At 41.7% G+C, this 144,179-nt stretch overlaps 2 protein-coding genes across 2 annotated transcripts; one reads left to right on the plus strand and one right to left on the minus strand.

The window, feature by feature from the left end:
* Positions 1-11,614: 11,614 nt before the first annotated feature.
* On the minus strand, positions 11,615-97,145 carry LOC140200526 (septin-8-B-like). Its single transcript, XM_072263992.1, has 10 exons — positions 97,027-97,145; positions 36,198-36,312; positions 33,849-34,044; positions 32,461-32,647; positions 28,025-28,186; positions 27,200-27,296; positions 26,667-26,835; positions 22,956-23,088; positions 21,845-22,035; positions 11,615-18,206 (listed from the first exon to the last, which is right to left on the minus strand). Exons 1-10 carry the CDS (start codon positions 97,054-97,056, stop codon positions 18,203-18,205), a joined length of 1,284 nt encoding a protein of 427 aa, XP_072120093.1. The 5' UTR covers positions 97,057-97,145; the 3' UTR covers positions 11,615-18,202.
* A 29,699-nt stretch (positions 97,146-126,844) lies between these two features.
* LOC140200868 (ankyrin repeat domain-containing protein SOWAHA-like) lies at positions 126,845-130,297 on the plus strand. Its single transcript, XM_072264504.1, has one exon. It carries the CDS (start codon positions 127,007-127,009, stop codon positions 128,813-128,815), a length of 1,809 nt encoding a protein of 602 aa, XP_072120605.1. The 5' UTR covers positions 126,845-127,006; the 3' UTR covers positions 128,816-130,297.
* The last annotated feature ends 13,882 nt before the right edge of the window (positions 130,298-144,179 follow it).

Consider the following 144,179-nt stretch of genomic DNA (forward strand, 5'->3'; position numbering starts at 1 on the left):
CTGCAGTTTTTCCATCAAGAAGTCCAAGATCCAGTTACAGAGAGAAGTGTTGAGTCCCATCAAGGATAGTTTATCTACCAGCCTCTGAAGGATGATGGGTGTTAAACGCCAAGCTGAAGTCGATGAACGTATCCTTGCATGTGAGGTATTGTTTTCTAGGTGATACAGGCCAGAGTGGAGGACCAAAGGGGATACGAATTGACAATAAACTGGACTGGTCAAAGAACACTGAGGCTGTCTACAAAAAGGGTCAGAGCCGTCTCTATTTCCTGAGGAGACTGAGGTCCTTTAACATTTGCCAGACGATGCTGAGGATGTTCTACGAGTCTGTGGTGGCCAGTGCTATCATGTTTGCTGTTGTGTGCTGGGGCAGCAGGCTGAGGGTGGCAGACACCAACAGAATCAACAAACTCATTCGTAAGGCCAGTGATTTTGTGGGGATGGAACTGGACTCTCTGACGGTGGTGTCTGAAAAGAGGATGCTGTCTAAGTTGCATGCCATCTTGGACAATGTCTCCCATCCACTACATAATGTACTGGGTGGGCACAGGAGTACATTCAGCCAGAGACTCATTCCACCGAGATGCAGCACAGAGCATCATAGGAAGTCATTCCTGCCTGTGGCCATCAAACTTTACAACTCCTCCCTTGGAGGGTCAGACATCCTGAGCCAATAAGCTGGTCCTGGACTTATTTCATAATTTACTGGCATAATTTACATATTACTATTTAACTATTTATGGTTCTATTACTACTTATTATTTATGGAGCAACTGTAACGAAAACCAATTTCCCCCGGGATTAGTAAAGTATGACTATGACTATGACTATGACAAAGCTATGGCATATCTAGTGGACCATTATGAGGAGTAGGCAAACTGGGAAGGGTCCAGAGAGGCTGGAAGGTGGGATTTTATATGATCGATTACCAGCCACTCAAAGCACTTCATGATTGTTGAAGTCAGTGACACTGACTGGTAATTGTTCAGGCCAGTTGCCATTGTTCCCGTCTACTGGAATGATGGTGGCTGCCTTGAAGCCTGCAGGGATAGTGAACTGTTTCAGAGAGATAGTCAAGATGTCCGTTAAGACCTCTGTTAGCTGGGCTGCACAATCCCCGAGCATCTGACCAGGAACGCTGTCCGGCCCTGCAGTTTTGCGTGGGTTTACCCTGGCCAGGATCCTCCTTACAGGGTGCCTGTTCCTCAAGGGAGGGGTGGGGGGCTTTCCTCAATATCGCAATGTGTCAAATAGTGCATAAAAAGGCATTCAGCCTGTCAGGAAGGTGTCGCCGTTGTTGATGCGTAAGGTGGACTTGTAATCAGTTATGGTTTGTATACCTTGTCACATGAACCTCGTGTCCCTGGTGTCACATAGGTGTCTGTGCATTTTCTGTGTACTCACGCTTTGCATTCCTGATGGCATGGGGGAGCACGGCTCTTGCTGACCTGAGAATTATCCTGTCCCCGATCTGAAGGCAGCAACCAGATTCCTAAGCAGTGCACAAGTCTCTGCAGTCAGCCATGGTTTCTGGTTTGCCCTGGCAATGTAGTATTGAATCACTGTAATGTCCTCAATGTGCATTCCTATGCAGCCAGTCAGCGATCCCGCATATCCATCAATGTTAATGTGAGGCTCCCTGAATATGCTGCAGCCAATGCTTTGGAAACAGTCCTGTAGCACTGAGATGGCACTTCCTGGCTGGGTCCTGCTCTCCCTGTAAACTAGATTTAACCAGTGGCCTGTATTGAGGGATTAGCAAAATGGATATGGGGTCTGAATATTCTAGGTGAAGTCAGGGAGTGGGGGTGGGTGGGGGGACAACTTCGTAGCCTCCACGAATGTTGGCATAAACCAGGTCTAATATATTCTCTCCTCTGGTTATGACTTTGACAAGTTGGTAGAACTTTGGCAGAACCGTTTTTTAAGTTGGCATGATTTAAGTCAACAACAGCGATGAACATGCCGTCGGGGTGACTAGCTTCGAGGTTGCAGATGGTCCCATAGAGGTCTTGCAGCGTTTCCCCAGCACTAGCACAGGGAGGGTTGGAAACAGCCATGATCAGAATGGCAGGGAACTCCCTCAGTAAGTAGAAAGGCCTGCACTTCACCATTAAAAGTTCTACTCTGTGGTGAGCAGTGGGCCTTTGCTACCAAGGCACCCACACACCAGTTTTTACTGATGGACACAGACCTCTTCCGCTGGTCTTGCCGGAAGTCACAGCATTTCTGTCCGCCTGAAAGGCGCTTAGGCCTAGCTGGATGGCCAACTCTGAAATGGTGCCCTGCAGACATGGTTCTGTCAGGACCAGTGTGCAGCAGTCCCTCATCTCCTGCTGGCTCAGACGCAAATGCAGATAATCTAGTTGACTGTCGAGCGATGGAACCTTAGCAAGCAGAATCATCAGGAGTGCTGGCCTGCAGGGATCTGCTTTAATTCTTGCTTGAATACCTGCACGCTTACCGTGCTTCTGCATTTGAGTGCACTACGTCTGACTGCTTTAGTAGAGCGCAGCATTGAACAAAATCCTGCTCCCTGCATTAATCAACAACTACACGGTGCCTTCGATATTCCACTACTAGCAAGGTAGGCTTTGCAGACTTTACTGTTCTTTTTGATCAGCAGTGTTTTCTGGTCAGACGAGGAACAGGACAAGAAATTTCACCGTTAATTGGAGTGGCTGCTGTAACTGTGCACACCGCCATATTGTCTGCCATCTAAGGAATCTTTATTCGGCAAATATTACACTAAATATAAATATCAATAATACATTTATTGCCTAGAAGATCATAGTGTCATGTTAATTTAATCTGTGGTTAATCTAATTGGTCATATTGTAAATGGGCTTCAGAAAAAGGATCAAAAATTCATAAATGGAATAGTCACTGTGCCCAATATCCTAATACTGCTCCTATGGCTTTTAGATAGATTCATATAAATGCTATTTTCTACCTTCTGAAGATGGAAACAGTCATTAATTTTGAATAAGTCTGTGGATTTGGCCATTGTTGAAGGAAAGAGTACAATTTTCAGCTGATTTGAAATTTTTGTATTCAGATTCAGAATGGTTGGCAAAAATGGCAATGGGCTAATAATGGGTCTGTATTTTATTTCTAAAGTATTGCCCCCAACTTCTCCGTGGATTGTCACCTTGTCGTGGTGGAGAAGCTTGTGTGGTCCTGAGACCCCAAGAGCGATGCCGTATGGAGCTATGCTCCTGGTAGGGTCACCCATGGCAGTAAGGTCGAGGGTGAGGTCCCTGACAAAGAACAATCCAACCAAGACCTCAACGGTGGAACAGGCGGACGAAGTTACTTCGAACTCAACGGCTGTGAAGGCGGATGAAGGCTGCAACAAATCCATCAGCTCCAATTGTCGTGGTTTTCATGCCATTGGAATCAGTTGGTTGATTTGTGAAGTATTGTGTGCTTCTTGGAGTGCAACATCAAGTACACGTTAAACAAATACACGCAGAGGCGTCTTCGCTCTATGGGCCACTTCTTCAAGTCTTTCAGCGATCGGGGGAGGGTGACGGGATCAGGCAATGTGATAGCTGGAAGCTCCTAGTCAAGAACCAGCACGAAAGCTGTGAGTACTTGATTCAGTCGCTCAACTTTTGGACAGAAGCAGGAAAGTTGTTCGGCAGCAGTATTCACGTTTGAGCAGCCCTATTTAGGATCCACTCTGTTCACCCTGAACTGGGAAGGGGCTAGAAAAAGTGCCCTAAAAATAGTCTGCTTTACCCCATCCCGTCTGGAAAGCCGCGTCCAGAGGGATCACCATCATGCGGTCGAAAAACATCAAGAAGTGAAACTATGAAATTTGGATCCTGGAATATACGAACTCTGATGGATAACCCAAACACAGGCCGACCAGAGAGGAGAACTGCCTTTGTTGCCTGGGAACTCCAAAAATTCAACTTTGACATTGTTACTCTGAGTGAGGCCTGCAGAGCTGGAACAGGGCAACTAAAGGAAGAGCAAGGTCAATACACCTTTTTCTGGAAAGGACTTGATCCTGAATAACCGAGGATCCATGGAGTAGGTTTTGCCATCCGAAACAGCCTACTTCAGAAGCTGACAGAGCAACCACTGGGAAACAATGAACGTCTCATGACTCTGTGAATTCAACTTGTCAAGAACCAACACACTACCTTCATCAGTGCCTATGCTCCAACTCTGGACGCTGAAGATGAAGTAAAGATGAACTTCTAGGCCCAACTTGACCACGTCCTTTCCTCTGTTCCCAACAACGACAAGATCATTCTCTTGGGAGACTTCAATGCCAGAGTCAGGAAAGATCATCGGCTCTCGACTGGAATAATAAGCAAGCAAGGAGTTGGCAAGGTCAATGCCAATGTAACACTCCTCCTCACCAAATGTGCTGAACACAACCTGGTGATTACAAACACCCTATTTTGCCAGAAAAACAGGCACAGAGTCTCCTGGCAGCAGCCACGCTCCAAACAGTGGCACCTCATCGACTACATCATCGTACGACCTCGGGACCAACAAGACGTACTGATAACAAGAGCTGTTACTGGTGCTGACGAGTGCTGGACAGACCATCAACTCATCTCATCCACCATGAGAATGAAGATTTGGCCCAAAAGGAAACACCAAAATCAGAACACTTAAGAAATTTAATGTTAACATCCTTCAAGACATCAGCCATATACAGAAGTTCCAACAAAATCTTCAAGAACAACTGCCTCAACAAATTCCACCGTCTGTAGAAGAACATTGGAATCAATTGAAGAACGCTATCATCACATCCTGCAAAGAAACAATTGGGTTCAAGACGATAAGACATCAGGATTGGTTCGATGATAACCACAAACTACTCCAACAACTCAACGACGAAAAGAGAAAAGCTTTCACTACCTTACAAAATGACCAACAATTGGCTACCAAAAGGAAACGCTATCAGGAATGCAAGGCTGAAGTCCAGAAGAGCACCCGAAACCTGAAAAACCAATGGTGGAGGAAGGAAGCTCAGGAAATCCAACAACTAGCAGACGCAGACGACACACGAGGCTTTTTCAACGCAACTAAAGCTATTTTTGGCCCATCCACGCACAGTCAAGCCCCTCTCAAAAGCAAAGACGGTTTAACTATCCTGAAGAGCAATGCTGTCATCAATTCTAGATGGAGGGAGAACTTTGAAGATCTTCTAAATTAACAACATTCCAAAACAGCCCGTTGACGACTCCCTAAGTAAAATACCAATACTTGAAGTCAAGGAAGCCATCAAAACCTTGAATAACAACAAGGCTGCTGGACTCAATGGAATACCAGCCGAGGTCTACAAAATTGGAGTTAACCCGCTTCATTATCAACTGCGTCAACTTCTCATCACGATCTGGAAGACATACCAGCAGACTTTAGAGACCTAGCAATCGCTACCATCTACAAAAGGAAAGGCGATCGATCCGAATGCGGAAACTATCGTGGAATTTCCCTGTTAGCAACAGCAGGAAAGATCCTCACCCGCATCATGAACAACCAGCTCAAGCTTTTAGCTAAGATCCTTCCAGCGACACAAGCTGGTTTTAGACCATCACGTGGAGCAACCGACATGATCTTCACAATGCGACAACTACAAGAAAAATGTCGTGAACAACTTCAACCTTTGTACGTGGCATTCATCGACCTCACCAAAGCCTTTGACTCAGTATCAAGGGAACTCCTATGGGATGTCCTATCCACCTATGGATGCCCTGAAAAGTACATTCGATTCCTGAGACTCCTCCACAATGGCATGCTTGCCACAGTCATGGTCAGAAACAGTAACTGTGAGTCTTTTCAAGTTAGATCAGGAGTAAAACAGGGATGCGTGACTGCCCCAACTTTGTTCACCATCTTCATTGTGACAATCATCCACATTATCAAGGACGATCTACCCCCAGGAATCGAAATTGTCTACAGAACAGATGGCAGACTTTTCAATCTTGCCTGTCTCAAATCCAAAACGAAGACATCCACAAGTTCCCTCATCGAGGTCCAATACGCAGATGACAACAGTGTTGCAGCTCTTTCAGAAAACCACCTACAACAGATTCTGACTGCCTTCAACCGTGCATACACGAAACTTGGACTTGCCGTCAATTCCAAGAAGACTCAGATCATCTATCAACATCATCTACCAATTGAGACAAATTGGATAGAACCATCAATTCAACTTGGCGAAACAACCCTGGAAAACGTGGACCACTTTCCGTATCTTGGAAGTCACCTCTCCTCCAATGTCAACCTTCATGATGAGATCCAACATTGTTTTAAATGCGCTGGAACAGCTTTTGGACGTCTCCAAACAAGAGTCTTTCATGATTGTGACATCTGAACAGACACCAAAATGTTAGTGTACAAAGCAGTGGTAATCCCAACACTCCTGTATGCATCAGAAACCTGGACAACATACCGACGACGCCTGAAGGCACTTGAAAAGTTCCATCAACGCTGTCTTCGAAACATCTTACATATCAGCTGGGAAGATAGAAGAACCAACGTCAGTGTGCTAAATGAAGCAAAAACAACAAGCATTGAAGCCTACGTCATCAAGAACCAACTAAGATAGAGTGGTCATGTTGTTCGGATGAAAGACAAATGTTTATTGAAACAAATCTTCTACTCCCAGCTTAAAGAAGGCAAACCTAAAAGAGGCGGACAACAGAAGAGATTCAAAGCCAATATGAAGAAATGTAACATCAACATCAATAATTGGGAAACCAATGCCAAGGTCAGAAAACTCTGGCAAACTATCATTCGAGAAGGAACAGCAACTTTCGAAGCCAACAGATGTGCAGAATTAGAAGAAAAGACAAGAAAACGGAAAGAGAGGCAGCAACAACCAAAGCCCGATCTGCCATCTGGAACTACCTATCCTGAATGCGGAAGAACTTTCAAAGCCAAGATTGGACTCATAAGCCACTTGAGAGCCCATAAATAGATCAACAGAATGAAGACCATCATCCTCGACCTCAAGGGATAGCCACAACGACGATTGCCCCTAACTATTCTAATACGGAGTGTCCTCAGTTTGCTGAGGAATGTGGGAATATCATCTGAAGATCTAATAAGATAAATACTAGTCATTAAGACTGAATATAGCCTAGACTGAACTGCAATATCTGAAGAGTCTTCCACCCCACTCCTACTCTAGCCTAGTTTGCGTTTCTTGTACCATTATAACATGGCCTAACGTAAGCTTGAGGACAGCATCTTTGATTCTGTTTGGGCATGTTTGACTCAGTATCAAATTCCCACAATTGCAGGTAAGCCTCACTGCTGCACGTCATCCATGACAGTAAATCAGCTTCTCTCTCTCCATCAACCTGCTCTTTTGAACACTTCTTGCATGGAACGCTGTCGCAATAAAGCAGCAATTATCTTCAAGGATACCCCCCCCCCCCGCACATTCCAGGGCATACTCTTTTCTCACTGGTGCCATCAGGAAGAAGGTACAGCAGCCTCAGTACTCACACCACCAGGTTCAGGAACAGTTATTACCCCTCAACCATCAGACTCTGGAACCAAAGGGGATAACTTCACTCACCCCATTACTGAACTGTTCCCATAACCTATGGGAACTTTCAAGGACTTTTCATCTCATATTCTTGGTATTTATTGCTTATTTATTAATTTATTCTCTTTTTGTCTTTTGCACATTGGGTGCCGTCTTTCATTGATTCTAATGTGTTTCTTTGTATTCACTGTGAATGCCCACGACAAAATGAATCTCAGGGTACTATGTGGAGACATATGCACTTTGATAAATTTAATTTGACTTCTCCTCTTGCCCTGTATTTCTTAACTTTTACATTCCTTTGTGTTCTCACTCCATTGTCATTAGCAACCCATCTGTGTTCGTTCCATGACAACCGCAGTAGTGGCTCTCCACCCTGTTAATGATATTCCCCTTATCCTATCCAGCTCTCCCACCTGATGCCAACCTGAGTTTTCTCTCTCAGTTCTGACAAAGGGTTTTCCACCCAAAAATATTATCTGCATTTTTGTTTTTAACAACTGCTTCTTGATTGGTTGAGTGCTTTGAGCATTTTGTTTTCATTTCATATTTCTAGTATCCATGTATTTTTGATTTTCACAAGGTAGAAATGTTGTTCCAAGATCAATAAAGGTTTGTTTCACTCATTTCTCCCTTATACTTCCAACACACATTATTAAAAATGACTACTTATAAGTTGGTCTTGCTATTCAAATTTTTATTGTTATTGTTTTGGTGATGTTTTCTCTGTAACACAACAGAATGCTGGAGGAACTCAGCAGGCCAGGCAGAATCTATGGAAAAAGTACAGTTGCTCAAAACCTCCTCTTCCTCCAGCATCTGCAGATTTTCTCTGATTTATGATGTTTTTCCCTCATGAATTGCATAACTAGATTAAAACATTTATAACGTTTTGAACATGCATCGTATACTTACTTTCCCACATCATTCGAAAAGCCCAAGGATTGGGTTCCTCCTATTTTTCCCTCATGTCAGAATTTCATCCAGTTAGCATCAGAAATATTTTATTAAAACTTCACTCATTGTTCAGTTAGAGATCTGCCTGTGATTCTTTGGTCCCAGTGGTACCCTGGATAAATCCCATTGAATTAAACCCTCTTCTGACTTGGAAGTGCTACTTTGGAGTGTTCCTTACTCTTAAAGATAAAAGTGACCATCTATTTGCTTTTGGCTTAAGTATCAAATTGACCCCTATGACTCCCAGAATTGGATTCAGTAATACTTCCTTCCTTATTGAATTGAGAACACACAGAACAGGGGAACATGGTCCTGAAATCCCTCCTCTATCCTTCCCTTTACCCTCACGTTGTCCCCATTGTGTGGCTTGTAATTCCCAGGCTATTTCCCATTCTGTCATTCACACTCCCTTGTTCAGAGAAGAGTGCCCATCAGTTTTCTGTATCATTCCGCTAGTCTGCCCAGGTTGCTTCAGTCTGAGGCAATAGTAAAGGAATGTTGCTTCATTGTGATTCAAAAGGAAATTATGAATCAACTAATACTTAGAATGGAAATTGAGAATTAAATCTAGTGTAGTACTCAAACAAAAAATGTTAAAAGTCATGTTGGAATGGTAAGGTGCTCTGTTTCATGAATGTGTATGTCATAAACGGGATCTTCTGTGTCTCTTCAGCCTGTTTGGTTAGAAGCTGTAAGAGCTTTGGTTCGAGCCTTTAAGGGAACCCCACCAGCTTGACAAACAGGCTGGTACAGCTTCACCAGCTCTTCAAAAATACAATCAGAGCTGGAAGTATTCTTTTTCTCCCTCTGTCCCTCTGACTCATAGGTGAAGTGTCGCCTCACCTGGAAGGACTGTCTGGGGCCCTGAATGGTAGTGAGGGAGGAAGTGTAAGGGCATGTGTAGCACTTGTTCCGCTTACAAGGATAAGTGCCGGGAGGGAGATTGGTGGGGAGGGATGGGGGGGCGGGGGAATGAATGGACAAGGGAGGCACGTAGTGAGCGATCCCTGCGTAAAGCAGAGGGGGGTGGAGGGAAAGATGTGCTTAGTGGTGGGATCCCATTGGAGATGGCAGAAGTTACGGAGAATTATATGTTGGACCCGGAGGCTGGTGGGGTGGTAGGTGAGGACAAGGGGAACCCTATTCCTAGTGAGGTGAGAGCAGATGTGCATGAAATGGGAGAGATGCGTTTAAGAGCAGAGTTGATGGTGAAGGAAGGGAAGCCCCTTTCTTTAAAAAAGGAGGACATCTCCTTCGTCCTGGAATGAAAAGCCTCATCCTGAGAGCAGATGCGGTGGAGACGGAGGAATTGCAAGAAGGGAATGGCATTTTTGCAAGAGACAGGGTGAGAAGGGGTATAGTCCAGGTAGCTGTGAGAGTCTGTAGGCTTATAGTATATATATATATATATATTTTCTCTCTCCTTTTTCTCCCTCTGTCCCTCTCACTGTTCTCCTTGCCCATCCAGCACATATCAAAGTTGCTGGTGAATGCAGCAGGCCAGGCAGCATCTCTAGACGCTTCATCAGGACTAGGGGGTCTTGGCCTGAAACGTCGACTGTACCTCTTCCTAGAGATGCTGCCTGCCCTGCTGCGTTCACCAGCAACATTGATGTGTGCTGCCTGTGCTGATTTTGTTTTGGTGATGTATGCATTTGAAAGGGGTAGAGAGGATGACAGTGGAAGGTTACTTGAGTAACTGGAAGCCTGTGATCAGTTGTCACTGCTGTTTACCAAACTGGATGTGAACATAGGAGGTATGATTTGCAAGTTTGTAGCCCACAAGAAAATTGGAGATAGTAATCACTTGGTAAAATGAGCAGGGGTTTGACAGCTGGGAATTTAATGTTGACAAGTGAGAGCTGTTGTACTTTCAGAGAATAAATAAAGCAGTACATATTGTACATAATAAATAGTGAGTTCTCGGGAGCATTGAGGTACGGAGGGACAAATGCACAAGAATGTTACTGGGATTTGACGACCAGAGTTATAGGGAAGAGTTGAATAGGTTAGAACAAAATTATGAGGGGTATATATAGGCTTAATGCAAATGGTTTTTTACCCCACTGTGTGGAAACTAGAACTATAGGTCATAAGTGAAGGTGAAAGGGTGTAATTTAAAGGGAACCCGACAGAGAATTTCTTCACTCAGAGCGTTATGCAAGAGTATTATGAAGAAGTGGTGGATGGAGGTTTGATTTCAACATTTAAAATAAATTTGGGAAGCGAGGGGTATGGAGGGCTTTGGTCCAAGTGCAGGCCAATGGGACTAGACATAACAGCAGTTTAGCATGGACTAAATGGGCCAAAGGGCCTGTTTCTGTGCTGTAGTTCTCTATAAATCTATTACTAAAGGTACACAAATGCAGAATCTCTGAAGATGATCCATTTGCACTTCTCCAATGACTCCTTATGTCAGCACAACACAAATTCATTCCCTCCAATCTGAAAAGTGGGAAATAATACTCATACGATGAGTCCGATGTTTGAAAATTATTAGGAGATAGAGAGAGGGTGCGTGAGAGCGAGTGGGAGAGATAGAGATACAGAAACAGAGACTACAACTAAGAAAATGAAAATATACCCTTTACTACTATAAAAATGGATCATCCACGTACAACAGCAAACACTTGGCAAGAATATATACGAACACACACACCAGTATCCATAGTGTTATCCCATGGTCAGTCAATGCTTATAACTAAAGTGGAGATTTTGGCACCATTGAAGCCAATAGTAAACATATGGAAGTACACTGTGCTATTTGACTTGAACAGAGCTTGATGGAAAATGTTAACACAGCACTTTGCAGGTAAACTGTGTATCCAAAATTGTAGAAACAGGAAACTTATGTACCACACCATTGTTATTACTCTGGGAAAAAGGGAATAAGAGACAGGCATACAATTTGGCCAATGCCATAAAGGTGTTTGGGATTGTACTAATGATTCCCTCTTTGCCAGTTTCCAATGTAACTACTGAATAAGACAGGTACTTGATTCAAACCTTAACGTAGTTCTCCTCTTCTTCATTTTACTCTTTCCAGGGTGGGCGTCAAACATGTTATGGAGACAAGTAAACTAAATCTCAAAAATCAAATGGTTTATTAACATTTAATGATAAAAGTCATATGAAACAAATAATGAAAATTAAAAAGCACATTTAAAAACAATATATATCGGCATAGGAATAACCATTTTGATTTTGCACATCAGTTTTGAACTATCATAAAATTAAAGATGGACACAATGCTTAGCGTAACTAACCAAAATGCTAAAATACAATTGAAAGCAACAAATCGATGATAGGTGTCAGTGCAGTACTGACACAAAATGCTTGAACAATAAAAAGGATTGTTCAAGTATACAAATATTCCACAAAGCACAAGATCTAAGCAAACTGACAAGTTCACAGAATTACAGAGGCAGAAATAATAAAAAAGTACAAAATGCACAGAAGGTAAAAAGGATGGAAAAAGTACAATGAACTGGCATGACATGGAGCGATACAGTTTCAGGTAACAATATCAGCATTTGTATTATATGCAAAGTGTTTAGAACAATTCAATGCATGACTATAGTCTACATAAATATATTTTATAAATATTTATGATTTTAAGCAAGCACTAAAAAAAATTGTTGTTCTACAACTTTACTACAAGTTTGGCCCAATAAGGAGAAATTCCATCTTAAAATAAAACTGATTTTTTCTAAAAAGAAATATTTTTGCCTCCAGATATAATACATAATGTGCACTTCTATAACTAATGACAAAGCTACAATGCCCTTTTTCTCAAAGTATTATATTGTTTACAGATCATTCAGACTCCAATACTCTATAAACTGAGAAGGTATATGGGAAAGTTATTTCCCACGTCAAAGCTAAGAACAAAAAGGTATAAAATATTTGGTTTAGCTTGAAAGTTAAAAAGCCATAACAGCACTGTAAATCACTGACAAATTTAAGGTATTACAAGCTAAATAACTATCAATTATTTTCCTCTCACCCAACCCCCAGTCTCCCTTTGAATCTGCTGATATTTTTCTCTCTCTCTCTATTCCACCTGCTCTACCAAAAGCACTAAATGCAAACTAAACCCTTTATGTTGTATATTTTAAAAAAAACAAGTGATATTCCTTACATACAAGGCAGGACATCTTGTTGATTATTAGGAAAATAACATCAAATGTGCAAATAAAGGCTAGCATGCCTTCCTGTGAAGAAGTACCCAATGCTACATCTGCAATACCACTGCATGGGTGAGAAATTTAAGTTATTTTTGCCCCTGAGGCCAGCCCCATTGACAGCAATTCTACTGTTACCTTGTGGAAGGAGGGTCTAATAAAAATTGAAGTATTAAGCAAAAGTGCCCAAATGGATGACTGAAAGGAGCAAGGGGAGTATATATTTACAGCAGCAAGATGTCATAACTTGCGCATTCCTGAGTTTATAAAGTCAAGTAAATGAGCTACACCCATATCCCCATCAGTACCATTCTACAATTAACCGTGAGGAGGTACAGGAGCTACCATGGGTAACTCAGTGACTTTCTCTTCAGAACCTGCAGGTGTAACTGACCTTCAGCCTCCTTACAGCTTTGTAAGGGATCAGTATGAGGAGAACTTAAAATGGGGCTTCTTCCTCCCACCACAGGATGAAGGATCAGCTTAATCTACTTCCGTGTGTTTATTTTAAATCAGAAAATCTTAGCGAATTTAAAAATCTAGCGATCTATAAATTCAATCATGTTCAGTAATTCACCATGGCACATCAGAAAAATATTACCCCCCCCACCCGAATTGGAACTTTGCAACTTTTTAATTGAACTATTCGCTTCCAGTTGGGATTCAATCTAGAACATTATTTTGGTACCATCATGAGGATCATCATAACATCATTCAATTATCCCAGGAGCACCTGAGGATAAGAACGTCCAAGCCAAACACACTTTTGCATTGTTACTCTGGGCTGGGAGTCCCGTGAAAATTCCAACAATCATCTCCTCTCCATCAAATCAAACCTGGTCCATAATTTCCCTATTATGGGTTTGGTTCTCCAGGATTGACAATCTATTCGTTCCCTGCATCTCTTTCTCTCAAGGTGCCAATCACAACCATTGAATCACCACCACCCTACGGCTCTGCTTTCTTGTCCAGTCAGGGCATTGTCCACCTGAACCTCAGCTCACGCACTTGCCTGAATGCTGGCATACACCCTGTGTGTTTTCCACATGAGGAAAACCATGCAACAAATGTCCCATTGCACAGCATCCCTGATAAATGCACTTGTTAAGAGTACCATGAACTGGTCCTATGTCCCATCTGTCAGGATACACAATGAGTTATTGGCTAAAACGTTTAGGTAGGGAAGAGAAAACAATAGATTACAACCAACAAATAACCGTAGAGCTTTTTTGCCTCACCAGTGAGAAAATAACACTGGTGATTTGTTGAGGAAAATACCACTGTAACTCAAGTACTGGAAGGGATTTTGTTTTCTGTAAAAGTCCTTCTAATAAAAAACACCTAAAGGGACGATTTTCAAGAAATGTGCAAAGACTTTATAAAATGAACTAGAAATTCCACAAAATCTTAGGATGGTATGAAGATAGGTGCAAGACAGGTAGTGCTGAGGAAGCAAGGAGGCTGTAGAAGAACTTAGGCAGATTAGGAGAATGGGCAAAGGAGTGGCAGATGGAATACAGTGCTGGGAAATACATGATCATGCATTTTCATAGAAGGAACAAATGTGACTATTCTATAAATGGGGAAAATATTCACAAATCCAAGATGCACAGGTTCTTGTGCAAGATTCCCTAAGGGTTAACTTGTAGGTTAATTCAGTGGTGTGGAAGGCAAATGCAATGTTATCATTCATTTGAGAGGACTAGAATATACAAGGATGTAATGCTGAGGCTTTATAAGGCACTGGTGAGGCCTCACTTGGAGTTATGTGAGAAGTTCTGTTCTCCTTATTTAAGAAAGGGTGTGCTGGACAGGGTTCAAAGGAGGTTCACAAAAATGTTTTCAGGATTGAAAGGGTTATCATATGAAGAACGTTTGATGGCTCTGAGCCTGTACTTGCTGGAAGTCAGAAGAATGGGGGTGGGGGGGATCTCATTAAAACCTATCGAATATTGAAAGGTGTAGATAAAGTGGGCGTGGAGAGGTTTAAGACCAGAGGGCATAACCTCAGAACAGAGGGATGTCATTTAGAACAGAGATGAGGAGGTATTTCTTTAGCCACGGGCAGTGAACCTGTGGAATTCGTTGACACAGTTGGCCATGGAGGCCAAGTCACTGGGTGGACTTAAGGCGGAAGTTGATAGATTCTTGATGTTAGGGTGTGAAAACAGGAGAATGTAGTTCAGACGGAAAGGGATCAGCCATGATCAAATGGCAGAGCAGACTCAATGGGCTGAATGGCTCAATCCTGTTCCTATAACTCATGGTCAACAATACTGGTCTGCACAAATCGACTCATTTCCACACAGTCCCTGGAAGTATCAGGAAATTCTGGGCACTCACATAGGCACCTATGTCCTGAACTTCCCAACAGACACACGGTGAAGTTTACTGTGTCGACTCTACTGGGAAATATGTTTGATGAATCTTCACCAGGGCTAGATCTGGTACAGGAAAAGTAACTCCATTAACTACAACTGGAACAGCTATAAGAGAATGAAGTATAAAGACAATTTGGATTATATTTAATTGAGTATAATTATATTTATTGTTTTAAATTGTCAAGACACAGAAGATTATGGCAAGTGGAACCATCTTGGATGGGCATGTTGTTTGGCATGGTCCAGTTGAGCTGGAGGGCCTACTTCCATATTGTATGATTCATTGGATGCTCCTACCATGGGCAAATGGGATTAACATAGACGGGCAAAAAGGTTGGCATAGATGTTCTGTGCTGCTGAGTCCTTCTTTGTTGTAAAACTCCAGATTCAAACTGAAATAGTATCATAATTAATACTTGCAAAAATATGCCTCTCCATTTTAAGGAAATTCAAAAAGATTCAGTGATCTTAGGCTTTGCAACAGCTTGATACAAATGCCAAACAAGTAGGCTATCAACATTTGTCAGCACATCTAACACTACCACATGAAGGGAGGATTAGGGAGGTTTCAAGGAAGTCTTCTACAGAGGGATATCTACAAGCTAAGATGTGAATGGCAATCAGCCAAAAATCCTAGGTCATTATTTGAAAGATGCTCATGGAAATTTGTGTGATAATTTCAAATGAATCTTTCCAATCCTGATATGTTTGCAGCACAAGGAAATATTATTACTAGTTACATAAGTGCCCTCTATTCATTAATACAAACAAGTTCTACAAATTTCACTCTTCAGAGGAAAAATACTCTGTGAACCAAACATATAAAACTGTAAGTCCTTCATACAAATATGTAGCTAACCTGTTAAAGTTGAAAAAGCTATGTTGAATAAAGCTGAATATTTCTTAAAGAGAATATTCATTTTTGTTTACTAAATTATTCCATTCCTTTTTATCTAATGCTGTTTATAAACAATTCTTTTTATTCTTTTTCTTAATAAACAGGAGGAAACAATAGTTTGCTATGAGCTAGGAAAATATACCAGTTCAATTTGCTAAAATAATGTAATGGAGATAAATAAACTCACTGGCCATTTTATTAGGTATACCTGTTTATTAATGCAAATATTTAATCAGCCAATCACGTGGAAGTAACTCAATGCATAAAAGCATGCAGACATGGTTCGATTGTTGTTCAAACAAAACATCAGAATGGGAAAGAAATGTGATCTAAGTGACTTTGACCGTGGTACAATTGTTGGTGCCAAACGGGGAGGTTTGAGTAACTCAGAAACTGCTGATCTCCTGGGATTTTCACGCACAACAGCCTCTAGAGTTTACAAAGAATAGCCAAACTGGTTCAAGCCAACAGTAACTCAAATAAACATGCATTACAACTGTGGTGTGCAGAAGGTCATCTCTGAACGCACAACACATCAAATCCTGAAGTGGAAGGGCTACAGCAGAACAAGACCACACCGGGTTCCACTCCTTTACCTAATAAAGTGGCCACTGAGTGTACGTTCTCTTGCATAGTACCGTTCTTGGCTCTGGATATCTCAAAACAGGCAAAGGTACCTGAAATTTAATTCTTTACCGCAATGCAGTAAACACAGTAGAAAACTTGGACACAGAGGTTCTCATGGAAAAAATATGATGCTGCAAGAACCAGAGAATCTGCTTTTCAGAATTTTTATTGAGGGATAAATTTTGGCCTGGAGATGAGAAGTCTAACACAAATTTGAAGAACACGGTAACTTCCTTGTTCTTCTTCAAAATTGTGTCACCTAGTTAACAAATTTCACATCACATGCCAATGATAATAAACCTGATTCTGATTCTGACTTCTCATCCAAATGACAGCAATTCAGTGAAGCACTTTCAGTGCAAAACGTCAGCTAAGAATTTTGGGTACATTTCTCAGGAATATGATCTGAAACTTAAAATCTTCTGAATTAGGCAACAGTGTTACTAAAAACCATCAATCACAAAGAGATTGAATGACAATGGTATAAGAATTATGTTCAACAACTCCATCACCCAGTGAGCTAATCTACCGTTAAACTGAAATACATGATGCATCCAACACAAAGCCTTTAACCAAACTACTTAGCAGCAAATTTCTTTCAATTTTTGTTTCCCAGATTTCAAATGCACAACTATTCTTCACTACACTGATCTGACCACTTAATCCTTCTGCAAAGCAGGTGCAAAACACAAGGACTTGCTCAAGGGAATGTTATGTCAAAATGATGAGGCCAGCACCTCTTCCATAGGTTGATGCATAAAAAGCACTAAACATTAAAAAATGCATCTATGACATCTCAACTTGACACTTCCTGTGGAATCAACAAACATATTGCTTTTGATTTGCTTCACCCAAATATGGGCAAACCTCAGCATCATAACAGATCAGCTCAGCTGATGGTCCTTTTATATTTCAACTTGAATTATACCCAACAATGCCTGCTTAGTCTTTTGCAAAAGAGATAAAAGTTAACTGTTCTACCTCAATACCCCACCTCAGAAGGCAAAGCCATGATGTTATTGCTCAACACAGAATTTAGGTAACATTGGCACAGAATTGCACATTTCAGCATTCCCCAAGCGCCAACTTTAAGATTTTAAAACATCCTTCATTTATAAAATAAAAATTTATAAATAGATTAAGAATAAAGTTTAACTTGATTTCCATCTTGTGTATATTCTTCAATGTAGCATTAACACCATAAGCTGTTAAAAAAAATCATGGTTCTTGCATATATATATTTCATAAATTGTTAAGTATCATTTTGTATAATTATTTTTAAACTATTGTAGAAATGTTTACAAAAATAGTATAAATATATATAAAGTCCATTTTAAAAGGGCCATTTGAAGAAAAATGAGAAATTCAGTGAAGTTCTCAACATAAAGATAATGTCAAACTAAATGATACGGGCAAGCATAATTCACGTGATGGCCTTCCAAATGGAGCATTTCATAGGTCCTGATGATGACTTCGTCTGTCCAGGTTTTGACTTGAAACATTTGTGGTCCATGTTGCAGCAAAGTAGAGGCAGGAAGGTGAGGAGGCAAGAGACTCTTTATGTGATAATTATGTTATTAACATCACAAGAAATAATCCCATATGAATAGGTTTAAATGTGCATGAGGCTTTAACTGAAAGAGAAAAAAAAACACAAATGAGAACTGAAAGAATGAAGCAAATCATAAATGGTCATGTTGTGTGACATAAAAAATAACATTCCTAAAACCAGATAGTGATGTGAAAGGAAGTGGTGAGAACAATTGAGGAAGTGGAGAACAGGAGGACCAATAGAAAGCAAAAGGGGAAAGGTGGTGGAAAGAAGTAGTGAGCGTGTTGGGGTTGAGGGTGGTGATGGGGAGGTGGGGGTGAAGAGAGAGGGGAGGGGGAGGGGGGAGGAGGGGAGAGGGGGAGGGGGGAGGAGGGGAGAGGGGGAGGGGGGAGGAGGGGAGAGGGGGAGGGGGGAGGAGGGGAGAGGGGGAGGGGGGAGGAGGGGAGAGGGGGAGGGGGGAGGAGGGGAGAGGGGGAGGGGGGAGGAGGGGAGAGGGGGAGGGGGGAGGAGGGGAGAGGGGGAGGGGGGAGGAGGGGAGAGGGGGAGGGGGGAGGGGAGATGAGAGGGAGGGAGGGGAGGGGGAGATGAGAGGGAGGGAGGGGAGGGGGAGATGAGAGGGAGGGAGGGGAGGGGGAGAAGGGAGGGAGGGGAGGGGAGATGGGAGGGAGGGAGGGGAGATGGGAGGGAGGGGAATTGCGGGGAGTGCGAGAATTGAGAAGGTAAAAGTAATGAATTCAAGATATGCAACATGTTCAAATAAATGTTTCCCTTAACAAAATAAAAGCAACCCAAGCACTTGAGTCATCTAGAGAGAGAGAGAGAGAGAGAGAGAGAGAGAGAGAGAGAGAGAGAGAGAGAGAGAGAGAGAGAGAGAGAGAGAGAGAGAGAGAGAAAGAAAGAAAGAAAGAAAGAAAGAAAGAAAGAAAGAAAGAGAGAGAGAGAGAGAGAGAGAGAGAGAGAGAGAAAGAGAAAGAAAAAAAGAATGAATGAGAATTTAATAGTAGAGGAGTGATCTCTCTAACTTTCTGTAGCACCTTGGTTACAGCAGCAACCTTGCATTACTTTGGATTGAATACCTTGAGCACTGCAAACAATTCTTGTCAGATTAAAGACTGCTGAGGCACTGAACTGAATACAACAGAAATTTACAAGTACCAAAAATGGCAAGTTACCAGAAGGTGAGATTCTATTTTGACAGCTGCAGTATGTCCCAAAGAACTTTTCAGCTGATCAAGCAACTTCTTGAAGGTGACATTAAGCCACTTTCTAGTAGTAAGTAATCACACAGTCTCACTAGACAAGATGTCCCGGGATGCATTCTCACCAACTATGAAGGAACAATCATATACTTCCATATCAAAACCTGCACAAGAGGTGTTGCTTAATATCTGCGGTCCTGGTACCTTCTGATGCAGACCAGAGAAGCAGGAGGTGCTCACAATGGAAAATGGGTGAATAACTACGGTGCATATTGTAGATGATACTCAGTGCACTGGAGAAACAAGGGAATGTTTAGGATAGTAGATGTGATGCTTTGGGGTGCATAGTATTAAGCTCCTTATTATCACAAAGCATTCCATCAGCAAAATGGAGAATCTTCCATCACACTCCTGATCTGCAAGAGAGTGGAAAGCACTGGGCAAGTCCAAGTATACATGCCGTCTAGCCTTGAATTAACAGGAACAGTTGAAATTGGCTCTGTTTCCTTTCTCTCAAGGAGAGAAAGTGGGGGGGGGGGTGACTTAACAGATGTCTTTAGAAATTATGGGAGGTTTGATAAAATAGATGCATTTTTTTCTGTTTACGGAGAGGGCAAAACTAACTGCCACTGACATGATCGATACTAAGAGAATTCAGAAGTTAAAAAACGTAAGACAACGGAAACCTGAAATGAAGTGAAAAATGCTAGAAATGGAACATTATTTTTTGTAAATATAGTCATTTGAAAACCTTTTTACTTAAAATACATGAAAAGCCCAGGGCATTTAAAGCATTTAGAACATAGGACATCACAGCGCAGAACCCATGAACACCACCTCACTACTTTTCTATTTTTTTTTAAAATTTTTGTACAACTTATTTAACTTTAATATATACATACTTACTGTAATTCACATTTTTTCTCTATTTTTCACTTTTTTATGTATTGCTGCTGCAAAGGCAAATTTCACAACGTATGCTGGTGATTTAAATTTGATTCTGATTCTAACTCAGTACCAGCCTTTTGGCCCACGATGCTGTGCCGGCTTTTAACCAACTCTAAGATCAATCTAACCCTTCCCTTCTTTATCATCCATGTGCCTATCTACGAGTTACTTAAACGCCTCTAATGTATCTGTTTCTAGCACCACCCCTGGCAGGGCTTTCCACACATGCAGCACTGTGCAAAGAATTTACCTCTGACATCCCCCTGTACTTTCCTTCAATCACCTTCAAATTACACCCCCTTGTATTATGCCCTGGGAAAAAGTCTGGGTATCTGTGCTATACTGTTCTATGTTCTGTAAACCCTGCTTTGGAAATCTACTTTAAAAGGTCATGCAGGACAAAGCTATCAGCTACATAGCATGACTCTGAGCCATATTAGTGTAAAAGGATTTAGGTCACTTGAAATTCAAAGCAATGGTTGTTTAAATTTAACATTGCATCAACTCAGAGACCATGGGGCAAAGTCACGCAATTGAAATATCCCATTATGCAGGCTCTGCTTGAATAAATAACCTCATGCAGCACTTCTGCCACTATTCATCAGCAAAATAAAGCCTGGATATTTTGAGACGTTAAAAATACACACATAAAGGGGAAGAGTAGATGGTGCCAGCTACGAAAGAAAGGCAGCATTTTATGACAACTGCCATTAACTTTGTGCCCATTAATAAACCTTGAACTTCTCTTCCTTTATTATACCTAAGGCATACTATAGCTGCATGTTGAGGCTGACTTGAACTAATCTCGCAATCAAAAGAATGTTCTGAATGTTCTGTCTCCCCTCTGCTTCATTTGTGCAATAATTACACAAACACACTTAGGGCTACATAGAAGATTGCAAGGTAACTTGAGTGTGCTGCAAATTCAGGGAAAAATCTGTAAATTGTAAATAAACAATCCTGTGGGAATTTCACACCATGAAGTTACAGTTTATACCAAACACTTTTCTAACCTTTACAATTTATGAACGTGGCAAGTCTGCAACTGTCCTCACTTCATTTTCGGCAAAGCAGCAAGTTGGATTAATTCATATGAGCAGCATGCCTCAAAAGCAACTTTTATCTGCAAGCTGCCTATTAATGTGGTTCATTACTGTATCTATAATTATTGTATAATTACTCCAGGACTGTGGTTCATTTTTCTACACTCCAGCACTCTCAGATTCCATGACCAACTTCATGTACCTCAATGGAGTAATGATTATACACCACCAGCTGATCTCCAGATTTCGAACTGACATTGCCCTGGAAAGTGGTCTGATAGCAAAACAGCAAGTAGTTCAGGGGAAGAATGAGTGTGCCTGTTAGTTCAGTTACATTTGGAAAAGAGATGTCTGACAGAGAAGAGCTTGCTGTTAGCATAATAATTGATATACATGCCACAGAAGAGGATTAATTATCAGTATAGGACAGCCAGGCTTAAGATTTAGTAATCAATATCCACAGCAGCAACAAGTAGATACTCTAAAGGTAATTTACAATTAGCCAGCAAGAGCTAGTTAATCCAGCTTACTTTTTTCTATCTTTGTCTTTCTTTACTGGTTGTTGTCCTGTGGCCTGGAAACCTTGCCCCTGCAGCGCCTGGGCTGCCATTCTCCGCCGGTTAAATGCGTTCATCTCTTCTTCCAATTCTCGCCGCTTCTCCTCCAGTTTTCTCTTCTCTTCCTGGTGTGTTTTCTTCAATTGATCAAACTGATCGTGAAGCTGTAACACAAAGCCAAGTGGACTGATGCAAACAAAAACCTGATCTCCAATTTATTCCTCAGAGGAAATACGAGACTATACTTATAACAACATTTGTCCATCCAGTATCAAAGATGCTGTCTGATCCTTCATAACATCAGAATGCAAAATTCTAAATCAATTATCTTCAGTTTACACATGGGTACTCCGAGATTTCAGTTCAAATGTTTTGATGCTCTTGTCAAGACATCGATTCCCTGATACATTAAGTATTTTTATAAAACAGGTAGGTAATTCACACAGAATGTTGAATGCTTATTTTTAGATATATATGTTTGCTTTGTTAAATAGTAGAAGAGTGTTGGGGATCCAAAATTCTCATTCCAGAATGTTCTGTACTTAGCAAATTCAGATCAGAAATCCCTTTACTTGCAGAAGTATTAAAGCAAAGACGACCATTTTCTTTTTGACAGAAGAAAATTGTGCTTTAAAAAAACAAAATATTCCACAAATACTCAGCAGGCTGAGCAGCACCTTGTGCGTAGAGAAAGTTACTTTCTCAGGTCAATGGCCTTTCATTAGAACTGATGCAGGAGCATCGACCTGAAATATTAACTCCACTTTTCTGTTTCTCCCACACAAGTGCTGCCTGACCTACATATTTGGTTTAATTCCAGCATCTACAGCTACTTTTTTTTTGATTTTCAGTAGTAATGGAAAAAGTCTGGTGAACATCAGTTAATAATTGTAACCACTGTTCAGAGAAACTAAATGAGTGTAGTATTGAAAAATGAACTCAAAGCACTTTCGGTGACCGATACACACAAGCACCAATTTAGCTCTTGTCACCAATGAGCAGTTTCTATCCCATAGAATTTATGGCTTCTGCAAGACTGTTGATAAAATATGACTAATTTTCACTGCTTTGGAAAATGGCTCACCTCCTTTTCTTTCTCTTTCAGATCTGTCTCAGTTTCTTTAACTCTCATGACAAACATTTGCCTCATTTCCTCTTCCTTTTTCTGCAGTTCACTCATAAATTCATTCCTTTTGGCTTCATACGTTTCCTGTAGGCTAAACGAGATAGTTCAAGTTACAGATAACTTCTCAAATCAGTCTTCAGCAAATTATACAGATCAATTAAAAAATAAACTTAATTGAGAACTAGCTTATGACAGATGCATAATTAAGTAGTCATTATCATACCCCATCAGTGCATCTCAAAAATCACCACTAATCTCACAAATAAAGATAAACATTTCTCTTAATCATTTTAGCTGTTTGCATGATATGCATGAAAACCTCCAGCCAAACAAACTTGCACAGAATGGCAACAGTTACCCCATACAGGAACTGAATTTGGAAGCTGACCCCAGAGAAGAAATGACTACAGATTATGTTCTTCACAACTCTAATTTTCAAAAATCATCAGCCATGATAAAATTTCTAAACACCAGCTTTTCAATATACAGTGGATTCCAGTTAATTGGGCCATCAGTTAATCACGGCTGCCACTTATTTGGGACAACTCTTAAAGAACAAAAACTGAATCAAGAAAATAGCTGGGATTCCCTTTGTTTACTTGGGACACTACGCCATTTAACCGGGACAGGACATTGTTGCCGAACAGTTTCTAACTACTGTAGTTGTGTGCTCGTGTGGCCGATACACCATACCGTGCTTGGAGAAAATAGTTTTTAAACAGCATTCGTTGCTTGTGCTTGTGTTATGTTATCCATTTTGCCAATTCAAAAAGTGGTGATTTTTGATCATTTTGAGTTTTTTTTTTACCCTTGTCAAGATGCCATGAAAAGATTTGACACTAGCTGAAAAAAAATTACGCAGTGTGTCTGCCCTGATTTTGTTCATTTAAAATCAATCAAGAAGTCACAGCAGGGTACACTGGATGAATCCTTCCATCAATAATTATAATGAACTAATATACTGTTTTATAGGACTGTAGTAGCATTGGTAATTCATTTAAATATATAATTTAGTCATAGTCATACTTCATTGATCCCAGGGGAAATTGGTTTTCGTTACAGTTGCACCATAAATAATTAAGCAGTAATAAAACCATAAATAATTAAATAGTAATATGTAAATTATGCCAGGAAATAAGTCCAGGACCAACCTATTGGCTCAGGGTGTCTGACCCTCCAAGGGAGGAGTTGTAAAGTTTGATGGCCACAGGCAGGAATGACTTCCTATGACGCTCTGTGTTGCATCTCGGTGGAATGAGTCTCTGGCTGGATGTCCTCCTGTGCCCAACCAGTACATTATGGGAGACATTGTCCAAGATGGCATGCAACTTGGACAACAGTCTCTTTTCAGACACCACCGTCAGAGAGTCCAGTTCCATCCCCACAACATCACTGGCCTTACAAATGAGTTTGTTGATTCTGTTGGTGTCTGCTACCCTCAGCCTGCTGACCCAGCACCCAACAGCAAACACGCTAGCACTGGCCACCACAGACTTGTAGAACAATTTGATACTCAGTTAAATGGTAATTTGACTTTTTTAAACCTTTTTAACTATTTTCATGAAACTCTAGCTAATTGGGGCAGCCACTTAATTGGGCCAAAATGGATTGGCCCCGAAGTGTCCCAATTAAGTGAAATCCACTGAACTAGAAAATAAATAGTGATAAAAGAATGAGATAATACCCCAGCTTTGTTCAATCTGCTATGCCTCGCATAATTGAACAAAGATATTACTGTTTTTTTCCAACCAACTAATTTTTTCAAATTTCCATACCTTTGCAGTATTAAAAGCCAGACAACCAGTTCACCTAAACAGCAGTTCAATGGTTAGCTGCTGAGTTATTTTTACACCTTTGGCAACACTGCTACTGAAAAGTACACCAAGCAGTCCTGGGCAGCTGCCCTGTATTTCTCAAGGGAAACACCCTGCATCCCATCAGATGGCATTAACAAGATCACATCCAGAAATATGAACACTGCTACCCCTCAGGCTGAGTTGACGATCAAAGAAGATGATAATGAGAATCGTAAACAGATATAAAAACCAGTAGAGCCCATAAATTTCATATCAGATTTGATTTTCTTAATGAATTCCAAAGCTTAGTCCACAGTGTTCAATATTCCAATTTAATATTTCTCTGGAACATGGCATCTTCAGTCATTGTGTGAAACACTTCGTAACTCTGCTTTATTAAATTCTTGAACCCAGTCTTACTATAGTGCAGTGCCAATGGATGTATTGGGGGCTGCTGCAATAACTGAAGACCTGAAATCCTTCACGATAATAATAATGAACTTCCAAATCTGAACAGATCCATTATCTTTGCCTTGCTAAAGGAAAAGAAAATCCCGTGCAGGAAGCCAAGTAAAGACAACTTCAAGGATCACTAACCACAACCAGTTGACAATTGGTACCCAGATTTAGGTTTGAGGAACATACACCTTCAAAGTGCCAAATCTGGGATCTCTGCTGTCCTCCGACTCTTTAGGTTTGAGTAGTTTCTTTGTACATTTAAAACCCCTTGCTACTGTTGCCTTTGTATTTAAAAAAACACACTAGGAAAAGCACAAATATGTGATTGGAAAATACTGTTTTACCATTTTCAGTGTTTTTTGATGCAGTAGTGAAGTTGAAGAAGGCAGTGCAGTCAGTGTACATGAGTTTCAAGTATAGCCTTTTGATAAGATGCTACATAACAGGATATCAGTCAAGTTAAAAGGTACTGTGAGATGGATAGGAAGTTGGCTATGTAACAGGCCATAGGGGGACACAGTGAATGGTTGTTTATTCGAATTGAAGAGCAAATTGTGGCACTTTTTATGGACTACTACTTGGGCCACTGATACAGATTTTAAAATGAAGCAATGAATTAGGGGTGTCAGCTACAATTTTAAAGTTTGGTTCTGTTGTAAACTGTGAAGCGGATAGAGATACATTGGAGCAGGATAAAACAAGATGATACGGGCAGGCACGTGGCAGACAAAGTTCCGCATTGAGATACATGAAGTGATGTATTTTTAAGTGAAGAATGTGGAGAAGTAATATAGAATTATGGGTTGTGTGTGTGTTTTTTTAAAGTGTGGAGCAGCAAAGGGACCTTGGGGGTATTGGAGCACTAGTTATGTAAAATGGCAGGGCAGTAGTGAAAGTGTTCAAAGGCACTCACAATTCTTGGTTTTATCAATAAAGAACAGATGATAAAAGTAGGGAATTCATGGTGGATGTTTTTAAAACACAAGTTGTGCCTCAGCAATACTATGTTCAATGTTGGTTTAATGCGAGTAAGTAGGATCCAATAATTGTCATAATTCAAAATCAAGCAGTCTCAGAAAGTGGAAGAGGTTATCAGCTGCTTTTGACTCCACAGATGCTGCTCAACCTGTCAAGTTCTTCCAGCAGCTTATTTTTTCCCTCAGCCTCTGGTATCTCTAAACAGAAAGATGCCGGTCAGAAATCCACTCAAATTCAACAAATGAAAATCAACTACAGTTGTATCATCAGCAAGGATTCAACATTTGGAGTTCAAATGTCATGGTCATTTTTACTGGGAAGGTTTACTTCTGTGCCTTTTGGTGACCTCCAAGCCTGTTCAGTAAATATACATCATACAGTATACATCTACATGATTTTATAATATTTCTTCAAACATTGATGGAGACCTTCTGACCTGAATGGTTTGCTGTCAGGATCTGTGTCTTTGAATCCCATCTCCTCCAGTTTGCAACGCCGATATAACTCGTAGTGCCTTGTATGTGTCTGCTCCCTCAGGTCCTCCATATTAACACGAATCAGCATTTCACGCAGCTTCACAAAGTCACAATGATTTTCATTTTCAACTGTTAAAGTAACAAAAGTACTTAAATCACAGATGTTTAATTATTTTTGCTTTTATTTGCTAAGGAAAGAAATGTGACGAAAAAATTTTTGCATACCATGCGGTAGACAGAACCACATAATATATGTAACATCCCATTCGATGAAGACCCTCGGAATTAGCAATCATTTGCACTTAATCATATTCATTACAAAATTGAACAAAGTGGAAAGAATATTTGATGCCAAACATTTATGACAGATTTCCACAACAGGAATGCAAACAGCTGATATGTCCTTTAAGTATTGAACCCAAAGTTTGATTTTCTAAAAATATAAAGAGCCTAACACATAACTTTGCGTCTACTGTATGAAACTTCTACCTACCCTGAACAACACCCCATGGGTACTGCCGAGCTTTCACCATTTTATTTCCCACTTTCACCTCTTCCATACTGCCAACAACTGCAAAAGGGAGGTGAGCCTGAAGGAAGAAAATGCAGAACTATATATAACAAAACATCTCACCATCCCCTCCCCAATGCTACAGTACGTATCTCAGAAATATTATCAACTTGTGAATCAATTTCCTTAAGGAATCGTAGGTGCAAATGACAGGAAAGCATTCTAACATGATCAATGGTGTGCAAAGTTTTAATTGCAATTGAAAATTTATTTTTATGTTGCTGGGATATAAAGGAAATAGTTCTGTAACTTTGCAGTTTTACTTATAGAAACTTAAATTCCGATTTTATACTTGTTTGCAATTGCAACCCTTCTTAATGAATGGGTGGCATTTCTACTTTTGCAATCTTTCTTGGCAACAATACAAGTATAACAGCTTCAAACTTTTTGTTGCGAGCTTAAATAAAACTAGTACAGAATGATTTTATTCACAACTCCTGCAGGATCATTACAGAGGCAACCTGAGAGCAAAAAAATTTGAAAATTATACTTCGCTCATGCAATACATGCTTCTGCATGTCTTAAGTTTCAATGATCAACACACACAAAATACCAGAGGAACTCAGCAGGCCAGACAACATCGACAGAAATGAATAAACAGTCGAGGTTTCAGGCTGAGACCCAAAGTTCCTCCAAGGTTTTGTGTGTGTTACTCTGGATTTCCAGCATCTGCAGAATTTCTTGTGTTTAGAAAACAGAGAGAGCAGCCAAAGACAATGCATTCTTGAAGGAAGTGCCAGTACTTACGTTCATTGTTGAGTTGATCTCTGCTACTGCATCATCATCTGTTGGGAACTGGTAGATTTGCACACCATTGCTGACCAGTTCACTCATTATTTTTATCTTAAATTTATGTAACTCACTTTTTGAAATTGTATCTGCCTTGGCTACAATAGGAATAATGTTCACCTAAAATTGTAAAAGAGAAGTCTTGATGAGATAGTTGGAGAATTATACTCAGGGGCAATCAAACAGTAAGTGAATGAACGCTGAGTACATCACGCTTATTGACTTCTGATAAAATTCCCCTAACATATGCATTTTAAACAACTAAATACCATTACGGGAGAAGGCTCAGGAGCTTGAAGACTCGTACGGCCAGATTTGGGAACAGCTTCTTTCCAACTGTGATAAGACTGCTGAATGGACCCTGACCCGGATCTGGGCTGTACCCTCCAAATATCCGAACCTGCATCTCGGTTTTTTTGCACTACATTACTTTCCATTTTTCTGTTTTCTATTTATGACTTATAATTTAAATTTTTAATATTTACTATTGATTTGTAATCCAGGGAGCAGGAAGCGCAGAATCAAATATCGCATTGATGATTGTACATTCTAGTATCGATTGTTTGGCGACAATAAAGTATAAAGTATTATAGTATTACTATTGACTGCTATATGATTAAATAAAAAATATTCTCCACATTGTCTCAGCTCCAGAGGCAAAGAAGCTAGAAATGCAGTATCAGGTGGCATGGTAGTGTAGTGGTTACCATAACACTATTACAGTGCCAGTGACCAGGGTTCAATTCCCACTACTGTCTGTAAGGAGTTTGTACGTTCTCATCATGACTGCATGGGTTTCCTCCCACATTCCAAAGATGTGCGCGTTAGCAGGTTAATTGATCAAATGGGTGTAATTGGGTGCTGTGGGATCACTGGCCCAGAAGGGTCTGTTACCATGCTGTATCTCTAAATAAAAAAGATAAAAATGAAAATTGAATAAAATATTTGCAATAAATGCTTTTAAGAGCCATTTAGGATGAAATAATTACCATTTTCGAGTCATGAAAACACATTTGAATTTTGTGATGATAGAAGGGGCCAGCTACCAGTTAGCTGGCTTTTTGCACATAACTCCTGGCATTCAATACATTCAGCCACTTTAGTAAACAACAGCCCAGTATACAAATATTCCTTTGTTCTCTCTAACCTTTCCCTTCAACTTAAAATGTTGATTTTTTTTGGTATTTTGTCTGCATCTGATGAAAAGTTATTAACCTAAGACATTAGCTCTTTCTGCCTTCATGGATGCTGCCTGGCACACTGAGCAGTTCCAGAATTCTATTTTCATAATGTGATCATCAAAGTGATCACACAGCTCGATCTTCCTAGAAATGTGGTCTGGACAGAAAGTAATGCAGTCTCAGACAAAACTCTCACTGCATTTACAGAAATATGATGTGAGAACAAGGAAAACAGTGCAAATGACCTCTTGGAAATAATGCATTCTCTTTCCCATATTGTGGCTCTCACTTTTTTCCAAATTTAACCCCAAAAAGCAATGCCAAGAATTTTTAAAGCAGATTTATCAACTTGACACAATATATCAAAGATGCTCCAGCAGATTTCTGCAGAAAGAGAAATAAAGAAATAACATTAATTCAATTTCTCTTTCTGAAGAATCATCTGCATAACATGAAGACAGCAAGAGCAATTTCTACACAGCATTTTCTGTTTTTTTGCAGTTCTTGTATATAAAAAAAAAGAATCTCAGGGTTATATGTGGTGACATGTATGTACTCTAATAAATTTTTTGAACTTATCAGTTTGACGTTACCAAAGTCAACATTTCTTTAGCACACTCGATGTATCACATTGACTACTTTTTAAGAAAGTACTTGTAGTATGGTTCCACTCACCCAAGTCTAACTGTAAACTCACAGCACGACGCCATGACATATTTGCTGCATTAGACTATCGCTTCCCCTCAAAGAAAGGATTTCCAACGTATTATTGGCAAAAAAAAAACACAAAACCCCTAATAGATTGATAATTGCTTTGTTCTTCAACTCACAAATACTGGCCTCAAATATCACAGAAAAACGTGACTGTTGTTTAAAATAAAACTGCAAATGTAATTCAAAAGCATATTGCTAAGACTGTATAACAATTGACACCACTGGAAGTGCCACAAGTTTGGTTTTCCCCAGATATGGAAAACAGGAGAGCATCTGATGAATTTGATGTGAGGTTCATAAACTGAAATGGCTCCAAGTGCATTTTAGATTTAGACACACCTTGGCAAAACTCTGATCTGCAAGATGACAAATAATAACAACCGGAACTTATCAACGAGCAGCATGATGATGTCATGATGATGTCATGTTGACATAGTAAAACATCTCAATAATTCTCTTCTATTCTAAAGTTCATAATTTGAGTCAGACAGATAAGAATTCATAACCCTAAATGTTTCATGGAATGAAGTAAAACTTAGGTGAAAAACGGGAAAGTCTGGATCTGTCTCCCAGTTTGTTGTACTATCTTGACAAATGCCATTAATACAAAATCTACATCTGCAGCCACTGTCTAATCTGAGTTATAAAAGCAGAGAACAGTACAATGAAGATGCTGCACTGACCTATATAAACCTACTCCATGAACAGTCCAACCTTTCCCTCCTACACAGCGCATAACCCTCCATTTTGCTTACATCCATCGGCCTATCTAAGAGTCTTTTAAATGTCCCAATTGTAACAACCTCTACCACCATCTTTGGCAAAGCACCCACCACTCTATGCAAAAAAAAAACCTACCTCTAACATTTCCACTAAATTTTCCGGTTTTATACTCACCTCCCATTCAAAGTCCCTCGTCCTGATGAACTCTGTTCATTAAGGACCTCCTCTAACTCTTCTGTCTCCAGGCATATCTCCCCCTTTATCACTGAGCATTTCCACCCTCACTCTAGTCATTCTCCTGTTCAATCTAGTTGTGTAGAATGCCTTGGAGTTTTCTTTAATCCTACTTGCCGAGGCTTCTTTTTTTGTCCTCTTTTAGCTCTCCAAAGTCTCTTCTTTAGCTCCTTCCTGGCCACATCATAATTCTTAACAGCCGTGCTTGATTTTTGCTTTCTAAACTTTGGGTATGTTCGCTTCTTCCTCTTAATTGAGTGTTCCATCTCTCTTGTCAGTCATGGTTCCTTTACCCTACCATCCTCTTCCCTGCCTCAGTGGGACAAACCTATCCAGAACTCATTGCATATGCTCCCTAAAAAGCCTCCACATTATTGTTGTGCATTTCCCTGAGAACATTTGTTCTCAATTTACATTCCCAAGTTCCTGCCTAATACCATTATAATTAGCCCTTCCCCAATTAAATACTTTCCCACATTATCTGCTTCTGTCCACGACACCCTTCCTTTCCTGCAACCATGATATTATCAGCAATGCCAATCTACTACCTCTTTTCCACCGCTTCCCACTCTTTCTGAAACATTTAAACCAAGGAACATCAAGTAACCAACCCTGCCCTTAAAACAGACAAACCTCTGTAATGCATACAATGTCAAAACTCCATGTATTGACCAATGCTCTAAGTTCATCACCCTTTATCTTAATACTTATTGCATTAAACACATTTTAATCCATCCATCTGACTACATTTATGCTCTATACACCTCTGAACATTGATTCTACCTTTATTCCAAATGCTCCATTATTTGTCCCAACCCAATGACTCCCTTACCCTGCCAACCTAGTTTAAACCTGCCCCAACAACAGCTCTAGCAAATCTGCCCACAAGGATACTGGTCTCTCTCAAATTCAGGTGTCATCCATCCCCTATTGTACAGGTCACACCTTCCCCAGAAGAGATCCCAATGCTCGACAAAGCTGAAACTCCACTGCACCAACTGCTCAGCCACACATTCACCTGTGTGTGATTAGAACTGGGACAGGGAGGGCAAGGGTCGTTGTATGAAGAGCAATAGATGAGAAACACAGCACCAGCCTGCTAGATCACCACTATAAATGATGAAATGTCAATGATGTGCAAGGAGATGTAACCTACTACATTGGGTGCTGAGTGGATGAACAAAATAAGCAATAAACATAACACAGACATAATATCCATTATATCAGACAGAGAAAGGTGATCCTGCAAACTACCTGTAAAATGTTCATGTATCCATGATAAGTAAAAATTTGGCAACTATTTAAAAAACTACACATTAGAGATCACTTCACTTCAACAAGAACCCTCACCAAGGAAAACCTGATATTTGATATAACACTTGATAAATGGAAAATTCTAGAAATACTCAGGAAGCCAGGCAACATCCATGGAATAAACTTTCTAGGCAAATAAACTTCCATTGCAATTTAAGGTCAGCTCTATTTTTCTCTATAGGTAATTTTCTTTTACATTTGCAGGGTTTTACATTAGATTGTTGATACCTTGCTATCCAGTTTTTTCATTGTGACTAAATCCAATGATTTAAGGCAATGACCAGTAGGAGCGATGAAGTAAAGGCAGACATGAATTCTTGAATCATGAAAATCGTGCAGTGAACGCCTGATCTTCAGCTCTTCCTGCAGGTAATTCTCAAACTGTGCATCAATGTAGTCAACAATTGGATTATAGCTGAAGAAACAAAGCAAAATGACCTCTTACAATGCCCATAAATTACATCTGCTTAGAAACAAGAAATAAACTTCCACAAATCGCTATGTTTGCTTATGGAAGATAGATCTTATGAAAGATTGCTTATGGAAATGAAATATTTTGCAACTCCTGAATAATTTTCAAAGAATTACAAGTTATAGAAATCAGCATTTCAGTACAATATAAATAAATGCTAGTTTTATTACTTTGCAATACAGGTATTGTATCCTTCCACAAGATTGAAGATTATGCTGACACAAGAAGAAATTTATTATCTTGTAAATTAAATATAAGAAACTTCATTTTAAAAATAATCTTCATTCCTAATGAAAGAGTATTGCTTCAATATTCATAATAACAAATATTGCTTCAACTTTCAAAATACTATTTGAGCGAAATACATATTCTTCATAAAGCAAATTTTTAACAAAGCAATACCAAATTTATTTCACGCACTGTTTGGCCACACAGGGCAAATTCTTCTATTGTTAACTGCTATCACTAAGGGTTGTAATCAGAGGAACATCAATATATTCAGCATTCAAGGTTTAGGATTTTAAACACTCACAATTGCTCATCTTAGCCACAAAACAATGAACTTGTTGTAGCTGTTTGTGCACATGAAGAGTGAACATGCGATTTAACCTGTGATCAAGTTGTTTGTTAACATCCATGGTCAATCAATATTAACAAGAACATCTTCCACAGGAACACCTTTTGAAGGGAATAGGTTAAGATGGTGAGAACTTATTTTTGGAAGGCAGATGTTATGCAGAAGAAAACAAGGAGATTCAGTAGCTGAAAGTGCCGCTGCCTCCATCAAATAACAGCAAATCAAACACTACAAGCATGCTTCAAGATTAAAAAAAATCCTCACCCCTAAATCACATGGATGAATTGATGTATTTTCAACATCCACTTGGTCAGTTAACTATGAAGTCAAAGTATAAACTATTTCAATAAGGGAGTTGGGACAAGGGGAGGATGAAGGTTGATAAGATCAGCAGTGTATGAATCGTCACTGTCAAAAAAACTGGGAGCAAATTACTTGCCAACCAACCTAGTTAGATATCAGTGAGCGTATTGGATGGAAGTTCCAAAAAGACAAATAGAAATTGCAACTTGATATGACAAATGAAGGATTCCAGGTGAATTGTACATGCTTATTTCAAGAACTTACCTTTCCTCTTTATTAACTTGGTCACCAAATCCCACTGTACTAACGACAGTCAATTTCAGATCCACGTTGGTCTCCTTTAAATGGTAGCTTTGTGGTTTTAAACGAACTCCTGGTTCATAGTGAGTGGCCTCGTCACTTTCAAACATTGTGTTGAACAAAGTGTTCATTAATGTCGATTTGCCTATACCTGTTTCCCCTAGGGTACAAAGAAAGATCAGTCAGACATTTGAAAACAGAACAGAATAGAATTATCGGGTGGCAGGACAACTTATGTCGGAAGCAGGGGGATTACAACTAATCTTATACTGGGGAGCTGAAGTCTTTTATCATAATACCAGCTTTGACTACACGAGAGATACTTCTGTACCTGGACGTTCACTCCCAACTGTCAATGATTCAGATATAGAGAGACGGGGTCATGGCAAACAAAAGCCACATCTCACCATACTGTGATGCAGCACAGTGATACATTTAACATTGAGCAACTGAGGCCTACTTTGTTGTCAACATTTTATATCAGGTTACTGTACGATTAATGAAATACTTTTTGATTCTTTAAAATTGGTCACTTATTCTTGTGGATCAAATGCATTTGTTTTTGCTGGGATAAATGAATGCAATTGAATTGCCTAACTTTCTTGCAGGGTGTAACCTCAGTCAGAAATTTGACTTTCCATTTTCAAATAAACTACTAACATCAGATAAAATAAGAGCAGGGAGGGGGATGAACAATTATCTGGGGTCCCTTGTGCAAACCATTAACCACTAGTTAGTGCACAGAAGTGAAAAAATGCAGGAAGTTGTGATAGTTGACCAAGGACCACATTTACAAACATTTTTCAAACACTTGCTGAGCTGCACCCAAGCTTCCTTGGTTAATAATCAAGTGATCACTTAAGATTTAGAATGACGATGTGCTATTAAATTCTTTGCACCTTAAGACCATAAGACATAGGAGCAGTATGAGGCCATTTAGCCCAGTCTGCTCTGCTGTTCCATCATGGCTGATCCCTGATCCTATACTGCCTTTTCTCCATATCCTTTGATGCCCTGACCAATCAAAAAACGATCAAGTTCTGCCTTAAATATACCCACGAACTTGGGCTCCACCACACTCTGTGGCAGAGCATTCCACAGATTTACTACTCTCTGGCTAAAAAAAAAAATCCTCCTTATCTCTGTTCTAAAGGGTCGCCTCTCAATTTTGAGACTGTGCCCTCTGGTTCTGAGTACCCCCACCATAGGAAACTTCCTCTCCACATCCACCCCATCTAGTCCTTTCAACATTTGGTAGGCTTCAATGAGATTACACCCCCACCCCCCACATACTTCTAAATTCCAGTGAGTACAAGCCCAAAGATGCCAAACTCTCCTCATATGTTAACTCCTTCATTTCCAGAATCATCTTCGTGAACCTCCTCTGGACTTTCTCCAATGATAACACACCCTTTCTGAGATATGGGGCCCAAAACTGTTGAAAATGCTCCAAATGTGGCCTGACTAGAGTCTTATAAAGGCTCAGCATTATCTCTTTGCTTTCTTATTCTACTCCCCTTGAAATAAATGCCAACATTGCATTTGTATTTTTTACCATGGATTCAATCTGTAAATTAAGCTTCTGGGTGTCTTGCACGAGGACTTCTAAGCCCTTCTGCACATCTGATGTCTGAACTTTCTCCCCATTTAGATTATAGTTTGCATTATTGTTCCTTTTATCAAATGCATTATCATACATTTCCCAACACTGTATTCCATTAGCAGTATTTTTATACTAATTAGGTATTTTTACTTGAACTTTCATTAGGGGTCATTAGAGGATAATAGGGTGGTAACATTAGCACAGGGGCTAGTGTAACGTTTTACAGTGCCAGCGACTGGGGATCAATTCCTGCTGCTGTCTGTAAGGAGTTTGTACATTCTCCCCATGACCTTCGGGTGTCCTGGTTACCTCCCACATTCCAAAGGTGTCAGAATTAGTAAACTGTGGGCACGCTACGTTGGTGCTAGAAGGATGGCAACACTTGCGGGCTGCACCCAGTGCAACTTCGGACTGCGTTGGTCGTTGACATGTTTTTCTGCATGTTTCGATGTACTTGTGAAGAATAAAGCTAATCTAATCTGAGTAGCAGGGAGTCCAGCTATTATTTTTTGCTACATTTGGCCAAATCTGCTGTTGTGACATCGCTGGCATTAATTAACTCAGGCCAAACCAGGATAAAGTCAACAGATGTGTCAAAATTACATTTTTAATTGAATTATTTCAACTTAATGAAGTGTAATGGATTTGAGCAGTCACCAGGGACACAGGACTGTCCAACACAAGAGTTATAATGCTTTGAATGTACCTACCCACACAAAGGATGTTAAAACAGAAGCCTTGCGATACAGATTTGCTGACTAACTGATCAGGAAGACTGTCAAAACCGACATGACCATCAAGGCTAAGGTTCCGCTTCTCTTCAGCCTGGTTTAAAAGCAAAGAACATGATATTGAGCATAAAATAAAACAAATTCCCATTTTTATATGCAGCCCGAGAAATTTCACCTACCCCAAGAGGTGGCTTGAGTGTTATCCTGGATATTAATACCAGGAACAAACTTTAAATGTTTCATTAAATATAAATAATAAATATGGATACGGATATTTTTAGTTTAAAGAGAACAACATGTAATTAATTCAACACAACCTTGTTTTGGTAAAGCATCTGCAATACCTTTTTTACATTTACGCGCTATAGCAAAATCCATGCAGTCACTTATGAGAACAGGCTAATCGTAACCTCACTTTTACTTTGGGCTGCTGTTCACAAAATGAACTATCTGGAAATACCCATATCCTTGCAAAAACATGGCTTTAACAGCATTGAAATTTTACAATATTATTAAGCCATTTGTCAGCACTTCAAGCGACAGAATGAACATTCAAAACTGGCCAATGTCATGACTAATTAAAAAAAAAATAGATTTGCCAAGATCATTTGAAATAATTGAATAGGAGCATTAGTTTTAATTTTCATTTTCAGTGAAAACTATAGCTGGTAGTAAATTGGTATTACTATATTAAAGCAAATTTAGATATGTTGACTGAAAGAGGTTTATAATGGCTTCTGCTAACTCTTCATGCATGCTGGTATTTTTAGATGCAATAAATCCACTTGTGGTTCTTCCCTGTCAAATCAGACAGTTCAATATGTAAAATGCAGAGTCAAAGCTGTCAGTTTTCCTTGATAGCAGGCTGACTACATATGCCTGTGCCAGCTGGAAACATCCAACAGGGAAGGAGAAATAAACAATCTTTAGCTATATGTCTGCATCCACGACAACAATCTGGTTAGGCCCGAGCAAGTGCGGTGAACAGTAGCGTGAAGCGATAATTTCTTCTGGTCCCTTTGACAAATACCTGGAACCAAGCTAGTTGCAGAATTATTGAAGACAGCAAAATTGCTTAAGTTTGTAGAACAGGTGCGTTCTACAAAGAGAATCCACAATAGTATGGAATAAGAAGTGATCTGTGTGCCCAAGGATCGATTTTTGTTTACAACAGTCATTATGTAGTTTGTTTGTAATTCTGCAAATGAATTGTAAAGAATAGATCTGGATAATATGAAGTAAATTGCATCTTTAGTTTGCAGCATGCATCTCAGTGCACAGAGGAAGACTGAAAAATAGCTCACGAACTGAAGTACAAACAAGTATTGTCTGGGTCTGTGTTTAACTAGATAATCGTTATGTAAGATCACATCTGTTGACACAAGAGAGTTAACTCATTTACGGAAATGATGGCTGAAATAGCTTATTAGAAACGATTGCTCAGATCATCCCTTTAGACCAGATGACCACTCGTTTGTTAAAAAGCTTAAGTGCAATTATTAAGGATGTTCAGTCTTAGACAAGGTGGTATGTACAGACTCTGATGTCTACTGTAACTCTCGGTTCGACTAGCGGCTTAATCTAGGGAAAGACAGTCCTCGGCCTGGCCAAACTTAAGAAATTTTGTTTGGGTGGATGCAGTGCGATGTGTCCCCTGTTACAAATCAGTACCACGAAATAACAAACAGTACACAATATGAGATTAAATAATTGAGCTTTATAATTTGACTATATGGTTAGTAAAGAAATGAAAAAAAGAAAAGGGACCATTCTCAAGAAACAGTCTAATGCGCAATGTTGGAGCTCACGGTTCAGTCCACTGGCTTCCAGTCGACCTCCTCTGAGCGTAGCCAACCCTCGGACCCTCACTCCAAGTCCACTCCGCCTGGCGGTCTACCAACCCTCTCCATTCATGTCTTCTCTCCTCATCTCTCCCCGCCAAAAGACAGCAAAATCCCTGCTCCCAGACCCACAAGATAGAACAACATTCTTCTCATTGGATAGCCCCTCATTCCAAAGCCCTGTTATCTCTAGTCATAACCCAAACATTGCTGCTACAGAGAAACCATTACATTAGCAGTGAAACTTTACAGTGCGTTACACTACAATACAGGAATCAATTCACATTGTTTAGAAAGAGGTGGTAGTAAACTGGAAATTGAGAGCTTGTTCCAGGTAGGAACATAAAAGTGGCTAGTATTACATTTAAAGTAGCAAAAATCCAGGAGAAAATTGGGAGACTGAATTCCAAACAATGGAAATACTAAAACTAACCATGTTCAAAGCTGAATATTGTTTTCTTAGCACAGAACCAGCAGTTTTAATGGAACATTGTGCACAGCTTAAACAATGGACACTTCAATCCAAGTAACTGAAACATCTCTTTTCTCTTGCATAGCCTGGTACCACAGAACACAATAAATGAAAATCAAAGTCGTTGGAAATCTGAAATAAAAACAAAATGTTGCAAAATAAGATAGACAGTGTCTGTGCACAGAAAACCACAGTCGATGCTTCAGTTCAATTATCTCTCTTTGGAACTAGGAATACCATTCGAAAATAAAGGGAGGTCTGCGATAGGTTGGAGGCCAGGAGATTGAATGTTACAAAATGTGTGGTTTCGTTTAAGAGAGGGCAGTGAAGTCTTACTAATTTGCTGAAAAACTGGAGGAAGAGGAGGAGTAGATGAAGGACAGAAAAAGAGCAAGAACAAAACGATGGTGGGGTGGGTTTATGAAACACATTTGCAAGAAATCTAGGGATGCTGGCTCGTGCAACACAATAGGGCTGGTTAAGTGAGGTTGTTGAATTCAACATTCAGTCCCAAGGTTAGTCACTATATGTTATAGTCTTAGGTATACACTGAGCTTCACTGGAAGACTGTGAGAGGTCAAGGTCAGAGAAGTTAAAGTGCAAGAAGGCTCCAGTTCTATCACCGATTGCAAGAGTTCCAAAGACCCTCACACAAAATACTTAGCCCATCTGCCTGAAAGAAAACTGGAGGCCCTCTGTCCTTTGGCCTAGATGAGTATACGAGGAGTGGTTGATAAGTTTGTGGCCTAAGGTAGAAGGAGATGGGTTATACAGCTCTCGTTACATGCACATGCCCTTCAGCTCTATGAGTGATTACGCAGAACGTTTGAAGTTAATAACTCATCTCCTTCTACCTTAGTCACGAACTTATCAATCACCCCAGCTGTGGACCACTTACTGGCGGTCCAAGACGCCAACTTCTGCAAAGAAGAGATCCGTATGCTCCACGACCGCTGGACTAAGTGTGTAAATGTAGGAGAGGACTATGTTGAAAAATAAATGTGCTAGGTTTTCTAAAATTGACTCCTTCTACCTTAGACAATGAACTTATCAATCACCCCTCATATCACCACCATCAGAGACTTTATCAGCAAGTGTGTAGAGGACTCGATACCACAAAGGACAATCTGGGTGTTCGCAAACAGGAAACTATAGATTAAGACCATAAAGCCATAAGATAGATGTAGGAGAAGAATTAGGCCATTTGGCCCATCAAGCCTACTTCACCATTTCATCATGTCTGATCCATTTCCCTCTCAGCCTCAATCTCCTGCCTTCTCCCGTATCGCTTCATGCACTAACTAATCACAAATTTGTTCACCTCTGCCTTAAATACACCCAATGATTTGGCCCCCACAGCCACCTGTGGCAACAAATTCCACACATTCACCACTCTCTGGCTAAAAAATTCCCCCTTATCTGCATTTCTAAATGGATGTCTAAGGCTGCGTCCAAAAGATCCATACCCTACTGAAAACAAGAGAAAATCTGCAAATGCTGGAAATCCAAGCAACACACACAAAATGCTGGAGGACTCAGCAAGCCAGGTGGTATCTATGGAAAAAAATGTACAGTCAATGTTTCAGGCTGAGATCCTGCCGAAGGGACTTGGCCTGAAACGCTGACTGTACTTGTTTTTCCATAGATGCTGCCTGGCCTGCTGAGTTCCTCTAGTATTCTGTGTGCCAACCCCCATTGAAGTCTGGAGCTGGCATGTTCTTATCTGGTGACCCTGACCTTTTCTGTGAAACTATCATGCATGCCAAGAGACAACAGCGGCTCCAAACTAACTGTCAGTTAGGGAAGGGCAGACGTGCTATAAATGGGCTGCAAAACAAAGTCAGGCAGCATCATCGAAAACAGCACATCCCTTCCTAATGAGTTTAACATATTCTATGCATGCTGTGAACAGAAGGGGGTTGGAACGTTACCACCCACAGCAGTTTCCAATGCACCTGAACCCACAGTCATCAACGTGAACAAGACCACTCTGCTGGAGAGCAAACCTGTGGAAAGCATCCAGCCCAGACAGTGTTCCCAGCCACGTCCTTAGATCCTGCATGGATCAGCTTGCAAGGGTAATTTCAGACTTTTTTTAACCTGCCCAGGCTTCAATCTGAGGTTCCTGCCAGCTTTAAGACCACTATCCCCTGGTAGCTAAGAAAAATAGGGTAACATGCCTTAATGACTACCACTCAGTGGCTCTGACATCAATCAGAATAAACTGCTTTGACACACTGTTCATGGCACACATTAACTGCCAATTCACTTACTGCCAAAACAGGTCTACATCTTCCTGGCTCTACATTCAAATCTGAAGCATCTGGACAGCAAAGGTACGTACTGTAGGTTAGACTGCTGTTTATTGACAACAGCTCCACTTTCAATACTCTAATTCCAAGCAGACTTATTTGCAAACTCGCAGACCGGGCACTCAACATTTCCCTCTGCGACTGGATCTTCGACTCTCTGACTAGCAGACCACAATCAGTAAGGATAGCAGCAACAGCTCAACAATGATTATCCCGAACACAATGCTCTGTCCTCAGCCCCCTACTCTACTCCCTGTACACTCACTGCTGCATGGTCAGGTTTTGCTCTAACACCATTTATAAAGGTCGCAGATGATTCCACTGTAGTCCGCCATATCTCAAATAAAGATGAGTCAGAATGCAGTAAGGAGACAGACGTGGTGTCACGACAACAACCTTTCCAACAAGGCCAGCAAAATAAAAGGTCACCGACTTCAGGAAAGGATGGTGTTATACATGCTCCTGTTTACATCAATGGCGATGTTGAGAGGGTCGACAGCTTCAAGATCATAGGACTAAGCACCAATAGCCTATATGATGATGGCACAACTAAGGAAGCTCAACAGAGCCTGTACATCCTCTGGAGACTAAAAAACTTGGCATATCCCTTTTGATCCTTACCAATTTTTGTCAATACACCACACAAAGCATCCTATGCGGATGCATCATGGCTACCAGATGGTGTAGCAACTGCTCTGCCCATGACTGAGCAACTGCAGAGAGTCGATGACACAGTCAGCACATCAGAGAACCCAGCCACCCCTCCGTGGATCCTGGCTACACTTTTCGTGCTTCAGTAGCACAGCCAATATAATCAAGACCCTGCCGACCCTGGGCATTACCCCATCTCCTTTCTCCCATTGGGCAGAAAATACAAAAGCCTGAAAGCACATACCATCAGATCAAGGACAGTTTCTACTGTGATGTTATAAGACTATTAAACAGTTCTCCAGTACGATGGAATGAACTTGACCTCTCAATCTACCTTGTCAAAGCTTAGCACCTTATGACCTACCCTGCACTAAATTTCCTCTGTAAGCGTAACACTTTATTCTGCACTGTCAGTGTTTTACTTTCTACTACCTCAATGCACTGCTGTAATCAATTAATCTGTATTAATGGTATGCAAAACTTCTTTCCCCCCCACTGTACCTCAGTACATGCAACACAAATAAACCATTTTACCAAATAAAACGCAGTCCTTTGTTGTTAAATCGCTGATCCCTAGTTCTAGATTCCCCAGAAGAGGACATATCATCTCCATACCTGTCTGTCAAGACTGCTCAGGGCTCTGAATGCTTCAATCAAATTCCCTCTTGCTTGTCAAATCTCTAACCAACACGCCTGATCTGTACAAAATATCCTCATAAAAGAAGCTGCTTGTAATAATGTAATACATTTTAACTGAACACATTAAAATATTTCCTTAAATAAAGGAGACCAATGTTTTACACAGTCCTCCAGATACGGTTTAATTTGCACAAGATACAGTCAAAGTGTAACCTCACTGCTTTCATATTCAATTCCCCTTGCAAAATGCAATAGCATTCTGTTGGCTTTCCAACTTACTTGCTGTGCCTGCGTACTAGCCTTTTGTAAACCATGTGCTAGGACACTATTTTGTGTTTCCTTAAAATTTAGATAAAAAGCTTTTTATTTCCATTTTCCTGACAAAATAGACTATTTCACACATTTTGACTCCATGTATAATTAGTCAGATTTTTGCCCACTCACTTCAATTATCTGTATCTCACTGTGACCAACACCCTACTCCCCTCATGCCCTCTTCAACAGTTGCATCCATACTTATATTCTCTGAAGTTGAAGAACGAGAACTCTCGCATTGAAGCTTACAAAGTCCTTCCAGGTTCAAGAAGCAGAACAGAGAGAGGACATTTCCCTTGACTGAGGAAACAAGAACCAATGCCCGAATAAGGAATGGGCCACTTAGAATTGAGGAGAGATTTCTTCATGTGTTGATGGTACCATCACTAACCTAATCAAGTCTGGAGATCTCCACTGCCACCAAACTCATAGTTGAATTACCCTACCCAAAGTCCACAACCCTGACTGTCCAGGTAGGCCCACTGTCTTTGCCTGCTCGTCCACCACTGAACTCACGTCTGCAAACCGTTCTACCCGCCTTGGTTCAGTCCCTTCTCGCCTACATTGGAGACACTTCACAAGCTCTCAATCTCCTCAACAATTTTCAATTCCCTGGCCCTGACCCTTTCTCTTCACCATGGATGTCCAGTCCCTATATATTTCTACCTCTCCAATTAAAAATGCCTTAAAGCTCTCCGCGTCTTTCTCGAGTAAAGACCCAACCAGTTCTCCTCCTCCATCTGGCAGAACAGGTCCTCACTCTCAACAATTTCTCCTTCAGTTCATCCTACTTTCTCCAAACTCAAGGTGTAGCCATGGGCATCCGCATGGGTCCCAGCTATGCCTGCCTTTTCTTTGACAACATGGGGCAATCCATGTTCCAAGTCTTCCCTGGCCATGCTCTCCAACACATTCTGCATTACATTGACGAATGCATGGGTGCTGTTTCATGCACCCATGCTGAGCTTGTCAATTTCACTAACTTTGCTTCCAACTTTCCACCCTGCCGTTAAATTCATTCAGTCGATTTTTGACAACTCTCTCCCCTTTCTTGATCTTTCTGAAAAAATCTCTGGAGACAAGCTGTTTAAAGACATCTTTTATAAACCTATCTGGTCTATACCTGCTCCCACCATATCTCCTGTAAAAACGCTATTCTCTTTTTCTCAGTTCATTTGTCTCCACTGCATTTTTATCCAGCATGTCTTTTCCAGGACATCAGAGATCTTTTCCCTCTTCAAAGAACAGGGTTTCCCTTCCTCCACCATTGATGCTACCCTCACACACATCTCCTCCATTTCCCGGACATCTTCACTTACCACATCTTCCCAGCACCTTAGCAAGGATAGAATTTCCCTTGTCCTCACCTATCACCCCATGAGCCTCTGCATCCAACAGATCATTCTCCACAGCTTCCACCATCTCCAACAGGATCCTAACACTAAACACACGTTTAGCTCCACCCTTCTCTGCAGGGATCACTCCCTCCATGATTCCTTGGTCCATTTGTCTCTCACCACTAATCTTCCTCCTCGCACATATCCCTGCAAGCAATATAAATGATACACCTGCTCATTCACTGCCTCTCTCACCTCCTGTCAGGGCCACAAACAGTCCTTCCAGGTGAGGCAACACTTCACTTGTAAATCTGTCGGGGTTCATCTATTGTATCCAGTGCTTCTGATACGTCCTCCTCTACATTGGTGAAATAGAGGAATTTCTCAGTGGCTAATCATTCTAATTCCTATCCCCATTCCTGTTCCAACATGTTGGTCCCTGGGCTCCTCCTCTGCCATGATGAAACCACTCTCAGGGTGGATGAACAACACATATTATGTCTAGGTAGCTTCCTACACAATGGCATGAACATTTATTTCTTCTTCCAGTATTTTTTTCTTTTCCCCCTCCCCCTTCCTCGTTCTTCTATTCCCCACTCTGGCCTCTCACCTCTTCTCGTCAGCTGCGTAACACCTCCCCCTGGTGCCCCTCCTTCCCCTTCTCCCATGGTCCACTCTCCTCTCCTATCAGAATCCTCCTCCTCCAGCGCTTTACCTTTCTCACTCACCTGGTTTCACCTGTCACCTTCCAAGCTTGTCCTCATTCCCCTCCCCACCACCTTTTTATTATGCCATTTTACCCCTTCCTTTCCAGTCTTGATGAAGGGTTTTAGCCTGCAACTTCTTGACAGTTTATTCCTCCTCATGGATGCTGCCTGGCCTACTGAGTTCCTCCAGCATTTTGTGTGTGTTGCTCTGGATGTCCAGCATCTGCAGAATCTCTTGTCTTCAAATAAAAGGCAGCTTAGCTTTGGAATCCTCAGAAGGGTTATGGAGTCTATGAGTTCATTAAAAATAGTGATAGTTATCTGGACATTTTGGGGAAAATCAAAGGTACCACGATGGTGCAGAAATATTGCATTGAGATAAGATTATCTGTCATAATCCTAATTAATTAGGAAGCAGTTGTGAAAGACTTGTGCTCCTGCCTCTTGCATTAGCCCTAAGCATCATCAGCAGCTTTAGCAACCATTCTTACTCTTCACCCAAGTCATTAATTCAAATCGTAAAAAGTTTTGGCACCAGCATCAATCTCTCTGGCACCTTATTCATTACATTATGTTTACCAGAAAAGACCTATTATTGCCTGCACAGTCGCCTGTTTGTTGGCCAATCTTTTATCTCATGCCAATTTGTTACTTCCTTCAACATTAAGGTTTATTTTCCACAATAACCCTTGATTTGGCACTTTACCAATTATCCTCTTAAAACATGGAGGAACTCAACTACACATTAAGGCCCCAAAAACTTATATTGACACTCCGGTTTGTGACAATCATTCCTTTTTGCCTGGCCTGTTTTTTCTACCTGGAAACAGAGAGCCATCTATAGTGCAGGTGACCTATATATTAATGGAAACTTTGCCTCAGTTGTGCAGTTACAAGCAGTTTACAATATCCCTGCATCTAGTTTTTTCAGATATTTACAAATTCGAAATTATGTTCGGAAATATATACCTAACTTCGAGGTTTTAGACAAACATGAGTCCCTGGAGGCAATAAATAAATTTGATCCTGTTACTCATAGTGCGATATCCTACTTTTATCCCATCCTACATAATGGAGCTCGGGTGAATACTGCAGGTTTTAAACAGGCATGGCTGGATGAATTGGGTACAGGACTGACAGAGGAGGTCTGGGATGAGTGTTTAAAGAGTATACATGATTGTTCGGTCAATGTCAGACACAGACTTATACAGTTTAAAACAATACATAGACTCCATTATTCCAAAGAAAAGTTACACAGTTTCTACCCTGATGTTTCACCAGTTTGAAATAGATGTAAATCTGTGAACAGTAATTTGTCACATTCATTCTGGTCATGTTGTAAGCCTTATGCATACTGGAAAAGTATTTTTCACTGTTTCTCTGAGGCTTCTGGGAAGCGGTGGGAACCAGACCCGCTCATAGCATTCTTGGAGCAACAAGCTCCCTATCTTCAGCCAATATGTATGAAAAAATGGCTGTATTATTTGGAATGGTGATTGCTAAGAAATTAATCCTGCAAATGTGGAAAATGGACTCTATGCCCACGTACAATCTTTGGCTGAGAGAACTGGCAAATACTTTACATTTGGAGAGACTGACACTATGTAATGAGGACAGAGGGGACATCTTTGAGAGGATATGGGGCCCTGTATTGGACTTTCTCACGGGGTGAGGACTGAGGTTTTTTGGTGTGGTGCACCTCTGGTGCGTATGTTTACTTTTGCCTTTATATTTTTCTCCCTTTTGCTGCTCAATATTTAATTTGATTTTGTTATGGTTGTGGTTTTGGTGGATGTGCTGTACTTTTTTGTGTTTTTTTTATTTGTATTAAATAAAAATAAAATAAATAATTTAAAAAAATATATGGAGGAATAAATTCACCAGGTTTTCTTTGCATTAGTAGTATGTGGTGTAGCTATGGAGTGAAAACCATCCAGTAGAGAAAGACAGCCTCCAGCTCACCTTTTCAAGGATAGACATCAATGCCTATTGATACCAATCCAACTTGCCAGCACCTAAGCATTTGGCCAATAGCCTTTAACCCACATTGTTCCAAGTGATTGCACCTTTCAACATCAACCACTCTCTGGGTGAAAAATATTTTATTTAAATCCCCTCTGAATCTCGTATCCCTTACCTTAAATTCAAAGTTCAAAGCTCAAAGTAAATTTATTAAAGTACATATGTGTCACCACATACTACCATTTTCTTACAGGCATTTACAGGAAAATAAATAGATTAGAATTTATGAAAAGAACAACCAATGTGCAAAAGGCAAATTGTCCAAATAATAAATAATACTGAGTTGTAGAGCCTTGCCAGCAAGTCTATAGGTTGTGGAATCAGTTCAGCATTGATGTGAGTGAAGGTATCTATGCTGGTTCAGCAGCCTGATGGTTGAAGGGTATTAACTTTTCCTGTTATTAAACTTGTTGCTTCTGTTTATATATACCTCAGTGGAAGAGTTTCTCACTATCTATGCTCCTCATAATTATGTAAACCTCCATCAGTCACCCTCGCCCCCCGCCCCCCCAGTTTTCTTTGCCTCAAGGAAAGCAAATTCAATCTATCCAATCTCTCCTCATAGATGAAAGACACCAGACCAGATAACATTCTGGTGAAAATCCACATGCTTTCTCTATAATCATATTACTTTGTCATTTACACGGAAATCGTACTATTTCTCAGTATTTCTATAATCCTACCTGTCACCGTGTATTTCCTCGCTTGATTTGGCCACCCAAATGTATCCCCTCACATTTTTGACGATTAAATTTCATCTGTCATTGCTCTATCCACCTTACCAACAGATTAATATTAACTCTATGGCCAAAAACTACACTCCCCACTATCATGAATCAGCAGTCTTCTCAACTGACTCCAATAAATTGGTTAAACATAATTTCCATTTCACAAAAGCATGCACACTTTGCTTAATTATTGTATTCTGATTTTTTAAAAGCCTTTCCATAATATCTCATATAAAAGCTTTAATATTTTATGACAATAATTAAAGCTTCCAATTTTCTCTCTCCTTCACTTTTTCAAGAAGCCAGGGCAAGAGGAAGGCCAGAGCTGGGACTGAAATGAAAGACAAGAGAGGCCAGAGATCAGTTTAACCTCTTGCAAGATTCCAATGACAATTTCCCAGCATAAGGCAGTAGGAGCTCACCTTCTAATTTTCACTGCTGGACTCCTTGGGCTTCTAGATTCAGCATTTGATATTCTGGTCAAAAAGGCGTTCAAGTTGCTTAACATCTTACACCAAATATGCTCAATGCACACAGAAGCCCCACCAAAAAACATGCTTTTGTAATTGGTGAACGCAGCAGGCCAGGCAGCATCTGTAGGAAGAGGTACAGTCGACGATTCAGGCCGAGACCCTTCGTCAGGACTAACTGAAGGAAGAGTGAGTAAGGGATTTGAAAGTTGGAGGGGGAGGGGGAGATCCAAAATGATAGGAGAAGACAGGAGGGGGAGGGATGGAGCCAAGAGCTGGACAGGTGATAGGCAAAAGGGATACGAGAGGATCGTGGGACAGGAGGTCCGGGAAGAAAGACAAGGGGGGGAGGGGGACCCAGAGGATGGGCAAGGGGTACATTCAGAGGGACAGAGGGAGAAAAAGGAGAGTGAGAGAAAGAATGTGTGTATAAAAATAAGTAAAAGATGGGGTACGAGGGGGAGGTGGGGCATTAGCGGAAGTTAGGGAAGTCGATGTTCATGCCATCAGGTTGGAGGCTACCCAGACGGAATATAAGGTGTTGTTCCTCCAACCTGAGTGTGGCTTCATCTTTACAGTAGAGGAGGCCGTGGATAGACATGTCAGAATGGGAATGGGATGTGGAATTAAAATGTGTGGCCACTGGGAGATCCTGCTTTCTCTGGCAGACAGAGCGTAGATGTTCAGCAAAGCGGTCTCCCAGTCTGCGTCGGGTCTCGCCAATATATAAAAGGCCACATCGGGAGCACTGGACTGGGAGACCGCTTTGCTGAACACCTACGCTCTGTCCGCCAGAGAAAGCAGGATCTCCCAGTGGCCACACATTTTAATTCCACATCCTATTCCCATTCTGACATGTCTATCCACGGCCTCCTCTACTGTAAAGATGAAGCCACACTCAGGTTGGAGGAACAACATCTTATATTCCGTCTGGGTAGCCTCCAACCTGATGGCATGAACATCGACTTCTCTAACTTCCGCTAATGCCCCACCTCCCCCTCGTACCCCATCTGTTACTTATTTTTATACACACATTCTTTCTCTCATTCTTTTTCTCCCTCTGTCCCTCTGAATATACCCCTTGCCCATCCTCTGGGTCCCCCCCTCCTTGTCTTTCTTCCCGGACCTCCTGTCCCACGATCCTCTCGTATCCCTTTTGCCTATCACCTGTCCAGCTCTTGGCTCCATCCCTCCCCCTCCTGTCTTCTCCTATCATTTTGGATCTCCCCCTCCCCCTCCAACTTTCAAATCCCTTACTCACTCTTCCTTCAGTTAGTCCTGACGAAGGGTCTCGGCCTGAAACGTTGACTGCACCTCTTCCTAGAGATGCTGCCTGGTCTGCTGCATTCACCAGCAACTTTTATGTGTGTTGCTTGAATTTCCAGCATCTGCAGAATTCCTGTTGTTTGCTTTTGTAATTGATTCAGCACTGCAGGTACTTATCAAAGGACCATTTGTTGAAAGCAGACATTTTTAATATTCTGTGGAAATACCAATATCATTACAGACTAATATTTTCTCAGTTATTTGTGCTTAAATCATTCCAAAATCTCTTTTGAAACATTTATCTTCCTGAACAAAATCTCTTTTTAAATACTTCAAAACAATAATGGGAGGCTTCATTAGAAGTTTTAATCAAAATATCAATTGATTTTGCCTGAAAACAAGCTTCATTTGATCTGCTACAGCCCTATGGAAATATTGCTTTGCAAACAATACAAATTTCTAACCACAAGTTCCACAGTAGTGTATGCAGACAGCATTACATCAGTTTTCAAATGAGTACTGAGCAAGGCTCAACTGAGAAAAATAGTGTCTATTTGCAATTCTGTCTACCATATGCAAATTTCTCTCCCACCCAGTCACCCATCATCCAAACTTGAAGGTATAATTCTTAAGTTATCACGAATGACAGATTAAAAAATTGAATTTTAAACAGGAGTGTGGGTTTGCAACAGTTCAACAAGCGTTCATTTTCAAAAATCATTAAATGTCTGTTACACCACTGGTGTTCAGGGCAGCAATATATTTTTCAATAAAGCAGAGTAACAATACCAAATTTTTCACTGACAGAAGTTTTGTTTTACTAGTAAGATTCACTGTTAAGATTGGACAATCTAATACTTTTCATTCAAAAAAGAGTTATTATTCTACATTTATAAAATGCTCAACTTAATTCAAAATGGCATGTAGAAGAGTAGCTGGACTGTGAACTCTTGTAGAGATGATAAAACAATGAATACAGCACAGTTTCTCTCACAGAATATCTGTTGTTTAAAAAAAGACATTGCATCACCATCAGACCACATCGTCTGTGCCGATGTGTCAAATCCTGTTCTCAATTTCCTCCAGATGAGCTCAATTGACTAAATTGGCAGTCTTTATTTTAGCCACTTAATAATTTTTAACTTACCCTAATAGTTTACATGCAATTAATTGATTGGCACCTGAACTCTGAGGATAAAGTTCCTATTGTTTATGCCACCATTTTAGAGGTGCACAACCATTTTGTAATCAAAATGGAGACACAAAAGTTTGCAGATGCTGGAATGTGGATCAACACATACAGTGCCTTGAAAAAGTATTCAGCCCCCACAACTATTTTCACATTTCACTGACTCATTTTCTAAGTTTAAATTATATTGAAGTTGGACTTTTTGAGCTAATCTACAAAACAGCATGCATCATGTCAAATCAAAAAAAAAAATTCCAAAACCCATTCACAATTTAACAAAATTGACTGAAAATGTGTTCATCCCCTTTGTAATTACTACGTAGAACATAGAATGGTACAGTACAGTACAGGCCTTTCGGCCCACAATGTTATGCTGACCCTCAAAACCTGCCTCTCATATAACACCCCCCCCAACTTAAATTCCTCCACATACCTGTCTAGTAAGTCTCTTAAATTTCACTAGTTACCTGCCTCCACCATTGACTCAGGCAGTGCATTCCACGCACCAACCACTCTCTGAGTAAAAAACCTTCCTCTAATATCCCCCTTGAACTTCCCACCCCTTACCTTAAAACCATGTCCTCTTGTACTGAGCAGTGGTGCTCTGGGGAAGAGGCGCTGGCTGTCCACAATATCTATTCCTCTTAATATCTTGTATACCTCTATCATGTCTCCTCTCATCCTCCTTCTCTCCAAAGAGTAACGCCCTAGCTCCCTTAATCTCTGATCATAATGCATACTCTCTAAACCAGGCAGCATCCTGGTAAATCTCCTCTGTACCCTTTCTGATGCTTCCACATCCTTCCTATAGTGAGGCGACCAGAACTGGACACAATATTCCAAGTGTGGCCTAACCAGAGTTTTATAGAGCTGCATCATTACCTCGCGACTCTTAAACTCTATCCCTCGACTTATGAAAGCTAACACAATAACCTATCCCTCAACGTCAGTGAGACAAAGGAATTGGTTGTTGACTTCAGAAGCAGTAGCGGACTGCACGACCCCATTTACATCAGTGGTGCGCAAGTGGAACAGGTCAAAAGTTTTAAGTTCCTCGGGGTCAATATCACAAATAATCTGACTTGGTCCAACCAAGCAGAGTCCACTGCCAAGAAGGCCCACCAGCGCCTTTACTTCCTAAGAAAGCTAAAGAAATTTGGCCTGTCCCTTAAAACCCTCACTAATTTTTATAGATGCACCGTAGAAAGCATTTTTCTTGGGTGCATTACAACCTGGTATAGAAGTTGTCCTGTCCAAGACCGGAAGAAGCTGCAAAAGATCGTGAACACTGCCCAGCACATCACGCAAACCAATCTTCCGTCCTTGGACTCACTTTACACCGCACGCTGTCGGAGCAGTGCTGCCTGGATAATCCAGGACACGATCCACCCAGCCAACACACTTTTCGTCCCTCTTCCCTCCGGGAGAAGGCTCAGGAGCTTGAAGACTCGTACAGCCAGATTTGGGAACAGCTTCTTTCCGACTGTGATAAGACTGCTGAACAGATCCTGACCCGGATCTGGGCCGTACCCTCCAAATATCCGGACCTGCCTCTCGGTTTTTTTGCACTACCTTACTTTCCCTTTTTTATTTTCTATTTATGATTTATAATTTAAATTTTTACTATTTACTATCGATTTGTACTCCCGGGAGCATGAAGCACAGAATCAAATATTGCTGTGTACGCTCTAGTATCAATTGTTTGGCGACAATAAAGTAAAGTAAGGTAACTACCCTATCTACCTCTGAGGCAACTTAATCAGGGATCTGTGGACATGTACCCCCAGATCCCTCTGCTTCTCCACGCTACCAAGTTTCCTGCCATTTACTTTGTACTCTGCCCTGGAGTTTGTCCTTCCAAAGTGTACCACCTCACACTTCTCTGGGTTTAACTCCATCTGCCACTTCTCAGCCCACTTGTGCATCCTATCAATGTCTCTCTGCAATTTTTGACGATCCTCTACATTATCCACAACACCACCAACCTTTGTGTCGTCTGCAAACTTGCCAACCCACCCTTCTACCCCCACATCCAAGTCGTTAATAAAAATCACGAAAAGTAGAGGTTCCAGAAGTGATCCTTGTGGGACACCACTAGTCACAATCCTCCAATCCAAATGTACTCCCTCCGCCATGACCCTCTGCCTTCTGCAAACCAATTCTGAATCCACCTGGCCAAACTTCCCTGGATCCCATGCCTTCTGTCTTTCTAAATAAGCCTACTGTGTGGAACCTTGTCAAATGCCTTATTAAAATCCATGTAGATCACATCCACTGCATTACCCTCATCTATATGCCTGGTCACCTCCTCAAAGAACTCTATCAGGCTTGTTAGTCATGATCTGCCCTTCACAAAGCCATGCTGACTGTCCCTGATCAGACCACCATTCTCTAAATGCCCATAGATCCTATCTCTAAGAATCTTTTCCAACAGCTTTCCCACCACAGATGTAAGGCTCACTGGTCTATAATTACCCGGACTATCCCTACTACCTTTTTTGAACAAGGTGACAACATTTGCCTCCCTCCAATCCTCCGGTACCAGTCCCGTGGACAACAAGGACATAAAGATCCTAGCCAGAGGCTCAGCAATCTCTTCCCTCGCCTCGTGGAGCAGCCTGGGGAATATTCCATCAGGCCCCCGGGACTTATCCGTCCTAATGTATTTCAACAACTCCACACCTCCTCTCCCTTAATATCAGCATGCTCCAGAACATCAATCTCACTCATATTGTCCTCACCGTCATCAAGTTCCCTCTCACTGGTGAATACCGAAGAGAAGTATTCATTGAGGACCTCGCTCACTTCCACAGCCTCCAGGCACATCTTCCCACCTTTATCTCCAATCGGTCCTACCTTCACTCCTGTCACGCTGTAATCTAATCTAATCCTTTTGTTCTTCACATAATTGAAGAATGCCTTGGGGTTTTCCTTTACCCTACTCACCACAGCCCCTTCTTAAGCTCCTTTCTTGCTACCCTGTATTCCTCAATAGAACCATCTGATCCTTGCTTCCTAAACCTCATGTATACTGCTTTCTTCCACCTGACTAGATTTTCCACCTCACTTGTCACCCATGGTTCCTTCACCCTACCATTCTCTATCTTCCTCACCAGGACAAACTTATCCCTAACATAGATCCCTAAATATCAACCACATGTCCATAGTACATTTCCCTGCAAAAACATCATCCCAATTCACACCCGCAATTTCTAGCCTTGTAGCCTCATAATTTGCCCTTCCCCAATTTAAAATTTTCCTGTCCTCTCTGATTCTATCCTTTTCCATGATAATGTTAAAGGCCAGGGAGCGGTGGTCACTGTCCCCCAGATGTTCACCCACTGAGAGATCTGTGACCTGACCCGGTTCGTTACCTAATACTAGATCCAGTATGACATTCCCCCTAGTTGGTCTGTCAACATACTGTGACAGGAATCTGTCCTGGACACACTTAACAAACTCTGCCCCATCTAAACCCTTGGAACTAATCAGGTGCCAATCAATATTAGGGGAGTTAAAGTCACCCATGATAACAACCCTGTTATTTTTGCACCTTTCCAAAATCTGCCTCCCAATCTGCTCCTCGGTATCTCTGCTGCTACCAGGGGGCCTACAGTACACTCCCAATAGAGTAACTGCTCCCTTCCTGTTCCTGACTTCTACCCGTATTGACTCAAAAGAGGATCCTGCTACATTACCCACCCTTTCTGTGGCTGTAATAGTATCCCTGACCAGTAATGCCACCCCTCCTCCCCTCCCCCCCCCATCCCTTTTAAATCACTGAAATCCAGGAATATTGAGAATCCATTCCTGCCCTGGTGCCAGCCAAGTTTCTGTAATGGCCGCTACATCATAATTCCATGTATGTATCCAAGCTCTCAGTTCATCACCTTTGTTCCTGATGCTTCTTGCATTGAGGTACACACACTTTAGCCCTTCTACCTTACTGTCATTACACCATTTATTCTGCTTCTCTTTCCTCAAAGCCTCTTTATATGTTAGATCTGGCTTTACTCCATGCACTATACTTGCAGTTCTTGCATGACCTTTATCCTCCTCCACCTCACTATCTGCTCTAACACTCTGGTTCCGCTCCCCCTGCAAATCTCGTTTAAACCCCCCGGAGCAGCACTAGCAAACCTTCCTGCAAGGATGTCAGTCCCCCTGCAGTTCAGGTGCAACCCTTCCCGTTGGAACAGGTCCCACCTTCCTGGGAACAAGGCCCAATTGTCCAGAAACATGAAGCCCTCCCTCCTGCACCAACTCCTTAGCCACGTATTTAGCTGTATTATCTTCCTATTTCTAGCCTCACTAGCACATGGCATGGGTAGCAACCCTGGAGGTCCTGTCCTTCAACTTTGCACCGAACTCCCTAAACTCTCTTTGCAGGACCTCCTCCTCCTTCCTATACACGTCATTGGTCCCTACATGGACCACAACATCTGGCTGCTCACCCTCCTTCCTGAGAATACCAAGAACTCGATCCGAGATATCGTGGACCCTGGCGCCAGGGAGGCAAGAGACCATCCGGGATTCTTGATCTCTCCCACAGAACCTCTTATCTGTCCCCCTAACTATTGAACGCCCTATCACTACTGTTCTTCACTTTTCCCTCCTTCCCTTCTGAGCTGAGGGTCCAGTCTCAGTGCCAGAGACACGACCACTGCAACTTGTCCCTGGTAGGTCGTCACCACCAATAGTATCCAAAACAGTATACTTATTGTTGATGGGAATGGCCACAGGGATGCTTTGCTCTTTCTGTCTATTCCCCTTCCCTTTCCTGACAGTCACCCAGCTACCTGTCTCCTGACTCTTAGGGGTGACTATCTCCCTGTAACTCCTGTCTATTTCTGCCTCTGCCTCACGAATAATCAGAAGTTCACCCAGCTCCAGCTCCAGTTCCCTGACTCAGTTTGTCAGGAGCTGCAGCTGGACGCACCTTTTACAGGTGTAGTCATCAGGGACAATTGTGCTCGCCCTGACTTCCCACATACTGCAAATGGAGCACTCAACTGCCTTAACTGCTGCCTCCATTACCTACTCCTAAGTTAATTAGATTAATTAAAGGAACTTACTCGGCCTTACGTCACTGGGAGCAAGCTCGTCCTCAGCCTCTCGAGCCAAAGCCTTCCTACTCTGTCTCCCGCTACTCCGTCGCCCGCTCCATTAATCTGCTCTCTTTTTAAACCCTCCCACTGTCTCGCAGGCTGACCTTCACGCGCTTGTGCAGTCATGCCCCGTTCAAACTGCCGAAGAAATTATCTTCCCCTTCTCAATCTGCTCACTTTTTAAACTCTCCCACTGTTTCACAGGCCGACCTTCAGAGGCAATATTGTATATTACCTTACCAACTCGCCCAATTTGTTGATGTAGAAAATTGGAAGATTACCCGTTTTCAATGAATTCATAAGAATAAATATCCCCTCTCTCTGTAAGGTCCAACAGTATGGTAGATGAAGTAAAAAAGAGCATTCAAGACAAGTCAGGGAAACTATAATAGAGAAGCACAAATCTGGAGAAAGGTACAAGATCCTCTCAAAAGCACTGAACATACTTTGGAGCTCAGTACACTCCGTTGTGAAAAAGCATGTGTGAGCAAGGAGGCCTACAAACCTGATTCAGTTACAGGTTTGGAGGAATGGAACAAAATTCCAGCAACTTACTGTGAGAGGCTTGTGGGAGGCTACCCAAAATATTTGACCCAAGTTAAACAATTTAAAGGCAATGCTACCAAATACTAACAAAGTGTATGTAAACTTCTGACCCACTGGGAAAGTGATGAAAGAAATAAAAACTGAAATAAATCATTTTCTCTACTATTATTCTGACATTTCACATTCTTAAAATAAAGTAGTAATCCTAACTGACCTAAGACAGGGAATGTTTTCTAGGATTAAATGTCAGCAATTGTGAAAAACTGAGTTTAAATGTATTTGGCTAAGGTGTATGTAAACTTCTGGCTTCAACTGCAACTCCCTATGTTCTATCTTCAGGACCTTATCCCTTTTCCTACCTATGTTGTTGGTACCAATATGTACAACTTCCAGGTGTTCACCTGCCCCCTTTAGAATGCTGAAGACTCAACCCAAGACCTCTCTGATCCGTGAGGCAGCATACTATATGGGTGTCTCTTTCATGTCCACAGAATTTCCTGTCTGCTCCTCTAACAATGGAATCCCCTATCAAGACTGCACTCCTCTTCTTCCCCTTACCTTCCAAGCTACAGAGCCAGACTTAGTACCGGAGACCTGGTCACTATGACTTCCTCTAGTAGGTCACCTCCCACCCCCCCCACCAAAAAAAGTATCCAAAGTGGTATACTTATTATTGAGGGGAGTGGCCACAGGGTATTCTGCATTGGCTGCCTGTTTCCTTTCCCTCTCCCAGGTACCTGCTTCCTTCTACATAAGTGTGACTATCTCCCTGTAGCTCCTATCTATCACCTCCTCATTTTGTTTGAAAAAGCTTAAGATCATCCAGTTGCAGCTCCAGATCCTTAACATGTTCAAATGTACAAACGTTTGTAGCTATTAGGGAGAGTGGCGATCTCCCAAAGTTCCCACATCTCACGTGGTGAACATACCATTAATCCTGGATCTATTTACAGTGCACTAATTATGTACTAATAGACAAAGAGGAAAAACAAACTTTCTAGAGACTTACTTAGAGCCTCCGGCCATTCAGCCGAAGCCTGACCACTCCATCCCTGTCCCACTCCAACAATGGCCGCTCTGCTTACACCTTGATTCTTTTTATTGGCTCAAATAAAACTCACTCCCAGCAAGACTTGTTTTAACTGGTTCCAGCTGCTTAGATCACACTCCCTCATTCACTGCTTTGAAAATCTTCTGAATAACTACTGTTGACTATAAACTCCTCTAAATCATAATCATTGGATTAAGAGCCACAAGGCTCTCAACTTGTTTGCTGAAAAAGGCAAAATGAAATGAAAACATTTCCGAAGAAATGGAAAGTGGACTCTTCTGCTAGGATAAAAGAAGCTTTAATGTGATCTGTTTAAACTGTCAGTCCCAAAAGTTTTTGACATCAGCACTGCAGATACTGTTGTTTTATTCTGGCTTTCATTTCTAGACAACTGGGGACATTGTGTAGACAGAAGAGACTAGTTTAGTTGGCCACTTGATTACTACTTTAATTGGTTTGGCACAACATTGTGGACTGAAGGGTCTGTTGCTATGCTGTACTATGTTCTCTGTCCACTCCTTTGATTTGGGAATGAGATTGAGCTTCCTGGGTTTTAAGTTTATTCCAGATGGATTTGGCCTTGGTTTGTTATGATGTATGTTTTATTATCAGACACTCTAATTATGCTGTGTCCAATACAGCAGAATGTTTATAATATGCTGTCACCAACATGGGAAATGCTTCATAAGGTTTCCATTTCCCCAGTCTTCAAGATTTTGGACCTTTGTGTATTTCAAGCCTTAGGTTGGTGCTGTGAACAGGCTTGTGAACTTGCTAAATATGCAACAACATCAGACTTGATATAAATAGCTAGTTAATAGCTAAGAAAGAGAATGTAATTTTTTATTACTACAGCGGACTGTTTTGGCAAAGTTCTATCCACTAGTTAAAACGCGCTGTGGATTGTTGGCATGAAACTTCAGTATATCTGGGTGTAAAGGAATTTTAGTTTACCCACCCTCAAACATTATCAATTTCATTGTAACAGCTTTAATATTTAAAGCTGACATGGCAGGTCTCCTAAGATTGCAGTGGGACTGTAAGATTAAAAACTCTATTTGTCTGCCCTCTCAGTGGAAATCTTTCCGAATTTAATTTTGGACAAAAAAAGAAAATGAAGCATTTAAATTGAAATGACAACACTAAATACATCTGAGCTGGCAAAGCACTCGCCAATCCAGATGTTCCCTTGACATCAGGAATGCCATGTTGGAATAATAAGCAAATCATAACCGCAAGGCCAAAATAATTGCACTCATGAAATTTTCCACAAGCCTTTTTCTTCACACCAAGCTCAAGCTACCTTGAGAACTCTGGAATCTTATGAGAAACTCTTTCTCTAATAGAAGCAATTCCAAAATAAAGAATACACTTGGATGAACATTTTCAGATTAGAGAGATTGGCAGTTAAATGTAATGCATCTGTCATCTAATATACAGTTTAATTTACATCATAAGTTCACTAATTGGAGCAGGTGCATGGCTGGGAGCAACTGCTGACAGCAATCATCTGAGGTCAACCAATTTAAATAAAAATATTGCTAACTAATTTACTTATATCCTTAATATCTAGAGAGAGTTGCATATAATCACCATAGCCCAAATGATACTTTTAAATTGGGGTTTACAGACAATAAATTGCGCAAGGAGATTGTGGGGTGTCGTTCTGTATGTGTGGATCTATGACAGTGACAGGCTTTAACAACAAAATATCTACACTGCACATTTTTTGTTGGCCACGTTCCATTATAAGAAGGTCTTAAAAAGAAATTGCATCAGATTTTACCCTATTAGTATTCTAATCAAAAATTCATTTAATTATTGATAAAACTGCACTGTTGGAAATTGAAAACTCTACAGTCTATGCTTTGGAATATGAATTTTTTTACCCTTTTGAATCTGCTCTGCCACTGAAAGACATAGTGGCTGATCTTTCCCACCGTTACAAGAAATAACTTTCCTCATCAAATTCTATTAATTTTAAATCTGAGCTTGGCAAAGTGACCTGGTATCAATTGCCATTCACAGCATGAGGGCACATGAAAGGAGAACAAGATACAGAAGCACTTTGAAAAAAGTCAAGTTTAGAGGTAACACATAAAATGCACGAGGCATATGAAGTTTGGGCCCAGTGAGGATCTACTCTCCTCTCCCATCAGATTCCTTCTTCTTTGGCCCTTTACATTTTCCACCTATCACCTCCCAGCTCGCCACTCCATCCCTTGTCCTCTACCCACGCACCTTCCCCCTCACCTAGCTTCACCTATCACCCGCCAAATCGTACTTGTCCCCTCCGCCTCCCACTTCTTGTTCTTGCTTCTTCCCTTTTTGCTTCCAATCCCGATAAAGGGTCTCGACCCAAAACATCGAATGCGTATTCCCCTCCATTGATACACCCTTAGCTGCTGAGCTGCTCCAGCATTTTGTGAGTCACTCTGGATTTTCAGAATCTCTTGTGTTTAAGATTAAGAAATGTGGTTTTACCAGGGCAAGGCTGCACAGTATCAAGGAGGTTGGAATACATGTATGACAATGGATGTGATGTGAAATTTATTTTGGGTTTGAATAGAATGATGAGGTGGTGGACAATCTGGCTTAGAATCAGGTTGTTGCTAGGACAGGCATAGAGTTGGCAACTAAGATGAAGTGTTTGTTGTATGGACTGAGGACACTGAACACTAAAAAAAATCCTTCCTCCTTTAGGTTCTGCAATATTATTGGTAAATTGAGCCTCTACTATCTCCTTACTCAGTTCCCCAAGTTTTAAAGCAGAACCAGAGATGAAGATGTTAACCTACAGGCAAAACACACAAGAAAAATCAGAGGCATGTGGACCCATTTCCAAGCCGCATGCAGTATAATGAAAGGCCAATCACAGACCACAGTATCAGCAACAGCAGAATATGGATGACAGCATAACCTGAAAAGGATAGAGCCAGGCCATTTAGGAATAAAATCAAGACACAAATTTTCCTGTAGAGGACAGTGAAAATCTGGTCATTTGTTAGAAAAGGGTGTGAATTCAATGTCAGGTGCAATTTTTGAAGCAGGAAAAACATGGTCAAGAATATCAAGGACAGAAGGAACAAAGGGAAAAGGAAATGAGCTTATGGGAGAGATCAACGAACTGAATAGCACAGCAGGCTTGATGGGCTGAATGGTCAATTGAACATCATGTTTCCCCACACCAGATTTGTGTGTTACAGAGGCCTCCCAAGGGATACAAGGTTACATAAAATATAACTTAAGGAATTAGATGTATTAGAAAGCAGACTATATCAATATTTTGCCAAGAGCCCGCTGCCCATTCCAATGGTAGCTAACACCCTCTGCATTGGTGAGGATTCACTTATGCATTTGTTCCTCTCCACTGATCTCCGTCCAGGTACCTATCCTTGCAAGTGACCAAAGTGCTACATCTGCCCTTCCTCATCTCCATTAAAGGCTCCAAACAGTCCCTCCAGGTGATGCAACACCTCACCTGTGAATCTGCTGGGGTTGTCTACTGTTTCTGGTTTTCTCGATGCACTACCCTCTACATTGGTGAGACATGTCATAAATTGTGGGACCACTTTGTTGAGTACCTCTACTCCATCTGCCGAAAGTGGAAATTCCTAGCGGCCAAACATTTTCATTCCAATTCCCATTCAGCCCATTGGCTTGAGACTGTGATGCCTGGTCCTGGACACTCAGAGCAGGGAAACCATTACCACCGAATCTAAGAGAAAATCTGCAGGTACTGGAAATCCAAGCAACACAGCAGGAAGGGTCTGGGCCCGAAACGCCGACTGTAACCTTTTCCATAGATGCTGCCTGGCCTGCTGAGTTCCTCCAGCATTTTGTACGCGTTACCACTGTATCTACTCTTTCGATCCTTGTTCAATAACATCAGAGGGCACAAGCCTAACTACTCTACCACTTCCCATTAGACAAGCTTCACATCTCAGAAGTCAATCTGGTGAACCCTTCTTGCATTCCCTCTTTTAGAATTGTAATCTCTCTGAGGTAGGGGAGCAAAAGTACACCCAACTCCCAGGGCCCTGTGCAGTAGAGAGACATATTAACTCTTGTATTCAAATCCTTTTGCAAAATACTGGATGTTCACAGAAGTATGAGAAATGTAATCATGACCAAGCATAACAGGTTTAAGTTTCCTACACTGATCATATTTCAAAGCTATGTTATTGCCTGAAAAACACTTTTTGACACAAGGCCATACAGGACAATTCATAAAGTCAAATCTTTTTCCTCCCACCTGCCCTAGTATCCTATTAAATTTGATTCGGAGTAACTAACAAGTCCAGTGACTTTTCCAACCAAGTTTCTTCCCAAGGTGATTTGCATTTCATAGTTCAACAGCAGAGAGAGACTTAGTTAATAATCAACAAAAGAGCATTGATATTTCAAAAACAGAAGAGACTCTGCAGATGCTGGAAATGTTGTGCAATGCAGACAAAATACTGGAGGAACTCAGCATCTATGGAGGGAAATAAGCAGTCATTTCAGGCCAAGAACCTTCAATTTGGGCTGATAAACACCCCGATGAAGTTTCTAAGCCTGAAATGTTAACTGTTTATTTCCCTCCACAGATGCTGCCTGACTTGTTGAGTTCCTCCAGCACTCTGTGTGGCTGCTCACAGCACTATTTTGGTGCAATTCAGAACTGCATCTTCAGATTTAATCTTGATATGTAAGTTATACACTACTTTAAATTGGAAAATAAATCAACTGAATTGATATGTGGCAAATAGTAAATTCCCCGGCCAGTGGTGTAGCGGCATCCGCACCAGACTTCAAGGCGAGTGGCCCCGGGTTCAAATCCGGCCGGCTCCTCGCGTGCTTTCCGTCTGTGCTGTGTTCAACGTCGAGCTAGCAACAACAATAGGTAAATGCTAAGGAAATGGCAAAGGTTGCTGCCTGTCTGTGCCACAAGGCGTGGAGAGGAGCAACAAATACTAAATTCAATTGGGTGAAATTAATGTGTAACATCAACGTTTAACAGAGTAATACAGAGAATAACCTGTAGATCAAGTCATATTTATTGTCCTTAAGTCCCAAGTTATATGGTAAATTAGAACAATGAACAGTCAACATGTAATCTGAGCTAAATAGTTTAAGGTCATTGACGAGTTCCTGAATGGTGCACATCTACATATTTTGCATTTGTGATCATGTTACAAAGAAATACACATGCAAAAATGGATTTTCACAGCCAATGAAATTTCGCTGAAATACAATGAAGTTGCAGTGGGATGTAGAAATAGGCGGCTATCTTCCACACAAGTGCAATACTAGTTGAGGAATGAACACTGTTTTCCAAGCAAGGGAAGTAGGCAGGCAAACAGTCAAATCTCATCCTACAGATCCAGTTGGTATCTGTAGCCGTTTACCACTCCCTCAGTTCGATACTGAAGTGCTAGCCTAGACTTGCGTGCTGAATTCCTTGGAGTGAGACAAACTGGCAACCTTTGGCTCAGAAGTGCGAGTGCAGTTTTTACTGAGCAAAGGCAGACATCTGCTAACAAGATCCCTTAAACAGCAAAACAAGAGAAAATCTGCAGATGCTGGAAATCCGAGCAACACACACACACACACAAACATGCTGGAGGAACTCAGCAGGCCAGGCAGCATCTACAGAAAAGAGTACAGTCGACGTTTTGGGCCGAGACCCTTCAGCAGGTCTGGATCTGTGGCTAGTGGCCCAGTTGCCACACCCACCCTCCTTTACAGATGTTGAGGGATAATCTTACTTCATCTACCTACTCTGGAGAAGGGTCCAGCTGAAAGGTCTCGGCCTGAAACGTCCACCGTACTCTTTTCCATAGATGCTGCCTGGCCTGCTGAGTTCCTCCAGCATTTTGTGCGTGTTCCCTTAAGGAGCAAAATGACTTAATTCAAATATTATGGGAAAATAAGTTCACATTACAAAATTCAATTGGTAGAAACTGGAGAGGCCAGATAAAAGGGCAAAGGGGCTGCATTTGGTTTTAAGATAAATAAGTAGGTGGCTTATGCAGGTAAATGATGATTATTTCTTTGAAACAAGTGTCTGCAAAGATCACCGAGCTTGTGTACAGTCTCTACACATGGACAGGCGTTTGGAAGACCAGCAGGACGGATTTGCCAGCTGCTGTGGGGCTGCAGACGTCTTCTGCCATGTGGGAACTTGGCTCGCGTCTACATTTCTGACGTGAGAAAATGTTGGGTTTACGGACAATTCTCAGTCACCTGAGGAGAACCTGTAGCGATAAACTCACGAAGTCATGTTGTCAGAGAGCAACATGATAATTCATATACAAATACAACCTTCCCTCCACCCCTCCCTAAGTTGCCATTTGTCACGGTGGAAAAACCTGTGCATTCTGAAGACCGCAAGCAAGTGTAACACCATCTGGGGTCTATTATTTCTGGTTGGGTCACTCCTGGCTCTAAGATTTCAGGGAAGGTGCCAAAGCAGAGTAGGTGGATGAAATTAGGTTAATCCTCAACATCTATAAAGGAGAATGTGTGTAGCAACAGCAACAGGGTCCCTGGCCACAGATCCAGACCTGGGCAGTGAAAACAAGATAGGGATATTATGTAGAAACAAGAGAAAATCTGCAGATGCTGGAAATCTGAGCAACACACACAAAATGCTGAAGGAACTCAGCAGGCCAGGCAGCATCTATGGAAAAAAACAGTCGACGTTTCGGGTCCTGCCAAAGGGTTTCAGCCCGAAATGTTGATTGTGCTTTTTTCCATAGATGCTGCCTGGGCTGCTGAGTTCCTCCAGCAGTTTGTAAGGATATTATGTGCCCAGGACTGGATTTGGAGACCTTTTTTTTTGGCAGCTGAGGCCACCATTAAGCAGGCGATATTCAGAACTCCTCTGCTCAATCACTTAAAGAATAATCTCGAAAAGGTACCCCAAACACAAAGTTAAAAATACCACACCTTTAAGGATAATCACACCTGGAAAGACCTCTTACAAAATGACTGCTGCAACCTGGAATGTCAAGTCTCGACTAGACCCGAAAGGAAAAGTTCCAAAGATTCAAAGTACAAAGTATGTATAGAGTATATACAATCCTGATATTGATCTTCCCACAAGCAGCCACAGAACAAAGAGTCACCATGGAACCCATTTAAGGAGAAACATCAAACACCCAAGGCATGAAAAAAAGAACAAATCACACAAACAGCAAAAGCAAACAAGTAACACACAGAATATTAAACGCCAAACTGCACAGTGCCCAAAATGGCCCAGGAGTGACAGTCATTGAATCAGTTCAGTTTAGCACTGTGTCAATGACAGCACGCCTCAGCCGCAGCTAGTTCCACGCAGAAGCACCTCGAGCAAATTGCGCAAATGGCAAAAAAGAGACCAGAAACACATGGAACATGGACTGCAGAGTCCTCCAAAAACGAGTTCAGCGCTGACAGCATTAAACATAAAACCCCAAAGTCCCCTGAAAAAGAGTCTCACAGCCATGAGCCACTCTGCTGAGGTGATCAAACCTGCACCCTTCTCCGAGGCCAGTCACATGTGGGCGGACAGCGCTGAGCACCTGCTCGTCTTAAGCTCTCATCAGTGATTTCAACCTTGCTTGACACTTTAATCAGTGAGGAGTTAAGGTGCTAACCACGGGTTCATGTTCCCCCATTAAGATGCGTTGGCTGCACACTCCACTCCCAACCTCACTGAGTTCCCCAGGACATAGCAAAAGTGCCACATTGCTCAGACGGCCCAAACACATATCAACAAAATGGAAATTACAGGATGCAATTGGTTGCAATTCAGGAGGAGGAGTAGAAGTAGTAAAAGAAGTAGAAGTAGTTTTGTGGGCTCTCTAAAGGATGCCGCCACAGGTCACGTTGATCGTTCATGCCAAAAGATTCAAAATAGCAAATGTTTCCATGCTTCTCCAGAAGTGGAGGTTCAACATCACTATCACTTGGCAAGACGTGGAAATGAAGGCAATTAACTGAGAAGACCACCCACATGGACAGTTGTGGCTTTAACCTCAGAACAGGCTTTTTGTCACTGACTTTGTTGATGTGAGATTTGTTTTGCGACATTAGTTCAATGTAAAGCCATAAACATTGCTACAAATTACAAATCTAATAGTGCACAGAAAGGAACAAGGTGGTTGGGTTCATGACTCTTTCAAAAAGGAAATCTAACAAGCGATCCAGCAACACAAGTGTTGGCATTGCAATCGGGAATGTTAAAGTCAATCAACTGACTGTGCACTGCTTGATCCTCTGCAACCATCTGGTAATGAGCCATCTGCTGCCATCACTTGTTCCTACGCAGCAAAACTCAAAGAAGAACAGAAAGAATCTTCTTGCTCTGACAACATTTTGACATCCATCCCCCTTCAAGAAGTCGACTACAAGAGTTAGTCAGGATGCTAACACATAGAATGATACCACTGGGAAGGAAAATGAAGACAAGACTAATTCCAGTCACATTCTCCTACTCAACACATGCATACAGCATTGTCTTTTTAAACACAATATACAGACAAAACAACCAACATCAAACAATCACATAGAAAACAAAGGCAGCAGTGGAAAATATAAGAGATGTTGAATTCTCCCATGTCTGATGGAAGCAGTCACGTCCATCCTAGTTGCTGAAAAAAACCAAACAAACCCAGGTAATACAGAGAGGAATGCAACATTCACAGATTTCAATCTTCAACTTAACAAGATATCTTCTAAGCATTTCTAACTGAAAAGCTGCCAGCACATGCAACTGAAAATAAAACAAATGCAAAAGCCAAACTTCAAACATTAAATCAGGCTATCTATAAGACAGGCAAAGAATAAGAGAAGACCTCATCAAAGCTTACAAAATTGCTTCTGAGTTTGACAGGCTGACTATAGGCAGTTTGTTTCCTCTGCTTAAGAGTCTCGATCCGGACATCACTGTCTCAAAATAAGATACAACAGAGACAAGGACTCATTTATACATATTTGCAACTGTCTGCTGCAGATGCTTAGTCACTAAATTAATTTACCACAGACAATGATAGATTTCTGGATTCTGAGGAAATCAAAGGATAATGAGATAGCATGAACTATGTTGCAGGACAGCAGGATCCATCATTTGGGACCCCATCACCCAGGTCATGCTCTCCTCTTGCTGCTGCCTTCAGGAAGGTACAGGAGATTCAGGACTCCCATCACTAGGTTCAGGAATAGTTATTACCTCTCAACCACCGGGCTCTTGAACCAAGGAGGATAACTTTACTCAATTTCACTTGCCCCACCACTGAAATGTTCCCACAACCTACAGACTCACTTTCAAGGCCTCTCGATATTTATTGCTTATTTATTTATTTTTATTTCTTCTTTTTGTATTTGCAGACTGGTTGTACGCCCAGTTGGTGCTGTCCTTCATTGATTCTATTGTAGTTATTGGACTTATTGAGTACGTCCACAAGAAAATGAATCTCAGGGTTGTTTATTAATTTTCTTTGAAAATTTAATTGATCAGCAAGGACCTTGATGAATGGCAGATGGGGTCTCAAAAGACGGAATATCTACCCACCTTCCATTTATGTTTTTAAACTTTCTGCTGCTGAGACCCGCAAAATACTCTGACAACAATGACACTGGGATCTGTGAACTCTTACACCAGAAAAATATTTAACAAAGGCCAAGTCATTCAGTCACAAGCAGAGCTTCTTTCATCAGCTGCAAACTGAGATTTGGAAAATTCTGGAAATAAGGAAGTAGTCATTCCCCAGATAAACAAAAGAAATCCTATCATCAATGATGAAAATAAGTTGCTTTGTGAGGCAAAACCTACACGTTAACCAATGTGCAATCCTTCTTAATGGTACCAAATTCTTCAAAGTACATTGGAAAGACTTCAGAATCAATAACAAATTACAACTAAAGAGGCTATCAGCTCAACTACAGATAGGGAAACTCTCACCAAGCCATCAACATCTAAGTTCAAATAACGGTTAAGCAGATAAACTAAAATCTTCAGGTCCAACGCACAAATTAAAAAAAGGAAGAGGCCATGTGGCCTCTCACGCATGTTCTGTCATTCAGTAAGATGGCTGACCTTCTGCCTCAGCACCTCAGTGTGTGCTAACCCCATGTTGTTCAATTCCCTTAACATCCAAAAACCTATTGATTTCTGTCTCAAAAGTACTGAGCTCCATAGCCCAGGGGTAGAGAGTTCCTAAGGTTCACTGCCTACAAAGGTGGAATTCTAGTCATCCATCCTGAATTTCCGACCACTTATAATTGAGGCTGTGACTGCCATCAAATCCCTAATGTCTTTCCTGCAGCTACCCAGTAAATTCCAGTGAGAATTTGCTCGGCCCTGAAGGCAATCTAACCAAAAAACTGTAAATGAAGGGAGAAACATTTCTTAAAATCTGGCATATCACACAGAAGAAATCCCTACAGACTTACATAGTGCTGATATTCATCCTATTAAAAAAATCACTTACTGTGGCCAATGATAGCTTTGTCTCCTCTCCATCTCTTGGAAGATTGATGCCAGACTTTTACTAAATTCCCTGCTTCCCCTTGCAGAGGAAATACTCCTCATGTCCAATACAGCTTCAGACCATATGGAATGACTGGTATTAGCGAAGCAGCCAGACACATCCAGGAAAGGTGTCAAATATAATCCCTGGAGCTATATCTGGCATTCATTGATTGGACTTTTATTGATTGAGCCTTTAATTTTGAAACTCTGTGGAAAATCACGTCAAAATTTGTTTGCCCCATCAGATGACTGCCTCTGTCAAGTAGATCATTTAATGAGATATTTGTTATCTAAATTGATATGACACTGCAGTGTACTGGCAACCACCTTCTCCTCCACTTTTCCAGTAACTATGTAAACACTCATCCAAATGGTCAGCAACAGGGTACTTCAGAGGACTAGAATATAAATGCAAGTATGTAATGCTGGGGCTTTATAAGGCAATAGTCTGACTGTATTTGGAATATTGTGAGCTGTTTTAGATTGTAGAACAGTACATCACAGGAACTGGCCCTTTGGCCCATAATGTTGTGCTGAACCAAAAAAATTTGTAATCAAATAGCCAACTAAACTAGCTCCTTATGCCAATTCAATGCCTCTATCCTTCCATTTTCCTCACATTCATGTGCCTATCTAAACATTTTCAAGTCCCAGATACATTTGCATCTACCACCACTCCAGACAGTGCACTCCAGGTACAACCATTCTGTGCAAAACTTTGCATTTCACATCTTTAAAATTACTCCCTCTCACCTTAAACGCATGCCCTCTTGTAGTAAATATTTCAACCCTGGAAAAATGATACTGTCAAGCCTACTTTGTCAATGCTTCTCATACTTATAAACCTCTGTCAATCTTCAGCCTCTGCCAATCCCGAAAATAAAGCAAGTTTGACCTCTAATCCAGGCAGCATCCTGGTAAACTTCTTCTGCACCCTCTCCAAAGCCTCCACATCTTCCTATAATGGGGTGACCAGAACTGTATGCAATACTCCAAATGCAGCCTAACTAGAGTTTTATAAAGCTTTTAAACTCAGAATCTCAACTAATATAGACACGCATGCCATATGCCTTCTTTACCACCCTATCAGGATGCTAGGAGCTTGAACCCCAAGATCCTTCTGCTCATCAAGAATATTAAGGGTCTTGCCCCAAACATGGTATTTTTTTTTTACATTTGATTTACCAAGGTGCAACACTTCACATTTGGTCGGGCTAAACTCCATCTGCCATTTCTTCACCCATATTTGCAACTGATCTCTGTATTCTTTGCCAATCATCTATGCTATCTGCACCACCACCAATCATTGTATCATCTGCAAATTAGTAGACACAACTTGCTCCACACAAGGCCATGCTGGCTCTCCCTAATTAGGCCATGATTTTCCAAATGCTCAAATCTTATCCCCAAGAAATCTCGCCAGTAACTTCCCTACCACTGACGTGAGACTCAACCTCCTATAGTTTCCATGATTATCCCTGGGTCCCTTCTTGAACAATGGAACAACATTAGGTACTCGCCACTACTCCGGCACCTTGTCTTAGGCTAGAGAGGACATTAAAAATATTGGACAAAGCTCCAGCAATCTCTTCACTTAACTATCTCAATAACCTGGGGTGTATCCCATCAGATCTTTGGGGACATCCGCCTTAATGCTTTTTAAGAGACCCAACACTACCTCCTCCTTCACCTCAAAATGCCCTAGCATATCACTACACTCAGCATTGATCTCCCTGACCTTACATCCTTCTCCTTTGTAAATACTGATGTAATGTACTCATTAAGAATCTCACCCAATTCCTCCATACCCAAGCAAAAATGAAAATGAAATGACTATGGAAATGGACAAGGGAAAGCCAGTGGATGTAGTGTACCTGGACTCTCAGAAAGCCTTTGATAAAGTCCCACATAGGAGATTAGTGGGCAAAATTAGGGCACATGGTATTGGGGGCAGAGTACTGACATGGATTGAAAATTGGCTGGCTGACAGAAAACAAAGAGTAGCGATTAATGGGTCCCTTTCGGAATGGCAGGCGGTGACTAGTGGGGTACGCAGGGTTCAGTGCTGGGACCGCAGCTGTTTACAATATACATTAATGATTTAGGTGAGGGAATTAAAAGTAACATTAGCAAATTTGCCGATGACACAAAGCTGGGTGGCAGTGTGAAATGTGAGGAGGATGCTATGAGAATGCAGGGTGACTTGGACAGGCTGGGTGAGTGGGCAGATGCAGTTTAATGTGGATAAATGTGAGGTTAACCACTTTGGTGGTAAGAACAGGAAGGCAGATTATTATCTAAATGGAGTCAAGTTAGGAAAAGGGGAAGTACAACGAGATCTAGGTGTTCTTGTACATCAGTCACTGAAAGCAAGCATACAAGTACAGCAGGCAGTGAAGAAGGCTAATGGCATGCTGGCCTTCATAACGAGGGGAATTGAGTACAAGAGCAAAGAGGTCCTTCTGCAGCTGTACAGGGCCCAGGTGAGACCACACCTGGAGAACTGTGTGCAAATTTGAGGAAGGACATTCTTGCTATTGAGGGAGTGCAGCGTAGGTTCACAAGGTTAATTCCCGGAATGGCGGGACTGTCATATGTCAAAAGATTGGAGCGACTGGGCTTGTATACTCTGGAATTTAGAAGGCTGAGAGGGGATCTTATTGAAACATATAAGATTATTAAGGGATTGGACACGCTGGAGGCAGGAAGCATGTTCCTGCTGATGGGTGAGTCCAGAACCAGAGGCCACAGTTTAAGAATAAGGGGTAGGCCATTTAGAACGGAGTAGAGGAAGAACTTTTTCACCCAGAGTGGGGTGGATATATGAAATGCTCTGCCCCAGAAGGCTGTGGAGGCCAAGTCTCTGGATGCTTTCAAGAAAGAGATGGATAGAGCTCTTAAAGATAGCGGAATCAAAGGTTATGGGGATAAGGCAGGAACTGGATACTAATTGTGGATGACCAGCCATAATCACAGTGAATGGCGGTGCTGGCTCGAAGGGCTGAATGGCCTACTCCTGCACCTATTGTCTATTGTCAAACGTTCTCCCCTTTACGCTTGAATAGTCCCACCCTCTGTTATCCTCTTGCTACTGATACGTGTACAGAATGGCTTGGGATTCTCTTTATTCCTAATTTTCTTGGCCCCTCCTCACTTTCCTATTTCCCTTCTTGAGTTCTTTTCTGTTTGCTTTATAATCCTCCAGGGTTCTGTTTGATGTGACTTCCTAAGCTTTACATACTTTCCCTTTCCTTTTTTGATTAAATTCATCAGCTCTCTTGCCATTCTTGTCCTTCCTGCTGACTAGAAGATGCCTATCCTGTACTCTGTGCAGTTGGTCTTTAAGCCCCCTCCACACGTCAGATGTGTAATTGCCCAAACATAATTCTTCCCAATTAACTCTTCCTAGTCCCTGCCTAAAACTCTCACAATTTGCCCTGCTCCAGTTTAATACTCTCTTGCAAAGCCCATGATTACCCTTATCTATAGCTATCTTAAAACTTAAGGACTTGTGGTCTCCACTCCCTAACTGCTCACCCAGTGAAAGATTGATCACCTGGCCAAGCTCATTACCCAACACCAGATCCAGTACAGCCCCTCTTGTTGGACTATCTACATATTGATTTAAGAAACCCTCCTGGATGTATCTAACAAATTGTTCCCCATCTAATCCACTTGCATTTAGAAGCTCCCAGTTTACATTCAGGAAGTTGAAGTCCTCCATTGGCAACAACTTTTTTTTTAACACACCTTTTTTTTAATATGTTGACACATCTATTCCTCAATGTCCTTGTGGCTACTGTTAGGTCTATAGATCAATCCCAGAGTGATTGCACACTTCCTATTTTTGAGTCCTACCCATATAGACACAGTGAATGAACCATCCATTATATTCCCTCTGAGTACAGCTGTGATATAGCCTCTGATTAGTAATGCAATCCCCCCCCTTCTTTTACCTCCCTTTTCATCTTTTTGAAATGTCAAAACCCCTAGTTAATATTCCCTGCGCTCTTCAATGGATGGCAGTAAATCTTTGCAGTATTTTTCCAGAAATTTTTGGTTAGATTTAAACAATGAAATATTTTGCTTTTGTCACACTTTTCTGATACTATAACAAAAGAAATTACAAGAACATAATCCAAGTAGCTTTCTCCCAATGCTCATCTTTCCAACACTGGAGTTCCTCTATATTAATAGTTTTGGGTCCCATATCTAAGAAAGGATCTGGTGGCATTAGAGAGGATCCAGAGGAGTTTACGAGAATGATCCCAGCATGGACAGGGTTAACGTATGAGGCATTTGGTGGCTTTGGGCCTGTACTCATTGGAGATTAGAAGAATGAGGGGAGGAATCTTATTGAAGCCTATTGAATATTGAAAGAGAGAAGGCATGGAGAATGGCATTGAGAGGGAAAGTAAATAAGGCATGGTCGAATGGTAGGACAGACTCAATGGGTCGAATGGCCTAATTCTGCTCCTTAATGCCTATTATAGTCCATAATCATAATATCATATGATTATAGTATTAGCTGCCAATATTAGACTGATGATAATCACTTCAAGAATTAAAGCAGCATTAGTAACAGTACTTAAACTCCAGTATTTAATTGATTGCGCTGTAGGTGAATATTCAAAGGAGAATCTATAAACCAGTTTTAATTAATTCTCTGAAGCTTACAAAAGCTAAGGGAAACCCCTGAATATCACACTAACCTACACCGCGTCAAATTAGTAAATGAAGCCAATAAGTTCTACACCGACAGTGAGATCAGAATGCAGGAATCTTTGCCTGTCTTGGTGGCCCTCCCTCCCAGGAGCACTGAGATTCAGTACCAAATCAGTTGTGTCCCCTTGACTTCAGCAGACTCTCACCACAAATTCACTAACTGCATTAGAACACATATCAGACTTCAGGTTGACAAAGCAATGGTAATCAAGCAAGACTCGAGCAACTTTCAGACAATACTTGGAAAACACAAATCAGCAACACTATCACTTTCTGTGAAAGATTCTCAAGGCAAATGGAGAGCTGTTGTGGTAAAATTAGTACCCTCAGAGGTCCAGAACATCCACCATCAACTGAGGTTGAACAAACTTCGCCACAGTGAGTATAGGAATAGATTGAGGTGGAGGATAAATGCGTGGCTGAGAGATTGGAGCACAGGGCAGGGATTCAGGTTTCTGGATCATTGGGAACTCTTTTGGGGCAGGCGTGACCTGTACAAAAACGACAGGTTGTACTTGAATCCTGGGGGACCAATACCCTGGCTGGGAGGTTTGCAAAGGCTAATGGGGAGAGTCTAAATTAGAATTGCTGGGGAATGAGAACCGAAACAAAGAGATAGAGGAAGAGGTGGTTGGCTCACAAACAGAGAAAGCTTGGAGACTGAGAGAGGGAGGATAGGCAGGCGATAGAGAAGGGACACGCTCAGATGGATGGTTTGAGATGTGTCTATTTTAATGCAAGGAATATTATGAACAAAGCGAATGAGCTTAGGGTGTAGATCAGTTCTTGGAGCTATGATGTTCTGGCCCTTACAGAAACTTGGATGGCTCAGGGGCAGGAATGGTTACTTCGAGTGCCAGGCTTTAGATGTTTTAGAATGGACAGGGAGGGAGGCCAAAGAGGTGGGGGCATGGCACTGTTGATCACAGATAGTGTCACGGCTGCAGAAAAGGAGGAATTCATGTAGGGATTATCTACGGAGTCTCTGTGGGTGGAAGTTAGGAACAGGAAGGGGTCAATAACCTTACTGGGTTTTTTTTTATTAAATAGACCATCCAATAGAAACAGGGATATCGAGGAGACAGATTCTGGAAAGGAGTAATAATAACAGGGTTGTTGTGGTAGGAGATTTTAATTTCCCAAATATTGATTGGCATCTCCCTAGAACGAGGGGTGGGGTTTGTTAGGTGTACTCAGGAAGGTTTCTTGACACAATATGTAGATAAGCCTACAAGAGGAGAGACTGTACTTGATTTAGTATTGGGAAATGAACCTGGTCAGGTATCGGGTCTCTCAGTGGGAGAGCATTTTGGAGATAGTGATCACAATTCTATCTCCTTTACCATAGCCTTGTAGAGAGATAGGAATAGACAAGCTAGGAAAGCGTTTAATTGGAGTAAGGGGAAATATGAGGCTATCAGGCAGGAACTTGGAAGCAAAAATTGGGAGCAGATGTTCTCAGGGAAACGTACGGAAGATATGTGGCAAATGTCCAGGGGATATTTGCGTGGAGTTCTGCATAGGTACATTCCAATGAGATGGGGAAAGGATGGTTAAAGTGCAGGAACTGTGGTGTACAAAGGCTGATTTAAATCTAGTCAAGAAGAAGAGCTTACAAAAGGTTCAAAAAACTAGGTAATGATAGAGATCTAGAAGATTATAAGGCTAGCAGGAAGGAGTTTAAGAATGAAATTAGGAGAGCCAAACGGGGCCATGAGAAGGCCTTGGCGGACAGGATTAAGGAAACCCCCAAGGCATTCTACAAGTACGTGAAGAGCAAGAGGACAAGACGTGAGAGAATAGGACCAAACAAGTATGACAGTGTGTATGAAACCGGAGGAGATGGCAGAGGTACTTAATGAATACTTTGCTTCAGTATCCACTACAGAAGAGGATCTTGGCGATTGTACAGATCACTTACAGTGAACTAAAAAGCTTGAGCATGTAGATATTAAGGAAGAGGATGTGCTGGAGCTTTTGGAAAGCATCAAGTTGGATAGGTCACCAGGACCGGAGGGGATGTACTCCAGGCTACTGTGGGAGTCGAGGGAGAAGATTGCTGAGCCCCTGGTGATGATCTTTGCATCATTAATGGGGACGGGAGAGGTTTGGAGGGTTGTGGACGTTGTTCCCTTATTCAAGAAAGAGAATAGGGATAGCCCAGGAAATTACAGACCAGTGAGTCTTATTTCAGTTGTTGGTAAGTTGATGGAGAAGATCCTGAGAGGCAGGATTTATGAACATTTGGAGAGGCATATTACGATTAGGAATAGACAGCATGGCTTTGTCAAAGGCAGGTCTTGCCTTACCAGCCTGATTGAATTTTTTGAGGATGTGGCTAAACATACTGATGAAGGTTGAGTAGTAGATGTAGTGTATATGGATATCAGCAAGGCATTTGATAAGGTACCCCATGCAAGACTTATTGAGAAAGTAAGGAGGCATAGGATCCAGGAGACATTGCTTTGTGGATCCAGAACTGGCTTGCCCACAGAAGGCAAAGAGTGGTTGTAGACAGGTCATATTCTGCATAGAGGTCGGTGACCAGTGGTGTGCCTCAGGGATCTGTTCCGGGGCGCCTACTCTTCGTGACTTTTATAAATGACCTGGATGAGGAAGTAGAGGGATGGGTTAGTAAACTTGCTGACGACACAAAGGTTGGGGGTGTTGTGGATAGTGTGGAGGGCTGTCAGAGGTTACAACGGGACATCGATAGTATGCAAAACTGGGCTGAGAAGTGGCAGATAAGTGTGAGGTGGTCATTTTGGTAGGTCAAATATGATGGCAGAATATAGTATTAATGGTAAGACTCTTGGCAGTGTGGAGGATCAGAGGGATCTTGGGGTCTGAGCCCATAGGACACTCAAAGCTGCAGCACAGATTGACTCTGTGGTTAAGAAGGCATACGGTGCAATGGCCTTCATCAACCGTGGGATTGAGTTTAATAGCCGAGAGGTAATGTGGCAGCTATATAGGACCCTGGTCAGACCCCACTTGGAGTACTGTGCTCAGTTCTGGTCGCCTCACTACAGGAAGGATGTGGAAACCATAGAAAGGGTGCAGAGGAGATTTACAAGGATGCTGCCTGGATTGGGGAGCATGCCTTATGAGAATAGGTTGAGTGAACTTGGCCTTTTCTCCTTGGAGCGACGGAGGATGAGAGGTGACCTGATAGAGGTGTACAAGGTGATGAGAGGCATTGATTGTGTGGATATTCAGAGGCTTTTTCCCAGGGCTGAAATGGCTAACATGAGAGGGCACAGTTTTATGGTGCTTGAAAGTAGGTACAGCGGAGATGTCAGGGGTAAGTTGTTGTTTTTTTTTTCTTTTTTTTTTACGCAGAGAGTGGTGAGAGCGTGGAATGGGCTGCTGGAGACGGTGGTGGAAGCAGATACGACAGGGTCTCTTAAGAGACTCCTGGATAGATACATGGAGCTTAGAAAAAAAAATCGAGGTCTGTGGGTAACCCTAGGTAATTTCTAAGGTAAGGACATGTTCAGCAGAGCTTTGTGGGCCCCAAGGGCCTGTATTGTGCTGTAGGTTTTCTATGTTTCTAGACACAATAAAGGTATGTCCGCCAAAAAAAATTGCTGTACACTCATTCACCAATGGTGAGGACAAAGAGGGGGTCAAAAGAAACACCTTAAAGATACCCTCAAGACTAAAATCTAGAAACGAGACACTTTAATAAGTAACAAGGAGAAAGCAGCCCAGATCAAGACAACTTAGTGCAGGCATCTTGGATTGGAACTATCACTTGTAGAAAATTGTCCTACTCTGGTCAGATAAAAGGCAGACAAAGTGTTGCAAAGGAACCAGAGTCTAATCCAACTTTCTAACACTGCAACAATTGCCAATACACCTGCAGCTTAAGCATCAGACTTTTTTCGTCGCCCAATTACACATTAAAATAGAAATGGGACCAAATAAAACAAAATAATTCAGTATTTAGATCTAACCAAAAATTTCTGGAAAAATACTGAAATGATTTACTGTGGTCCATTATGGCAATGTTCCCTCGAAGGTGTGCATGCGTACACATCTTTCGCTATGAGCCCACAAAGGAATTTAAACTGCACACAAAAGGTTGTCACCCTCCACCTCGTTGGCACATTCAGTACATTTCATGATCGTACACAATCACACTTCCTTTTCAGGTTTCTGATGCAAACGGTGTTGGCAATGTGGAGTTTGCAATGATTTGCCTGCAGGTGGCTTTTTTTATACTGCTTTTATTGAAAAAAATATTCAGTGCACACATGCTGTTGTCACAGGGCAAAAAATTGCACAGCACAAGTTTTTTGTACACACTGGTCATTACAATTTAGAAGAGCCATTGGGTGGGAGATATTAATGACGATTAATTAAGTATCTAGAGTTAAAGTTAAACTGAGTCATCATTGGAGCCAAAATTCTTATCTTTCATTGCCCTTGATTCCTTGACAAATCATTATCAACTCATCTGAAATTGTTTCCAACAATGGCGAATTGGCTAGATGTTTAGACGTTGACTTAATACAAGCCTAGGGGAGTAATTGAAACTGCAGCTCATTTTAAGACATGAATATTTCATGGACTGATATTGCTTAAATTCCATATACCAAGATAGACAGGTGGCCATGTGCACTCATTATAGCACATTTATGGCTTTAAGAGTTTCTAAAGCATAAATCCATCATGTGAAGTTCTTCAGAACTATAATCAGGTGGAACATAGGTAACAAGGTAGACATTTTTACAAAAATATCAGGTCAGCAACAATGATCAGAAAATATGTGATAACTTCCACAATCTTTCCAAAGTGTGCAGTTAAAAAAATCAGATGTCCTTCTCATCAAAGAAAAACCAAACTTCCAAAACTTTGCAATTCATGTTCTGCAGCACTACAGTAACATAGTAATGAAGATAACCAATATAGTGCTAAGAATATAACGACAGACAGTTCAGGCACTTTATGAAAGTCAGAAGGTTATTGGCTCAAAGTTTATCCTAGGAAATTAAGAATGTAATTTAGTGTAGAACTCCTGCATCTTCAAAGTGATGTTGTCTTTTGAATGAGACACTATACACATCCATCTGCAGTCCAGTAAAATTTGTGTGCAATTATTTTCCAGAGTGGAGCATTCTCCCTGGTGTTCTGATGAATAAGCTTACAAAACGGAACCAGGTGGACCCACTATAAACGCTCCTGTTCATACCAAAGACCTCCAAAGAATCAATACATGGGAACTGAAGAAATAAGAGCAAATGCAGGCCAAGTGGCCCCTTGAGCCTGCTGAGTCATTTGATAGGATTGTGGCCAATCCCATTTTGACCTCAATACCGGCTGAGTGCTCCTTATGCGAAACGTTTGGGTTGGAAGTGTCTTGGATTTCAGATTTTTTATTTGATTCTAAAATATATATTAAGATAGCTTGGGATCACCATCAGCTCTGACTTCAAATTTATGTGCTACCGATAAGCAGTCTTTGTCTACAATTATTCAACAGTAAAAATTATTACAACATAGTGAAAATATGTGTGCAGGGTAATAAAAGCAGCACACGGCATCAGGAGAATACCTGAATCAGCTGTTGAAAAACAACTAACAACAAACAGGCTTGCAGACTCCTCTACGGTGTCGTGTTTTATGATACAGTACACTGCATTTGTATTTTTTTTAGTTTTTATGTAAGATATAAAAACAATCAGCACTGTAGACTTGCTCTGGTGTTAGATTTTCATCAGTGATGATCTCCGCAAACTGATCAATGAATTTTTCTTCCGCATCATGATCAGCTGATTCTGTATCTTTAAAATTTTTTAAATCCTTAAAAATGTAATGCTGTGCCTTTTCTTAAATTTCTGCAAACATCCTGCTGAATATTCACAATTACCTTCAATTTTCAGTTCATTGTGATAGATCTTTGCTTGTTTTATGATCCGCATACCATTAAGTGGCATATGCTCACTCTAAATGTGAGGAATCCACTCTTTCAATACACGATGGAGATTTTCTTTTTTTTTGCTTAAAGCTGTGTTTTTCTCTTTTTCATTAACTTCTGTTTATTACATATGAGACACAACTTCTCAGAACTGTCTGTGCAATGCCTGGGAACCTTCCCAGCACCTTGTGGAATTTTCATTTTGTGGCACCACATCCGCCCACAAGAAAATTATGGATTTTGGAATTTGGGATAAGCTCAGCCTGTACCACTTTCCTGCTCAGTCCCCTATACCTGACTCACATTTAGTTCAAAACAGTAGCCAATCTCCATCCTGAATCCATTTAGTCTTTGCCTCCATGGTTCTAAGGTACAGAATGCCAAAGATTTATAAAGCCACAAGACATAGCAGCAGAATTAAGCTACTCTGCCTATTCAATTTGCACCACCATTCTACTATGGCTGACTTATTATACCTCAACCTCATTCTCCTGCCTTCATCTCATAACCTTTGATGTCCTTACCAATCAAAAATCTTTCAAACTCTGTTTTAAATATAAGAGTATAAGACCATAGGAGATTCATTAGGCCATTTAGCCTATTGAATCTTCCCCACCACTTCGTCATGGCAGGTGCAATTTCTCTCTCAACCCCATTCTTCTGCTTCTCCCTATAACCTTTTATGTCCTGACAAATCAAGAACCTATCAACCTCTCCCTTAAACACATCCAATGACCTGGCCTCCACAGCCACCTGTGTCAACAAATTCCATGGATTTACCACCAGCTGACTAAAGAAATTCCTCATGGACGTCCCTCTGTTCTGAGGCTGTGCCCTCTGATCCTAGACTCCCACACACTTAGAAACATCCTCTCCACATCTAGGCCTTTCAACATTCGATAGATTTCAATGCGATCACCTCCCTCCCCCCAACCCATTCTTCTAAACTCCAGCGAGTACAGGCCAGCCAGAGCCATCAAATGTTCTTCATACAATAAGCCTTTAATTCCTGGAATCATTCTTCTCTACTTCCTCAAAACCCTCTCCAATATAAGTATATCCTTTCTTAAATAAGGGGGCCAAATCTGTTCACAATACTCTAAGTGAGGCCTCCCCATTGCTTATAAAGCCTCAGCATTACATCCTTGATTTTATATTCTAGTTCACTCAAACTGAATGCTAACATTGCATTTGCCTTCCTCACCAGTGACTCAACCTGCAAGTTAACCTTTAGGGAATCCTGCATGAGGTCTCCCAAGTCACTTTGCACCTTGGATTTTGAATTTTCTGCCCATTTAGAAAATAGTCTGTGCTTTTGTTCCTTCCACCAAAGTGTATGACCAAACACTGCCAAACACCGTATTCCATCTGCTACTTCTTTGTCCATCCTCCTGATCTGTTTATGTCCTTCTGCAGACTCCCTGCTTCCTGAATACTACCTGTCCCTCCACCTGTCTTCGTATCATCTGCAAACTTGGTCACAATGCCACCAATATCATCCAAATCACTGACATGTAACGTTATAAGCAGCTGTCCCAATACTGACCCCTGTGGAATACCACAAGTCACCAGCAGCCAACCAGAAAAGGCTCCCTTCTTTCCCACTCTTTGCTTCCTGCCAATCAGCCAATCCTCTATCCATGCTAATGTCTTTCCTGTAATAGCATGGAGGCTTATCTTGTTAGCGGTCTCATATGCAGCAGCTTGTCAAAGACCTTCTAAAAATCCAATTACACAACATCTACCGATCTTCCTTTGTCTATCCTGCTTGCTTATTTCCAACGGACTTCTCGGGCAAGATTTTCCCTTTGGGAAGCCATGCTGACTTTGGTGTATTTTATCATGTGTCTCCAAGTACCTTGAGACATTATCTTAATGATCGACTCCACCATCTTCCCAACCACTGAAGTCAGGTTAACTGGTCTATAATTTCCTTTCTTCTGCCTCCCTCTCTTTTTGAAGAGTTGAGTGACATTTGCAATTCTCTAGTCCTCTGAATCTAGTGATTTTTGAAAGATCATTACTAATGCCTCCACAATCTCTTCAGCTACCTCTTTCAGAACCCTAGGGTATAACCCATCTGATCCAAGTGACTTCTCTACCTGCAGACCTTGGTTTTTAAAGCTTCCGAATCCTCTAATTTCCCACTAACTTTTGCTCTACGAGAGGTGTTTGATAAGCTTGTGGCCTAAGGTAGAAGGAGTCAATTTTAGAAAACCAAGCACATTTATTTTTCAACATAGTCCCCTCCTACATGTACACACTTAGTCCAACGGTCGTGGAGCATACAGATCCCTTCTTTGTAGAAGTGGTCCACAGCAGGGGTTATTGATAAGTTTGTGGCCTAAGGTAGAAGGAGATGAGTTATACAGCTCTTGTTACATGCACGTATAAGGCATGAAAATGCCCAACGCAGGCCTCTCATGGTCTGAGTCGACAATCCCTCCCCTCCTTCTACCTTAGGCCACGAAAGTATCAATCACCCCTGCTGTGGACCACTTCTGGAGGTCCAAGACGCCGACTTCTACAAAGAAAGGATCCATATGCTCCATGACCACTGGACTAAGTGTGTAAATGTTGGAAAAATAAATGTGCTAGGTTTTCTAAAATTCACTCCTTCTACCTTAGGCCACGAACTTATTAATCAGCCCTTGAATGTACATAATGACTTGGCCTCTACAGCTGTTTGTGGCAATAAATTTCACAGACTCACCACCCTCTGGCTAAACAAACTCCTCCTCATCTCTATTCGAAAGCAGCATTTATTTTGAGGCTGTACTCTCTGGTCCTACATTCCCCGGCTATAGGAAACAGCCTTTCCCCATCCACTCCATCACTAGTGGTCAATGATCACTGACAGAAGAAACTGCCCCCTCATCTCTGTCTTATATGGATGATCATTATATTCTTTCGGCCAACTTTTTGCCCAATTACTTAACCCATCTCCATTTCTTAGCCTTTGCAGGCTCCTTGTGTTCTCCTATGATTTGTTAATCCATCTATTCTTATATCATCAACCAAGTTAGCTAGGGTACACAGAGTGCTTTTATTCAGTCATTCATAAAGATTATAAATAGCACTGATCCTTGTGGCACCCCAACGATTTCCGATTGAAGTCAAGCTGAGTTTATTGTCATGTAACAAGTACAGTGATATTCAGGTACAAAGAAAACTTGGCCTGCAACATCATCCCAGACAATAGGTACAGAGGAATATGAAAATTACCCTTTTATTTATTTTTTTTTATGAGCCACTCCCTAATCCATGTTGATACATTATTACCAACTCTCCGTGCTCTTGTGCTGTGTAACCCACAGCAGCGTAGTGGTTAGCATGACACTATTACAGCTCAGGGCGTTCGGAGTTCGGTGTCCAATTCTGGTGCCCAGCAGTCTCTGTCCATCCTCCCCGTGGAACATGTGGATGTTTTCTGGGTCCTCTTTCCTCCCTCCGCAGTCCAAAGGCATACCGGGTAGGATTGTCATTGTGAAGTGTCCCGTGAGGAGGCTAAGGTTAACTGGGTTTGTCAGGGGTTGCTGGGACGGTGTGAAGGGCTGGAAGGGCCTATTCTGTGCTAAATCACCAAATAAACAAACAGCCTTTTTGTGGCACTTTACCAAATGCCTTTTGGAAATGCAAATACACTACATCTACTGGTTCCCATTTATTGTTCCTGTTTATTACATCCCTAAAGAACTCAAGCAGATTTGTAAACATATTTTCCCTTGTATAACAACTCTGTTTGACTGTGTTACGCTTTTACAAATTCCACAGAGTTACCTCATTATCACAGGCCTCCAGCAGTTCCCCAGTAACAGATAGTCAGCTAGTTCCTGCTTTCAAACTCCCTTCTTTCTTGGATAGCAGCTTTACAAATTCCATCTTCCAGACCCCTAGGCCTTCTGCTGCTTGGGAAGGTGCTGCCTTTTGCAAATAATATCACAAGAATTTATGCAAAATAGAATATTGGTGAAAATGAACAGTGAAGTTCATTAGAATAAATTGCAGGTGATTATCAGAATTTCAAAATCCAAAATAAAATCGGTAAACGCCAGAAACGATATACAACAAGACAGGGTATTGGAATTACTCAGGATGTCAGGCTGCATCTGTGGGAAGTAGAACAATCAATGCTTCAGACTGAGTTGAAGTAGAGTCTCTGACTCAGATTCCATAGATACAATCTGACCTGATGAGAATTCCCAGCATTTTTTCAATACCAGCACTCTTTTGATTTCCTGGGGGTTTTATTATGGCAATTTGAACACCTTGTTTCAAAACAGAAGAGTCTTTGTCATGCGATGCTTAGCGTATGCTGACTGAATAAGTAAATTTGCAAGTAGATACAAGATTCTTTGAGATGTTTTCCCCAAATGTACTCTACATTCCTTGAAAAAATGTAAATGACTAACTTAATAACTACAGGCTCCTTTAATTGACATGCAGAATGATCAGCCAGGACAAGAAGCACAGGACCATACTTGTGTAACATACACAAATTGCTGCAGGAACTCAACAGGCCAGGCAGCATCTATTGAAAAGAGTAAATAGTCGACGTTTCTGGCCGAGACCCTTTATCAGGACATTTCGGAGGGACACTGAGATCACAGAGGGGGAGCAATGAGGGAGGGAGTATCACTGAACTCCTGAAGGGAAAACGTAAACTTCTTCAAGGTAGGCATCCTCCGAAGATTTCACAGAGTAGTAGCAGAATCACACACAGGAGAAAATCTGCTTGTGTTGCTTTGGATTTCCAGCATCTGCAGACTTTCTTGTGTTTGTGACAACACTTGTGTGTTTACGAAAGGTGGTCAGCGAGAAAATGGAAAAAGATGCAGAAAGGTCTATATGTGACATAGGGTTCTCCAGCAACGTACAGAGTTTTATAAGAAGAGGTGAGATGTGTACAACTCAATTTTGTCTATTATTTTATAAAAGTCTTCTTACACCAAATGAAGGCCCAGTCGAGTAAAGCAGCCAAATAGGGGTTCAACAAACAGAAATGTGACAAAAACATAAGTAAATCAGGCGTAAAGCAGATTAGATCAGCAAGGCTAAGGCACGGTGGAATATACAAGGACAAAGCAAAGGCAGCAACTGACAGGAATCCTGGAGAGAAAAATAAAAGGAAATCTGCTATTTTGGGGATAGGCACAAATTATAAGATTGACAAAAACCTCAGAACAAAGTTAGATGCTGTAGCACTTACTTTTTATTCGCAGTTATTTTGTAGATAATACTATTCTTTTGCACTTCTGGCGAGATGCTAATTGCATTTCATTGGCTTTTTAACTGTACTCGGCACAGTGACAATAAAATTGAATCTGATCTAATCTAGGGGCCACACCCCAAACACTGCTCAGGCCTCAAATCAAAATTTATTACACACAAAACAATTTTGGCAGGTCAGCTAATTTGTTGAAATTTTTTTTTACATTTTAGTTGTGCTATAAATGTCATGCTTTAATCTGTGTGCAAGTGGCCGCGAGTTGTGGAGGACAAATTTGTGGGTGGAGGAATATAGTGCAGTGACAAGGGAAAGAAAACAAGGACATACAAAAACACTTCCAAAGTAATTTGCGTAGAGTAAATGGCTCAATACTTCTGGCGCATTGGATCATTTTCCTTACATAATACTGAGCAGTGGAAAGATCTCAGGCGCATGCTAATTTAGATGGACTAAACTGCAGTACCACAGATTTGCCCTGCCCAGATGTTCACAGCCTCTGATAGTTCCCATTTATCTGTTGTTTCCCTGTTCCTTTGTCTAACCACTTGTATCAGTTCTAAGTTTATATGGAAGATCATTGAAAGGGAAAGTGAACTGTTTCTTTCTCCACAAATACAAGTTGTGACTTGCGATAAACTTTCAGCATTTTTACATTTTGAGAACGAAAAATTATAGGTGCAGAATTAGGCTCTTCAGCTCATCAAGTCCTTTTTTTGGTTTTGGAGTTGCATCTCACTCCCATTTGTACTTGCACGTTCTACATCTCTGAATGAACCAAATGTTAGAAATAGTTTGCACTGCTGCTGTATAAAATAGTAGTGGGATTGAACCTGTAATTCTGACTTTTTGTTTAGTCCAATCTTCCTCTCTTTCCTAAAAGAGCTGAGATGGAGAAACTGAGGCTGCAGACCGGGTAAAAAGCAGCACAAGAGGCAGAGATATAAACCATATCTCCTGTCTATCATTATGGAGAACATAAGATTGCTGGCAAATAAAATGGAGGAACTAGCAGTTCTCATGAGGACACAGAATGATTATTGGGAATACAGTGTTACGTGTTTCACCGAGTCGCAGTTACACGAGCAAATCCCGGATTCCAACGCTACTGCAAATGGGTTTACAATGATACGAGCAGACAGAGTTAGCCTACAGTGCGTTAAGTTGGGGGGGGGGGGCGGCTTGCTGTGCTTGTGAACAGCAGATGGTGTAATCCTGGTCACATTTCTGTAAAAGAGAGAATCTGCAGTCTGGACATCGAACTGCCCGCTGTTTAAGTTACCATGAGTTCAGCCACGCCATATTGCTTGTTGTCTGCACTCTGCCTTCCCGACGCAGTCCCAATCCAGCGTGTGACATCATGCACACTACCATTTCGGGACTCCAAATGCAACACCCCAATGCGTTCATTGCAGTATTGGGAGACTTCAACCACGTTTCTCTCTCAACAACCCTACCCACCTTTGATCAGTTTGTCAAGTGTCATACAAGAGAAAATAAAACACTGGATCTCTTGTACGCAAATATTAAAGATGTATACAGCTCTACAGCTCTCCCCCCACTTGGAAGGTCAGAACACAGCCCGGTTTACCTTATGCACTTCTATAAGCCCCAAGTAGAGCAACAGCTAGCTACCACCAAGATAGTAAAGAAATGGTCTCCAGAGGCCATCAAGGCTTTGAAGGGCTGCTTTGGGGTTACTGACAGGAAAGTGTTTTGTGAACCATATGGAGAGGACACTAACTGACTTACTATTTGCATCGATGGTTACATCAGCTTCTGTGTGGACACTGTAATGCCATCAAGGACTGTTCACTATTTCCCTATCAACAAACCATGGGTCACCAGTGATCTAAAGGCTCTTCTCAATCACAAAAGTCTTTAGATCAGGAGACAGGGAGGAATTGAAACATGAGCAGAAGGAGCTAAAGGAGAAGTTCAAGGTGGCTAAAGAGGAATACAGGAGAGGGATGGAGAACAAGCTTGAGCAGAGAAGCACATGGGTGGTGTGGAGAGGCATGAAGAACATCACTGGCTTCAATCAGCCGAGTTCGGATTGCAGCCAAGAATGGGCTAATGAGTTAAACCAATTCTTCAATAGGTTTGACAATTGACCTCCTGTTCACACCCACTCTCAGCTCACCAGTCCAGGTGCAGAGGCACCCAATGCTCCCTCAGCACCCACGCCTCCCCTCCTCCCTCTTGCCCTCTCCAATTCAACACATGGATGAACAACACAGTCTACCACTGTCTACATCCCCTCTGTGCCCTGCACCTGCTATCCACACCTCCACATACCAACTGCTATCATACCAATCTTCACCTCCCACAGCATCCACCAGCTCCCCAGTCATCATGGACTCACCTTCACTACTGAGCAGGTGAGAAGGGCTCTGGGGAAACTCAGACATGGCAAAACATTGGGATTGGACGGTGTGAACCCCAGGGTCCTGAAGGAGAGTGCTGAGCAGTTGTGTGGAGCTCTCCAGTGCATCTTCAATCGGAGTCTCGGCCGGGAAAGGGTCTCAACTGTGTGGAAAACATCACGCGTGGTCCCAGTACCAAAAGGGGCCGACCAAAAATCTTGAATGACTACCGTCCAGTGGCCCTGACCTCACACATCAAGACCACAGAGAGGCTACTCCTGACTCACCTCTGACCCCTGGTCAGATCAACCCTCGACCCCCTTCATTTTGCCTTCCAGGAGCACATTGGAGTCGACGATGCTGCCATCTACCTGCTGAGCAGAGCCCACTCCCATTTGGATTAGCAGCGCAGCACTGTGAGGATCATGTTTTTTGATTTCTCAAGTGCCTTCAATACCATATAGCCCTCATTGTTGGGGGAAAAGCTCCATTCACTGCAGATTGTCATTTCCATTGTATCCTGGATAATGGACTACCTGACTGGCAGATCACAGTACGTGCAGCTTCAGAGCTGTGTATCAGACATGGTTATAAGCAGCACTGAACTCCACAAGGGACTGTATTGGCTCTCTTCCTGTTTACCCTGTATACTTCAGACTTTAGATACAACACTGAGTCATGTTATCTGCAGAAATTCTCTGATGATTCAGCAATAGTTGGGTGTATGGACAGGAGGACAGGAGGATAAATACAGGGCCTTGGTGGAGAACTTCGTCAAATAGTGCAAGCTGAATCATCTGCAGCTCAACATTAGTAAGACTAAGGAGATAGTGATGGACATTAGGAAGATGAAGGCTGCCTTACTTTCTGTTACTATTGATGGTGAGGACATGGATGTGCTGAGGACCTACAAATACCAGGGGATGCACCTGGATGACAGACTTGAGTGAAGCACCAACACAGAGGCTGTGGACAAGAAGGGCCAGAGTCACCTCTACTTCCTGAAGAGACTGTGGTCCTTTGGAGTATGTAGGCCTCTCCTTCGCATGTTCTACCAGTCTGTTATAATCATTATAACCTTCTGTGCGGTGGTGTGTTGGAACAATGGCATCAACATGGGTGATGCCAACAGGCTCAATAAACTCATTAGAAAGGCTGGCCCTGTTATAGGAGTCAAACAGGACACATTGTAGGCTGCAGTAGAAAAAAGGACCTGCAGAAAAATCCTGGCAATTCTGGACAATGTTTCTCACCCTCTGCATGCCACCTTGGCTGAACAGAGGAGCACTTTTCGAAATCGACTAAGGCTGCTGCAGGGAGCACTATATGAGGTTATTCTTACCCTCCGTCATTAGGCTCTATAATGAGTCAACCTATATCTGGGAAGGTGATGACTCCACCTGTTAGACTGTTTGTGGTAGCTTGTTTTTTTTACTCTTTCCACTTCTCTTCCAATATTTACACCTGTGCACTTGTAATGCTACTACAGGTGCACATTCCTTTATCCAAAATTCTGAAATCTAAAAAGCTCCGAAAACCGAAGTTTTTTCGCCAACAGCTGACGTCACTCAGGTGTGACGTGGCAGCACTAGCAGAGGCCGCCAGACATCAGTTGTGGCTCAGCGCTAGAACTGGTTGCACGTGCATTTGCTGTTCGCTGATATTTTGTGTTCACTGTTGACTTTGTGTTTAATTTCACTGTGAAAGTGTCAAAAAGAGCTGCAGATACTCCTATGGGTAACAATGAGAAAAAGAGAAGGAAGCATCTATCATTATCAATAATGCAGAAAGTGGAGTTATTGCAGAAGCTTGATCGTGGTGTGTCTGTGCGGCGTCTTACTGAAGAAAATAGTGTCAGAACTACCACTGTATATGATTTAAATAAACAGAAAGACAAGTTACTGAAGTTTTATAGTGACAGTGACGTTCTACATTTATTCCAATAAATCATTTACCATGTGTTTGATTTGGTTTGTTTGAAGCTGTATATTTTTATGTTTTATTGAATGTCTTTGTTGGAAATAAAATTTCCTCGTCATTATTCCCTAACCAATACAGTATAATTATTTACATGGCATTTACATTGTATTAGGTATTATATGTAAACTAGAGATGATTTAAAGTATACAGGAGGATGTGCGTAGGTTTGGTGCGCCACCAGGTCCTAAAGTCCACCACAATGAGCCAGGTTAAATAAGGGACTTGAGCATACAGTACGTGTTTTTTTTGTATCGGGGGGGGGGTCTGAAATTGGAAAAATTCTGAATTCCAAAATGCAACTGGCCCCAAGGATATTGGATAAGGGATTGTGGACCTGTATGACACTGTAATTTCCTTTGGGATCAATAAAGTATCTATCTATCTATCTAAATATTGGAATTATTTAGGTCGATGTTGAATATCGGTAGTTCGGGCTGAGGCATTTGAAGTTGCAATATTCGTCAAGCTTCGCAATTCTTACAGGTGTTTCGACACCAGCCAAGGTGACATCCTCAGTGCGCAGTTGTTGGTGTTTTTCTCTGGGAGTTCTCGCATTTCTATAGCCCCTCTCCATCCGCTTGCCTCAGTCCTGATTGGTTATCCCTTCAGGTGACCTTTAAATTCTATTGGCTCACGTTTCTTTGGCTCTTAAGGGTTTGTAGATGGTGTTGATTTTGATATGTTGTATTGGAGTTATATTTCTATCTGCAGGAACCATTCTAAAATCTAAAGATTTTTAGTGGACATGTTGGTGACATTCCATATCCACAAAGCAAGGTTGCACCTCAGATGGCAGAATAAAATATAAAAAATAAATAATTACTAATGGACATCTCTTGGAAAAGAAAACAAAGATAGCTGAGGTGATCTGAAATTGTTTTGCACAGTGTCTTTAAAACGCATGCGTTCAAGCAGGGAGAAACAGTAACATACTTATTTCACTCAGTGAGAAAGTCTCCTTCCGGAAGCATAAGAAATGTGCTATGAAATAGCTTCCATTTTGAGTGTACTAGCAGATCAGTGGTTTGAAGTGAATCATCTGTTGTGTAGATTGTAACTGCTTGCTGGTTCTACAGCCTTCCCTGCCTAATGAAAAAATTAACCACAAGCAAGCCTGATAAAAATGGAGAAACTGATGTTATATTGTTTTTTTACTGGTAGCTTCAAAAGTTGCACAACTCACCAGCCATTTTAGATCACACACAAGATAAATCTCACTTTGGTCATTGGAGATCATTTAAAACCTGTCACTCTTTATGGCTAAATGCATTAAGGGACACTGTAAAGTTCCACCAAGCCCAATATGTGAAACTATTCTTCATCGAAGCAACATACACCAAGCAGAGCTTACAAAAAGGTTACCTTTACCCAACAAATACAATTCTCTATTATAAACGCAAGAGATTCTGCAGATTTTGAAATCCAGAACAACATAGAAAAATACTGGAGGAACTCAGAAGGTCAGGCAGCATCTATGAAAAAGAATAAACAGTCAAGATGTTTTGGGGCTGAGACCCTTGGCCAAGACTGGAAAGGAAGGAGGAAGAAGCCAGAATAAGGTGGTGGGGAGGAAGGAGTACAAGCTAGAAGGTGATGAGCAATTCTCTTTTATCGTGTCATGATAGAAGACATTAACACTAGGGGTTAAAATGAAACCCTATTGTCTGAATTTCAAGAAGCTAGCAGCAAATGCCAGGGGAAGTTGATTAATCGGTAATGTGCAGGTTGGTATGTCAGGCAGGAACATCTGCCACTGACAGATTAGAAACCATAGGAGTTCTGAGAAAACTCCAGCAAAATATAGCTTGGGCTTTGTTAACCATGTTATTTTTAGCATTCAATAAAGTACACAAAATTCTATAGTGAGACAGTCAACACCCAATCTGCTGGATTCTAAACTTTTACATGTTTAATGATAACTTTCCGACAATTACAGTGAGTATCATCACACAATAGCAGAGCAGCAGTTCAATACAGAAATGGTCAACATCAGCACCCATCTGACAAATTACCTTTGCTAATAGATCATCACATATTATTAAAAATAAATGTCACAGAACACTCATCACTCAAGGCTGATTACTCTTAATTATTTCCAGGAATTATTCTGCAATCAACTATTTTGGCAAAAACTTGTCCATAATACATATGAAATAGCAGGAATAATCCATTTGGCCCATTGAATCTGCTCCAACATTCAACAAGGTCATTGCTATTCCTCTAACTTCACAGTATTGCCCTTAACTTGCAGAAATCAATCAATCTCTAAATCACAGCCACATTATCCCTTCAGACAGTTTTACATGCCATTTATACTGCTAAAGGCAAACATTAGAAGTCGGGCTTTGGCCTTCAGGCCTGTTTGCCATCCAATGTCATGGCTTAGAGCAGCACGTCAAGATTCATAGCAGTTAAAATCAAGATTCACAGCACCAGTGATCAGAAGATTAGGTTTCAATCCTTGCTGCCGCCTGCAAGAGGTTTGTATGTTCTTCCCATGATCGTATGCGTCTCCTCCAGGTGCTCCAGTTTCCCCCCACATTCCAAAAGGACGCAAAAGTTCGGGCAATTGAGTTGTGGGTATGCCACCTTGAAATCGCCGCTAGCACATCCCCAGACTGTGCAGGTTGTTGAAGCAAACGATGTACTTCACATATTTTGATGGACACGTGACAAATAAAGCTAATCTTATGATCTTAACTTTCACTTCATTATCATCTTTCTTCACTATGTCCGTATTTTTTGCTCTCATCAATACCCAAAAATCTATTGATTCATATTGAAGGAACTAAATAAGAAAGCTCCCCCCAGCCCTCCTTAGTAAAGAATTCCAAATACTAACCACCTTTGTGTGAAGAAACTTCATTTCTGAAGGGCCTACTCTTCATTCTAAGATGTCCTTCTTGCATCCACCTTATAGACCAAACATTCTACAAGTTTCAATGAATTTCATTGGAGCATGAAACAAGAAGACAGCCACTAAACTGACATTCCATCAGGCAGATTAGATCAAAGTGAAAATGGAGAGATTTTATTAACAAGTTATTAGGAGGCTTAACACTGCTCAAATATTATTCAGTTACAGAAAAAAAAGATGCAATTCTTAGAAATGATTCAAACTGCTCTATTATATACCATAACAAAACTAATTAAGACTAATCTTGCATTTGTACATTTCAGCTCATCTGGATCTGTTACGGTGAACACAATCAACGTGGTGATGCTTCTCCATGGTAAAGGACAGCAATACAAAGACACACACACACACACACACACACGTACATTGGACTTAAAAAAACACACGTGCAATAAAAGAAAGAACAGCTCTACTTCCTTAGAAGATTGAGAAGTTTCGGCATGATATCTAAAACTTTGACAAACTATAGATGTGTATTGGAGAATATATTGACTGGCTCCATCAGAGCCTGTATGAAAACACCAATGCCCCTGAAGGGAAAATCCTACAAAAAGTACTAAAAAAAATCCTACAGCCCAGTCCATCACAGGTAAAGCCCTCCTCACCTTTGAGAATATCAACATGAAATGCTGTCATGGGAAAGCAGCATCCATCATCAGGGACCCCACTCAGGACTCTCACCACCAGGTTTAGGAACAGTTACTACCCCTCAACCAGCAGGTTGTTGATCCAAAGGAAATAACTTCACTCAACCTCATTCACTCCATCATTGAACTCCCTTTCAAGGACTCTTCATCTCATGTTCTTGAGACTGATTTATTTATTATCAATCTTTCTTTGCTGGAGGAACTCAGCAGGCCAGGCAGCGTTTACGGAAAAGAGTAAACAGTCGACGTTTCGGACCGATGCCCTTCATCAGGGCTGCAAAACAGTGAATACTGCTGGTTAGGCCAGCTTAACTTCATTTATGACATTTAAATTGAAACTGACAGTGAAATCCATTGTTCGCTTGAAATTAAAACCAGCAAGGATTATGCTGGGCAGCCTGCAAATGTTGCCATGGTTCTGGGACTAATATAGCACGCTCACAAGTCACTAACAATAACCCCTACTTCTTTGGAACGTGGGAGGAAACCAAAGTACTTAAAGAAAACCCGCACAGTCAAGGGAGAATGTACAAACACCTTACATGCAGTGGTCGGAATTGAACCCCAATCGCTGATTGCTAGCTGGTGCTATGAAGCGATGTGCTAACCATTTCACTGCCATGTGTTTTTTTTTAAAGAAGTTTTAAAACATTTAATTTAATTGCTAATAAAAACCATTGAGTTGGTGTCATCCCCTACTAGATGCAAGAGATGGAAGTACACTAAATTCAGAGGAAGAAACAATTTAGATAGGCCCAAACACCATTGGATACAGGAAACCACACAAACAGCTGGTGATAAGAGACTTCCCAGCCTGTGGTGTGGTTTTTCAGAATCTAATAACTCTCAGCCAGCTGAAGTTACAGCCTGATGTCTTTTTATGGAGTATTTCCAGGATTTACAAAGGTTCTCCTCAGCAATGAAAACAAGTAAGAACTGCTTTACTCTGTGTTCTCTATGCTAGTATACTCAGGTTAATAATAAACAAGTTAATATAATCAGGTATGTACATATTTTCTTCAAATTTATGAATTAATGTATTACTACCTGAATTTTCCTTCCCTTTGTAGTGTTTCCTAAATATAAACATTACCACCATATTGTTGCACAGTAACATAGAGGTTAGTATAACTGCTTTCGAGCGCCTGCTCTAAGATTGGGCTTCGATTCCCACCACTGTTGGTTAGGAGTTTGTATGTTCTCCCCACGACCGCATAGGTTTCCCCTGGATGCTCCAGCTCCCTCCCACAGTCCATACAAAATATGTACAGTTAGGATTAGTTTGCATGTTCTCTGTGTTACCACATGGGTCTCCTACGGGTGCTCCAGTTTCTTCCCACATTCCAAAGACAAAAGGCGTACGGGGTGGGGTAGTGAGTTGTGGGCACGCTACGTTGGTGCCGGAAGCGTGATATTGGCTGCCCCAGCATAAGCTGCAGACTGTGTTGATCATGGATGCAAAATGAAATATTTCACTGTATGGAGTCGTGACAAATAAACCTAATCTTCAATAATCATACCAGCCTATGGAAATGCCAGTAATTTGTCCTTAATAAATGCCAATTGTGATATAACAACTTATTTATAATGCACTTTTCATAGAAACATAGAAATCTACAGCACATTACAGGCCCTTCGGCTCACAATCTTGTGCTGACCATGTAACCTAGAAGCTGCCTAGAATTTCCCTACCGCATAGCCCTCTATTTTTCTAAACTCCATGTACCTTTCTAAGAGTCTCTTAAACGACCCTATTGTATCCTCCTCCACCATCGTCACTGGCAGTGCATTCCATGCACCCACCACTCTCTGTGTGAAAAACTTATCTCTGACATCCTGCTTGTACCTACTTCCAAGCACCTTAAAACTATGCCCCCTAATGTTAGCAATTTCAACCCTGTGAAGAAGCCCCTGGCAATCCACACCATCAATACCTCTCATCATCTTATACACCTCTATCAGGACACCTCTCATCCTTCATCGCTCCAAGGAGAAAAGACCAAGTTCACTCAACCTATTCACATAAGGCACACTCTCCAATCCAGGCAACATCCTTGAAAATCATGTGCTTTACGATGAAATAAACATGAAAATAACATAAAAAGTAAAAATAAATAAGAGACAAGAAGGTGTACCACAAATGACAATGCAAGGGATATTAAGTAATTCACACTTGATAAAGTATGGGTTTGACTATATTAATTTAAAATTACAGAATCACTGAATTAAACATTTGTAATGTGTTACTATATTGTTTTGCTTCTACTACTGTGACTATCAGTATTATCAATGCATAGCATATCACTAAAGTAATCATAATCATTACGTGCTACTATCCAGAATTCACGAGGAAAATAAAGGACAAGTTAGCTGTAATTGAAACTTTTACACCACTTCAATAAGGCAGGAGTTCCACAACCTCACACTCGAGATGGAGCAAGACAACTTCCTCTCGGATAGAGCCCAAGTAACAGGAGTTAAACGGAAAGAAAGACACCAAATAGCAGAGGCATCTGCAAAGCGCAATTCCCACCAATTGCCAAAACAAGAATTTATTAATGGCACTTAACAGCAAGAGGCCATCTTCATAGCAGAGGCTTTCATCCTCTCAGACCAAGCTTGATGTGATGCCAGACACCACAGGAAAAAGGGGTCACCATTCCAACATACTTCATAACTTGACAGAATTCAGAAATGTTTCTTCGCCTTAAAAAGTATACCAAAGTCATTTATTGTAGAATTTTTCTACCACTAGAGCAAAAAACATATATACAACTAAAATCTTTGCTAATACAAGTAGGAAGATGTTGCAAAGCATTTCTGTGGGCAGCTGCCTCAAATCCAGCAGGCTTCGCTCACAAAGCCGGATTCCTGGGCAAAAATTGGAGTATAATAAGATAGTCACAAAAGACATTTTTAAAATGTCAAAAACATGCTTTATCACATCTCTTTCAAACCCTCTTTCCTCAAAAATAGAATTTATTGTGATTTCAAAGTGCTTTGCTAGGTAACTGCTAGTACTTTTATATTTGTGTGCTGTAGCACTTTTTTTTTTATTCGCAGTTATTTTGTAAATAACACCATTCTTTGCATTTCTGGTCAGATGCTAAATGCATTTCATTGGCTTTGTATCTGTACTCGGCACAATGACAATAAAGTTGAATCTAAATGATGCCCATCAGCTTATAAATGAATGAAGGAATAAATCAGTGTTCTCCTGTTATTTTCCTACTTGGGAAAGAAAAACTGATCTACCGCTCCAATATCTTCTGCTTTCACAGCCATTCTTCCTGATTGGAGTTCAGCTCAAGAGCCAAGAGGCTAGTCATCATGGTCAAAGGTATTTTGTCATCATGGTCAAAGGTATTTTTTTCTCATTTAGTGTGCAGGAGTGCCAGAATTCCCCAAACAGAGAAGTGATCGTGAGAACTGCAGCCAGATGTCTGTAACCTTGCCTCAGTAAAACGTCAGCGTGGGAATAAATTACTGAATTTTCCCATTCTCACTTTGGGGATCTGAGCTGAAACAGAAATGGTTTAATGCACTGAATGAAAGTTGCTCTGGTAAATGCATCTGCTTTTAGACAAGAACTTTTAGTCACAATGGGCTGTGCAAAGGATTATTGGAGGTGCAAAATTTTCCATGACACTCAGCAAGAGAGTATCCCCAGTGCCTCTTCTCCAGTGATGTTGTATGGAGGTTACTTAGTAATTATCACATTGCTATTCGGATGAACTGGCTGTGTCCATTGAGGCCACTCTTATTTTCAACATTCGAAAAGTTGCAACTTTTTTTTAAAAAGCATGTCATTGGCTGTAAAACATTTTGGGACATCTGCGGGGGTGGGGGGAGAAACTAAAAAATTACTTGCCTTATACTTTTCTCACTAAAGTGTAGGGAGAGAACCCACTTAAAATGCCAATCAAAGCATTTGGAAGCCCTAATGAAAACGCTTGCCTAAATCGCTCTGTCAATCAACTTAGAAACATCAGACACTCAAACGGTCTTCACTTTTTCAATGAATATTGTTACTTTGACATTTTCCTACTTCTATTCTTCTCCTGCTCTGTGCTGGATCCGCAACACTAAGCCAGTAGACCCCTTGGCCCACTGACTGGATTCTAGCTATCAAGCATCCTCCCACAATCATCCTACACTAATCCCATTCCCCACTACATTCCTGTCAACTCCCCACAGATTCCACCAACCATTTACTTACAAAGGGTGATTTACAGCAGCAATTCAATCTATAAAAGCCTATACATCTTTCGGATGTGGCAGGAAACCTATATGACCACAAGGAGAAGGGGGTAACGCCGGAGGCAGGTTACTGGAGCCGTGAGACACTATGACAGTGTTCGCGCAGTCCTTTTGCAGCAATTTAAACCTGTATCAAAAGTGCCGATCAACACCAACCCTTCAAACTTCCCGTCCTCGCCCCCACGTCTCCAATCACCATCACCCACGCTGCTGCTGTCGGAGATCTCGGAACATGATCGAATTGCATTTCTGTGTGTGTGTGTGTGTGTGTGTGTGTGTGTGTGTGTGTGTGTGTGTGTGTGTCCCCAGTACTAATGAAAGATCTCGGCTTGAAACGTCGACTGTACTCTTCCATAGTTGCCGCATGCCTGCTCAATTCCTCCAACATTTTGCGTGTGTTGCTCGGATCTCCAGCATCCGCAAATGTTCTCGTTTGTCGCCGTATGTTTCGATGCACATGTGGCAAATAAAGCTATTCTTTAAATATATATCTAATCCTCTCCATCCCTAGAAGTTACTACTGCTTAGGGCTCCCTCTTAAAATCTGTCTCGCATTCTCCAAAATGTTCCTTAAACCTTAACTCTAATAACAAGTTGCAATCGAGCCCTCCACTATTCCTTGGCCCGGTGTCAAATTTGGTTCGGTAATCTATCATAAAGGCGCTTAGGAGTTTTTAATTATGCTAAGGGCGCTATATAAACGCAAGGCACGTCGGTTCGTCGATCACAGATCACACCCGTGGTCGGACGCAGTACAGATGGTTAAGGTAGTAAGAAGGTCAAAGGTACGCCATTACTATTATTTATAACTGACAGCAGCAAATTAAATTGTGGTACAAATGCAAGGGAAATGACGAGGTGTTCACCTTTGCAATGGATGTTACATCCATTCAATTTCATTCATACTGTCGCAGCTTGAGCCTCTGACTGATTCCGCCAGCAAGGACTTGCAACAAGACCCCTTTTATTTACTGTCATTCGCCGGAGAAAGTTTAAAAGTCGTGCAACTGACCCAAATAACATGTGTGAGAATAACACAAGATGCAGAAATATTTACACTGCAGAAGCGCTGAGTAATGCGGGAACTTCAAATACTCCTTTGCCGCAGAATTACAACCTCGAAAGAAACTAGAGGGAAAAGATCAGCCTCTGAATGAGAGCAACCGGGAATCAGGGCAACCGGAAAGCGGGCACCTGCAGCAAATAACAAACGCAGCGCTCATCTTCCAAGTCGCTGCGTGTTAAAGCACACGGGTATCGCTGCGGTAATTAAAACAACCGAGTGCGGAACGGATTTGAAGTTAATGTGCCTAAGGATTTCTGGAGAACGAAAGGCGCGTGGTAATACCAATAAAATATTTGATGAATCAATCCATATAAAAATTAAGCCTGTGTGACAAATTGTATCTGGCACTCTTATTTCTTTGCAACAATGTACTGTAGGGAAACAACAATGAACGCCGGCCCGATGATTGACAGCTTCAAAACAAGGGCAGCAGCACCCGCCACCCCACCAATTAAACCCCCTTGCCCCCTCCCCGCATCTTCAAGCAACAGCTGCCCGCTGAACGACAGGCAGAAACAATACAACAGCAATAGCTTGCTACTCACGGGTCGCTGTTCTGCTTCCACCGTTTCCATTGCGTTTCCGTGCAATAAATGAACGCGAATATGCGCTGCGAGACTCCGCCGGCTGCCGCCTTCCCAGCTCGGTCAACATGGACTCTTGCCCCCGCCCCCAAGCGGCAGAGGGTGCGGGTGGGGGAAGGAGAGCGCACATTAAATTAAACCATAGGATCCGTACACTCTCTCCAAGCGCAATGCACCTGAACGTGATGGATAAAGTACAGTCAATATCACCATTTTATAATTGTAGCACTCCTTGACTATTTGTTGCATTCTCGATGAATTTACTAAAAAGTGCCGAATAAGGTGGTTGCTTCCAGAGCCGCGGGCGGCTCTGGGATTTGTAGTCTAACGTAGTGGTTTCCATCTCAGATCAATCAGTAAGGATGGCTTTTTGGACGTTAAAACTATAAGTAAATTAACATAGAAATATATCAACATGTACCAACGGTCTTGAAGGTGAATGAGTGAAAACTGTTTCCATGATTGCAAAGAGGATTTGCAAAAAGGAATTAAAAAACATTTAAAACAGAAACACATGGGGGTGGAATTAGGCACTGCATTGGGATAACAGGATACAGCCATCCAAGGATCTGAAACTTCACCCAGACTGATATCATTGATTTCTTCTCCCTAATATCGTAAGGTCCGCACACGAAACAAGTCCAGTAAAATTACCTCAACAAAGATAGTAATTCAAGAGTTCAAAAATTAACTTTATTATCAAAGTATGTATATGTCACATTTCCATGTTCTTGGAGGCATTCACAGTACAGCAAAGAAAAGGGAGCTAGGGCTTTACTCTTTGGAGAGAAGGAGGATGAGAGGAGACATGATAGAGGTGTACAAGATAATAAGAGGAATAGATAGAATGGATAGCCAGCGCCTCTTCCCCAGGGCGCCACTGCTCAATACAAGAGGACATGGCTTTAAGGTAAGGGGTGGGAAGTTCAAGGGGGATATTAGAGGAAGGTTTTTTACTCAGAGAGTGGTTGGTGCGTGGAATGCACTGCCTGAGTCAGTGGTGGAGGCAGATACACTTGTGAAGTTTAAGAGACTACTAGACAGGTATATGGAGGAATTTAAGGTGGAGCATTATGAGGGAGGCAGGGTTTGAGGGTCGGCACAACATTGTGGGCCAAATGGGCCGTAATGTGCTGTACTATTCTATGTTCTATATAACAGAGTCAATGAAAATCCACACATGAACAGAGAATGACAAACAACCAAAGTGCAAAAGCAGACAGACTGTGCAAACACAATACATCAAACAAAATGGTTAGGTACTACTCTTTTCAGTTAAAAAGCGGAATTAAATTACTGCCAAGGGTGCAAGTATCTCGAGGTATACAGGACCAAGCTACCGGCTGGACGGACAACATTCAAGCCATTCTAAATCTAAACCTAAAAAAAGTGGACCGAAAGCAGAAAATAAAGGCCAATTAGCTGAACGGCTGTGATTCAGAAATTGCTGGAATCTATCATTAAATGAAGTTAGAGTAGGACATTTAGAAAATCATAACACAATTAAGCAGATTCAACATGGATATATGAAAGGGAACTCATGTATGACAAATGCATTAGAATTCATTGAGGAGGTACTCAGCACTGTGAATAAAGGTGGCATGGTAGATGTGCTGTAGTTGGATTTTCAGAAGAGCTTCTGGAAGTGCCACATGAAAGGTTACCAGATAAGACTAGAGCTCATAGTGTTGCCTGACATCTGCCCACGTGCTTTTAATGATTTGGAAGAAAACTGGAAAGTTGCTTTTTGCACTTCCCAAATATATCTTTCAATATACACATAAACAAATTCAATTTTTAAATAGAAGTCAGTGAAGAAAGCAAAAATATACTATATCTGCTATGATAACTTTATAAATAAACATTAAACTATAGAAACCTGAATTGTGCCAATACTGCTGTGTTATTGGAAACAACTTGTAAGATGTGATAAAAGTTTTGTCATACAATATTCTTTTAAGCATAATGCAATAAGAAGACTGAAATAGTTAGGGTTACAATTCTGAAAATTATGAACATTTGAAATATCAGGTCATCATTTTTTTCATTGATATAGATTATACAAAACTCAGGAAACAGAACACTACACCATACAAACAAGCTTATGATGCCTGTGCCAACCATGATGCCAATTTATAATCATTTCATCCGCCTCCAGATGGTCTCTCCATCCATGCCTGCTCATGTCCCTGTCTATATGCCTCTTTACTGTTGATATCATGTTTTTTTTTCTGCCACTTCCCCTGGCAGCACCTAGCAGGCAGATTGTTTTATATTCTATAATGGAAAACAACTGTATCATAGCCATGTTTGCTGATGGTTCAAAACAGGGTGACAAAGTGAGTTGTCACAAAGACAGAAGAAGCTTCAGAGAGATATAGACCGTCTACTTGGGTGGATGAGAGCATAGCCAATGGAATTTGATGGGCTAAAATGTAAGATCATCCAGTTTGAAATAAATGGTAGAAAAGGGGTACTTTACTTTCACTTTATTGTCGCCAAACAATTGATACTAGAGCGTATAATCATCACATCGATATCTGATTCTGCGCTTCGCGCTCCCTGGAGTACAAATTGATAGTAAATATTAAAAATTTAAATTATTTATCATAAGTAGAAAATAGAAAAGGGAAAGTAAGGTAGTGCAAAAAAAAACAAGAGGGTATATTCAAGATTTCAAGGTTCAAGTTTTACTTGCACTTGTGAGCTGCCCCCAGGATACCCTTGGGTGTGTTGGTTGTTAATGCAATTGACGTATTTCACCGCATGTTTTGATGTACAAGTGTCACCAACATAGCAAACCAGCAATGCTCAGCAGAACAACGCCAAACACAGCAAGCAACAAAACAACATCAGCAAAACAAGCTCGATGCTCCCTCCCACCCATGCACAAACACAGTCCTTTAACCCCAGAACAGGTCTCTAAGCTCCAGCCTCCGACCTAGAGCCTTCAGCAGACTCAGACTTGCAGACATTGGGCTTCAATTTCCCAATGGACTTGCAGAGATTCGTAGACCTGGCTTTGGCCAATTTACCAACTCAAAAGGTGTTGCTGTTCAGAGGGATCTGAGCTCTGTTGCACATGAATCTTTGAAAGACAATTTGCATGTAGAGCAAGTTGGTATATTGGCCTTCAGTGCTAGAGCATTTAAGAATAAGATGTTTTTTTTTAAAATTAAGTGCAATCATGAACAATAGCCAGATCAGAAATGCTGATCAAGTCAACTAGTTCCCAAAGAGAACTCTGATAGGCCAATCAGATGGTTCACTGCTGCTCAGCGATAGAACACGAAAACAGGCACAAGGGTCGCTAGCCCCTGTACCCCAGAAACACAACTGAGCGGTGCGGTGGAGGTATGTGCTATGCATGACCTGATCTGAAAGAATCATGTTGACTCATATTCATGGTGGAACAGCTTAGTCAAGGATGGGGTGATCAGCACAGATGGACAAATTGTACTTCCAACCCCTAATGTTGCTGCAATTTTATCAGGCACCAGTGAGATGGAAAATGCAATATTCTGAATAGATGTTGTCTTCCAAACAAAGGAAGGAATATTTGTTTTTGATGGATTTTGGCAAAGATTCATTAGATTAATTCCTATGGAAGGATAGGCAGCAAGTTCCTTATTTTCTGGGAGGAGTGGGTCTCTATGTAGAAAATACTTTCTGGTACGGCTAATGTTCACCTCAATTTGTTCCATGTGCCCGTAATGCTTTTATCCCCATCCAATGAGATTATAAATAAGACCAGAAGACATAGGAGCAGTATTAGGCTACTCAGCTCATCGAGTCTGCTCGGCTATTCCATCATGGCTGAAGAATCCCTGTCAATCCCATTCTTCTGTTTTCTCCCTGTAATCTTTGATGACCTGACTAATCAAGAACCTATCAATCTCCGCTTCAAGTATACCCGATGATCCACAGCCATCTGTGGTAATGAATTCCACAGAATCTCTACCTTTTGGCTAAAGAAATTCCTCCCCAGCACTGTTGCAAGTGGACATCCCTCTATTTTGAGGCCGTGCCCTCTGGTCCTAGACTCACCTACTCTAGGAAAGATCCTCTCCACATCCACTCTGTCTAGGCTTTTCAACATTCAGCAGGTTTCAATGAGATCCCCCCTCATTCTTCTGAACTCCAGCAAGTAAGGGCATGGAGTCATCAAATGCTTCTCATACTATATATTATACCTTTCCTTCCCAGCGTGGTTCTCATGAATCTCCTCTGGACACTCTTCAATGACAGCACATCTTCTCTCAGATAAGCGTCCCAAAACTGCTTACAATGTTCCAAGTATGATCTGACCAACGCCTTATAAAGCCTCAGCATGACATCCTTGCTGATGTATTCTAGTCCTCTTGAAAGGAATGATGACATTGCATTTGCCTTCCTTTCCACTGCAAGTGAATCTTTAGGGAATCCTACACAAGAACTCACAAGCCCCTTGCACCTCTGATTTTTGATTTTTCTCCCTGTTTAGAAAATAGTCTATGTCTTTATTCCTTCTACCAAAGTGCGTGACCGTACACTTCCCAACACTATATTCCATTGCTTCAGCTGCCACCTTCAGAATCCTAGGGTGCAGTCCAACTGGCCTAGGTGACTTTTCTACCTTCAGACCCTTCAGCTTCCCAAGCACAACCTCCTTAGTAATAACAACTGCACTCACTTCTGCCCCCAACACTCAAATGTTTGACATACTCTTCGTGTCTTCCACAGTGAATGAATGACACAATATTCTTATTAAGATTGGTCACTATTTCTTTGTCCCCCATTACTACCTCTTTCCAGCAGTCCAATACCTACTTTCGCCTCTCTTTTACTCTTTATATATCTGAAAAAATACTTCTGGTACCCACATTTGTTTTATTGGCTGGCTCTCCTTCATTTTTATTTTTTTCTCTCTGTTGGCCTTCTCTTGGTTCTTATGTCTACAGTAAAGTTAAAGTTAGAGTCTGCCCCGAACCTTATAGCTCATCAGGCCGGTGCTTATGCCGGTTTCCGTGGCTGAGAGTACGAGACTCCCCCCCCCCCCCCCCCACCCGGATAGGGTGCCAGTCTATCGCAAGGTTAACCCCCAGCATTTTGCCAGTACCCATTTTCAGCTGGGTGGTTAAGTACCTTGTTCAAGGACACAGCATTCTGCCTCGGCTGGGGCTCGAACTCATGACATTCAGATCGCTAGTCCAACACCCTAACCACTCGGCCACACGCCACACATGACTACAGTAACAATGCCCTTTTCGCATGCCTTTTCTATCTCCTGGTTTGTATCCCACTTTCTGTTTACCATATGGAGGCCTGTATATAACTCCCATCAAGGTCTTTTTACTCTTGTAGTTTCTTAACTCTATCCACAAGGATTCTACATCTTCTGATCCTATGTCACCTCTTTCTAAGGATTCAATTTCATTTTTTTACCAACTGAAGCACCCCACCTCCTCTGTCTACCTGCCTGTCCTTCAATACAATGTTTATTTTTGGAGGTTAAGCTCCCAAATATGATATTCTTTCAGCCACAACTCAGTGATGCCAACAATATATTACCTGCCAATCTCTAACTATGAGACATAGGAGGAAAATTAAGCCATTCAGCCCATCAGATCTATAAGACCATAGACCATAAGATATAGGAGCAGAATTAGGCCATTTGGCCCATCGAATCTGCTCCAACATTTAGTCATGGGTTAATCCAATTCTTCCAGTCATCCCCACTCCCCTGCCTTATCCCCATACCCTTTGATGCCCTGGCTAATCAAGAACCTATCTATCTCTGCCTTAAATGCACCCAATGACTTGGCCTCCACAGCCGCTCGTGGCAACAAATTCCACAGATTTACCAACCTCTGACTAAAGTAATTTCTCCTCATCTCTTTTCTACATGGATGACCTTCAATCCTGAAGTTGTGCCCTCCTGTCCTGCACTCCCCTACCGTGGGAAATAACTTTGCCACATCTAATCTGTTCAGGCTTTTTAACATTTGGAATGTTTCTATGAGATCCCCTCTCATTCTCCTGAACTCCAGGGAACACAGCCCAAGAGCTGCCAGATATTCCTCATACGGTAACCCTTTCATTCCTGGAATCATTCTCGTGAATCTCTCTGAACTCTCTCCAATGTCAGTATATCCTTTCTAAAATAAGGAGCCCAAAACTTCACACAATACTCTAAGTGTGGTCTCATGAGTGCCTTATACAGCCTCAACATGACATCCCTGCTCTTATATTTGTACCTCTAGAAATTAATGCCAATATTGCATTCACCTTCTGCACCATCGACTCAACCTGGACATTAACCTTCAGAGTATCCTGCACAAGGACTCCCAAGTCCCTTTGCATCTCTGCATGTTGAATTCTCTCCCTATCTAAATAATAGTTGGCCTGTTTATTTCTTCCACCAAAGTGCATGACCATACACTTTCCAACATTGTATTTCATTTGCCGCTTCTTTGCCCATTCTCCGAAACTAACTAAGTCTCTCTGCAGGCTCTCTGTTTCCTCAACACTACCTGCTCCTCCATCTATCTTTGTATCATTGGCAAATATAGCCATAAATCATTAATCCCATAGTCCAAATCATTGATATATATCATAAAAAGCAGCAGTCCCAACACTGACCCCTATGGAACTCCACTGCTAACTGGCAGCCAGCCAGAATGATCCCTTTATTCCCACTCTCTGTTTTCTGCCGACCAGCCAATGCTCCACCCATGCTAGTAACGTCCCTGTAATTCCATGGGCTCTTATCTTGCTAAGCAGCATCATGTGTGGCACTTTGTTAAAGGCTTTCTGAAAATCCAAGTACACCACATCTACTGCATCTCCTTTGTCTATCCTGCTTGTAATTTCCTCAAAGATTGCAGTAGGTTAGTCAGGCAGGATTTTCCTTTCAGGAAAGCAAGCTGGCTTTGGCCTATCTTGTCATTTGCCTCCAGCTACTCTGTAATCTCATCCCTAACAATCGATTTCAAGAATTTCCCAACCACTGATGTCAGGCTAACAGGTCTATAGTTTCCTTTCTGCTGCCTCCCACCTTTCTTAAATAGCGGAGCAACATTTGCAATTTTCCAGTCATCCGGTGCAATGCCAGAATCTATCGATTCTTGAAAGATCATTGTTAATGCCTCTGCAATCTCTCCAACTACTTCCTTCAGAACCTGAGGGTGCATTCCATCAGGTCCAGATTTATCGACCCTCAGACCATTAAGCTTCCTGAGCACCTTCTCAGTTGTAATTTTCACTGCATATACTTCACTTCCCTGACACTCTTGAATGTCCAGTATACTGCAGACATTTTCCACTGTGAAGACTGATGCAAAATACATGTTCAGTTCCTCTGCCATCTCTGCATCTCTCATTACAATATCTCCAGCATCATTTTCTATTGGTCCTATATCTACCCTCGACTCTCTTTTACCCTTTATATACTTAAAAAAGCTTTTAGTATCTTCTTTTATATTAGTTGCCAGCTTCCTTTCATAATTCATCTTCTCCTTCCTAATGACCTTCTTAGTTCCTTCCCCATTGTTTTAAATGCTTCCCAATCCTCTATCTTCCTATTAGCTTTGACTTCTTTGTATGCCCTCTCTTTTGTTTTTACTTTGGCTCTGACTTCACTTGACTTTCTTCCATCTATCTTGCACTTCCCTCACTTTTCGCAGAAACTTCAGCCATTGCTGCTCTGCTGTCCTTCCTGCTACTGTTTCTTTCCAGTCATCCTTGGCCAGTTCCCCTCTCATGCCATTGTAATTTCCTTTCTTCCACTGAAATACCAACACATTGGAATTTTGGCTACGTCCACACTAGACCGGATAAATCCACAACAGAAGCCTTTTCTCTTCGTTTTGACCCTCTGTCCACACCGAAACGACATTTTCCTACCCCGAAAACGGAGCTTTTCAGAAACGCCCTCCAGAGTGAATAAATAAAACGCCTAATATCCGGCGTAGTGTGTGCGGGGTAACCAGCTATTTTAAAAACCGCGGTCATGACATGCCAGAACAGATGGTGGCGGCAGTGCGGCATTTCATTGTTTTCTTGAACGCAACCTCCAACATCACAACAATATCTGACAATAGATGTGTAACAGCCTAATGTAACATTGTATGGAAATACTAGATAACACTGATGCAGACATGTTTTATACATTTAACAAGGTGCTTTACAGTATTAATGTATTGCTTGTGCAAACATTCAATAGATGCAATTGTCACTTTTGCCCAGTAACTCGTTTTATTGCCCATGTTAAATACAGCAAAATAATACACAAAAAAACAAAGACATGACAAAAGTAAAGGCAAACAAATGAGGTAACAGCAAATGTCACTTTTGCCCAGCAACAGGCCTTATTGCATTTAGTTGTAGCTGTCGTCCCTTTCATCCTTCTCTAATTTCAAAGTGAACTCAATCCTATTGTGATCACTATTCCCTAAGGGTTCCTTAACCTTAAGCTCTCTTATCACCTCTGGATCATTGCACAACACCCAATCCAGCAGAGCCGATTCCCTAGTGGGCTCAACAACAAGCTGCTCTAAAAAGTCATTCCTTACACATTCTACAAATTCTCTCTCTTGAGGTCCAGTACTATTTTCCCAATCCACTTTCATGTTAAAATCCCCAACAATTATCATGACATTGCCCTTCTGACATGCCTTTTCAAGATAGACTCAATCAAGTCAATTTAGGGGATCTAGTCAAAAATGCTCACTTTACAATTTAACTCTTACGCCGTTCACACCGACCGCGCGTTATAACAGCCGTCCGGCAGTGCTTGCGCAGTACCAAGCAGAAGCAGAAAAAGCATTATTGTTGTGGTGTTGTCATGACAGCGTTTTTAAATATCTCTGTTTATCCCGTCCCCACTACAACGCACAACAATTGTTTTCAAATTTACACACCCTGGAGAGTGTTTTAGAAAAGCTCCATTTTTGGGGGATGAAAACACCATTTCAATGTGGACAGAGGGTCAAAATGAAGACAAGAAGCTTCATTTTCAAAATTATCCGGCAAAGTGTGGACGTAGCCTGAGATTACTACCCTGGAGATCCTGCTTTTCAGCTTCCTACCTAACTCCCTGAATTCTCTCTTCAGGACCTCCTTCCTTTTTCTACCTATGTCATTGGTACTAATGTGTACCAAGACTTCTGGTTGTTCACCCCCTCCTTTCAGAATACTCTGCACTCGATCCGAGACATCCCATACCCTGGAACCTGGGAATCAACACACCATGCGTGTATCTCTATCAGGCTGACAGAACCTCTTGTCTGTTCCCCTCACTATGGAATCCACTATGACTACTGCATTCCTCATCTTCTTCTCTCCCTTCTGCACCATGGAACCAGGCTCAGTGCCAGAGACCCGATCACCGTGGTCGTCCTCTGTCAGGTCACCCCCCTCAATGAGATAACGATTACTGAGGGGGATGGCCACAGGGATGCTCCCTAATATCTGAGCTCTTCCCACCCCTCCCCTGACAGTCACCCACTTGTCTAACTCCTGTAGCCTCGTGGTGACTAACTCCTTGTAGCTCCTATCTATCTCCTGCTCACTTTCCCTAATAAGCTCCCCTAACACGGTTTCTCAGGAGCTGCATCTCGGTGCACCTGGTGCAGATGTGGCCATCTGGGAGACTGGAAGATTCCCAGGATTCCCACATCTGACACCCAGAGCAAAGTATTAACCCTACAGACATGCTCTCTATTCCTCCAAAAAGAAATGCAAGGAAAAAAAATGAAGTCCACTTACCCACTTATGTCGCTGAAGCCCGAATGAGCCGAAGCCCGAATGAGCCAAAGCCCTACCACTCTGCCTCAAACCGCTCCTTTGATGACCTCTCCGCTAGGCAATGTCTCCCTTTTATGTCTGAACCTCCCCTGCTCTCCAACTCACGATTGGTGCTCCGGTTATAGCCGAGTTCCCACGAAGCTTTCCCCTTTTATACTTCGCTCCCGGACCTGTAGGCTGCCTCCTCTCTCGGAGCTCTCCAACTCACTCCACCATTCAATCACGGCTGATTTCTCTTCTCTCTCTCAATGCCATTCTCCTGACTTCTTCATGTAACCTTTGACACCCTTATTAATCAAGAATTTATCAACCTCCACTTTAAAAACATCTACTATATGTATGGTACTACTGCTACAAAAAAAAACTCTACTGCCATCTGTGGCAATGATTTACACAGATTCACCAACCTCCGGCCAAAGAAATTCCTCCTTATCCCTGTTCTTAGAGACATCCTTCTTTTCTGAGGCTGTGCCCTCTGGTTCTAGACTCTTCCATTACTGGAAACGCCCTCTCCACGTACTCTCTGTCTAGGCCCAAAACTGCTCACAATTCTCAAAATGTGATCTGCCCAATGCCTTACAAAGCCTCTGCATTACATCCTTGTTTTCATATTCTTGTCCTCTTGAAATGAATGCTAACATTGCATTTGCCTTCTTTACCACCTCAACGGGCCAGGTAACCTTCAAGGAATCCTGCACTAGGGCTCACAAAGCCCTTTGCATTTATGATTTCTGAATTTGCTCCTCATTTAGAAAATAGTCTCCACCTTTATTCAGTGGAATGGAGATGCAGAGGAATTTCTTTTGCTGGGGAGTAGTGAATCTGTGGAATTTGTTGCCACAGGCAGCTGTAGAGGCTAGATCATTGGGTATATTTAAGGTAGAGGTTGATAGATTCTTGATTAGTCTGGGGATGAAAGGATACGGGGAGAAGGCAGGAGATTGGGGCTGAGTGGGAAATGGATCAGACATTATGAAATGGAAGAGCAGACTTAATGGGCCAAATGGTCTAACTCTGTTCCTATACCTCATGGTCTTATGATCTTTATTCCTTCAACCAAAGAGTATGACCATACACTTCCCCATAATTGTATATCAACAGACCCTTCTTTGCCCAAATGGCCAAGAACTCTGCAGACTCCTTCCTTCCTCAGCACTGCCTGTCTCTTTGCTTATTTGTTTCAAATATAAATCCTGGCTGTTTACATGATCCCACCTGTAATCATCTCATTCTAAAATATGAAAGTGACTCCCCCATCCACCCTTGAGTACCTTCAATCATTTTTTCATGCCATTAACAATAAATTTGTTCATCACCTTACATGAATATATCCTTGCCAATTTGTATCATGGGTTTAAGAATGATGCTGCCACCTTCTGTTGTGTTGGGAGTGTTACACTGACGTTGTCACATTACTTTACTGCAGAAATATGTAACCCGGATTTGTTCTTTAAATCTTCTGCAGACACGGAATAATGAAAAGTGTAGGTGCCAACTAATGTCAGGCACCTGATTAGGAACTATTGATGCTGTGTTCAGCATTAATCAGCAGGATTCTTTGTCCAAGGTGATCCAGAGCTTGTATGGAATGACATATAACAAGATCTCAAGATAAAGGAGGAGAAGCAGGACATTCGGCCCATCGAGTCTGCTCCGCCACTTCACCATGAGCTAAACTATTCTCCCATCTAGTTCCAATTTCTGGCTTTTTCCCCATATCCCTTGATACCCTGACTAATTAGATACCTATCAATCTCCTCCTTAAACACCCTCAATGATCGGGCCTCCACAGCTGTATGTGGCAACGAATTCCATAAATCCACAACCCTCTGGCCAAAAAAAATTCTCATCTGTTTTAAATGGGTGCCATCTAATTCTAAGACTGTGGCCCCAAGAGGGCAGATGAATTTAGCTTAGCCAATCATACCAAAACTTTTCCTCCATTCAAACCTCTTTCTACATGTTGTCATCTAATTCTGTCAGCAGAATCAGAATCAGGTTTATTATCATTGGCATGTGACGTGAAATTTGTTAACTTATCAGCAGCAGTTCAATGCAATACATAATCTAGCAGAGAGAGAAAAAATAGTAATAATAAATAAAACATAATAATAAATAAGTAAATTACATATGTTGAATAGATTATTAAAAAAATGCTCTCAATCGTCTTTCCAAAGTATGCTATGCATTATAACAGCGACCCCCTACTCCACCCCAGCAAGGGAGCAAGTTCCACACTTCCCATTTTTTCCTAGGCTTGGTTTATTGGAGTCTGTCTTACATTGATGCCCTCTAATTTTGTTGCTTCTGCAAGTAAAAACTACCTCTTTGTGACTGCTAATGAAAACCTTTGTAGAATATTAAAGTCATCTAATAGATCATCACTCAATTTTACTTGTTCGTCTTTCAGCATTCAGCCAGCAGTTTCGTGTTAGCTTGATAATTATTTTTACAACCTCTTCCATGTCACGGTGACCAAAGTGGTACATGGTGTTCCAGAACTCTCAAGTTAAAGTCGTGATACACTTAACATAACATCTGTTTACATTTCAATTCCAAACCTCCAGAGATAAATCATCACACTTGTTTTTCCTTATTTATAGTCTTGGTAAATTTGCAACTACACTGATTGATTTATGCTTTTGTAGACTCAAATTCCTGTATTCTTCAACCCCTTTTAGATTTATAATTTCATAATATTATGTTAGCCCCTTATTTTACTTTCAAAGCATATCTCACACTTACAATGCAAGAACAAGGCAATATATAGCTCAAATGAAAAACAGGATCTTCAAACGTGCTGGTATTAACAATTCATGCAGCAGAGACATGAGATGAGATTTTCTTAGTATATCCCTACAAGCATTGGCTACTGTCAAGAAACAGTTAATGTTACTCAGAATTTTGACAATTATGAAAAATCAAGTTATTATTTTCTCCCATCTCCATCTGCTACTGCAGTCTGGCATGTCAAAGTTCATTGACCTGCTCTGGGGTTAATGGCTGAAGCTGGAGTCATCAATAAGAGAATGAAGACCAGAGATGTCATGTGTTGTTTCCCAATGTGTTCCAAGATAGTGAACTACTTTCTCAATCGCAAATAATAGAAAATCTGCAGATGCTGGAAATCCAAGTGACACACACAAAATGCTGGTGGAACTCAGCAGGCCAGGCAGCAATATGGATAAGGGTACAGATGACGTTTTGGGCCAAGACCCTTCATCAGGACATCTTGGCCTAAAACATCAACTGTAACATACATGTATGTTACCATCTACAACCCTGAGATTCATTTTCTTGTGGGCATACATAAAAACATCTACAGAATAATAACCATAACAGAATCAATGAAAGACCGCCCAGCTATGGTGTTCAACCAGAGTGCAGAGGATAACAAGCTGTGCAAATACAAAAAGAAGAAATAATAATAATACATAAATAAACAATAAACGTCGAGAACATGAGATGAAGAGTCCTTGAATGTGAGGCCATTGGCTGTGGGAACGTTTCAATGATGGGGCAAGTGAAGTTGAGTGAAGTTAGCTCCTTTGGTTCAGGAGCCTGATGTTTGAGGGGTAGTAACTGTTCCTGAACCTGGTGGTGTGAGGCTGAGGCTCTTTTACCTTCTTCCTGATGGCAGCAGCGAGAAGAAAGCACGGCCTAGTGGTGGCGATCCCTGATGGTGGATGCTGCTTTCCCGTGACGGCATTCTATGTAAGTGAATACCTATGACTACATCCATGTCTAGAAGGAAATGGTTTGCGAAAAGATCTTGAAATCGAAAAATAGATGTCCTTCAGCACTTGCCAAATGATTTCCAGTAGACTTACGAAAATTGGAACCACTACAGAGAGCCACAGTGCCTCACAGAATAGAGGCAAAGATGAGAAGAAATCAAAACGACAACAGTGTGTAACAGCATATTGATAATCCTTGTGGGAAAAGCTTTCGTTCCTCTGTTGTGTTCAAAAGCTGAAGATACCATTAGGCTTCAGAATAACAACACTGGCACCCCATCAGCACCACACACTGAATAACAGAAAAATGTTTATTATCAATGCACGTATACACAATACAACCTTGAGATTCATCTCATTACAGGCAGCCACAAAACAAAGAAACCCCAAAAGAACCCACCATTAAAAACAGACCGCCAAACACCCAATGTGTAGAGAGTGAGAAAACAAAAGAAGCAACACACACAAAATGCTGGAAAACTCAGCAGGCCAGGCAGCATCTATGGAAAAGAGTTTCTGGGCCGAAACCTTCGGCAGGACTGGAGGAAAAAGCTGCGGAGTACATTTAAAAGGTTGGGAGGGGGGAAGAGAGAAACACAAGGTGATAGGTGAAAACTGAACGGGTAGGGTTGAAGTAAAGAGCTGGGAAGTTGATTGGTAAATGAGATACAGGGCTGGAGAACGGGGAGTCTGACAGAAGAGGACAGAAGGCCATGGAAGAAAGAAAAGAGGAGAGGGGCACTAGAGGGAGACGATGGGCAGGCAAGGAGATAAGGTGAGAGAGGGAAAAGGGAATGGGGAACGGTGAAGGGATGGGTGCATTACTGGAAGTTCGAGAAATCAATGTTCATGCCATCAGGTTGGAGGCTACCAGACGGAATATCAGGCACTGTTTCTCCAACCTGAGTGTGGCCTCATCACGACATTGGAGGAGGCCATGGATAGACATATCGGAATGGGAATGGGAAATTAAATTAAAATGGGTAGCCACTGGGATATCTCGCTTTTCCTAGTGGACAGAATGTAGGTGCTCAGCAAAGTGGTCTCCCAGTCTATGTCCGGTCTCACTGATATACAGGAGGCCACACTGGGAGCACAGGACACAATATAAGACCCCAACAGACTCTCAAGTGAAGTGTCCCCTCACATGGAAGGACTGTTTAGGGCCCTGAATGGTAGTGACGGAGGAAGTGTAGGGTCAGGTGTACAACTTGTTCCGCTCTCAAGGATAAGTGCCAGGAGGGAGGTCAGTGCAGAGGGACGAATGGAAAAGGGAGTCACATAGGGAGCATTCCTTGTAGAAAGCAGAGAGTGGGTGGGAGGGGAGGGAAAGATGAACTTGGTGGTGGGATCCCATTGGAGATGGCAGTAGTTGCAGAGAATTGTGTGCTGGATGCAGAGACTGATGGGGTGGTAGGTGAGGACAAGAGGAAATCTATCCTTGGTAGAGTGGCGGAAGGATGGGGTGAGAGCAGACGTGTGAAATGGAAGAGTTGCGATTGAGGGCAGCATTGACAGTGGAGGAAGGGAAGCCCCTTTCTTTGAAGAAGGAGGACCTCCTTTGTTCTGGAATGAAAAGCCTCATCTTGACAGCAGATGCGGCGGAGACGAAGAAATTGAGAGAAGGGGATGGCATTTTTACACCTAACAGGGAGGGAGGAGGTTTATTCCAGGAAGCTGTGACAGTCCGTGGGTTTCTGCTGAGTTCCTCCAGCATTTGTGCGTATTGTCTGGATTTCCAACATCTGCATATTTTCTCTTGTTTGAGGGGGAAAGATCGTGCAAACAACAAAAGCAAGCAAATAGCTTTGGAACTGGAGTTTTACAAAAGTCAAAAAGCTAGGCAACACTGCAGCTGGCGTAGACAATAGCACAGTTTATAACAAAGCCAAAAAAATGTTGCCAGACCACATACGGGAAGCCACGCATCTCTGCAGTCCAGCGTAGAGCCAAGCAAATGCTCGGAGCAGCGAGCAGAACCAACCCATCCCTCGCCTCCGGTCTTGACACCCTGACTTTTCATTCTGGCCTGGCACCTAAATCACCCAAATATTGAGTCATTTCTCACTATCGGATCACTATGGGGCCTGGACACCACAATTCACCCCGTACCCGACCTTTCCAATTCAGCCCGGCATTCAAATCAATCAGACAACGGTTCTTTCCTCACTCTTGGGGTCAGCAGGACTCTGCCTTGAATCTGCTTCAACCTCAGCTCTGCTTGTCAGGACCAGGTCTTCCCTGTGCCTCTGCCACAACGCGCCTTGACCAGGCCTCACTTGCACCTCCACCACCGCTTGTCTCCACTTACTTCATTGCTCACCTCTTCATTGTTAGAGTTGATCGTTATTTACAAGGTGCTATTAATAAGGTATATAGTAGTTTCCTTTGTTTTGTTTTATTGCTGCCCATAAGTAGTTGCTAGGCATCACTGGTGCCATCTTAAATCAGATAGGTTTTTAAACAAGGTAGTGATGAGGAGATTGGTATATAAAACCAGTGTGTGCTTACAAAGTGAAACAGTCCTTCTTTATTGTGAATGGCATTCCAAGATATACAAACTGCAATATCTATTTATACAAATTGAAACTGAACAGTAACATCTTTAAGTATTGTCCTTAATGTATCAAAAATCTCAATATGTTTCATGAGAGCATTGATAAACAAAATTTAACAACCAGACATATGAAAAGAAATTGGAATAGATTACTTAAAATATTCACTTTAAGGAGTTCTTTAAAGGAGAAGAAAGCATATTCTTCCAATGCCTCTTCTGGATGGGACCACACTTGTCGTGGTCCATTCATTTATTTCCACTTGTTGGCAGAGGATCATAACATCTTTCTTTACCACACTGTCTCTGGGTGCCTACACCTATACCCCTGTCCTATGTCTCATCTACATGCTTCCTCATACCAGCATCATCCAAGAACACATCACTGGTTTCCAAATGCATGCTGATGACACACTGCTCAATCTCACCAGCCCCACCCCCCAGTGCTTCAAAATTGTCAACTTGCTTGCAAACAGCATGAACTTAAGCTCTCACAAACACATAAAGCAGAGGTTGTTAGATTCTCGACTAGTAAAGGCATCAAAGGTTATGGGGAGAAAGCAGGAGAATAGAGTTAAGAAGGAAAATAAATCAGCCATGATCAAATGGCGGAGCAGACTTGATGGTGCAAATGGCGGATTTCTGCTTTTATGTCTCATGGACTCAATATTTAGTCAGACAAAATTCAAGAGTTTTGATCCCCATTGCCATCTCCATTCCCTCCTCAGCAAGTTGAACCTTCAACCAATACTTTCGTGGTGTCACACTTGACCTTTGGATCACAACTCTAAGATAATCACTTTGACCATTCTGACTCTGCCCATGCCTCAGCTGATCCACACCCTTGCTACATCTCGACTTAATGATTCATCTCTAGTCCTACTCGTCCAAAACCCAGTTGCTCATTCTGACTCACAGCACCCCTGTGACTGCTGCCCTTCGAAAGCTTCTGGTTACACGATGCCTACATTTTAGAATGATCACTGTTTTTGATTCCCTTTATGGTTTCACTATGTTCTGTTTCTGTGATTTCTACCAACCTTTTAAATCCCCTAAAATAATTTTACTTTTCTAATTCAAGCTTTCCGATTATCCCTAATATCACTCAACATTATCGTCATAGTCATAGTCATACTTTATTGATCCCGGGGGAAATGGGTTTTCATTACAGTTGTACCATAAATAACTAAATAGTAATAAAACCATTTAATTATTGCTCATACCTCCAACTCCTTGCCTTAAATTTCCTTCCCATTTCTCTTTTCATGTCTACAATCTTTCCCATTCAATACCCTCTTAAAACCCACCTCTCTAACGTTTGGTCATTATCCTCATATTTCTTTGTGCAATACAGCATTGGCTTGCATTTAATAATATTTTTGACATTATCTGAAGGTCAGAGAAGCCTAAGAAATAAATTCAACAGTTTAGAAATCCGGCAGTTGAGGGTTTGGCTTTGAAAATCTAGGAATACAAAACATGCCAGATTTGAAATACTGCGATGACTTACCTGGGACGAGCTGCAGTAGCCGGAACTCTGGCACTGAGTCTGGCTCTGCAGTGCAGAGGGAGGGGGGAAAAGAGGAGAGCGGTAGTGATAAGGGACTCGATAGTTAGAGGTGCAGATAGGAGGTTCTGTGGTCGTGACAGAGAATCCAGGATGGTTTGTTGCCTCCCAGGTGCCAGGGTCAAGGATGTCTCTGATCGATTGCATGACATTCTGAAGTGGGAGGGTGACCAGCCAGATGTCGTGGTGCACATCGGTACCAATGACATAGCAAGGAAGAGTGAAGAGGTCCTGGACAGTGAGTATAGAGAGCTTGGTAGGAAGTTGAAAAGCAGGACCTCAAGGGTGGTAATCTCAGGATTGCTACCTGTGCTAGGTGCCAGTGAGGGTAGGAATAGGATGCTCTGGAGGAGGAACAAGTGGCTGAGGAACTGGTGTAGGGGGCAGGGTTTCAGATTTCAGGATCATTGGGACCTCTTCTGGGGCAGGTGGGACCTGTACAAGAGAGACGGGTTACACTTGAACCACAGGGGGACCAATATTCTTTCAGGGAGGTTTGTTAGTGCTATTGGGGAGGCTTTAAACTAGATTTGCAGGGGGATGGGAAGCAGAGTGCCAGAGCTGACAGTGTGGCTGGCGTGAAAATAAATGATGTTGAAAGTTTAAGCAAATCCGTTGATAGAAAGGTTGTGAGTGGTGGTAAAAATCTTCTGAGGTGTATATATTTCAATGCTAGGAGTATTGCGGGGAAGGCGGATGAGTTGAGGGCGTGGATTGACACGTGGAATTATGATGTTGTAGCAATTAGTGAAACTTGGCTACAGGAGGGGCAGAACTGGCAGCTTAATATTCCAGGGTTCCGATGTTTCAGATGTGATCGAGGCAGAGGAATGAAAGGTGGGGGAGTAGCATTGCTGGTTAGGGAAAATATTACAGCAGTGCTCAGGCAGGACAGATTAGAGGGCTTGTCTACTGAGTCCTTATGGGTGGAGCTGAGAAACAGGAAAGGTATGGCCACATTAGTGGGATTGTATTACAGACCACCTAATAGTCAACGAGGCTTGGAAGAGCAAATCTGCAGAGAGATAGCAGGCAACTGCAGGAAACATAAAGTTGTGGTGGTAGGGGATTTTAATTTTCCATACATTGATTGGGACTCCCATACTGTTAGGGGTCTAGATGGTTTAGAGTTTGTAAAATGTGTTCAGGAAAGTTTTCTAAATCAATATATAGAGGGACCAACTAGAGGGGATGCAATATTGGATCTCCTGTTAGGAAACGAATTAGGGCAAGTCACAGAAGTCTGTGTAGGGGAGCACTTTGGTTCCAGTGATCATAACACCATTAGTTTCAATTTGATCATGGACAAGGATAGATCTGGTCCTAGGGTTGAGGTTCTGAACTGGAAGAAGGCCAAATTTGAAGAAATGAGAAAGGATCTAAAAAGCGTGGATTGGGACAGGTTGTTCTCTGGCAAAGATGTGATTGGTAGGTGGGAAGCCTTCAAAGGGGAAATTTTGAGAGTGCAGAGTTTGTATGTTCCTGTCAGGATTAAAGGCAAATTGAATAGGAATAAGGAACCTTGGTTCTCAAGGGATATTGCAACTCTGATAAAGAAGAAGAGGGAGTTGTATGAAATGTATAGGAAACGGGGTAAATCAGGTGCTTGAGGAGTATAAGAAGTGCAAGAAAATACTTAAGAAAGAAATCAGGAGGGCTAAAAGAAGACATGAGGTTGCCTTGGCAGTCAAAGTGAAGGATAATCCAAAGAGCTTTTACAAGTATATTAAGAGCAAAAGGATTGTAAGGAATAAAATTGGTCCTCTTGAAGATCAGAGTGGTCGGCTTTGTGCGGAACCAAAGGAAGTGGGGGAGATCTTAAATAGGTTTTTTTGTGTCTGTATTTACTAAGGAAGCTGGCATGAAATCTATGGAATTGAGAGAATCAAGTAGTGAGACCATGGAAACTGTACAGATTGAAAAGGAAGAGGTGCTTGCTGTCTTGAGGAAAATTAAAGTGGATAAATCCCCAGGACCTGACAGAGTGTTCCCTCGGACCTTGAAGGAGACTAGTGTTGAAATTGCGGGGGCCCTGGCAGAAATACTTAAAATGTCGCTGTCTACGGGTAAAGTGCCGGAGGATTGGAGAGTGGCTCATGTTGTTCCGTTGTTTAAAAAAGGATCGAAAAGTAATCCGGGAAATTATAGGCTGGTGAGTTTAACGTCAGTAGTAGGTAAGTTATTGGAGGGAGTACTAAGAGACAGAATCTACAAGCATTTGGATAGACAGGGGCTTATTAGGGAGAGTCAACATGGCTTTGTGCGTGGTAGGTCATGTTTGACCAATCTGTTGGAGTTTTTTGAGGAGGTTACCAGGAAAGTGGATGAAGGGAAGGCAGTGGATATTGTCTACATGGACTTCAGTAAGGCCTTTGACAAGGTCCCGCATGGGAGGTTAGTTAGGAAAATTCAGTCGCTAGGTATACATGGAGAGGTGGTAAATTGGATTAGACATTGGCTCGATGGAAGAAGCCAGAGAGTGGTGGTAGAGAATTGCTTCTCTGAGTGGAGGCCTGTGACTAGTGGTGTGCCACAGGGATCAATGCTGGGTCCATTGTTATTTGTCATCTATATTAATGATCTGGATGATAATGTGGTAAACTGGATCAGCAAGTTTGCTGATGATACAAAGATTGGAGGTGTAGTAGACAGTGAGGAAGGTTTTCAGAGCCTGCAGAGGGACTTGGACCAGCTGGAAAAATGGGCTGAAAAATGGCAGATGGAGTTTAATACAGACAAGTGTGAGGTATTGCACGTTGGAAGGACAAACCAACGTAGAACATACAGGGTTAATGGTAAGGCACTGAGGAATGCAGTAGAACAGAGGGATCTGGGAATACAGATACAAAATTCCCTGAGAGTGTCGTCACAGGTAGATAGGGTCGTAAAGAGAGCTTTTGGTACATTGGCCTTTATTAATCGAAGTATTGAGTATAAGAGCTGGAATGTTATGATGAGGTTGTATAAGGCATTGGTGAGGCCGAATCTGGAGTATTGTGTTCAGTTTTGGTCACCAAATTACAGGAAGGATATAAATAAGGTTGAAAGAGTGCAGAGAAGGTTTACAAGGATGTTGCCGGGACTTGAGAAACTCAGTTACAGAGAAAGGTTGAATAGGTTAGGACTTTATTCCCTGGAGCGTAGAAGAATGAGGGGAGATTTGATAGAGGTATATAAAATTATGATGGGTATTGATAGAGTGAATGTAAGCAGGCTTTTTCCACTGAGGCAAGGGGAGAAAAAAACCAGAGGACATGGGTTAAGGGTGAGGGAGGAAAAGTTTAAAGGGAACATTGGGGGGGCTTCTTCACACAGAGAGTGGTGGGAGTATGGAATGAGCTGCCAGACGAGGTGGTAAATGCGGGTTCTTTTTTAACATTTAAGAATTGGACAGATACATGGATGGGAGGTGTATAGAGGGATATGGTCCGTGTGCAGGTCAGTGGGACTAGGCAGAAAATGGTTCGGCACAGCCAAGAAGGGCCAAAGGGCCTGTTTCTGTGCTGTAGTTTCTATGGTTCTATGGTTCTATGGAGTCATAGAGCTAGATGAGATTACATGGATCGGGATGTGGGAGGTGCTTGAAAGCACAGATGCAAATTTTAAAGATGACCCATTGCTGAACTTGGAGTCTGGGCAGGTGAGTGAGCACCTGTAAACAGGACTTGGCACAAACTCAAAACTAATGTTTTAACTGTGCAAGCACTTGAATCCTTTAATAGATAAGCAAAAGAGAAATGAGATGAACAGAATATATCACAGATCTCTAAAGAGGCAAAAAAAGAGCTGAGGAGCAGAGAAGGAAAGAGAATAAAACAGACAGTGAAAGAAGTTGAGAAAATAGCCCAGATGAAGCTAACTGAGAATGGTAGAGGGGAAAGGAGGGCAAAGAATGGAATAAGAGATTGAGGGAGCAGGAAAGATTATTGAGAATGGAAACAGGGAGTGAGATTTATTTTGGAATTATCGGTATCTAAACCCAGTGGCCACTTTATTCGGTACACTAGTACAAGTGTTCGTTAATGTAAATACCTAATCAGCCAATCATGTGGCAGCAAGTCAATTCATAAAAGCATGCAGACATAGTCAAGAGGTTTAGTTGTTATTCAGACCAAACGTCAGAATGGGAGAATAAATATGATCTAAGTTACTTTGACAGTGGAATGATTTTTGGTGCCAGATGGGGTGCTTTGAGTAACAGCAAGAAGAAAGCATGGGCCATCGATGATGGATGCCGCTTTCTTGTGAAAGCAGTCCATGTAAGTATGCTCAGTGGTGGGGAGGACTTTATCTGTAATGGAATGAGCCACATTCACTACTTTTCAGAGTATTTTCTATTCAAGAGCATTGGTGTTTCCATTCCAGGCTGTAATACAGCCAGTCAATATACCCTCCACCACACATCTATAGAAGTTTGTCAAAGTTTTAGATGCCATGCTGAATCTTCGCAAACTCCTAAGGAAGTAGAGGCACTGCTGTTCTTTCTTTGTAATTGCACTGACGTGCTGGGCCCAGGACAGATCCTCTGAAGTGCTAACACTGAGGAATTTAAAGTTGCTGACCCTCTCCACCTGGCTTATGGATCTTCGGTTTCCTCCTCCTTAGGGCAATATCCAGCTCCTTGGTCTTGCTGACAGTAAGTAAGAGGTTGTTGTGGCACCACTCAGCCCAATTCTTCACTCATATTTAGCACAGATTTTTTTTTTGATCATGTATTTGAAACAGGACTTGAGTCCACAGCCTGGCTCAGGAGTGACCAAATAAGCCAATGAAGAGACAAGGGGTGGGGATACACAAAATGGAAGAAGTATTGCAGCTCCAAATCACTGAATCACTACAAATTATAATAATTTATAAGTGGGCAATAATTTATATGTTATACATTATGTTATATGGCTCAGAATGTAGGACAATATCTAGTAACATGAGGAAACGAACTGTAGCAGCAGAGATGTGGTTCTGAGGAGAATGCAAAGAATATCATGGAATAAACGAATATCTAACGAGGATGTCATGAACAGAGCAAACACAAAAAGAGAAATAATGTATGAGATCATGAAAAGGCAACGTAACTTCTTTGGACATGTGATTAGGAAAGAGGAGTTAGAATGCACGGTAATTATGGGAAAGATTGAAGGGAAGAAAGCAAGAGGAAGACAAAGACAAATGATGATGGAGACAGCAGCCAGAGAATTGGAAACAAATACCTATTAATTGATCCACTTGACCTGAAACAGGAGCGTGTGGGCCATGGCAGTCAAAGCTCAATCTGGGCATGGCACCTGATGATGATGATGATGATTAGTCAGAGGGGCAATTAAGGATCATTTCTCAATGACTTCTTACTTTAACGAAATTCTGCTACATCTTTTGCACAATGAGCAATTTCATAAGATAGAAGCTGGGTTTTTCACCACAGTATCACAATCTCTGTCCAACAGTAGCAGCGACTGTGGATCAGGTTATTTTTTGATCAGTGGTAATTCTCAAGATGTTTCTACTGGACAGTATCAGCAGTACTAACGCTGATGAATGTCAAATGAGACATTGAATTCATGCAGATTGTACCTTCCAGGCACAGTGTGATGAAATGAGGGTTTCACAGTTAAAATTCCCGTGTTCCTTTCAGATCCACATGAGCTTCACCCCACCATGTTCCTTTCTGGTCCACGTGAGCTCCTCCCCTCCGTGTTCCTTTCCGGTCTGAGTGAGCTCCACCCCACAGTGTTCCTTTCAGATCCACGTGAGCTCCACCCCACCATGTTCCTCTCAGGTCAGCACGAGCTTGATACCCTCACAACACCTTTTCAAATCCACATGAGATTCCCTCCACCCCACCACCACCATGTCCTTTTCACACCCTCACCTGCTTTATTCTTTTCAGTTCCATACCCGAATGGATTGTTTGCTCTTATCTGAAGAGGATTGGACTAAGTAGGGAAGCACTTCTGCAACGTACAAGTCATCAGTTGGACCACTTTAGTCTATTGCACACAGTTTAAAGCTCCCTATTTGAAAAAATACAGTACTGTGCACAAGTCTTAGGCAAATAGCATGGGTGCCCAATAATTTTGCATAGTACTGTAGTAATTTTATGTATTGCCGCAAAAAAAAACAAATTTCGTGACATAGGTGAGTGATGATAAACCTACTCCTGATATGGTTCTCTGCTGTGGACGGGGCAGGGATACGGGATTCATGGTTGGAAAAGGGGAAGGGAGAGAGGAGGGATCAGGAAGCATCAGGGAGACATTTTATAACAATCAATAATTCTGTAATAATCTTTTGGAATCAAAGACCTTGCCTGGTGTCTCAGGGCTGAATGTGTCTGCTCCCATATCACACCCCACCCTTTGCACTTCTCTGTCATCTGTCCCACGACCCTCATGTGCTGCTCCACCCTCACCATTCCCAACGTCTTTTTCCCCTGTCAGTTTTATAAACTCGCTCTCTGCTCCATGTTGACAAATACTGTATTGTGCAAAATTCTTCAGCACTCTAGCTATATACAGTACGTGTGCCTAGGACCTTTGCGCTGTACTGTGTATCACAGGTGGTTCAGAGAAAGCTTACTGAGATAATCCCAGGTATAGAAAGATTGCCATGTGAAGGTAGATTAACTACTTTGGGGACTATTACTGTTTAGAAGACTGAAAGGTGATTGTACTGGAACATGTAAGATTAGTCTTAGTCATAGTGATTAATCCCGGGGGAACTTGGTTTTCATTACAGTTGCACGATAAATAATAAATAGTAATAGAACCATAAATAGTTAAATAGTAATATGTAAATTATGCCAGTAAATTATGAAATAAGTCCAGGACCAGCCTATTGGCTCAGGGTATCTGACCCTCCAAGGGAGGAGTTGTAAAGTCTGATGGCCACAGGCAGGAATAACTTCCTATGACGCTCTGTGCTGCATCTCGGTGGAATGAGTCTCCGGCCGAATGTACTCCTGTGCCCACCCAGTACATTATGTAGCGGATGGGAGACATTGTCCAAGATGGCATGCAAGTTAGACAGTATCCTCTTTTCAGACACCACCGTCAGAGAGTCCAGTTGCATCCCCACAACATCACTGGCCTTACAAATGAGTTTGTTGATTCTGTTGGTGTCTGCTACCCTCAGCCTGCTGCCCCAGCACACAACAGCAAACATGATAGCACTGGCCACCACAGACTCGTAGAACATCCTCAGCATCGTCTGGCAGATGTTAAAGGACCTCAGTCTCCTCTGGAAATAGAGACGGCTCTGACCCTTCTTGTAGACAGCCTCAGTGTTCTTTGACCAGTCCAGTTTATTGTCAATTCGTATCCCCAGGTATCTGTAATCCTCCACCATGTCCACACTGACCCCCTGGATGGAAACAGGGGTCATCAGTACCTTAGCTCTCCTCAAGTCTACCACCAGCTCCTTAGTCTTTTTCATATTAAGCTGCAGATAATTCTGCTCATGCCATGTGACAAAGTTTCCTACCATAGCCGTGTACTCAGCCTCATCTCCCTTGCTGATGCATCCAACTATGGCAGAGTCATCCAGATTCATTGCCAGGGATCTGAGCAGGTTATTCTTCTTGTAGGGATGTCCAGAAATAGAATGTTCTCATAATGAGTGTGTTGAGGAAATATTTCTTCTCTCTAAACATTGTGAGTCTTTAGAGACCCACACTACAAGCAGCTGTACAGGTGAGATAAATTGCTCATCAAAAAGGAAACCAACGGCTGTGGGGTAAGGGCAGGAAGGTGAACATGAGGAATGTTGGATCAGTCTTGACTGTACTGAGTAGAAAAACAGGCTGGGTTTCTTACTCCTTGTGATCTTGTGGTCTTAGCTGCCAGAAGATGCATTTTCAGATTGGTTTTGATTTCAAATCCAAGGTTAGTTAAGGGTATGTTCTGGCTGTTGATTCCTATCCAATACTGAGGGAGGTACATCTAGGCTGCAACATTTCAAAAATTACTGCAGTATCAAGATAATTTAAATGTTAAAAGCATTCCCTATAGAGCTATACCTTGGTGAGGTGAAAAAATAAATGGCTATGGTCATGATTGTATTGGCCAAGGTCCCAAGCTGTTCAAAGGTTCATTTCTTATAGAAACATAGAAACATAGAAAATAGGTGCAGGAGTAGGCCGCTCGGCCCTTCGAGCCTGCACCGCCATTTATTATGATCATGGCTGATCATCCAACTCAGAACCCTGCCCCAGCCTTCCCTCCATACCCCCTGATCCCCGTAGCCACAAGGGCCATATCTAACTCCCTCTTAAATATAGCCAATGAACTGGCCTCAACTGTTTCCTGTGGCAGAGAATTCCACAGATTCACCACTCTCTGTGTGAAGAAGTTTTTCCTAATCTCGGTCCTAAAAGGCTTCCCCTTTATCCTCAAACTGTGAAGGTATACAACTTTGAAATTCTTCTTTTCCAGATTGCCATGAAACCAAGAAAGAAAAAAAAGGCAGCACAACTATCAGCCCCTCAAATCCCTCCTCCCCACATAAAAAAAAAACTAACAAAAGCAGAACAGGCACATTGACTCCCAAATCCCCTTCCCCACACAAAAAACAGGAAAGATCAGGTGAAAAACACAAAATATGAAAAACTATAAGATTGAGGAAAATATCTATAGTCCAAGTCCACAACCAAAACGCAGAAAACCTAGGGAACACTCTCCAGGCAAAGCAGCAGGCTCTCCCTCTTCAGTAGCAGAACAACCAAAAGACAGGCAGCTAGTGCTCACCCTCGCCTCGATATTTCAAACTCCATCACTTTAATCAGCACATAATGGAAGCTTTAATTAGCGAAATGGAGTCAAACATCAGCTCACTACCCAACCTGCAGCCTGCCTGCCATGAGGTTCACGCATGCTGCCTCTGTCTCCCAAAATCCTCTCAGAGACTGAAGAGCACTGGAATAACCAAACGATCTCCAAACAGCTTATCACAGGCTTCAACTAGTTCCAGAATCACATCCAAGATGAAAACCACTTACGAAAGACATAAAATAAGTGAAATATATAGTTTTATGATCTATCCAGAAGATGTCAACCTTGTACGCAGGCACCATTTTGACCAGAAGCAGCATGTCACAGAAGTCAAGGAATCACACAGCATGGAAGCAAGCCATTTGGCCCAACCCACCCACGCGGACCAGAAGGCACCCTCTGTGTTAGTCCGAACTCCCAGAAGCTGGCCCATAGCCTCATATGCTTAGAGTACTCGAGTGCTCCTCTAGGCATCTCTTAAATGCTGTCAGCAACCCAGCTTCAACAACGCTCTCAGGCAGTGCATTCTATTGTTTTACCACTCTTTGGATGAAGGAATATCCTTTCTATCCCTAACATCCTTTCTAAATCTCTTCTCCCTCACCCTAAATCTAGGAACTCAATTTTATCCATCTCTGTTATTGAGAAAAGTGTCATGCAGTCTACCCTATTTATTCCCCTAATAATTTTATATTCTTCAATCACACCCCCCCCCCAACTTCCTCTGCTTTTCTAGTCTATCCTCATAACTGACTCCAAATGGGGGCACCCTACGTTGGCACCGGAATGTATGGCAACTCTTGTTGGCTTCCGCCAGCACATCCTTTGTTGGTTTTGCTCATTGGTTATAACTCGTCAGCCAATTACATTTGATTTCTGAAATAAAGTCAGAAATTGTTGGAAACATTGAGCAGATCATGCAGCTTCTGTGGCAAGAGAAACAGATGCAGAGTTTCAAAGACCTTTTTACAGACCTTCCTTCGGTATTACTGAGTGGCAATCTTTAAAGAAGTCAGCATAAGGCAAAAGATGATAAGGCATATGATGTTTGTGCTTCATGAGTTGTACTTGAGAAGCATAGACCAAAGTTGCATAATACAAAAGAGTTCACAGACGGATATGATCGATTACGTTAAAAGTCAATGATCAGAATAGCTGAAATTGGACATGAAAAAATAAGCACTCTCTTCCACTCCTGCTCATGCGAGCCTATCCCATGAGTGGAAGAGGGTGTTCACTTTCACCCAAACACTATCTACCAAGCGCTTTTCTGTAATTAGTAGCTCTTTAATTTCTCTCCCTGCTACAGCGCACTATGACCTCTAGATCTTCCAGATCAGCCAAGTATAACATGTAGTTAAAAAATAACCAGTTATTTATCGTTACTGACCCTGAACAAATTGAATTAATCTTATTTTAAAAATTTTTCCAGCAACTCAAATCAACAGCAAAATGACAAAATATCAAACTGTAAAAATAAGATATTTCTGATGATACCAATTTGTAACAGTATAATGTGTAGCAGTTGTAGAACATAGAATATATACAGTGGCTATTTTAGTAGGTACCTCCTGTACTTAATGAAGTAGCCATTCAGTGTATGTTCTGCTGCTGTGCTCCATCCACTTTAAGGTTTGACGTGTCGTGCTTTCCGAGATGCTCTCCACACACCACTGCTGTAACACATGGTTTCTTTGAGTTACTGTTGTATTCCTGTCAACTTAACCAGTCTGGCCATTCTCTTTTGACCTTTCTCATTAGCAAAGTATTAACACTCACAAAACTGCCACACACTAGCTTTTTTTTTGTTTTTCGCACTATTCTCTGTAAACTTTAGAGACTGTTCTGTGTGAAAATCCCAGAAGACCAGCTGTTTGTGATACTCAAACTGCCCCATCTGACACCAATAATCATCCCACGGTCAAAGTCACTCAGATCAGATGACTTCCCCATTCGGATATTTGGTCTGAACAACAACTGAACCTCTTGACCACGTCTGCATGCTTTTATGAAATGAGTTGCTGCCACATGATTGGTTGATTAAATATTTACATTAATGGGCAGGGGTACAAGTGTACCTAATAAAGTGGCCACTGAGTGTCCAACAACCCAACATAGCATAGGCCTTTCAGCAACAATGTTGTGCCGACCTTTTCCATCCCACATAGCCCTCCATTCTGCCTTGTGGTCTGGTGTTATTGTATGTACTCAGTAATAGAATGATGAAGGAGCAAATGCTGTTTCTTAACTAAACATCTTTTCTATTGGGTAACATAGAGTAGCACCAAACAGTGCACTAATGAGGCATTGTAGGAAATTGTGGAGAAACCTCATGTGGAGCCGTGTAATGGGTCAAATATCCATGCCAAGTATTATGGTAGAACAGATGATGGTTAAGCAAGTAGATAAAGTTGGTACATTTAAATTCTCCTGTCCGGCACGGGAGAGCTGAACTACAAGCAGTTGTCGGAGATACTTGACAAGTCAGACAGCATCAGCGGAGAGACAGAGTTAACATTTCAGCCAGATGACCCTCTGTCAGAACTGGAAATAATGCAAAAGCAATTGCGTTTTAGGTGCAGGAGATTAGAGAAAACAAAGAGAATGCCTGTGATGGGGTGGATGTCCAGGTGACCCAAGTGGCTGACTGAGACCGGGAAGGGATTGCCTGTTAATTATAGCTGAAACATCTGGCTGATTGTGAACATGAGATGGGTGATAGGAGTGGAGAGAAAATGAAACATGCTGAACTATGAGATGTAAGTGCTGAGAATCAGAAAGATAAGGGGATGTCAGATCGGGTAGAATGTGTGGATGGAGAAAATCTGAATTAATGTTACAGGTGTTCAAAGTTCAATATAAATTTATCGAAGTGCCTATGCGTCACCATTTACTACCCTGAGATTCATTTTCTTGCAGCTATTCACGGGAAAACAAAGAAAGACAATAGAATCAATGAAAATCTACACACATGGTGACATTCCGTCAGGAAATACTCAGCTCACACGACAACATACCTCCGTCAGTCGTAGCCCGCAGATGTTTGGCACTGAAGGCAGAGGTCCCATTGCTTGTTTTCTTCCTTTTCCGGTTTTAATGAAGAGTCATTGATCTAAAGCATCAATTTTTCCTCTCTCTCTCCATGAACCAAGTTAGTTGTCAGTAGAAGTTGTCCCAAGGAAAAAAAAATAGCGGCACGAGAGTTTAGCATTCTTACTTGCACTAAGTGAAACGCGGCTCGGTGACTCAGAACTACATATCCCAGAGCCCGAATTCAATGCAGTCTCCTCCCCCAGGCTCCCAATCACACGTGATATTATCTCTACCAAAACAGGATTTACTCCGGAAAGAACAGGTATTGCGAGACTGGGAGGAGTGCCGGGAGAAGAGGCAACTTCGTGTGTGTTCGGCCAGACGCATGACAGCCCTGGGTTAGAAGGCGAGCTCCGTCCAACTGCGCGGAGAATTCCGTGAGGAATGGAGTGATTGCTGCCGCCGACTGTCACAGCGTTGCCGGAGTGCAGGTGAAGGGAGAATGGAGTCGGGGCTGAGTCAAGAGGTAGTGGTCCGGTTTCTGGTGGAGGCTGGGGGCAAAGTGGAGAACTCCAAGCTGCTTTTTAATTTCAGGAACGAGTTGGGGCAGACTGATCCACAGCTGAGGAAGGAAACCCGGGAACTCTTCAAAACCTTTATTAATAAAGTTGCCGTGGTGCGCGAAGAAGGAGGGGTGAAATATGTGGTGTTGAAGAAAAAGATGCAGCACCTGGTAGCTGCTCGGCGGGAATCTCCGCCGGCCCGAGCGGGGCCGCAGGGGATGAGAGCAACCGAGGGGCTTGGTAAGGTGGAGAGTTTGGGGAACCTGTTGGAGGCGGGCGAGGCGTTACAGGAGCCTGCGGCTCGACGCAATTCTGCACCTTCAGCGCTGTCGCCGAGTGAAGGGAGATCTCTCGCCATTGCGCCATCTCGGCTGCGGTTCGGAAGCAAGGCTGGGTCCCAGGACGCCCTGACATCTACAGAGCCCGGGGGATGGGTGTCGCAGCCGCGGGAGAGCGTGGCACAGGTTCCGAGGGCGCGCCCTGCCAACAGCGGCAGCCTTGAACAGCTGGCGGAAAAACAGTGTTTCATCTCCGAGAATCCACTCTTAGAAAACCGTGATCCCGCCTGCGAGGGCTTATCGTCTGGGAGAGTTTCTGCACCTGCATCCCCAGACCTGAAGTCTTCCGCTGTTACAGCCAGTGGCAATGCCTCTGACACCGTCCCCGAGCGGCTGGATACCCTTCCTGCCCCAGAGGACAATTTATGTTTTGAACAGAAGATTGAGAACTATGAAGCCAAATCCTCAGATGTCACTGCTCGGGTCGTCGGGCCGAAGATAGAATCAATGCCGAAGCCCAAACCATACATGTATCCACTTCGCCTCCCCCCGGACACCCAGAAATGTGTTAGTGTTCCCAGTGAGCAAAAGGAAGGCGCACAAGATGTCCAGGTCGAAGAGAACTGCCCAATAGCGTTGGGTGACCAAGATGTCCCCATGGTGCCTAAAATGAAGAGGAGTCAGCCGGCAGAGGCTGGAAGCAGTTCACCACATCTAAAGAGAGTTTCTAGAGTTTTAAAGTTTTCCGAAGATACTCGTCTCTCTGATCAAGTCCCTCTGGATCCGGTTGAGCACGAGTGGATTGTGAAGACAGCCTTGGGTCACTGGACCCAAGTTTCTGGCTTGCTGCTTAAGGACAACTACCTAGCTGAGAAGAAGGACTTCATGTCTGGCTTCACAGCCGTACACTGGGCAGCAAAATTCGGCAACAGTGAGATTCTGTGTTGGATTATTGATAACTCCGAGAGGAATGGCATCAAATTGGACGTTAACACTAAATCCTATGGAGGTTACACGCCCCTGCATATCGCTGCCATTCATGGCAGAGAAAATATTATTGATGAGCTGGTGAGAAAGTACGACGCATTGACAACCCTAAGAGACTACAGTGGCAAGAGGCCATATCATTACTTGGCCAAAGATAGCTCCTTCGATGTGAGGCGATTGTTAGGGGACCCAGAGACTTTCATCAGTGAATCCATTAGCCATAAACGGGGATCAAAGGTAGCTTCTTCCATCTTGAGCGGAACTAACGTTTTACTGGGTGCATTGGCTGATGATGTCATCTTCCAGGAGTTTTCCAAATCTTTGAAAAAACAAACAAACCTTAGCAAATTCTTCACCGCTCCAGCCGGACACAAGAAAAGAACTAAAATGCGCACAAACTTTACTTCACTGAATGAAGAACCTGAAGAAGAGAGAGAGGAGGTTGTTCTAAAACGCAGGCCTGTGACTGAAATATTCTTCTGAAGTTGTTTTGACATTTTAATATGAAAATAATGGGTCAATAGAAAAATACTTTGCCGCAGTGTTAATATTTAGGTGATATTCTCTTTGGGAGCTCTAAGTCAAAATGGAATCTTGAACATTAAGCTGTTTTTGCCATTAATATGCTACAACTACATTTTCAATAATATTTACATGAGGTATTATGATCAGCAGAATCTTTAAGTAATGGGATATACTAGAGTAGAAATTCTTGCGGCCAAGAGAAAGGTAGCTGCTGTTATCCAACTTCACTTTCGTTAAACCTACAGAGTATTTGTGGGTATTTGTAGCTTTGTTCTGAAGATCATTTGTGAATTCTTCCCTTTTCATTAACCCCAAAAGAAGCATGAAGTTAGTTCTGTTGTGGGCTTCCTGGAAGAGTTAATCATGGAAAGGTTCCCGGTTATTCCTGTGGCGATTTTACTCTTGGCTCACTATTTGTGGTATTTGTTTTAGAAAAGCAAGTGTTTATTCGAACAAAAGCCAAGGTTCCCCGTGTCCAATCTATTTGCACCTGTACTTACCTGGCAAGTTGCTTCCAATCTCTAGTGGTGAGACTTACTATGCATCTTCGCTCTTTGTGCTTGATTGAATCCTTCAGAGACAATTATTTAATTCCAATTTTTAATTTTAACGTTTGTTATTTTGGAGATACTCTACTCCTGAAGGAAGTTAATAAACAATTGGAGTATAAAGTATTAAACAATTGGAATTTTAAATTAGGGTTTGGGCCTGAGCTTTTGTACCTGAATGAACACTTTGAATTCTTCTCACTCTCCGCTAATTTACACGTTAATAGTCCAATTCCGTTTATTGTATTCAAACTATTTAAATACAAAACATTGGTCTGTGATTCTCTCTCAGAATAATAACATTTGTTCATATCTTTACAGATGTGGAGAGTTGCACAAATTTATTAGATTTTAAAATGGTCATTTTTTTTCAAATCCCTCCACAGTTCACTCCCTGCCTTTTTCTGCAGTCTCTGCCCTATAACCCCTTAGTTTGATCTTCATGATCTACAGCACATTTTATTGCTCCACTATTGGCAGTCCTGCCTTAGCTGCCAAAGCCCTAGGTTTCTGAATTCTCTCCTTAAATCTCTGCCTCCCCATTTCTCTTTCAGTCTTCAAGACATTTGCTTGAAACTTACTTGTTAGACCAGATCTTTGGTTATTCTCTCTAAACTCTCCTTAGGTTGTTTGTCATCTGATCTGCTTGAAATGCTTTGCGATTTTCGGCACATTAAAGTTTGTTACACACTACTTCCTTTGCTGGTTATAAAACATTTGAAAATAAGGACAAAAGCAATTTTTAAAAGTTTATCCAAATAAAGTATATAGGTAATTTGTAGCTTTGTATGAGAAACTACTTTATGGTGTTTGTTAGTGCTTATTATATACTTTATGCGCTTTTAAATTAATCCTCTGCGAAAAATAAAATTATTTTTAAAAATTAATATTAATGTTTTTGAATATCTCACAACCACTGATTCAGCAGTGCAGCAGGTATGGCAATTGTGCTCGTGAATATGCACATGACAGCTAATTATTATTTTATTGCGATAGTATTTAACTCCATTCTTTTTATCGTAGCACTTGTCAAGACTTGAGCAAAGCACAACAATGTTTCACTGCCTGCTTACATTCAGCCTTGTCTGAGAAATTGGACTGTTGAGTCATCTGACTCTGAAGACTGGTGGTATTTGTTTTATATTTAGTTATTCCTTTCAGCCGCAGTGTTAGCTTCATTTTCCATTTGAGAGTTTTAGTTAATGGCTGGGTTTTGCCTAGCGCTTATTGCTTTCTTTTCCCTCAAACTCTGTTCACATTAAAGTCTGTGAACTATTGACTTGCTTGTGTCTCTTGCTCTGCACTTGGGCCATATCCGAACGTAGTGACAGAATACGAACCGGATTATGGATTTGGGTGGGTTATTCTCTAATAGTTTTGACATAAGTAAAAGCTATTTATTCATTAGATCAGAATTAATATGCAGCTAAGAAATGGAGAGATAGAAACACAGAGGGCTGCTGAGAACCAAAGCATGTACGTACTTATTATTCACTTTAGGGTAAATGAGAAAATTCAACAAATCAATATATTTAATGAACTAACATTCTGAGTGGATTATTCTTAACACCAAATCATAAGAGCTACTTGGCTTCACTTAAGTGTGTCTAAGGCTACGTCCACACTACGCTGGATAATTTTGAAAACAAAGCTTTTTCTCTTCGTTTTGACCCTCCGTCCACACTGAACCTGCGTTTTTAGCTCCCAAAAACGGAGATTTTCAGAAACGGTCTCCAGAGTGAGTAAATCTGAAAACGCTTAATATCCGTTGCAGTGTGTACAGGGTAACCGGAGCTTTTTAAAACCGCTGTCATGACGTGCCGGAACAAATGGCGGCAGCACGGCATTTCATTGTTTTCTTCTTATTATTCTTATCCTTATTATTATTACTACTCTATTGTTTAGAGCATACAATCATCGCAATGATATTCGATTCTGCGTTTCGCAGAACCTAACAATTTCAGAACAGACTGCAACGAGACTTAAGCCAGAAGAGTTAGAAATGTACTCACCAAATACTTCGACCCATAGCTTACTGAATCAATAAGTATATTCACTTTGCCCTGTTTTCTGTCCTTGCTTGTATGAAGGTAAGGACAGAAAACACCCTCTGCCACCTCAAGTTTAAATTTCATGCGGAATATTTTGGAGGATCAAAAACCAAGAACCAAGGTGGCTTGCCTATTTATGCAAGTACTTCTCTGACAATAGATGTGTAACAGACTAATGTAACATTGTATGGAAATACAAGATAACACTGACGCAGTCATGTTTTATACATTTAACAAGGTGCTTTATTAATGCAACAGAGTTAGTCAGTTTTTCAATGTTCGTCGTCAGCCGGGTCATACTGTCCGTGAACTCCCTGTCGGTTGCCTCCATACGCTCCAGTATTTGTTTTTTTTTTCAGTCTTAAGTCCTCCTGTGCGAGAGCCAAGAGCAATTCCTTTGAAGTTCTTCTACTCTGTAACTGGACAAACGCGCACCAAGTATACTGTTTCCTCTTCGCTTGTTTTCTGTGTGTCCTGCACATGCCCAGTAGGAGGAGATTCACCCAAATATCCTTCTAATGTGGACGGAGATATTTTGAAAAACGCTTAGTGTGGACGCCTGTCGTTTTTACTTGAAACCGGTGTTTTCAAAATTATCCGGCGTAGTGTGGACGTAGCCTCAGAATGAATGAATTTGCATAACTAAAGGAAACAACCTTTAGGGATCCAGCCTGCATTCACCATATTCCTAAACCATAACACTGAAGTATTGAATCCCCCACAGAATATATAAATAAGTTAGAACCGACTGTAAATCCCAGGTGAAATTGTGTTATAAGTCTTGACATAACCGTACCTGCATGCGCAGGCATGATTAATTCCTCTTTTGAAACCATACAGCCTTCAAACACAACCTCTTGAGCTGAAAGTGCTGGAGGATAAAGAGAATATGTTCTGTCAATAGTGTTGCCAGGAAAATCATCAAAAATGTTTGGACTAAACAGAGAAAATTCATCGGATTAACTTGTATCTCTGAGAGGATAATATAAATAATACCAAGTTTTTCAAGTTAAGACCAGTTAATAGTCATAGTCATAGTCATACTTTATTGATCCCGGGGGAAATTGGTTTTTGTTACAGTTGCACCATAAATAATTAAATAGTAATAAAACCATAAATAGTTAAATAGTAATATGTAAATTATGCCAGGAAATAAGTCCAGGACCAGCCTATTGGCTCAGGGTGTCCGACCCTCCAAGGGAGGAGTTGTAAAGTTTGATGGCCACAGGCAGGAATGACTTCCTATGGCACTCTGTGCTGCATCTCGGTGGAATGAGTCTCTGGTTGAATGTACTCCTGTGCCCAACCAGTACATTATGTAGTGGATGGGACACATTGACCAAGATGGCATGCAAGTTAGACAGCATCCTCTTTTTAGACACCACCGTGAGAGTCCAGTTCCATCCCTACAACATCACTGGCCTTACGGATGAGTTTGTTGATTCTGTTGGTGTCTGCCACCCTCAGCCTGCTGCCCCAGCACACAACAGCAAACGTGATAGCACTGGCCACCACAGACTCGTAGAACATCCTCAGCATCGTCCGGCAGATGTTAAAGGACCTCAGTCTCCTCTGGAAATAGAGACGGCTCTGACCCTTCTTGTAGACAGCCTCAGTGTTCTTTGACCAGTCCAGTTTATTGTCAATTCGTATCCCCAGGTATTTGTAATCCTCCACCATGTCCACACTGATCTCCTGGATGGAAACAGGGGTCACCGGTACCTTAGCTCTCCTCAGGTCTACCACCAGCTCCTTAGTCTTTTTCACATTAAGCTGCAGATAATTCTGCTCACACCATGTGACAAAGCACAAATATACATAAAAGGATTCATTTATTTGTGCAGTATATAAAATTTGTGGAGCAGACTGATGGACATACTCTGCTCCTGTGTCTTATGGTGTTAAAATAAAGGATTATTTTTAGCATTAGTATTTTAGGTTTCTGTAAGTTTTTAATGATCAGATTGTACTAATAATGACAGTGCAACACCTTTAACATTAAAAAGACCGTTTACAGGAGTCATTTTTTGGTTTGTATTTATGTGAATCACTTTTAGAATCTCTTTTGTTTGAAGTGCCTTATAACTGCAAGTAATAACAGCTGTTTGAACAGATATAGTAGGTTATTTGCATTCATGAAATGCTGATTTGTTGCTTCAATAGTAAGGTCCTTTGGTTAAAGTCAAATTAATGCCCCTCATCTTTGTACAGAAGGAAGGAATGTCACGGGACATGTTTTGGTCTCATATTTCTGAGTGCGCTCTTATCACCCTGCCTGTACAAATAGCATAAAATGTGATTGTAATCTGAAGCTGTCTCCAGTGGTTGAAAATTGCAGATACTTAGTGGTAATTACTTTATCTCCATGGTAATAATTGGAACATCCACTATTTGAATGTAAATGAAGCTCAGGTATGTGTAATATTTTCAGCAACTTGTTTTCAGTGCAAGACTCAAAACCTGGGTTTTCACTTTACAAGCTTTGTGTGAAGACCAAGCATTTAGGAGCTTCCATTTTTTGTGTTTGTATTTTTTTCATTTTGTTAATTAAGTATTTTGCTGCCGGATATTCCTGTAATGTATCCAGGATAGCACTCAAAGATGGCGAGTAAAAACAAACTTACTCGTATTACCCACCTTCTGTGAAAGAACAATTGTAAAGATCATTGGTTGACAAACGAGAAATTCAGCAGATGCTGGAAATCCAAGCAACACACAAAATGCTGGAGGAACTCAGCAGGTTAGGCTGCGCATCTATGGAAAGGAGTAAACAGTCGACGTTTCAGGCAAGACCCTTCATCAAGACTGGAGAAAAAAGATGGGAAGCCAGAGGGAGAGGGTGGGGGGAGGAGAGGAAAAAATACAAGGTAGTAGGTGATAGGTGAAACTGGGAGAGGGGGAGGGGTGAAGGAAGGAGCTGGAAAGTCAATTGGTGAAAGAGATAAAGGGCTGGAGAAGAGGAAACCTGAAAGGAGAGGACAGTAGGCCATGGAAGTAAGGAAAGGTGGAGGTGATGGGCAGGTAAGGAGATAAGGTGAGGGGGGGAAATGGGAATGGGGAATGTTGGGTGGGGCCGGGGCAGGTAGTTACCAGAAGTTCAAGAAACTGATGTTCATGCCATTAGCTTGGAGGCTACCCAGATCGAATATAAGGTGTTGCTCCTTCAACCTGAGTGTGGCCTCATCATGGCAGTAGTGGAGGCCATGGACTGACATGTCAGAATGGGAATGGGAAGTAGAATTAAAATAGCTGGCTACCGGGAGATCTCGCTTTTTCTAGCGGATCGTTGATTGGTTTAATCAGTTCACTGAAAGTGGAACTATTAGATCAAATAGATTGAAGTTAATATTCAGAACAGCAGATTGTAATGAAGTCCTATGTAAGGTGCTCTCCAATTTTTCACGTCATTGTTAATTCTGTAAATTGGGGAATTGATGAAAGTCTGTAACAGTCTCTGAAGACATGAAGAACATCCAATAGGATGTTTGCACCAACTGTGATCATCATGGAGATGTCAGAGGAAACGCTGACACTGACACTGACAGCTGTGTTGTATATAGAAAAAAAAGAGATTGAACATTTATTTTCTTTAGCCTCAGCCTCTGCAGTTAGACCTCCTCGCCTCTCCTGAACTCAGCTTCACATCAGCAAGTCTTTGGCTATTTTATGTGCATGCGATCTAATGACGACTGTCTGGATTTGAATGTCACCATGACTGAGCTCACAGATTTTATCATGTGGAGAAAGTTAGCAAAGGTTGTGCGAGCTGAAATCTTTTGAAGTAGAGAGTTGGCCTTGTAAGAATGCAGATGTGGAAGGAGTTTAAGGCCCTCAATTGGACAATGTCTACCATGTATGTTTTGTTCCGGCTATCTACATGATAAGCAAGCCACGGCAGTACGATATAGAGAGCAGGCTGTTGCCCACGTAACAGGTTCTCCCTTTCCATGCAGCTGATGAATTGAAAATAACAACATAGACTGATACATTTTGGCATCAGTGGCATCACAGAAGTTGGCAGTCAGCATTGAACTCAACGTAGGGCTGTTTAGGGACTCCAGCTCTGGATTTTTCCTTGGGGTTTACTTCCATAGCCTTCCCTATGAATGGGTCCAGCCGCAAAGCAGCGGAAGTTTGAGATCAGAGTTTTCCTCCTAGGTCAGCTGCCGACCATGGCTGACAAGCTCTGGCTGCCTGAAGGGACTGGTTTTAAAGTGCCTGTAACCCACCTTTCCCCCTTCTCATCTTGTAAGAGCGTCACACGATGAATAATGAGCGAACAGAAGGGTGCTGCAAACACACACAACGCAAAGCAAGAAGGTGCTGGCTGTAATTCAAATCGAGGTTAACTTGATCAAGGTGGGAGAAGTGAGTTAGTTTCTCTCCTGAGAGGCAGATGATAGATGCAGCAGGAACATTCCAGTTCGTTTATTGTCATTCTACCATACACATGTATACAGCTAAACGAAACATCGTTCCTCAGGGTCAAAGTACAAAATACAGCACGTATAGTCACACACAGTGCATATAGTTACGATCCTGCACATAGAGTCACAAAATAATATTTGCACAAGGCCTGGCCTGAAGAATGACAGGTTGACATGAAGTGCGACGACGTCAAATTTTACTGCCACAATTAAAATTAAAAAACAGAAGTATAAGTATGTGAACCAGCAGCATAAAAGATGAAAAGTGACAATGCAGAATAAGAGTGTGTCTGTGCGTTGGGAAATGGGAGTGGAGGCATTCAGACAGGTTGGATTTGAGTGCTGGGTGGTGGCAGGCATTGTCTCCTTAATATAAAGGGTGACTGGCGTTGGTTGGGAGGGAATGAGATGTTCGGCCTTAGTAAACATCACTCACTGTCAAACAATGGAAATGATTAAGTTTAGGATCAAAGTACAAGATATGGTTTCTCTGTAATAAAGGATTTGATTGTCCGTCAGTCAGTAGTTTAGTAATTTCTTGATACGGAGTCCAATAATTAAGGGCTGGGTTTGTGTTGTTTGTGTGTGTGTGTGAATTACAATGTCATAACATACACAAGTGATGTAAAGACTGACTTGTTTGAATAAAATCGACACTTCAACCGGAATTAACCAGCTGTTTACTTACCTTCACAGGCGGCCCAAAGAACATGACCCTCAGTTATGTAGCAATTCCAAATCTGTTGATTATCAGCCAAGATGTGATTGCTACAAATGTTGTTTCAACTTTTTGATAGATAAAATAAACTAGAATCTGTAAACTTGATGACAAAGAGTAAACAATCACCATGTTACAAACTACTCAGGGTGGTGATATGCTGCCACTTCATACCATCTGAAATTATATACCCTAATGAACTGTTTTACACATAAACAAGATAGTTTACTGAGAAAATGAAGAGAAGTAGAGGAACATGTATTCTGAATATTATCTTGAACATAGAACACTACAGCACAATCCAGTTCCTTCAGCCCACAATGTTGTGCCGAACTTTTAACTTAAAGTTATTCTAACACTTCACTCTACATAGCCCTCCATTTCTCTTTCATTCAAGTAACTAAGAGTCTCTTAAATGTCCCTAATGTATCTGCTTGTACTACCACCCTGGCAGTGGTTTCCAAGCACCCCCCACTCTCTGTGTAAAAAAAAAAAAAAAATTACCTCTGACATCCCTCCCCTATACTTTCCTCATATCACTTTAAAATTATGCCCCTTCTGTTAACCATTTCTGCCCTAGGAAAAAGTCTCTGGCCATCCACTCAATCTCTGCCTCTCATCATCTTGTACAACTCTTTAAGTCACCTTTCACAGAAACAAAGAAACATAGAAAATCTACAGCACAATACAGCCCTTCGGCCCACAAAGCTGTGCCGATTATGTACTTACTTTTAGACATTACCTAGGGTTACCCATAGCCCTCTATTTTTCTAACCTCCATGTACCTATCCAGAAGTCTCATAGAACATAGAAACATAGAAAACCGCTACGGCACAGTACAGGCCCTTCAGCCCACAAAGTTGTGACGAACATGTCCCTACCTTAGAAATTAGTAGGATTACCTATAGCCCTCTATATTACCAAGCTCCATGTACTTATCTAAAAGTCTGTTAAAAGACCCTACTGTATCCACCTCCACCACCATTGCCGGCAGCCCATTCCATGCACTCACCACTCTCTGAGTAAAAAACTTACCCCTGACATCTCCTCTGTACCTACTCCCCAGCACCTTAAAACTGTGTCCTCTTGTGGCAACCATTTCAGCCCTGGGTAAAACCCTCTGCCTATCCACACAATCAATGCCTCTCATCATCTTATACACCTCTATCAGGTCACCTCTCATCCTCCGTCACTCCAAGGAGAAAGGGCCGAGTTCACTCAACCTATTCTCATAAGGCATGCTTCCCAATCCAGGCAACATCCTTGTAAATCTCTTCTGCACCCTTTCTATGGCTTCCACATCCTTCCTGTAGTGAGGCGACTAGAACTGAGCACAGTACTCCAAGTGGGGTCTGACCAGGGTCCTATATAGCTGCAATATTACCTCTCAGCTCCTAAGTTCAATCCAACGATTGATGAAGGCCAATACACCGTATGCCTTCTTAACCACAGAGTCAACCTGCACAGCTCTTTGAGCATCCTATGGACTTAGACCCCAAGATCCCTCTGATCCTCCACACTGCCAAGATTCTTACCATTAATACTATATTCTGCCATCATATCTGACCTACCAAAATGAACCACCTCACACTTATCTGGATTGAACTGCATCTGCTATTTCTCAGCTCAGTTTTGCATCCTATCGTTATCCCGCTCCACACTATCCACATTAGCAAGTTTACTAACCCATCCCTCCACTTCCTCATCCAGGTCATTTATAAAAATCACGAAGAGAAGGGGTCCCAGCACAGATCCCCGAGGCACACCACTGGTCACCGACCTTCATGCAGAATATGACCCGTCTACAACCACTCTTTGCCTTCTGTGGGCAAGCCAGTTCTGGATCCAAAAAGAAATGTCCCCTTCGATCCCATGCCTTCTTACTTTCTCAATAAGCCTTGTATGGGGTGCCTTAACAAATGCCTTGCTGAACTCCATATACACTACATCTACTGCTCTACCTTCATCAATGTGTTTTGTCACGTCCTCAAAAAATTCAATCAGGCTGATAAGGCACGACTTGCCTTTGACAAAGCCATGCTGACTATTCCTAATCATATTATGCCTGTCCAAATGTTCATAAATCCTGCCTCTCAGGATCTTCTCCATCAACTTACTGAAGTAAGTCATCCTCCTTCAATCCAAAGAGTGAAAAGCACTAGCTCAACTAATCTGTCTTCAGAAGACATACTCGCTAACCCAGGCAGCATCTTGGAAAATCTCCTCTTCACCCTCTCTGGAGCTTCCTCGTCCTTTTTAAAATGAGGTGACCAGAACTGAATACAATATTCCAAGTGTGGTCTAACCAGGGTTTTATAGAGATGTGATATTACCTCAAGGCTCTTGAACTCAATTTCTGACTAATGAAGACCAATACACCATATGCCTCCTTAAAAACTTATCTAAGAATAAACAGAAAACCAAAGTACATCAGCCTTGGTGATGCACTAGACAGCGAAGACCAAAGTTTTCAATCAATTTGACATGACCATGTTGGAAAGTGTCAAAAGCAGTGATGCTGCTTCACCCTGTCTGCCCTGTTGCTTCTCGTACACCATGCAACTGGAGTCAAATGCCATTTTCTTAACTTACTGCATCATCCCTTGGCTACATTAAAGGAAACAACAGTAAGGCCCCAGATCTTCCTCTTGCTGGTCAGCCCCAGCAACTGTCCTTGCTGAAGATGTTAATTGCCCCAAGGCCTCAGTGGGTCTTCATTTCAAATCTTTGCACACATTGCTATTATGCCGCCAAGGCAGATTTGTTAAAAAATAAAATGCTATATCCACCGTTTTCTGTTTCTAGGCAGTGATGCAACCAATGTGGATACTCCCCACTGTATGGTTGTAAAATTAAAGCAGAAATGCTGGAAATATTCAGCAGGTCAGGCAGCATTTATGGAAAGGGAAGCAAGGTTAATGTTTCAGGACCTCCATCACAACTAAGTACTTCAAGCATCAATGTTTTTGGTGGACATAGTCTAGAAAAAGCAGAGACTTTAGTTAAAAGGGTAATAAAATCATTAATCTATTAGAGGGAGATGTCATGCTAGAAATGTGTAACATTCCAGTAAGCCCACATCTAGAATACCACATACTGTCCTGTTACTGTGTAAGAAGAAGGGTGCGATTGTGCTAGAGTTGATTCAAAAATTTATGTAGCTAGAGTTGCAGAGTTTTAACTCTGAGACAAGATTGGGGTTTTATTTTTAGAAGGGAGTGTCAGTACCAACAGTTGAACTCTGTCTTTTTGTGTGTTTCCCCCTAGCTGTCAGTCTGTGGTTTTGTATTGCCATGTGCTCCTGTCCCTCACTCCTACTCTACTCTGGCCCCTGTATTACTGAGTACTCCGTCTCTCATCTGTTTCTCATTATTCCCTGTATTGCTGCCACCTGTGTCTCATTGTGCTCCACCTATCATCTGCCTCTCTGTTTATTGCTCAGTGTATTTCACTCCTGTGTTTTCACCTGATTGTGTCAGTGAATTTTCCTGAGCCTTTCCAGTATCTGCATCCTGTTCACTTGAATATTGACTCTGCCTGTTTTCTTGATTCTGATTTTTGGATTTATCTGGATGTTTTGATCTCTGTTTGAACTTTGACACAGACTTTGTTTGCACCTTGGCATTTGTTACTCAATTAATATCACTGTGTGCACAGTACTGGGTCTGCGATCCCTGCTCCAGCGTCCTGACAGTACTGCATTGACTTGTAACAAATTTCCACCTGTTTTCAACATCATATCTTGACCTTTTTATACCCGTAGAGATACATCTGCTAGACCATACAGACACTTTTTGAGGTTCCGCAGTGTTCCTTCCCTTCTGGCTTCAGGTGGGGGTTTATGTAAATGACATGTGACAGCTCCATTTCCTGTAAGATTGCTTTTGGTATAATTTCTGACTGGGTTTCTTTCAGGGTGCACACCTATTCTGTAGACACTGTCTTTTGGCCAGTAACTCTGGCTTCCTTAAACACTCCATTATTTCTCCAACTTCTGATTTCATCCTGTTTTGCTGTTTCAAATGATGTCACCTTTGTTATTAGGACATCTTCATCTTATTAATTTCTCAGATGGCCTGGCCTGATCTATATTTGATTCAATATGAAGTCTGTCTACATGTGACATGTCAACTGACCCTGCAGTACCAGCAACCGTGATTAGTTCTAGGTAATTCAAGTGGTACCAACTTTTGTTTCTCCAAGTGGCTTCACCTGCTTGTCCTAAGACTTCAGTTTTGTATGAGATACTAGTGCCTTGGTCTACAAATCTCACAGTTTGCCCTGTTTTAAGACTGAAACTTCCATGTTGTCTTTGCACTTCTGATAATTTCTGTTCAGGCAAGTCTGTTGAGTCCCCCAAATGCATTCTCTTCCGCACTCTCTGTGCCAACGTTGAGCAACTCTGTTGGGTCCTCAGCTGCACTCTCCTCATCCTTGTCTGTGCTATGTGACTGTGTGCCAGGTAAATGCTCTTCATTTTTTGTGTCATTCTCCATGAAGTCCTGATGGTTTTCAGTTTGTGCTTTACATAGTCTGGAATGATACACTCTCAGATATATACCTCCATGTCTCGCAAATACCACAACTCCATTGTGATCAATGACAACACCAGGACCTTTCCATTCTGTACAGTCTGCTCTTTTGTAATACACTTTGTCCCCTATTTGTCATTTATAGGACGGACCTGTGCCCTCAGTGCTCTTCGAATGCTCTCTGAACACTCTGCTCCAGTGAGAGCCTTCCTTGATGCATGCAGTGCTGGAGTGTTTCCCAACCCACGCACTACTTCTAGTGCCCTCTAGAGCAGGTGGTCTGTCAACCAGTACAGAGGGAAGGTTTGGATTCTGGCCGAACACCAATGATACAGGCTATAGCCATGTACATTGTGCATGGTATTCTTCACCTTAAGGGCCCAGTCCAGGGCTGTGTTCCAATCACAGACATTGTTTTTCTTTATCTTCAGCATTATTTCAGTAAGCATTTGATTTTTGTCACCCCACAAGTCCATTACCTAAGGATTATATGCCACAGTTGTTTGTTTCAATGTTAATGTTCTCTGCCATATCTCTGAATTCATCATGATTAAATTCACCACCGTTATCACTGAATAGTTTCCAAGGTGGGCCATGCACACTTATCCAGGAACGGATGAAGTTTTTTACTATCTCTGAGGGTCTCTTTGTGCTTACAATGCTATCAGCACTGAAACGTGTGAACTCAGCAATGGTGTGGAGATACCACAGTCCTTGCTCCAGTTTATGTAGATCTACGGCTACCATTTCATTGTATTCAGATGCTCGGGGTAGACCAACAGCAGGGTTGGGTTTGGGCTTTCCAAACTTTTGGCACATCCCACAGCTGTCAATTGTCTACTTCAGAATCAAAAAATAATCTACATCTTTGTTTCCTGAACTCCTGAGCAGTTTCTGAAGTCTATCAACTGAAGCATGTCCAAATTTCTTGTGAAGTTTGAGCCAGTGTGTCTTGGCCACCAGCTCTGAACATTCTAGATAAAGACATTACTGAGACTCAATGTGAGAAATGAAGTATTAACTGTCTCACAAACACAAAGAGACACTTGGCTGTTGAAACATCGTTGTTTGGTCATTCTCAATATCCAGGACTGCTCTTGCTCTCTTTAGGGAAGTTTTACTCAAGAGTAATGGAATGTTCACTGGTACATTTCAATGTAACATTTTGTCTGCTCTATTTTTGTGGGAATTTTCACCCTTTTGATGGAATGTACAATTTTTCCACCTCCAAATTTGTATGTTTTGTTACCTGGTGTGTCTGTATTCACCAGTTTCTGCACTTCATTCCGGTTTAGTTCACTTACAGAGCTTTCAAGCCATTTTTCTCTACACACTGTGCCTGTGTATGCTGTATCAATAACAGCAGATCCCAGAATTTCTATCATCAAAGTCTCTGCCTCCGATGTCTGAGTAAGTGATTGCTTCGCAAACAATGTGATATGACACTTCTACATCTTCAGATTTGTTAATTTCTCCAGTTAGCCTAACTTGTTTGGTTCCGTGTCGACAGTTTCTTAGCCAGTGGTTAATGCTTTGACGTACCACACATTTTGATCTCCTACCGTACTTGTTTATTGGATTTGTGCCAGGTAATGGTACCTTTGTCTGGTCACTCTTGGAACTACACTTGCTATATTCACTGAGCACTGAGACAGCACTGAGGCTGTCTGCAAGAAGGGTCAGAGTCATCTCTATTTCCTGAGGAGACTGAGGTCCTTTAACATCTGTCAGATGATGCTGAGGATGTTCTACGAGTCTGTGGTGGCCAGTGCTGTCATGTTTGCTGTTGTGTGCTGGGGCGGTAGGCTGAGGGTAGCAGACACCAACAGAATCAACAAACTCATTCGTAAGGCCAGTGATGTTGTGGGGATGGAACTGGACTCTCTGATGGTGGTGTCTGAAAAGAGGATGCTGTCCAAGTTGCGTGCCATCTTGGACAATGTCTCCCATCCATTAAATAATGTACTGGTTGGGCGCAGGAGTACATTCAGCCAGAGATGCAGCACTGAGCGTCATAGGAAGTCATTCCTGCCTGTGGCCATCAAACTTTACAACTCCTCCCTTGGAGGGTTAGACACCCTGAGCCAATAGGCTGGTCCTGGACTTTCCATCTGGCATAATTTACATACTATTATTTAATTATTTATGGTTTTATATTTCTATATTTATACTCTGTTCTTGGTTGGTGCAACAGTAACGAAACCCAATTTCCCTCAGGATCAATAAAGTATGTCTATCTATCTATCTATCTATTCCTGAATCTGCTCAGTGAAGTACTGTATGCTGCTTCCTGAATCAAATTAATTCTGATTGTTGTCTTAGTGGCCTTTTCCTCCAAAAATCCTCTTCAGTGCAGATTTCATAGATTCAAATGCAAGCTTTGTGCATGCAGTTAGCTAGCTGTCTGTCCTTTATGTCTAGACACGCAGTATCCAACAATTTAAAAGCTAATACATGTACAGCATCAGGAAGTTCCATTTTGTATTTACGCATGCGACTGAACTTCTGTTCAAAATCAATGATATAATCAGCCACATTTTTAGAATTGTCTCTGTAAATTGTGTCAAAGTCTGAATATGCGTCATAAATCCGATTCTTGTCCTCCTTCAAAAAAAACAGTCAAGTGTATTTGTTAGCATATTCATACCGTCATCATTGTTCAAGTCTTGCACTGAAATTCCCATTGCGGCCTCTCTCACTCTTCCCGATAGCGACAACACAACAGCCAAGGTTTGCTTCGTCTTCTCCAGTTCCATAACATGAGTCCATATTCCAATTTTGTTCTTTCCCACTTTTTTTTTAAGGCTCACTCACCAAACGCTGGCGGGTTCCTATAATTGGAAACCATCCTCTGCTGCCACTGTTAACACCTAACAACAAGGACACGTTTTTCTTTTGTTTAAACAACTTTACTTTCAACATCTCCATTCAATACTTGAGGGCCACCACCTTTACATCCCACAATACTACCCCCACCCCACCCTTCTGCCCGCACATACTCCAAATGAACAGAACTCAACCGGAAACATTTCCATCTTCAGCAAAG

Source organism: Mobula birostris, chromosome 7 (assembly GCF_030028105.1).
Source record: "Mobula birostris isolate sMobBir1 chromosome 7, sMobBir1.hap1, whole genome shotgun sequence".
In the NCBI taxonomy this organism is placed as follows: Eukaryota; Metazoa; Chordata; class Chondrichthyes; order Myliobatiformes; family Myliobatidae; genus Mobula; species Mobula birostris.

Coding starts and splice junctions, on each gene's coding strand:
- LOC140200526 (XM_072263992.1), bottom strand. CDS start 97,056: ATGGAAACGGTGGAAGCAGAACAGCGACCC. Junction 32,648..33,848: donor CAAGTTAATAAAGAGGAAAG/GTAAGTTCTTGA, acceptor TTGTTTCTTCAG/CTATAATCCAATTGTTGACT. Junction 28,187..32,460: donor TGAAAAAACTGGATAGCAAG/GTATCAACAATC, acceptor TTACAATTTTAG/GTGAACATTATTCCTATTGT.
- LOC140200868 (XM_072264504.1), top strand. CDS start 127,007: ATGGAGTCGGGGCTGAGTCAAGAGGTAGTGGTCCGGTTTCTGGTGGAG.